Source organism: Canis aureus, chromosome 3 (genome assembly GCF_053574225.1).
Source record: "Canis aureus isolate CA01 chromosome 3, VMU_Caureus_v.1.0, whole genome shotgun sequence".
In the NCBI taxonomy this organism is placed as follows: Eukaryota; Metazoa; Chordata; class Mammalia; order Carnivora; family Canidae; genus Canis; species Canis aureus.
Genome location: NC_135613.1, coordinates 33,063,168 through 33,172,449, shown reverse-complemented (window position 1 = coordinate 33,172,449; position 109,282 = coordinate 33,063,168). Strand labels below are relative to the sequence as shown.

The 109,282-nt window shown below is 38.2% G+C and overlaps 1 protein-coding gene and 1 long non-coding RNA gene across 3 annotated transcripts; one reads left to right on the top strand and one right to left on the bottom strand.

Moving 5' to 3' along the window:
* Positions 1 to 337: 337 nt before the first annotated feature.
* SCP2 (sterol carrier protein 2) lies at positions 338 to 103,550 on the bottom strand. Of its 2 annotated transcripts, XM_077891794.1 has the most exons (16): positions 103,387 to 103,550; positions 98,817 to 98,871; positions 98,058 to 98,129; positions 94,235 to 94,366; positions 93,236 to 93,300; positions 75,511 to 75,637; positions 71,046 to 71,109; positions 65,280 to 65,366; positions 63,356 to 63,506; positions 61,099 to 61,246; positions 50,978 to 51,085; positions 29,557 to 29,710; positions 20,943 to 21,036; positions 14,456 to 14,585; positions 4,337 to 4,416; positions 338 to 1,382 (listed from the first exon to the last, which is right to left on the bottom strand). In XM_077891794.1, exons 1-16 carry the CDS (start codon positions 103,444 to 103,446, stop codon positions 1,287 to 1,289), a joined length of 1,623 nt encoding a protein of 540 aa, XP_077747920.1. In that variant the 5' UTR covers positions 103,447 to 103,550; the 3' UTR covers positions 338 to 1,286. The 2 variants fall into 2 exon arrangements, with proteins under 2 accessions (XP_077747920.1, XP_077747921.1); XM_077891795.1 differs by lacking the exon at positions 65,280 to 65,366.
* Positions 29,600 to 63,859, top strand: LOC144310597 (uncharacterized). The gene is made up of 3 exons (XR_013376268.1): positions 29,600 to 29,897; positions 30,149 to 30,241; positions 63,561 to 63,859. It is a non-coding gene; the product is annotated as an uncharacterized LOC144310597 (long non-coding RNA).
* Positions 103,551 to 109,282: the final 5,732 nt, after the last annotated feature.

Below are 109,282 nucleotides of genomic sequence, written 5' to 3'. Positions count from 1 at the left end.
GGAAGAGTTCTGCTGGGTTCTGAGTAGACTCACAGGATTATCAGAGCAGAAGGGACCTTAGAGACCATCTACTTAATCCCCAATTTTAACAGTTTAGTGAACAGGCCCAGCAGGCAGTTACTTGTTTGCCTAAAAGAAGCAAGACTCTTGTCTCCTGGCCAAGTGCTCTTTCCACTACAACACCCTGCTTCCCCAATCAAGAACTAGTCATTTTGTCAGAGTAACCAGTAGATGACACCTGAATAACACGGACTCTAAATCCCCCAATGTTTCTCTTAATCTCCATTGGTGAGAAGACCCTGAACAAAAAGAACATACACAATAAACACAAAGGAGATCAGGAAAAGCTATTTTAATTTTCTATTAAACATTCTTCCAAAAGCATTATTTTACTCCGTATCTTACTGAGTTATAAGAAATAACATTAGCATTAGAAAAAACAGGAAGAAAGATAAATTAAATGTGCATAATTAATTAAACTTATATGAAAAAGGAAAATGAGAACAAGGGACTGAGAGCTTTACAGAATTAAATATGAGATTATACTTTGAAACCTGTGCATCTCAAAGCAAACTTTATTTGTTCAGTTATTTTTAACAACAGCATTTTTTGACCAATACACTGATTTTTTTCAAGAAGGAAACTCATTTAAAAAATATTTTTACTTTAAAAATAGGCTGCATTCAGCTGTAGACTCCCCGCCACCACCCCCAGGCTCTGATCAGATTTATTTTGATTTGGGAAGAAAGTACCATTTTGATGGCGTGAAATGCAAAATTTAAGTTTTTTTTTTTTTTTAAACAGCCCGCTACAGAATTTTAAAAACTATTAATGAAAAATAGATTAAAGTCATTAAGTGCACAACACTAATTATTGGCCAGCTCCTGGTATTCGGTTTCTTCCCTAGTTCTCCAAAGGAAAACTTAAATTGAATCTTCAGCAGAATGATCTTTAAACATACTTTATAAGCAAAATGAGAGCTTCTGTTTACATAGTTTTTAGATTTTGCTGTTCCTAATTTTATTCTGAAACTCAGTTTTACCCCAAACCATAATTACCATATTAACTTTGTAATGCACAGTTCTATGCAATTCAGCAAGCAGTAGTACACTATTAGGCTCTGTCCACCCCGAGCTTAGGAAAAACAAGATTGGTCACACCCAACTAAAGACAAATCTCACACTGTTTGCCAATGTGTAGTTTCCATCCAAGCCTTGACAATGAAATATATGGATATATATCTATATATCTCATCTTAATTTTCAAAGGCAGGCAAAGGGAGTTCTTCACAGCTTAGCTTTGCCTGGCTGAAGCTGAAGATTTTGTAACTTCATAGCCAGACCCATGTTGCCAGTGATTTTCAATTTGCCTTGAAAGAAGGCCTGTGAGTAAGAAGAAAGAAAATTTGTTACTCGGTGTTTTTTGTGATTGCTGATCTTTCTAGGCGATCCAGCCCTGAGATCATTTATTTATCCAGGTTTCTTAAACTTTTTTCAAAATATGAAACTTGGCTTTCTGGAATAGATTTAGAACTAGATTCCTCAAAAGGAAGGCTTTGTAAAAGGCATGCTTTACTAAGAGCAGTCATACGACTATCTCTCCCAAATGTCTTCTCTTAGAAATTGAGTCTACCTTTATCTGCCTTCGTCACCGATGGTACATTTTCCAAATAATAGGCAAAGTGGGTTTGAAATAGATGGATTTTGTTGAAAAATACTACATGTGGATCAAGAATATGAACTGAGGGGTCCCTGGCTTGCTCAATCAGTGGAACACGTGACTTGATCTCTGGGTTGTGAACTGGAGCTCCACATTGGGTATAGAGATTACTTAAAAATAAAATCTTAAAAAAAGAAAAAAATATATGAACCAAAATTTTCAGTAGTCTGAAAGAGAGAAAAAGCACATTCATAACACACTTAGATACTCTAAGGGTTCAATACACTGTGGATGAAATGTCACCAAATTTTTTTCCCCTTTCTAGGTCTACATGATAAAGGATTTATCCCTACAGAGGGAGGACAGGCAGCCTGCTGAGACTGAGGTGCTGGTGTTAATCTTTGGCTTAAGAAGAATCAAACCAACCCTAAGTGCAGAGCCACAATTTGCTCCATTTAACAACTGCCTGTGATTAGATCACTGATCACTTGATGTTTGCTAAATTTATCATGTAACAAAATCCCGGGAAAACTTTAGAGAAATGATAGCAAATTTGCAAACACAGCGTGATTTCCCTGCTATGATCTCAGTCTTCTAACTCAATTGTTAAAATAAGGAAGAGCTACATGCAACAAGTTTCTGGTAGTCTTAGCTTTTTAAGCAAGTATAATAAAGATGTCAGGAGCTCTTTTACCTTATCCCTAGGAATGCACAGAACTCTGCTTTGTCTACACCTCCTGGTAAGGGTGACTAATTCCTTTTTTTTTCCCCTCCTCTGTCTGGACAAACTAAATATTTCCTTTCTATATGGCACACAGCCTTCTCTGTCTGATGACTTAAAGGTCCGGTGTCTCAGAACACAATATATTTAACATATGTCCTTAAAAAATATGGACCAGTAGCACCTAAAAGAGAAACTCCCCATCTTTCCTTTCTTTAAAATTAAAAGAGAAAGTGACTTTTTATTTACTAATTATTATAGAGAAAACATGAGTCTTCACAATATCCAAACACAAGGATCATTTTAATCTGGCCCCTAGGTATTGGGTGTGCTTTACACTGGAGAGCACACTGCTTTGTTTCAACTGTAGCCAAACACTGATACTATAATTTCCAATGCATTTAACGGTTTCCAGTCAAATCCTCTAAGCATAAGGGAAGACCATTAGCATATTAATAGAATTATCTGCCATTTTTATCTTTAATTCCTTTGGGTGCTAACAGGTGCTCAGGAAAATGCTGATACTCTGCCCCCCAAAATGGGTGGTAAACAGATAAACCAAGAACCAGGGTAGCTTATGTGTGAAGTCTGATCACCCTGCCAAGGGAGTGCATGGAGAGTGCATAGTGGAACAAGGAACAGTGGGTGGGAAGGAAGAAGACAGCCAGCTCCTATACTGGTGGCCTCTGTTGTGTCCAGAATTTTTGGAGCAGGCTCTGAGGGTAGAGATGTCAATGCCAATGGTGTATATTAAGCTGAAACATCACAGATGCAAGTTTCTCACTTGTCAAAGCATCAACTACAATAGGCTTAGTTGCTTGGAGAAGGCATTTTAAAAAGGAATATTAGTGTGTGTCAGATTGTTGTTTTATCCAATCTTTTGAATTACCAGGAGGCTGTAGGAATAAGACCTAAAACAAATCAGGCTGAGGCAACAAAACAATAAGTTTACAATGGAAAGCAGCATCTCAGTTTCTTTTTTTTTTTCTTCCCCCGTGGCTAATGAAAGCTCAGTGTATCAAGTCTGTTCAACACTGGCTAATGATATACGAAGACCCTTGATGATTTGGGGACCAGGAAAATCCATAAGAGACATAAATACATTTCAGACAAATACAATTTAATCAAATTGTATTCAGATGAATACAAATTAAGCAATTGTTGAGTGAAAACCTAAAAATGTCAGACACTGTGCTAAGATCTTGAGACATGAGGACAAACAAAATGTGGTTTGTTCCTTTGAGACACTCACAACCTAATGGAAAGGAAATAGGCACATCATGACTAATATCATGTGACAAGTGCTAAGCTTTCTTCCAATTGATTGCCCAGAAGAGGGACTGGCTACAGTCCCCCAGTAACTTGTAAGGAGGTCTTTGGGGATAATATGTAAGCTAATTTGGAAAGAAAAGGAGTTTGTCAGGGAAGGCAGTTTGGACAAAGAGAGCATGGGCAGAGAGATGAAATGTAAAAGGTCACGCCTTTGTTCACACTGTTCACACTGCTCCCTCCCCATGGATTGCTCCCACTCTCCATCTGTGCACTGCTAACTTCTGGTCACTCTTATACTCAGTTTAAGTGTTTCTTCCTCTGTGAGACTTTCTCTGATGGTCCAGGGAGACATGGCTCCGCCCACTGCTGTCCATAAGCTAGGCATAGCACTGTGGATATTCGGATACACTTACTCTTTTACAGATTTGTCTCGTACCAAATTGTGACTGTCCAGTGCAGGAGAACTCTTTCTAATTCATCTGGTTTTACACAAGACACAAAACAGTACCTGGCACATGGCTTGTGCCACAAATGTTTGTCATTTGTTAAGTAACATTTTAGGGAACACTAAGTTTTGTCAGTTTGACCACTTTGCACTTTATGGTATAAGGCTGAGGCAGGAGATGAAATGGAATGGACTCAAAGACCCACCTACTAGGAGGAAATAAGCCCCTTTATACTTACCGACTGAGGATTCATTTTACCAGTCATTAAAGCCAGTAAGTCCGAGTCAGCCATTGTGATTGTGCAGTCGGCCTTCTTATCTAAAACAGGTATGAAGGAAGAGCAAGGAGAGTATTCAGTTTCAGGTATTCACCTCCAGTACTGGAGCAGTGCGGGGAAAACGTTACTCATGTACTCTTCTACGGCAGCCTGGTGAAATGTGGCATAAATTACAAGCAACCTCAATATTTAACAAGAGGGAATTGATTAATTACCAGGGTGCCTGGGTGGTACAGTCGGTTAAGTGTCCAACTCTCGGTTTCGGCTCACGTAGTAATCTCAGGGTCATGAGATTGAGCCTTGTGTCAGGCTCCGTACTCAGTGCGGAGTTGGCTTGAGATTCTCTCTTCCTCTCCCTCTGTCCCTCCCGCCTGTGCTCTCTCGCAAATATATAAATAAATCTTTAAAAGGAATTATCATATTCATATGATGGGATACAATGCAATCATTAGATGATGTGGATCTACATTTATTGACCTGAAAAAATGTTCATGTTACACTGTACCATGCATGATACTGTCATACAAGCCAGTTATAAAACAAACTGTGAGCATGGTCCCATTTCTGCTTTAAAAACAGATATTCAATTATATATGCATAGGAAATAACATCTATAAACTTAGATACCAATATATTAATAACAGTTACTGTGGCACCCAGACTCTAAGGTGATCCCTGTGATGCCTGCCTCCTGGTGTTCACGCCTTTGTATGTGCCCTTGAATATGGGCAGGACCTGTGACTTGCTTCTAGCCAAGAGAATGTGGCAAAGGAGATGGGATGTCATCCTTGTGGTTCTGTTATGTTATGTAAGACTCTGTCTTGCTAGAAGACTCTCTGTCTCTCCTGCTGGCCTTGAATAAACTAGCTGCTGTGCTGTGAAGTGCATATATGCAAAGGACCATGTGGTGCGGTGCTGGCTGTTAGGAGCTGAGGGCAGACTCTGGCCTATGGCCAGTAAAAAAAACTCAAGTTATCATTCTCCATGGCTGCAAGGAAATGAATCTCCAGCAACCGGAGTAAACTTGAACACCAACCCTTCTGCAGTCAAGCCTCCCGATGAGAACCTAGCCCAGGCCAATACCCTCACTGAAGTCTGTAAAACCCTATGCAGAGGACCCAGCTACATGCAGCCAACTCAGCCCTGGGAACTATGAGGTAATAGATGCATGTGTTGTCTTAAGCCACTACCTTTGTGGTCAGTTGCTATATAGTAATAAAAAAAAAAAAAGAGTATACAGTTATCTATAGCAGGAGTTATCAAACTTTTCCTGTAAAAGATTGGCCACTAAGTATTTTAGACTCTGCCAAAAGCTACTAGGTCTTTATCAAAACTATGCAACTCTGCCACTGTAGTGCAAAAACCACCATTGATGATATATAAACAAATGAGTGTGGCTGTGTGCCAATAAAATTTTCAAAATAGGTAGTAGACAAGGAAAGGATATACACAATTCATGTATCTGCCAAAAAAAAAAAAAAAGAAAACAACTTGTATCCAGACTATATTAAAAAAAAATTCCTATCATTCAATTAGGAAAGGTTACATAATCTAAAATAAAAACAGGCAAAAAATAAAATAAATAAAAACAGGCAAATAACAGACACTGTACAAAAGATCTCCAAATAGCCAAAAAAGCCTATGAAACTGTGTTCAACTTCATTACTCATCAGGGAAATGTGAATTAAAAGCACACATGAGATACTATTATATATCTACCAGAAGGAATGGGCAAAAAAGGAAATAAAAAGACAATACCCAGTGCTGGTTGGGATATGGAGCAACTGAAAAGTTGATGCAATGCTGGAGGGACAGTAAAACGGTACAGCCACTTTAAAAAACAGTCTAGAAAGGGCAGCTGGGTGGCTCGGTGGTTAAGCATCTGCCTTCGGCTCAGGGCGTGATCCTGGGGTCCTGGGATGGAGTCCCACATCGTACTGCCTGTGAGGAGCCTCCTTCTCCTCCCTCTGCCTGTGTCTCTGCCTCTATGTGTCTCTCATGAATAAATAAATAAAATCTTAAAAAAAAAAAAAACAGTCTAGAAGTTTCTTAGACTAACCATACACGTGCCATGACTTAGCAATCCCACATTTAGGTGTTTAACCAAAAGAAATGAAAACACAGTCCAAACAGAAAAAACTGTATGTGAATGCTCATAGTGGCTTTATTCAAATGGCCAAAAGCTGGGGAAAAAAACAAATGTGTATCAACTGATGAATGGATAAACTACTCAGCCACAAAAAGAAACACAGCCCCCAGCCTCCCAGTGTCGCCAGAGCCTTCCAGAAGAACTCAAAGTTCAAACATATTCTACACAGCAGCTTATTCTATACATGAAGAGCAGACTTTTGTGGGGTTTTTTTTTTCATTTTAATGATTCTCCAATGTATTAAAAATTTTTAATCGGAAGTAGTGGATTCCTAAAGGATTCCAAAGTCATCTGCAATTCTTTTGTTTTTGTTTTGTGCTGGTTTTTCCTTCATTTTAGCTTTGGGTAGGAGGGAGGGGCAGGTGACACTAAGTATATTTTTTTATTTTTGAAATCTTTTCCAATGACCAGCTGAAGATCTGCACTGAAATATAACTTACATGCTTTGCATTTTTAAAGCCTGCTTCTCGAATTTAAGCAGAGTGATAGTGTTCAAAGAACCAGCTCAGTCTGTAACATGTTTAAAAAGACATACTGCACTTTGAGGTCCCTTTCAAATGCCATTTGCTAGACCTCTCAAGTGTTTTAATTGCTACATTCATGTGCTTCACAAGTCCAGGATGTCGGATGTCCTATGGCATGGAAGACTCAAGACTTTGGGCAAAGCTTATGGGCTGGCATTGGGGGGGTGAGGGGGGAAAGGAACAGAATTTGTGTATTTGGTTGATTTAGAAATAAGGCATCTGGGAGATGCCATTATTTTCTGTTTAAATTAAACTGCATTTTTGTCTTTTGGTTGAAATATGAAATGTACTATCCCGATATAAAACAGTAACTATCTGACCTTTGGAAAAAAGTGAATGAATCTCAGTTAAAGAAGCAGGCTCAAAAACTATATACTGGGGACACCTGGCTGGCTTAGTCAGTAGAGCGTGTGACTCTTGATCTCAAAGGTTGTAAGTTCGAGTCCCACTTTGGGTATAAAGATAACTTAAAAATAAAACCTTTAAATAAAACAAAAACTACATCCTGTGTGATTCCATTTGTATGACATTCTGGAAAAGGTAAAGGTACATGGACAGATATCGGAGTAGTGGTTGCCAGGGCCTGAGTGTGGGAGGAGGGGATTGACTACAAAGGGACATGAGAACACTTTTCAGGGTGGTGGAAATATTTTATCTCTTGATTTTTAGTGATGGTTACACAATTATATGCATTTATCTAAATTCATAGAATTATACATCTTAAAAAGGGTAGATCTTACTGTATTAAATTATACCTCAATGAATCTGACTTAAAACAACTGCTAGTACCAGGTACTATCAAAAACGTGGAGCAAAAGAAACTCTCATGGAATGCAGAGGGTAATGTAAAATAGTATATTCACATCAAAAACTGTTTGGCTCTAATGTACCTTATGACCTAGTATTTCTACTGGTTATGTGCCAAGTGGAAATGAGTACATGCATCCACTAGAAGACCTATATAAGGATGTTCATAACAGCTTTATTCATAAGGCCCCAAAATGGAAACACTGAAAAGATATATCAACCATGGAATTAATAAATTCTGGGGCATTCACATAGCAAAAGCAAACTACTGCTACATACAACAATATTAAAGAATCTTATGATGCTGAGCAAAAAATAGACAAACCTAAGAAAATAAATACTATATGAGTCCGTGTAAATGAATTTCCAAAATAAATAAAATCAATCTACAGTGACAATCTGGAATAGTGGTTCCTTGTGGGAGTGATTAGCAGGGGGCGTAAGAGAAGCTTCTAGATTGCTGGCAACATTGTGCAGCTTGATCTGGGAGATATATTCATCTGTAAACACTTATCAAGCTGTACACTTCATATTTATGCCTTTTATTATAAGCTAGACTTCAATACAAATTTTCCACAAAACAAACAAAAAAACAGGTGGTAGGTTGTTGGATTTGGCCCACAGGCCATAGTTTATCAACTCCTAACATAGATGGTGGAATTATAGGAGAGTAGTTTTTCCATTTTGTTTCTCTACCTTTTCTAATTTTTTTAAAGATTTGTTTATTTTAGAGAGAGAGAAAAAGAGAGCACACGAAAGGGGAAAAGCAAAGGGAAAACGAAAGGGAGGGAGGGAGGGGGAGAAATGGGGGTTGGGGAGAGAGGGAGAAAGAAAGAGAGAGAGAGAAGCAGACACCCACCAAGCATGTGTGTGTAGACCTTGACACAGGGCTCCATCTCATGACCCTGAGATCATGACTTGAGCCGAAATCAAGAATTGGACATTTAACAGACTGAGCCACCCAGGTGCCCCTAAAAATATTAACTTTAATATCAAAGTATAATGAGTAAAAAAGTATACAACAAAGACTAATATCTCATTGCTAAATCAACCATGTCTACCTTGGACAAGTAAGTTTCAAGTGCAAAAGGAAAAATTCACCAAGAAAAAAAAAAACCTGTCAGCAGTGTTAGACAATTAATATGACCACAGTCCTCTAACAGTTGGCTCCTCCTCAAATTAAAGTTGGCCTTTCCCTGAAACCAAGTTGCTTTCTAGTTTACTACTGTTTTACTTTTCTTTATTGCATTTATGTCAAACTGCCTTACTTATTTGTATGTTTTTCTGTCTGTCCACTAGAACAGACACTTCACAGGGCCAGGGCCCTTGTCAGGTTTGTCCACTGCTATATCCCAGGTCCTTGAAGAGTGCCTGACACATAAGGGCAATCAATCCATTGAATAAGTAGATTACGTAGCAGTCAAAAGATGATCAAATCATGGCCCAATAGCTAATCAGATAATCTGTGCCTTAATTAAGAGATTAGGGGTTGCTATGGTCTAAATGTTTGTGAAGAGACCCCCAGCCCTTTCCACCATCTTGGACTTCCAGGTTCCAGAACTGTGAGAAATAACTTCCTGTTGTTTATAAGCTACTCAGTCTGTGGTATTTTGTTACAGCAGCCCCAACGGGCTGCTAAGAGAGCAGTTAAGTTATGAAAGCACAGCATACCCATATTATCAAATAGTTCAAACATGATTGAAAGTTGTAAGTTTTATTATATGTCTTAAAACTCAGGGATAGCCCCTAAAAGACTGAGATTCAACAGCTATTCCATCTTTGCTTCTAACAAAATTTTCTTACTATTGAAAAAAAAAAAGGTGTGAAGTTTGAAAACGAAGGGACTTACAGTCTCGAAAATTCAGTTCTCACGTAGATTTATATCCTCAAAGAACAGGAGGAACAAAAGCTAGCAAACTGAGATCCTCGGACTTGATTTATAGTTGGACTTGATCCAAATATTCCAAGAAAGGACTCTTAATCATTGAAGAGTGAGTGTAGGGGTACTCAGTTGGCTTAGCTGGTTAAGTATCCAACTCTTGATTTTGGTTCAGGTCATGATCTCAAGCCCCATGTTGGGCTCTGTGCTGGGCATGGAGCTTGCTTAAGATTCTCTCTCACTCCCTCTCTATCTGCCTGCCCCTGCTGCCTCTCTCTCTTCCCACCTCTAAAAAAATTTAAGTTTAGGAAAATGAAGTCTGCTGCTGCTGTAAGATCAGCATCTATTGAGCGCTTCACATACATGACTCATTTGATCTTTATAACAACTCTATGAGGATTGGAGAGGTCAAACAACTTGCCCACAATCACACAGCTAGATTGAGCTAGATCTGAAAGCAGATTCCTGCTACTGAAGCTCATTACTCCCAAGTTCTATGGCTTCCTATCATTATAGGAAGGATACAAACATTGAATAGCTCAGTTTGTTGTTGTTGTTTCTAAGTAGGCTCCACGTCCAACACAGGGCTTGAACTCACAACCCTGAGATCAAGACCTGAGCTGAAAGCAAGAGTCGGATGATTAACCAACTGAGCCACCCAGGTGCCCTGACAGCTCAGTTTTAATTGGGCCTTCACCAGTTCATCAGGATCTGATGAATCTAGATGCTTCCTCAGTTCCCCAAGTCCTTTTGCAGAGTCTTGGACAAGTCTCACATTAATTAATTAATTAATTAAATTAATGTTTAATATATGTACTGGGGAGGAAGCAATGATTTATTGAGCACTTGCTACGCTAAAGGGCTTTATATATCTCATTCAATCCCCACAACAGCTCCATGGATAGAAATCATTCTATTTTCTAGACAAGACCTTTGGATTCAGGGAAGGTATACACCTAATAAGTGACACAGCTATAGTCTGAACTCAGTTTGAGTGTCTCCGAAGGCTATGCAATTTCTACTGTACCTTGGGGATGCAAGATCCTGAGCCCTTCTAGATCATGTTGCCCACAATGGGGCAGTGTTGAGAATTCAAGTAGATGCTGAGAGGGCAGAAAAAATGAACGAAAGATACTGTGTCATGTTAGATGAATCAAAGTTGGCTTCCTAGAGATATGCTATATGAGTTGTTTTAAAAGAGAGGAGGGAGGGGCGGAATTCATAGACAAAGACACCAGGCAGGAGGAAAAGATTATGGAAAATGCATAAAATCTAGAAGTCCTTAATATAACCACCTGTAAATCATTACCAAACTCTTAGAATATAAGCAAATGAAATACTTTTAAGGAAATCTTACTTCGTCAACAGTAAGTAAACCTCTCAACACTGTGTACATGCCAAAAGAACTAGCAATTCTCTTTAAGGTGGTAGTTCAAACTAGGACAGGTTATTAATGCTTTAACATACCTGATCCCTAACAAATGGGCATTTGTTGGCTGATGTAAAAGAAGCTGGCAATTTCCAATGGTGGCTTTTACTGGGTAAGTCCATATTTCAACGCCACTCCTAGCTGCCAACAAGTGTCAGTTTCAGCAGAAATTACCTTGCTCCAGGGGTAAAATCCCTTCAGGTATGGGATGGGGCACCTAATACGGGGAGAGCTCACAGCCAGGGTACATACAAGGTTTTCTGAAATTATGTAATAACTTTCCATAAACATATTATCTTTCATGACAAACAATAACAAAAAACAAATTTTTTTAGAATATCACCTTATCATCTGCCTGGGCATATCAGAATATAATCCTGAAATAACTATTTTCCAAAAGTTCTTTTTATTTTTAAAAGCTTAAATCTAGACAATGCATTGTTTTTCTTCCTACACCACATGAGAGTGGCAGCTCATAAAATGCAAACTTACAGTTCTTTTTCTGCCTACCCATTTGGAGGGAAAAAAAGTGACTATATATATCATTCGTGAACTTTCCACAACACCACCATGCTGCCCATATAAGATGCCCTTACTACTGCCTCTTTCTTCTATTCTAGTTGATTCCTTATTCAAAAGCACTACTCATAACATTTTCTCCTCTCTCCAAGCTCTAAACTCTATTCCAAGAGCTCTGCCAACGTCCTTTCTGCCTCAGAGTGTCCCTGAATATTTATCTACCCTCTCAGAGAAACAAGTATCGTCCCTCCTTGCTACTTGCTAGCCTTCCCTCTGTGCTCCTGATATCATGCACCACTCAATAATGTATCAGTAACAAAACTCTCCCATCTTTGATAGACTTCCTTCTCCTACACAGCTTCCAGATCCCATCAACTTCACCCCAAATACCCTGGTAACTACAATGTAACAACATCTTTTTTCTCACTGCCAATACTCAGGCTATCCTTTTTGCTCACTTAGACATGGCAACGTCCATCTCCCCAATTGCTCTCTCTGCATCTGATTTCTCCCTTTCCAATTCATCAGATCTAATACACCTGCTTCATCCTCTAAAATACAGCCCTCACTTTTCTTTTCTACTTAAAAAGCTTTAACTGGATTGATTATAAATCAAATCACTCTCAAAGTTCATAGCATGGTATTTTAAGCGCTCCAAAAAAGTAGTCCTCATACATCATGTTTCTTAATAATACCAGACTCTCTGTGAGAAATGAACATATGAAACACATATAATACAACATACAAAATGTAACCTCCTGAATGCTTACTGAACACCATTCATTCATTTTGCTGTACATTTTTATTTTTATTTATTTTTTATTTTTTTTATTTATTTATGATAGTCACACACAGAGAGAGAGAGAGAGAGAGGCAGAGACACAGGCAGAGGGAGAAGCAGGCTCCATGCACCGGGAGCCCGACGTGGGACTCGATCCCGGGTCTCCAGGATCGCGCCCTGAGCCAAAGGCAGGCGCCAAACCACTGCGCCACCCAGGGATCCCGAGGGTTCAGAGACACAGAGAAAAAGAGGCAGAGGGAGAGGCAGGCTCCATGCAGGGAACCTGATGTGGGACTTGATCCCGGGTATCCAGGATCGCACCCTGGACTAAAGGCAGCGCTAACCCACTGAGCCACCAGGGCTGCCCAAGTCTCATGCTTTTAAAACCATCCCTACACTGATGACTCCCAGATATCTTTAGCATGGACTCAGCCACTGAACTCTAAGGTGTATATCCAACTGCTTAACTGACAAGTTTACTTGGATACTTGATAGTTATGCTGAAGCTAATATGTATAAAACTTAACTCCTGATTTGCTCCTACTCCCCTTTAATATTCTTCCCACCATCTTCTCAATCTCTATAAATTGCTTCTCTGTCCTACCAGTTCCGAGGTCAAAACCTTGAAGTTCTCATTGACTCCTCTTTTGCTCACATTGAGCAGTCTAATCCATCAGCAAATTCTGTTTTCCTCTACTACCTTGGTCTAAGTCTCTATCATTTTTCTTTTTGCCTGATTTTCCTGTTTCTAACCTTGCCCCCTGTAGGTTCTTCTCCACACACCAGCTGGAGTGATCAATCGGTCGACTGACTGATTGGTTTTTATTTTGGGGGGTGATTTATTTAATTTATTATTATTATTATTTTTTTGGAGTGATCATTTTGAAACTTAAGTTTGATTGTGATTCTCCTCTGCTCACAACCAGGGTACATACAAGGTTTTCTGAAATTATATAATAACTTTCCATAAACATATTATCTTTCATGACAAACAATAACAAAAAACAAATTTTTTTAGAATATCACCTTATCATCTGCCTGGGCATATCAGAATATAATCCTGAAATAACTATTTTCCAAAAGTTCTTTTTCTTTTTAAAAGCTTAAATCTAGACAATACATTGTTTTTCTTCCTACACCACATGAGAGTGGCAGCTCATAAAATGCTTCTCCCTCTGCCTCTTTTTCTCTGTGTCTCTCATGAATAAATAAATAAAATATTTTAAAAATAAATAAATAAATAAAAATAAAAGCACGAGACCTGAGGAGATCCCCAGGGAGTGAATAGAGATAGAACTGAGCCTTGGAGTACACCAACATTAAGAAATTTGGAGATGAGGAGAAAATAGGAAGAGAAGCCAGGAAGAAACAGCCAATGAGTAAGAGGAAACCCTACAAATATATCATGAAGGCTGAGAATTAACCACTGAGTTTAGCAACATGGTGGTCACTGGTGACCTGGATAAGAATAGTTTTGGAACAGTGATGAGGATAAAAAGTGATTAGAGTAGGTTCAAGAAAGACTAGGATGAGAGGAAATGGAGATAGTGATTATAGATAGGACTTTTGAGGCCATGTAACCATATGCTGGACCATGTGCTTTATAGGATACTTAAGAGATAATTCTCTTAATCCTTCCATCAACCCTATGATATAGGTACCATTTATTATTCTCATTTACAGATGAGAAAACTGGGGCTAAGAGAAGTTAAATAATTTGTTCAAAGCCAGAATGTGTGAGTGGTAAGGCCAGCACCCCAACCCAAGTCTGTGTAAATTCTAAGGCCTAAAATTGGCAACTCTGTGATGGAGGCTCCCAATCTTTGGGAGGAGGTAGCTGTGACCTATCCCTTTTCCTAAGGATTCACTAGTTCTTTTAACAAGGTCCTATGCCTCTGAAGCCAGCCCTTTTGGAAAACACCAAAGCAGATCCCCATTTTCCCTTGTGTATTTGTTCAAGCCTCCTATTAATGAAGTCATTATTGCACTGACCTGAGTTAGGAAGCACTGATCCTTTGCCGTTTTTCACATCCACCACCCAAGTAGCTTCTTTCCCCTCAGGGCCATTCTTCACCTTGAAGGCAAAAATACCACCGATTTTCTTCACAAACTCTTCCCCTTCCTGGACAGGAAAAAATAAACAAAAAATAAAAAACCAAAATTCTGGGAGTTGTATTAAGTTTGTTTCTCAGGCTTTTTCTCTACATTGAATGTTTAAATAGATATATGATGTGAGCAGCTGGGCCAGCAGCAGTCGCCAAGCTCCCTCAGGATCTTTCACCCAGAAAAATCTGAAAGGCAACAACTCCCTCATCTGCCAAATCTTTTGTTAAAAATGGCTTTCCCAACACAACTGGTAGAAGAAAAGAGAGAATGAGGGTAGCACAGCAGCATGTTCTACTGAAGTAGCTTTCCTTTATCTCAATTTCTGAAAGATTCACTCTGGCCTGTCTAAATGTAGGAACCCCCACTCCCTTTTTTTTGCAGGTAAATTCTTTTACGTGTGTTTCTGGCTTCCCACAATCAGAACTTAAAGAGAAATGGTTCTGAGAGCAAAGTCTTTTATTTGGGCGGGGGGGTGTGAGTGGCTTATGGCAAATACATAAATAACATATTAATCGTTGAATATTTTAGAATTGGCTACCTTTTGAATTCTCTTATAATTTTTTTCTCTTATAATTTCTAGTAGTTTTTATTTCCCACCTTCTTTATTTCAGCTTTACATCCCTGCAATAATTTAGATATAAGATTCTTCCTTTTGGTATCATAATATTTATTCTTCTAACTAATATTTTAGTTAAATTCAACTAGTTAACATATCATTAGTTAACAAATAGCTCAACTAGTTCAATTAGTTAACATATCATTAGTTTCAGAGGTAGAGTTCAGTTATTCATCCATTGCATATAACATCCAGGGCTCATCACATCACCCAGTTACCCCATTCCCCCACCCTCCTCCCCTCCAGCAACCTTAAGTTTTCTTCCGAGAAGTAAGAGTCTCTTACGGTTTGTCTAATATTCATTCTTTTAAAAAAGACTGAAGTGTTTACTATGTTCAGGCACTATGGTATAAGTACCTGAAATACTCAAATAATTATTATCCCTGAGGAACTTACATAGACTGATATCAGATACTAACCTCTGTTTCTATGTAAGCAGAGAACCTGGCTTAAGTTCTTTCTTTTTGTTGTGTTTTGTTTTACAGTATACAATTCTGTGGTATTTTAGTATATTCAAAGTTGTGCAACTAGCACCATTATCTAATTTTATTTTATTTTTTTAAGATTTTATTTATTTATTCATGAGAGACACACACACACAGAGGCAGAGACACAGGCAGAGGGAGAAGCAGGCTCCATGCAAAGAGCCCTATGCGGGACTCAAATCTGGGAATCCGGGACCACCCCCTGAGCCGAAGGCAGGCTTCTCAACCGCTGAGCCACTCAGGCGTCTCCCATTTTCTAATTTTAGAATGTTCTTATCACCCCAAAAGAAACTCATAGCCATTGGTCATCACTGCCCTCTACTTCCCTCCTGCTAGTCTCTGACAACCACCAATCTACTTTCTATCTCTGTAGATTTGCTCATCCTGGACATACTATATAAATGGAATCACACAATACATGGTCTTTTGTGACTTTCACTTAGCATCTTTCACTCAGCAAAATGTTTTAAGGTTATTCCAATCCATGCTGATGCATGGAATTTTTATGACCAAATAACATTCCATTGTATGGATGTGGCACACTTCATTTAGTCATTCATCAGTTGTTGATTACTTCCCCTTTTTAGCTATTATGAACAATACTTCATAGGCATTTGTGTACAAATTTGTGTACTTTTTAAGTATATATTTAAAAGTAAAACTGCTGAATCATAGGATAATGTTTAACCTTTTGAGAAACTGGCCAAACTGTTCTCTAAAAAGTAGCTACACCATGTTATAATCCAACCAGCAATGAATGAAGGTTCAATTTTTACACACTGCACAGACCTTTGTGTTTTTATTTTATTTTTTTTAAGACTATTTAATTTTTTTTTTTAGTAACCTCTACACCTAATGTAGGGACCGAACTCAAGACCTGGAGATCAGGAGTTGCATGTTCTTCTGACTGAACTAGCCGGGCACCCCAGGCTTTTGTCTTTTTAAAGTTAGTTATCCTAATGGGCATGTCAATCTTTTTCTTATTTATACTAGATAACACACCTGAACTTATTCAAAAACAACCATGTGTCTTAGACTCCAAAGAAGTTATTCTAAAAATATTTAGTCTAGGCCTACTTATCTTGACTATCATGGGGGCATTTCCTACACGTGGGTGTCTTAGAATTAACTATTACTATTTTCTAGTTAAACCAAGAAACCAAAATTTCTTGTCAGATTTTTAAAGAAGAATTCTTATTTTGGCTTCCCTTAAAATATCTCACTCAAATCATTCTAAGTTAGCTTTAGGAGAAATTATTAATGACAATAATAATCTTTTTAGGGCTATAAAGTGTTCAAATCCTTTTATATACATTATTTCTTTAATCTCCATAAAACCTTGTAAGTAGGTGGACAGATATTAATATCAGCTCACTGAGCAGAAAAAACTAAGGCTCATAAAGGTTAAAAATGCTTCGGACTATTCTGTCTCCTATTGCCAAGTAAGCCATTTAACATAATCCATCTAACACACTAACGTAAGCCATCTAACACTTACAGGTGTGAATTTCTTAAAGGTGGCTCCCCAGAGCCTACAAGAGGAAGTCTGTCTTTACATATCATTCAAGATTTGTCATAATCTGAGGGATATTTATCTGTTCTTACCTTTAGTCACTTTTTTCATCCTCCTCAGGCTGTAGGTTCCAACAATACTGATCATCTTGAATTCCATAAACATATGAGCCTCCCATGCTCTTGCTTATGCCCTGTCCCAGCTCACTCACCTATTTACATTCCACCCCAACCTCATGAAGTCCCCGCTTACTTGCTAATTCTTCTGGGACAGCTCTTCTATCTCTACTGGACACTTTGATAGCCATTTGCACATGTATCCATGTTTCTTGTAGTTATTATTTTTTTTTTCCAGGGGAAAATTTCCCCATGTCTGTCTTCCCACTAAACTCTGTTCCCTAAAAGGCAGGGACACATGGTTGTAAGTAGTACAACCAGAATTCAATCCCTGTTTGGTTTAACTTCAAATTCAGTGCTCTTGTCGTTTGACCATACCATTCTGCGAAGCAGGTTACATCAATACTTCCAACGTGAGCCTATGAAAGCAGTGTGTCTCCATAAATGAATTTTAAATTCAAGTCTTCTCTACATTCCTTAAGATCTTTTGTCCCTCAAGTTTCCATGAAGACAATCTAGAAGAGTGGGTTAATTATCCTAGTATGGTGGGCCACCCAAGAGCCAGGCTTCCTTTGGGGCCAGCAGCCCATGAATGACTATTTCTAGGTGCATCCATGCCATCTGCTTGCATAATGCCTCAGGAACAGACACCAACAAGTTAGAGCAGGAAAACACCAGCAAGTATTTAGAAATTCTACTTAGCATACTTGGAGAGAAATTCTTCCCACTTCCTTAAAACAGATGTAGACTAATTTGCACTTGCTGTTACTTTTAAAAATCAACTGATCCGGGCAGCCCCGGTGGCGCGGTGGTTTAGCGCCGCCTGCAGCCTGGGGTGTGATCCTGGAGACCTGGGATCGAGTCCCACATCCGGCTTCTTGCATGGAGCCTGCTTCTTCCTCTGCTTGTGTCTCTGCCTCTCTCTCTCTCTCTCTGAATAAATAAATAAATAAATCTTTAAAAAATAATAAAAAAATCAAATGTCCTCCTTTAAAAAAAATCAACTGATCCTTTTATAAAATAACATTTTTCATTGAAGAAGATGTGAGACAGGGTAAGGAAATGGACAAGGAGAGAGCTAAAAGGGGAAAGAAAATACACATTTGTTGTAGAACTAAAGTTCATTAATACTAAGAAAGTTCTAAGTTTGCTCCTTGAGTGAAAAAAAGTATTTCTTTCTGAGTAGGCAAAAGGTCAAGGAGTAGGTTCTGTCTCAAACTTAATTGGAACAAAAAGTTAAGACAGAATTCAAAAAAGGGCAACAGGGTATTGCTAAGACAAAAGTGGAAATAAAATCTCTGGCCAGATTTCCTTTGCTAAGGCAGAAAATGCATGAATTGACAAAAGATTCCAAGACTTTCACTTTCTAGTCCTTACAAACATTTAGGAAACTTACAATCGTGGGAAGGAAACAAGGGGACAAGGTCTGCTCAAGTGAAGTTTAAGAGGGAGGAGAAAAGAATTAAAATAGGAGCAGGAGGGATACAACTGCAAAGCTAAGACTGTGAAATAAAAAGAGCACTTCTTTGTTAACCCCAATAATGAAGTATTCAGTGACTGACACATAGCTATCAGATATTCTCTAATTATTTTTATTGACAGAATAAAGTTGAAAAAAATGGGACAATTTGGCAGAAGCAATTATCCCATAGGTTGCTCTGCAGGCAAATGTTGTTGGCAAGGAAAAAAATTCAAGTTGAGCCCTTACAGAATCCAACTTCAGTTTAGTGGACAAATATAATGAAGGTAGTTAAACAATAATGAGAGGCTGGCTCAGTCATTACAGCATGGGCCTCTTGATCTCAGGGTCATGAGTTCAAGCCCCATGTTGGGGGTAGATTACTTAAAAAACAAACCAATAATGAGATATTTTTTCCTACTAGATTGGCAAAGATTTTTTAAAAACCAGCCAACACAAAGCACCGGAGAAAGTAGGAGGAAAAAAACAGTCACTCCCATGAATTGTTATGAGGTTTGTCAATCAGTATGCTCTTTTTGGTGGGTAGCTTGGCAATATATACCAAAATGTAAAATATGCATATCCAACAACTCAACGATTTCCCCCTTTAATTACTCATGCTAAGATGATCATGGCATTAAATATTTAAAGATGAAAAAAGAGGAAATTTATTATACCACTACTTTACTTGCAAAAACTTAAATACAAGCAATGTTCACCGTAGGAAGCTAGTTAAATAGATTATGATACATAAAAATCAAAGTGTACTAGGTGGTCATTCAAACTCATGGTAAGGATTTATATTTATGTGCCTGGAACACTGTCAAGAGAAAAAAGTGGGTTATAAAACACGTTTAACCCCCATGTAGGTGTATCCCCACAAGATGGTGGCAGGACAGGTCTGCAGCTCCTGAGCCAATGCCTGCCTGCCCAGAACCGGCAAACCTAGCCCCCTCTACCTCTGGAAGGTCATTGATCACAAAAATCCCCGAAACGCAGGGTCTTTTTTCAAGACACATCAGTCACATTGACTGTTTTCCACCTACAGTGCAATCACCTTAGATGTTAATAAGTTCTTTGTGCTACAATAAATTAGAAGATATGCACAATGTATGCCTTTCACACTGTAGCCCAAATGAAATACACAGCTTACCTATTCTGAATCCTTTTATTTCAGCCACTTTGGTCAGCTTAATAGATGTATAATTGGAATTGTGTAACTGTGACTATAATTGTGACTTCTTGGTTTGAAAATTAAAATCAGTAATAATATCCTGAGATGCCTTTAGGTTTGAAACAATGATATAAGTAGTAATTTTGCTTAAAGAAAATAGTTCTTAAAAAAAAAAGAATAGCTCTCTTTTTAATATAAGTTATTGTTAGATTGCCTTTGTATGATTATTATCTATGAAGAACTAATTATTGTACATAAAAATAAATTTGTATACAGAGTATAATTTAAAAACCCAACATGTATCATATGATCCCAGTTATGTAGAACTGCATATTCATATACAAAGAGAGATGTCTGAAACAATGTCAACCACTGTTCACATTTTAGTGAACTCCAAGTGATGGAAATTCAAGAGATTTTTAACTTTCTTTTTCATATGTTCTATATTGTGTGACTTTCTTTTAAATTAGCATTATTTTTAAAGAAAAAAACTACTCTGAAAAAACTGAAGCACGAGAGATTTTTTATAAGGAGTGTTGATATTAGGTACCTTTTAAAGACACATTTTAAACATTCTTTTTTAATGGTTCTAAGTAAAGTCTTTGAATTAAAAATTCAATTTTAATTCTTTTGAATTAAAGGGAAATTACACAAAATAAGTGAGAATCCTTTTACATATGACCTTGGTCCAAAATTATTATCTTCCTGACAAAGAGAGGACTGAGGAGAGTAACAAGGACTAGCCTTTCCTCTAGTTCAGATTATCACAGCATTTTACCATAGCTCTTTATAGAACTCAAGTATGGAGGCTTGTACATCTCTGAAATGCATTCTTACCAGAATTACAAAGAAACTATAACAGACACTCAGAAATACAAAAGACACTCACTACTTGACAATATTATATAAATTTTTAACTTGTATCACTTCACAGAAACACCAGAAATCTATTATCTGCTTCCTCTAGCTTCAAAGTCCTCCTGGTAGAATTTTATAAAATTCTTACTTACCTCTTCAAGCTTCTTCTCAATCTCCTTAAAGACCAAATTTGCCTTAAATCCATCAACTGCAGAGCTGGTTGGAACAGCCTCAATCTGATGAGTTCTGTAAGAAAATGGAGAAAAGAACCAATTTCAATCCATGGAGTCATACAGACACAAGGTTTTCACCATTTAACACTAGTAATTTTCAAAAATCCCTAAGAACAGAGATGCTGTGGCTCTTACCCAAAGAAAATCATAATTAAGTCCATAAAACAATTAAGCTTTTCTTCCCATTTTTTTTAACAAATACTGAGTGCTCACAAGACACTAGGCATTGTCCTTAAAAATAAAGTAAACCAAAAAAATTTACCCTAGTTGGGGAGAGAGACAACAAACAAGCAAAAAAATAAATATAAGGGCAGCTGGGTCACTCAACTGGTTGAGCATCCAAATCTTGGTTTTGGCTCAAGTCCCATCTCATGAGTCCTGAGATGGAGTCTGCTTGAAAATTCTCTTCCTCTGCCCCTCTACCCACTCTTACACACACTCTCTCTCTAATAAATGAAGGAAGGAAGGAAGCTACTATGAAAAAAATAATGGAGTACCTAGGTGGCTCATTTGGTTAAGCACTCAACTCTTGATTTCAGCTCAGGGCATGACTCTGGGTTGTGGGATTGAGCCCCACATCAGGCTCTGCACTCAGAGCACAGTCTGCTTGTCCTTCTCCCTCTGCTTTTCCCTCCCACTCATTCTTTTTTTTCTCTCTCTCTCTCTCTCTCAAATAAATAAATAAATAAAACCTAAAAAAAAAAAAACTATGAAGAAAATAAGGCAGGTTAAGAGGATATAGAGAAAGAATATGTGTCTGTTGAGTATTTTATTTTTATTTTTTAAATTTTACTTTATTTAAATTCAAGGAATTAACATATAGTGTATTATTAGTTTCAGAGGTAGAGTTCAGTGATTCCTCAGGTGCATATAACACCCAGTGCTCATTACATCATGTGCCCTCCTTAATGCCCATCACCCAGTTACTCCATCCCCCCATGCACTTCCCCTTCAGCAACCCTGTTTGTTTCTTATAGTTTAGAGTCTCTTATGGTTTGTTTCCCTCTCTGATTTCATCTTATTTTATTTTTCTCTCCCTTCCCCTACAGTGTTCTATTTTAGATAGCCTGGTCAGATAGGCTTCTCTGAGGAGGTGATATTAGCTTTTAAATTATATAAATGAGCTAGCCATATAAAGATTTAGGTGGGGAAGCCAGTACTAAACTTCCAGCATAAAAAACTTAAGGAAAAAACTAGTTTGGCAGTTAAAAGAACTATAAGAAGGCCAGTATGACTAGAGCAGAGCAGAGACGTAGAAGGATCTAAGGTCACAGAAACACACAGAGCAAGATAATAAAGTTAGGTTGTTGTTGTTATTATTATTATTATTATTAGGAGTTTGGATTTTAAGTATAATAAGAAGAACTGTATGGTATAAGCTACAGAGTAGCAAGATCCAATTTACATGTTTTAAAAAAACAAATCTGGGTGCCAGGTGGAAAACTATAAAGCTGCAAAATAGGGAAGCAAAGAGACTACTGCAATAGTCCAGGCAAGAACTGATGGTGATTAGATAAGCAGAGATTGGGCTCAAGATTTGTATTTTACCTGTGACACAGATATGAATTTAACAACTGTCTGCCTATTGGTTGTTTGATAGTTAGGGAACAATTATAGATGAATGACCTGATGTAGCAGAAGGAACATAGTCTTTAGAGCTACAAAGGCCTGGGTTTGAATCTCAAGGGTTTCTTCACATACTAGCTATATGATTCTGAGTAAATTACTTGACCTCTGTGAACCTCTGGTGGGGAGGTAGGAAAGAAAGTGGAGAGGGCCAATGACTTTACATAACTAAACAGAATCCCGGGGTGGGAGGAGGGTACCTAGCAGAGCCCCTGGCCCATGGTAAAAAGGGATAGCATGACTAGAATAGGCTCCAGAGCTTCAAGTATTAGATACAGACAGAAACTGGAGGAGTCTGAGGAAGAGGAGGATGTTAGATAATTCCTTTGACATGGCAAGCATTGTTCAAGGTAGTAGGAGTATAAGGGTGGACAAGTCCGACCTAGGCCCTGTTCTCACTGAGTTTATATTCTTCTAGTCGGAGTAGAAAAAGGAGTAAATAGATAAAATAATTTAAAGTAATAGGAAGAACCTACTTTAGGTAGAACAGTCAGGAATGACATCTCAGAGCAGCTGAATTTAAGCTAAGATCTTATTAAAAGAAGAAAAGGAGCTAGCCATTCAAAGAGGAAACTGCAAAGATCCTGAGAAAGGAGCTTGGTATGTTTAAAGAACAACAAAAGCAGTCACTACAACACAAGTGGGGGGAGAGTGATAATGAAAATGAAACTGAAAAACTGGGCAGGGGTCAGATCATAAAGGCTAAAGTAGGGAATTTGGGAAGCTACTGAAATGATTAAGCAGGGAAGTGAGATGCAGTTGACTCTTGAACAACACGGGTATGAACTGCATGGATCCACTTACATGTGGGTTTTTCCCATAAATACAGTACAGTACTGTAAATGTATTTTCTCTTCCTTATGGTTTTCTTCATATCACCTTCTTTCCTCTAGCTCACTTTATTGTAAGAATACAGTATATATATATATATACATATATATATATATATATAAAAGAATACAGTATATAGTACTTATACAAAATATGTGTTAACGGACCTTTTATGTTATCGGTAGGGCTTCCAACCATCAGTAGGCTCTTAGTAGTTATTAACTTTTTAGAGAATCAAAAGCTTTGGGGAATTTTCAACTGTACAGGGGGCCAGCACCCCTAACTTCTTCATTGTTCAAGGGTCAACCGGGGGATCCCTGGGTGGCGCAGCGGTTTGGCGCCTGCCTTTGGCCTAGGGCGCGATCCTGGAGACCTGGGATCGAATCCCACATCGGGCTCCCGGTGCATGGAGCCTGCTTCTCCCTCTGCCTGTGTCTTTGCCTCTCTCTCTCTCTCTCTGATGACTATCATAAATAAATAAAAAAAAATAAAAAAAAAAAAGGGTCAACCGTAGTTTGTTTTGTGATTACTCTTACAACAGTGTGCAGAATGAACTGGGGAGGGTGTGTGTGTGAGAACAGAGGCAGGGAGAATAGTAAGGCTACTGGAATAGTCCCAATAAGAAGTGATGGTGGTTTGGACTACAGTGGGGACAGTCTGCCAGTGGAAATGGAGAGGAAAAAGTGTATACTTTAGAGACAGAATCCATAGGCTTTACTACTGGGAAATGAGGGGGATCTCACAGTAGGGGGAAGGGCAAGGATGATTCAGTTTTCCTATATAACTGAGGGGATGGCAGTGCCATATAGTGATAAAAGGAAGAATGTAGTGGGAGGGGATCAAAGTTCCATTTGAGGCACAGGAGGTATGAAATGTTTGTGAAACAAGAAGGCAGTTGGGTATGAGTCTGGAGCTCAGAGGAGAGATTGAGGATGAATATAAAATAAGGGTGACCATCAACATAATGAAAGTATTTAAATCCATGGGAAATGATAAACTTGCCTGGAGAGAATTACAGAAAAAGAAGAGAGCCCAGAACAACACCATATGGTACTCCATTATTTAAAGAGGAAGCACGAACTAGGGGTGGTAGAAGGGGAGGAGGGCGGGGGGTGGGAGTGAATGGGTGACGGGCACTGGGGGTTATTCTGTATGTTAGTAAATTGAACACCAATAAAAAATAAATTAAAAAAAATAATTAACATAAAAAAAAATAAAGAGGAAGCAGCAGCCAATGATACAAAAGGAAAAACCAGGGATCCCTGGGTGGCGCAGCGGTTTAGCGCCTGCCTTTGGCTCAGGGCGCGATCCTGGAGACCGGGGATCGAATCCACGTCGGGCTCCCGGTGCATGGAGCCTGCTTCTCCCTCTGCCTATGTCTCTGCCTCTCTCTCTCTCTGTGTGACTATCATAATAAATAAAAATTAAAAAACAAAACAAAAAAAAAAAAACAAAAAAAGCAAACAAAAGGAAAAACCAGGGATCCCGGGGTGGCGCAGCGGTTTAGCGCCTGCCTTTGGCCCAGGGCGCGATCCTGGAGACCCGGGATCGAATCCCACGTCGGGCTCCCGGTGCATGGAGCCTGCTTCTCCCTCTGCCTGTGTCTCTGCCTCTCTCTCTCTCTGTGACTATCATAAATAAATAAAAAAAATTAAAAAAAGAACAAAGAAGAAACTAGGACCTGGGTCTTTAAAAAAAAAAAAAAAAAAGGAAAAACCAGAAGAACATGGTGTTGCTGAAGCTGAGAAGGGAGATAGAATCTGGGAGGGAGCATTAAACTATGCCAATTACTGCCAAAGATCAAACACCCACTGTATCTGGCACCATGGAGAGTACAGGGAACTTCGACAAAAACAATCTGAAGAAGTTGGGGAAGGTAGAAGTCAGAGTACAGTGAATTAAAGAGTACACAGAAGAGAGAAACAGAGACATTTTGAGTTGATGGCATGAGAAAGATAAGAATTTGGGGGCCAAGGACAAATTTTGTTATAGCAACTTGAACAGATGAAGATAGCAGGCCTCAATTTATCCAAGATAAAGCTCAAAACCAGAAAGTAGTAACAGAAAAAAGAAAAACTGTTCAAAATTGATCTAAGTGAAGGTAAATAAAAGTTTAACTATAAATTAAATGCAATTGGTCACAGCTCTTAAATATGACCTCTCCTTCTTATTTTTCTGTTCCTATTGCAGCACTGAACATTTCTTATCCACACACACTGCTACAACTGCCTCCCCTAAGGACTGCTGGCCTCTGGTCTCTGCACCATTCAAATCAAAGTAATGCCAGACTGATCTGCTTAAAGGGCAATATAACCACATGATCTTTTGATAACACTCATTCTGTGGGCTCAGTTCCAAATTCCTGAGTAGAGGATTTAAGGTTTCAAAACCATAATCCAATCTGGTTACAACTGTACCTCCTGTCACCAGCACACTATTGACTCTGCCCATCTACCAAGGCACACACATAATCTACTCTGTACCCACACAGTACAACCACTCATCAAATCCGGTATTTCAAATCTTTGTAACTATCTATGTACATGCCCGGAATACCCTTCCTCTAAGTTTCTGCTGGGCAATCCTAGTCATCTGGTTTAAATTTACCTTCTCCATAATAATTTCTTCCTCTGGGCTTCAACAGCATTTTGAAAAACTTATGTCTGCCTTCCCCACATACACAGAGGGCCATTCTTGGGGGTCTAAGCATGTAGCAGTTGCTCCATCAAAGTTAGCTAAATAAGGAACTAAGTAAATCAGATCATGTGCAATATAATGATTGATATTACCTGCAATATAATGATTTATAAGAAATATTTGGTCATTCAGATGACTAAAATATACTTCTCAGATATATCTGGTCTTCATCCACAGTTCCTGAAAATGCTTCAAAGCCATAAAGGTGAAGTGAATGACTTGGTATTAATGAAAGTGACTTATGCACCCTACCACACATCACTACCAGTGAGAGGAAAGGAGCTGGAGGTTGATGAATCAATGGCCAATGGCTTGGTCAATCATGATTATGTACTGCAGCCTCCATAAAAACCCAAGACGACAGATTTTTGGTCCTTTTCAGAGAGCTTCCACAATCAGGAAACCAGAACCCTTCCTCATACCATTAAGCCAGGCCCCAAACTCCTTTGTATGGGACCTTGCCCCATATATCTCTTCATCTTATTATTGATTCGTACTCTTTATCATGTCCTTTAATAAACTGGTAAAACAGAAGTAAGGGTTTTTCAGAGTTCTATGAGCCACTCTAGCAAATTAATCAAACATAAGGAGGAGGTCTTTGGAAACTCCAACCTGTAGCCTCTTGGTCAGAGGCCCAGGTAACAAACTGAAGTTTGTGACACATCTGAAGTGGTGGGTGGGGGCCAGTCTTGTGGGACTGAACCCTTAAACTATGCAATCTGATGCTATCTCTGGGTAGATAGTGTCAGAATTGAGTTGAATCCAGACCTACTGGTGTCTGAAAATTGCCTGGTGTTTGCGGACAGGTAGTGGGAACTCCTATTCTCCACGTTGGAACTGGGTCTGGGAACCCTAAAAGAATACCTTAAAATGATCTTGTTTAAAACTGTATTTGTACCATTAGACTCAAGAACCGTTTTCCCAGCTTTGGCCTTTATAGTGAGTTATGTTATATCATAAAACTATCAATACTACCTTCAATATTTTCTTATTAGTCATTAATTCTTATTAGTCATGTATACAGGTATCCCTGCTTTTCAAAAGTTCATGTTACTTTGCTTCTATGACAGGCATATATTAGTACCTGTTTTTGCTAACCAAAAGAAATCCAAAGAGGATTTTGGTTTAAAAAAAAAAAAAAGGAAAAAAAAAAGTTAAAAAGAGGTAATAGCATTTAACGTTTGTTTTGTAGCAAGCCATTTTAGAGGCAGTGTGTACATGGAGAGTGTCACCTCCCCCATGTTCTCTCCCCAAGAACTACACTCAGCAGGAGCCACAGCTGTGGCTGTGAGCATCTGTGCTTTTTCTCAATTTATTCTGTGCATCCGTTAGCAAGATGTGTCCTAACAGAAAAGCATAAAAGAGGTCATTCTGGGGTCTGGGAAACACTCAATAATTTTTCCATATAGGTTAATGGTATAACTTCTTTCCTTCACACCATTTTGGCTTAAGAAAAATTTCACAGGAACGCTCTACTTTTGGACAGCAGGGGAAACCTGTATATCATCTGGATTTTTTTTCATACTTCTGCCTTCCTACAAATAACACTGTAGTTATTTTGAACAACTCAATCTCCCAATTTTTTAGTCTCCTGAAATTAAAAAACTATGAGACTCCCATGTTTAAAATAGAATTTGTTGCCGCCGATTCATAAACTTCTAATCTGAGCCAATTAGATACTATTCTAATACTGCAGTTAGCTCTTTATAGTTTGGCTTTTACCGAGTGTTTTCAACTCCAAATATGAACTAGATGGAATTCTAGAAGACAGTACAGACTGATGATCATCTTTAGGAGGCAAATTCGAAAATTCAACATCTTATCACCTTTTTATTTGATTCAATTCAAGAAACATTCACTCTTTATGACAGAGAGCCCTACAGGGGTTGAAAGAAGTCACAATAGTCTTAGACCTCAAGGATTTCATATAATAAGGGGAATAAAAATGTGGATATACTACAACTAAGCCCAAACTGAATATGGGTCCAAAGGAACAGAGTGCTGTGGATATTTAAGGAAGATGGTACTGGAGATGGGCCTTCAATGATATAACTCACAACAGAAATGATATTCCAGGAAGAGAAAAAAAAAGTGAAAGCACAGAGAGAAGAGACTTATGAGCTTGTAAAACATAAGAATATAACGGATTCTGAAAAGAAGTGTGTCACATACCCTTTGTGGAACCGGAAGTGTGAAAAATAAATAATTACCAAGAATTTCCAGGAGAAAAAGAAAAAGAGAGCTAGTTAGTGTTGACAGCTACCGCAGGGTTAAAGTTAAACAAGAAAAGAAAACAAAGACAAGAACATTTCATAATCACCGGTAGCCTTACCTGATCTCAGTGGTGAGGTAAAAAAAAAATAGACATTAAGATAGATACTTCAGCGTGGGGGAGGAAAAAATGTGGCCCAGTATAAAAGGCTCATGGCAAAAGGAAATAAGGCAATAAAAAAATAATTGTTATCATATGTAAGACCTGACCATGTTTGCTAACAGAGGAAAGAAGTCAGTAGAAAAGCAAAGGGAAAAGACTCAAAAGGGAGAAGGTATAGTTAATATTTGGAACGAAGTTACAGAACATAGTTGGAAACAAAAGCATCCAAGGAGGTCAGCTAGGCCTTGGGAAGGAAGAGGGACTTTTTGCCTGTGGGAAGGATGAATGAGCACTAAAGAGACGGGAGCGAGGAAGCTGGGGGTCCTGAAGGCCTGGACCAGAAAGCGCTGGCGGAGTGGAGGTGCACGGGCATTTGATAAGGACAGGAAGAGAAGCAGCAAGAGCCCAAGAAAAGGCTTCTAGCAGCAGTGAGGCCTTAGCTGCATTCAGAGTCATACACGTGCAGAGATCCAATCAGCGTATTTAATAACTTTCTCCAAACAATCTCAGAAACCTGGGAGGCTATGCAGGGAGAAAGCAATTCTGAGAAGGGAATCGTAAAAAGTGAATCACTCTGGTTGTCAGGTCCAAGACGAGTATTTTTAGGTCAGCACTCTCTTTTGACTGTGCTGGGGTTTTGGGGGGTCTGTTGTTTTGTTTTGTTTTAAGTAGTCTGCACACCCAGCATGGAGCCCAGTGGAGGGCTTGAACTCACCACGCGGAGAGCAAGACTTGAGCTCAGATCAAGAGTCCCTCCCTTAGCCCACCGAGCCACCCGGGCGCACCGGTACTGCCTCCTTTGTGTACAAAATTTTCCCAAGGCTGGTTAAGTCTAAAAGCTGCTAATTGCCAGTTCAAAGACCTTAAAGCCGGACCACCAAAGCAGAGCCATGTGGTATTTATTGAGTTCTGGACGATAAAATACGGACTTTGCACTTGTGCAACATCATCGGCTACGAAAAAAATCAAGGCTCGTTAGCAGGCGACACCCAGAGAGCCACTTACCTGGCAGCTTCAGGAAAGCCCATCTTGTAGAGCGTCACAACCACGGCTCCTCCAATGCCTAGATTGTGCTGCAGAGCAACCTTTGCACCGGGAACTTGCCTCTTTCCGGCTTCCCCTCTCAGCTGCCAGCAGAGCTCGGCGCACTGAGCCAGACCTGACAAGTCGAGCACCGAGCAGTCAGGCTCCGCGACGCCGGCACGCGGCCCCGCCCGCTCCTCCCGCCGGACCCGGACCGGAGCCTACGCGGGATCGCGGCTCGTGAGTAGCAGGCCCAGAGAATATTCGCATAAATAAGAACTTCGCTTAAAAGCCACGACAGTATCGGCGGCCAGTTTTGTAGGGTCGGTTTTTTTCCCCCCTCCTAAATCTGTACCTAGACAATATTCTTCAGGCTTAAGAAATTTCCTGCACTCTTTAAAAATCCAACCTGTTGTGGGGGGGGGGGGGGGGGCTCAGAGGTGGAGCACCTGCCCTGGGCCCAGGGCGTCATCCTGGAAAATTAAGTAAACTGTGAATGGTTACAAAGTAGGCTCCTCTAGAACTGACATTTCTAGAACCCCTGTCTCCTGATTTACATTTGTCTTTCTACCAGACCAACTATTCAAGGATACCCGAGTTAAGAAGATTCTAACAGGATAGACTGATTTCCATCCTGGAGGCAGAGCTCTACAGGTCTACCTACAATGTATGTTCTTCCATCTACATACCCAATCACGTGTTCTTTTTTTTTTTTTTTAAGATTTTATTTATTCCTGAGAGAGAGAGAAAGAGAGAGTCAGAGACACAGGCAGGCTCCACGCAAGGAGCCCGACGTGGGACTCGATCCCAGGACCCCAGGACCACGCCCTGGGCTGAAGGCAGCGCTAAACCACTGAACCATTTTCTGCCCCCAATCACATTTTCTGATTCCTGAGTTACCTGTGACAATTTCCAAGGAAAACCACAGGTCCAAAATGCTGTCATTTAGACTGAGTTCACAAACCAAGGCTTAAGTCCTCATCTAATTGTAGTTTCAACCTCCCCCAGAAATGCAGTCTTAACTAGTCAGGAATTTTTTGATCAGTGCCACGGAGTCTGCCACCTGGGCCCTCTGCATCTCCCAAAGATGAGGTAGCCTGCATGATAAGACCCTTCGCTTTTCCACCTAAGGGAAAGCACTCTGGCTGGAACAATCCTTTTGCTAAGAACTTTTTGCCTCACTCTCCTGTAAAAACCTTCCATTTTGTACTACCCTTCAGAGCCCCCCCTATTTGCTAGATGGGATTCATGCCCAATTCATGAAACATTTATTAAAGCCAATTAGGTCTTTAAAATTTAGTCAGTTGAATTTTTGCTATTTAACAGACCCAAACCTCCTCAAGAAATTTAACTGCAACTTCTTATTTCCAAGCAGTAACTGTGTATTTACAGAATATATATCTTAAGCACTGTTTTATAATAGGTAACTCTACAACCTATAATGATTTTTTGAATTGTGAACATTCTGAATATTAATGAAGAAGATCAATGTGAAACTTTGGGGTAATTAATTTTACTAGAAATCTGCCCTATAGAAAGCTCAACCATTTAATGAATATCTGAAAGGCAAAAAGTATTCACACGCATCTTATATACACATGGGCAGAAAAGTACAGCTAGTTTTCTTCACAAAATAATAAATATACATAGTTCGTAATATTTGAGAAAATACTCAACCTTACTTTGGTTAAACAGAAAAATGCCATTTTTTAACCAAATTGGTAAGGATGCTTTTTTGTTTGTTTTGTTTTAGGTAAGAATGTTTAAAATAGGACTAATCAATGCTGGGGAGACAACCAAGACAGTCACTTCCATACAGTACTGGCGAAAGTTCAAATCAGTGCAACCTTTTTGGAAAGCAATGTACAAAATTAAGAGCCTTGAAAACCATTCTACAGAAATAAGCATAGGCAAAGTTTTACAGAAAAGGCTATCTTCATCATATTTTAACAGTGAAAAAGTAGATAATCTAGAATGGTTATATAAATTATGAACTATCCATCCATATAACAAAGCACTATGTTCCTATTTAAAACACTTATAAAATGTTTAACAATTTAGGAAAAATTTAGGAAAATGTTAAACAATTTAGGAAAACAATCGTATATATTATTTATATATATATACACAAAAAAACTGACATATAATCTTAGTAAAACATGCAAAGAACCAATATTAATCTAACCATCCATCTAACAAATATTTTATGGCCTAATATGTTCCAGACACTCCTCAAGGCTCAGGAGATCCAGCAATAAACAAAGTAGGCAACTTTTTTTCCCTTATGAAGCTCATAGTCTTGCAATATAAAGATGCAAGCATTTACGATACAGCCTACTATGGGGGTAGCATTATCATAATGGGGAGTGGCAGGTAAGGAGGCAGGCAGAATGAGAGAGAGCAGGAGGAGAAGAAGAAGGTCTTGTTATTTATTTGCTTTTGACAAAAGATGAGTGTACGAAAGCATACTGATTATTTGAGGTTTCCAGTTGTCTACTTTCATAATAAATGGGATTTCTTGAATTTCTAGAATCTGGACCTGTGAAGGTGGAAGTCAAAAGTTGACCTCAGAAATCCACTTAGCAAGAAGGCATAGCAGTTATGAAAGCATTAGCCTAGGACTTCACTACATATAGTCTGGTTGCTACTGAAAACAAACAACTCAAATATAAACCAAGCAGTCCACTATTAAATATATAAAGAATTGACAATGTAATATAAAGTGCTAATAAAGATAAGTACTAAGTGCAATGGAAAACCTCAGAATGGAAAGACTAGGGAAAAACATGTTGAGATACTATCTGAGGTCTTTTTCTTTTCCTGCTTCCTTGACCCCATCACTCTTCTTTATACCATTAAGACAGCCAAGTACAAAAAAGTCATAATTCAGTTTTAGTTTACATTAGACATCTAAAAGCCTTAAAATAAACAACATAAAAAAAGGCATGGTTTTCTATTATCAGATCCTGGCTTTTTGAGAAAGAAAAGCGTTGCTGAACTTCAAAAGCAAAAAACTTTACTAGACTCAGCATGCACCAAAGAGTGCATATTTATGGAAGAGCAGTTTTTCCCTCTAAAAGTTACCAACCCAGAATGCTATCAAATACAAAATATATTTCAAAACCAAAAGTAACATAAAAACATTTTTATTTTTTTTTAAGATTTTATTTATTTATTCATGAGAGACACAGAGAGAGAGGCAGAGACACAGGCAGAGGGAGAAGCAGGCTCCATGCAGGGAGCCCGATGTGGGAATCAATCCCAGGACCCCAGGATTATACCCTGAGCCAAAGGCAGGCGCCAAACCACTGAGCCACCCAGGGATCCCCCTATATAAAAACATTTTTAAACACACAAAGCTGAAAGATTTCACTACCATACTGCAACATCCACACCACAGAAATGTTAAAAAGGAAGTCCATTAGGCAGAAGGAAAATGATAGTAGATAGAAAAAAAGATCTACACGAAGGAATGAAGAGCACTGGAAGTAGTAACTATATGGGTAAATGAATAAGGTCTTTTTTTATTATTTAAATCTCTTCAAATAAGATAAAAATAAAATGGAGTAAAAAGTAATCCAAAAGAAGGCTGAAAAAAAAAATAGGCAAAAGGGAGTAACGAATAGCAGTGACAGAGAGAACACAAATAACAAGACAAACTCAAACTAAGCATATTAATAATCACATCAAATGTAAATAATCTAAACACCCAATTAAAGGCAGAGATTCTAAGAATGGGGGGGGAGCAAGACTAAATTAAATGATGCTAATGCATTTTATGTTTTTAAAGATTATCTATTTTAGAGAGAGAACAAGAGAGCAAGCAAGCAGGGGGAGGGGCAGAGGGAAAGAGAGAATCCTGAAGCAAACTCCCCACTGAGCACAGAGCCCAACATGGGACTTGGTCCTAGGACCCTGAGATCATGACCTGAGCCAAAATCTTGAGTCAGCCACTTAAACAAATGAGCTATGTAGGTGCCCCAATGTTAATGCACTTTAAAGTCACAAATAGGTTAAAAGTAAAAGGATGGAAAAAGATACACCACATTAACATTACTTAAAATGTGAAAACTGAAGCAACTATATTCAATCAGCTAAAGCAGATTTCAGAGCAAAGACTTGCCAGGGAAAAAAGGCCATCTCATAATGATAAAGATTTAAACACAAAACTGTCTTTATTCACAAATGATATGATTGTCTATATAGAAAACCTGATGGAGTTTTTTTACGGTTAATAAATTTAAAAAGTAGTTTTAGCAAGGTTAGGAGATGAACATACAAAAATTGGTTGTATTTCTACATACTAGCAATAGAAAATTGAAACTGAAAAATATCATTTACAGTAACATCAGAAATATGAAATACTTAGGGATAAATCTGACAAAACATGCGTAAGATCTATATAGTAAAAACTATAATACATTCCTGAGAAAAGCTAAAGAAGACCTAAATAAATGAAGATAAATAGTTTAAGAGTCAGAAAACTCACTATTACTTGGATGTCAATTCCCCTTAAATAAATCTATACATTTAACATAATTCCCCCCAAATTCAAGGATGATTTTCTTTAAATGGAAATCAACAAGCTGATTCTAAAATTTCTATGGAAATGCAAAGGAGCTAGGATAGCCAAAGAAGAATAAAGTTGAGAGCTAAGGCTACCTAATTTCAAGAATTATTATAAAGCTACAGCAATCAAAGCAGTATAGTATTAAAGACAGAAAATAGATTAGTGAACAGAAAAGAGAGTCCAGAAATAATGCCCACATATTTATGAACAATTGATTTTTGACAAAGGCAATGCTATGGAGAAAATATAACTTTTCTAATAAATGGCACTATAACTGGAAATACATTAAGTAAAAAATGGACTTGGCCTCATACTTTGTGCCATACACAAAAATTAATTCAAAATTAATTACAGATCTCAATATAAAACCTAACATATAAAATATCTAGGAGAAAACAGAGGAAAAGGTCTTGGTGACCCTGGATTAGACAGAGATTGCTTAGATACAAAACCAGAATTAAATCCATGAAAGTACAGATAGATAAGTGGGAGTTAATAAAAATTAAAAATTTCTGCTCTTCAAAAGACACTACTAAGAGGATGAAAAGGAAGTCACAGACTGGGAGAAAACTTTTGCAAAGCATGTATCTGATAAAAAAAATTTAGACACATAATATATCAAAAACTCTCAAAACTCAATAAAAAATAACCAGGAGTGCCTGGGTGGCTCAGTCAGTTAAGCGTCCTGGGATCAAGCCCTGCATCAGGCTCCCTGCTTCTCCCTCTGTCCCTCCCCTCTGCTTTTTGCTCCCTCTTTCTCTCTCTCTCTCTCTCTCTCTCTCTCAAATAAATAAATAAAATCCTTAAAACAAAACAAAACAATCAATTGTGTCCCAAAATGTGCAAAAGGTTTGAATAGACTCTTAAGAAGAAGATATACAAATGGCAAATAAGCACTTGAAAAAATGCTCAACATCATTAGTCATTAGGAAAATGTAATTTTTTGAAAAAAAAAAAAAAAAAGGAAAATGTAAATTAAAACCACAAGGAGATGCCACTACACACTGGTTGGAATGACTAAAATTAAAGACTGACCATACCAAGTCTGATGAGAATGTGGAGGAACAAGAACTCTCATTCATGGCTAGTGGTAACGTAAAGTGGTTTGACCACTCTGGAAGTCAGTTTGACAGTTTCTCAAACTATGGAAAGAGATGAAGTGGCCATTGACTGATAAATGGATAAAGAAGATGTGGTACACAGACACACACACACACACACACACACACACAGAAATATTAGTCGGTCATTAAAAAGAATGAAATGCTTTGCGATAAGAAGTGGGGAGTAATGAGTGATTACACAAAAGTATATAAGAAGAAACTTTTGGTTCATGGATATGTTCACTATCTTGACTGTGGTGATAGTTTCACAGATAAATACATATATATATCAGAACTTAAATTTTACACTTTAAAATCAGTTGATTATAAGTTGATTTTACCTCAATAAAGCCATTAAAATAATAAAATAAAATATGAGATATATAGGCACAATTTTCCTTTCCCTTCCTTTTACTTGGCAAGAGCAATAAAAGTCAGAGCCTGCTCCTAGTTATCTCTACCTGCCAACAGGTATCAAGAGTAAACACTCTTCACTTGGGTTTCATTTCCCCTTGCACTGGAGAGTATTCATTAGACTCTAATGATAAAACTTAACTTTCCTCACATCACAATGGCAAAAATGCAAAGTTCTTAACAATGGGAATAAGGCTACGTAGCCTGTAGAACATGATAAAAGGCTAAAATAGATGCTTTGATAAAAAGCTACTTAGGCCTTACTGACTTACTGACATTTTAGAGTCAGTATTAGATTTAGGTCTTGCCAGTCATCATCCTAGGATGTATTTCTTTTGGTGACCTCTTACAGAGTAGAAGAGGAAAGCCATAATTTGAGTATGCTAGGTCTGGTCTCCTGCCTCAAATTTAATTTACTCTCTTTCCACTTTCATCCAAATCTTTAAAACCTATGTTTATAATACCTACAAAAGTATTAAAACATGTAAACAAAAATCACGATAGAATAATGTGTACCGTTAAATATATCAAGAACAATGTGAATTCAGTAGGACAAATAATTATATCACATTGTAGGATCAGAACATTTTCAAATTAGAAAGGATCTAAGATCTCATCAAATCTCAGGCCCTAACAAATAGGCAGTTCCCCTTACAACATTCACATCAAATTGGTAACTTGTATTTTTCATACACAGCCTCTGGGCAAGGAAATACATGCTCTCAGGAAACAACCAATTCCACTTTTGGGAAGCTATGTGAGACAGTAATTTCCTACATCAGCCCCAAATCTAGCTTCCCATGAATTTTTCCCAATTCTTCCCACACTAGACAAGTTTATCCTCTCTACTCCATGCCACCTTTCAGATGTTAAAGGAACTATAATTTATTCAACCATCCCCTTTACATTTGCAAACTCTTGTACTGAGCACTGTTTAGGGTACAGAGACGAAGGAAATACAGATTATGCCTTTATAGGCTCAGTCAAATGGGGAGATTTTTTTTAAAAGCCCACAAATGTCATTTGTACTATACAAATGACATTTGTACTATAAGTACAAATGTCAAAAAAGAAGCACTGAGAAAGTATAATGAGTTCAAAAAAGAGAAAGATTAATTCAATCTATGGAAGGGATAAAGAAATTAGGGAAAGCATCATAAGGCAAGTAACACTTGAGACGGACCTTGAAGATGGGCATTTCTCCAGAGGAAAAAGCATTAGTCAGTATAGTGGTTAAGAGCTTGGACTCTAGAAATACACTGTCTGGGTCTGAATCCTAACTTTGCCACTAGTTTGGTGACTTTGGGCAAGTTACTCTGTGCTTTTATTTTCCACTTTTATAAAATACAAAATCAGACATGAGAATTGAATGAAGAATACTTAGAACAGTGAGTGCCCAGCACTTTGCACCATGTAAATGTTTGCTGTTGTTGTTATTCAGAAAACATCAAAGATAAGAGTTTGCAGAGGTGAGGAATTAAAGATACCTGGGAAAAGCAAACAGTTCATTTTAACTTAAACATTTCAACATTTTGGTTTCACCCAAACACCCAGCTAGATATAAATGTTAGCACAAAACCTGGCCTGTGGTAGGCAATTAGTAAATCTTTATCCTGCTACTTTTCTTTCCCGTTTTCTTCTCCTCATAGTTCTGGTTTATATTTTGCCTGAATTTGTGCATTGTGCCTTGCATAATGATTATTTGCATGATCACATTACTTGTCTGTAGTATCCTTCCTGAGGGCAATGTTCTCTTGCATATCCTAGCCCTAGATCCCAAACCCAGCTGTGCAGGAGAAGCTCTTGGCAGGACTTAAAAACATACAAGTTGTTAGGCTCAACCAGAAAAAGGACAGAGTATTTCCAAGGGAGGGCAGGAGTATTATATATTTTTAAAAGCTATAGGAGATTCCGAATCAGTACATCGGTAGACACCATATTTGAGAACCAATCACTTAGATCACCCAGTGATAAAGCAGGCACACAATAAGCATTTGTCGAACTCTCATGGACTGAAAAATGGAAGATCAGGACCTAAAACTAGGTCAAAGCCATACAGAAAAGGCACTAAATGCCAGGCTTAATTAGCACAAAAGGCCAAACTAAATAACCAACTTTCAGCTTCAAAACAACAATCCCTTCTAAGAAGCTTTATCTTAAATCACTTTCATGCCTTTTCAGCAGATCACAAATATTAATATGCATTTTCAAAAACAGGGATAGCTAATAATAAGCTAAAGTCAAATTTTATTTATTCATTTCAAACAAGTGTTCAGTAAACTTTAATGCAATATCTATGAAAGCACATTAAAAACAAATAAAATATGATACTATTATTTGGATACTAACAATTTAAAAATCTAAGTTTTAATGTGATTTTTCTAATTGGAAAAATCTAAAAGGGCGGCACCTGGGTGGCACAGTCAGTTAAGCATCCAACTCTTGGTTTCAGCTCAGGTATGATCTCAGGATCATGAGATCAAGCCCTACATTGGGCTCCATGCTGAGTGCAGGACCTGTTTAAGACTCTCTCTTCCTCTGCCCTTCCCACTGCTCTCTCTCTCAAAGAAATAAGTACATCGAAAGAAAGAAAGAAAGAAAGAAAGAAAGAAAGAAAGAAAGAAAGAAAGAAAGAAAGAAAGAAAGAAAAAGAAGAAGAAGAAGAAGAAGAAGAAGAAGAAGAAGAAGAAGAAGAAGAAGAAGAAAGGAAGGAAGGAAGGAAGGAAGGAAGGAAGGAAGGAAGGAAGGAAGGAAGAAAGAAAGAAAGATCCAAAAGGAATCATGATTTTGAACTAACAATAAACAAAGTATTCACCTCAAATGCTTAAACCCTATTTTTTCCTATTACAGGTACTGTTATGGCAACTAGAAGCATTTTTTCATCCAGATCTGGAAAAGTTAAAATTGGAAACCATATCATGAAGCTTTAATTTTAAAGCTAATTTTCCAACACTGAGTTCCCACCAGAGTAGCAATATCTTACAATTAAACTAACACCATTTGTAGAAGAACACTACACACTGTCCCCACCCCATCATAAGTTGGTATGTTTTGGAAGCACTTAACTATTTTCTGATTTTCTTAGAATCCTATTGCAATTTGTTATCCAAGTAACCAGGGCAAAATATTTAAACTACTTCAGAGCTGTCATTCTGATACATTTTCCAAGAATCTGAATTCTTTCTTGACTATAGCTAATAGCCATGTGTCAGATTTACTTGAACTATATTCAAATCCTAAATATGTAGCAAGTAAACATTTATACTTCAATAATTCCTTATCCCTATTCAGACTACAAATCAAATCAGCAAAATCAGTACGTTTTCCTCCCAAAATGCTACCCCTCCACTAACCATTATCCCTAATGATCGATAATAAAAGGAATATGTTACCGACAGCATTGACTAAAATATTAGAAAGGGTGGGGTGCCTGGATGCCTCAGTTAGCTGAACATCAGACTCTTGATCTCAGCTCAGGTCTTGATCTCAGGGTTGTGAGTTCAAGCCCTGCATTGAGATCTACGCTGGGGGTGGAGCCTAGTTAAGAAACAACAATCAATCCATCCATCAATCAATCAATAAAAATATCAGGTGTTTTATGTTAGCTTTTTAGTGCCAGGGTTAAGAAGCAGATGAACTGCCAAGACTGACAAAATTTCTTACATTTGATAAAAGAATCTAATGTTGACATTAGATTTAAAAAGAAGTATTCCTGGGGTGTCTGAGTGGCTCAGTCAGTTAACTGCCTTCAGCTCAGGTCATGATCTCAGGGTCCTAGGATCAAGCCCCACATCAGGCTCCCTGTTCAGTGGGGAGTATGCTGCTTCCTCTCCTTCTGCCCCTCCCCACTATGCTCAAGCTCTCTCTCTCCAATTAACAAATAAAATCTAAGAACAAAAACTTTACAAATTTGATGAATAAAACATTATATTATTTTTAAAAATATAAGTACACTCTATTGTTGAGACTATACATTGTATTATCTTTTTTGAAAAAATTTGGCAATGTCTTCCAATTTTTAAAGATATACTAATCTTTGACATAGTGAGTCCATTGTTTTGAATTTATCTTGATCTACGTGCAAAAGTATGCAAAGACCCAAGGATGCTTATCACAGCATTGTTTATAATAGAAAAATCGACACCACAAATATGTCTACTAGGTAGGGCTAGGTAAATTTCTTATAATGAAAATACTGTGCAGGCATTTAAAAAGTAAATAATATCTATAAGTGATAATATAAAAAGATTTTTAAGATGTAAGTAAAGCCATCTACAACATGGTAATATACATATATATAACACATACATATAACACATACATATAGAAAGGTTGTATATAGCCAAGATATGGAAGCCGCACATGTGTCTATCCATAGATGAATGGAGAAAGAAGATGTGGTATATACATATATACAATGAACTATTACTCGGCCATAAAACAGGATGATATCTTGCCACTCACAACAACAATACCTAGAAGGCATTATGCTAAGTGAAATAAGTCACACAGAGAAAGGCAAATACCATATGATATCACTTATGTATGGAATCTAAAAAACAAAACGAATGAACAAGTAAAAAGTAGAAACAGACCTATACATATAGAGAACAAACTGATGGTGCCAGAGGAAGTGGGTGGGGAGATGGGCTAAACGGGTGAAGGAGAATGGGAGACAGGCAGTTATGCAATGAATAAGTCATTGGGATAAAAGATACAGCATGGAGAATATAGTCAATGGTACTGTAATAGCATTGTATGGTGACAGATTGTAGCTACACTTGTGGTGAGCATAGCACAATGTATAGACTTGTCCAATCACTATGTGATACACTTGAAACTAATGTAACATTATGTGTCAACTATACTTTATAACAACAAAAAAGAAAGATTGTAAAAATCACACATAGAAATATACATTTCTAAAAGCATAACAATTTGGGAGAAAATACCAAAAAACTAATAAAAGAGGTTGACTCTAAGGAATAGAACTAAGGGTAGAAAGGAAGAGAAAGACATGTTAAATGTTAACATTTGTCATCCTGCTAGAATATTAAAAACCATATGACAATCCTGTGGAGAACTATTTGGCAGCTTTTTATACAGTTAAACATACATCTGCCCTCTGATTGACCTATTTTACTCTGAGTTACTAACCCAAGAGAAATGTAAAAGGTATGTCCATAAATAGGTTTGTACAAAAATGTTCATAGCATCCTTATTAATAATGGCCTCAAACAAGAAGGAACTCAAATATCCATCAATAGGAGAATGGATAAACAAACTGGTATATGGAATACTACTTGGCAATAACAAATGACGAACTATTGATACAAGAAAAATTTGTATTAGTCTTAGCCTAATTGAATGAGAAGGGTTTAGAGAATGGGGAAGATGTCTGAGGGAAGTCAAGGTTCGTCTATGTTGTAGCATCTATCAGTACTTCATTTCTTTTATGCTTAAGAATATTTCATTGTATGAATATACCACATTTTGTTTATCCCTTTATTAGCTGATGACAGACATCTAGGTTGTTTTCATCTTTTTGGCTATTATAAATAATGCTGCTATAAACAATTGTGTTTTGTGAAAATGGTGTACTTTATTACATGAAAGTTACATCTCAATTTTAAGAAAGAATATGGATGTGAAAAATCATATTGTTACTACAAAGCATGATTTCTGAGTGTTTCAGTGAATGGCAGAACAAAAATATCTCAGAATGGCAAACAAGTTAATTATAATAAAAATATGTTCCTTCAGGGGTGAAAAAAGTTATGTCGATAAAAGCAACCTGAAATGCCACATTCATCTCCTGATGAAAACAAGTGTTCATATGAGAGCGAAGAAGCTGTCTAAAAGAATTTAAATCACTATTTTTAATGTAAACTGCAGTTCTTTTTTTTTTTTTTTTTTTTGGTCTTTTTCTAAATTTTAATTCCAGTAGGGTTAACATATAGTGTTATATTAGTTAGAGGTATACAATACAGTAATTCAGTAATCCTACACATTACTCAGGGCTCATCAAGGTAAGTTTACTCTTGGGGCACCTGAGTGGCACAGCCAGTGCCCAAATCTTGGTTTTGGCTCAAGGTCATGATCTCAGGGTTGTGAAATCAAGCCCTATGTCAGGCTTTGCGCTCAGCATGGAGTCTTCTTAAAAGACTCTCCCCCCAGACCCCCTAAAAAAGAAAAAAGACTCTCTCCCTTGGGGCACCTGGGTGGCTCAGTGGTTGAGCGTCTGCCTTTGGCTCAGGTCATGATCCCTGGGTCCTGGGATTGAGTCCCGCATCTGCTTCTCCCTCTGCCTATGTTTCTGCCTCTCTCTCTATCTCTCATGAATAAATAAATAAAATCTTAAAAAAAAAAAAAAACCTCTCTCTTTCCCTCTACCCTTCCTGACCCCCTGAACTCTCTTTCCCTCAAATAAATAAATCTCTAAAAATATATATTTACTCTTAATCCCCTCACCTATTTTACTCCCCCCCCCACACACACACACACCCCTGCACTCTGATAACCATCTGTCTGTTCTTGGGCTGCTTCCATAATCTGGCTCTTGTATATACAGCTACAACAAACATAGGGGTGCATTTATCTTTTCAAATTAGTATTTGAGTCTCTTGTAGGCAGCATATACATGGGTCTTGCTTTTATATCCATTCCATCACCTTGTCTTTTGATTGTGGACTGTTTAGTCCATTTACATAAGGTAATTATTGATAGGTATGTATTTAGTGCCATTTTGTTACTTGTTTGATGTTTGTTTTTGTAGTTCTTCTCTGTTCCTTTCTTCTCTTGCTTTCTTCTCTCATGATTTGCTGGCTTTCCTTAGGGATATATATACCTGGATTCTTTTCTCTTTATTTTTGCTCATCTATTACTGGTTTTTTATTTGTGGTTACCAATAGGTTTATATATAACATTATGCACACAGCAGTCTTATTAAGTTCATGGTCACTTAAGTTTGAAGCTAATATTTACTCTTCTCCCCACCTTCACATTTTGGGTATAGGGTGTCACATTTCACATTCTTTTATTCTGTGAATACTTTGATTTTTATAGATATTTTTACTGCTTTTGTGCTTCCTACTTTTCTTATTCCTACTTATGGTCTTTCCTTTCCACCCAGAGTCCTCTTTAACATTTCTTGTAGGGCTGGTTTAGTGGTCAAGAATTCCTTTAACTTTTGTTTGTCTGGAAAATTCTTTATCTTTCTTTCTATTCTGAATGATAGCCTTCATAGATAGAATATTCTTGGCTGCAGGTTTTTTTTTCTTCCAGCATTTTGAATATATCATGCCACTCTTTTCTGGCCTGCAAAGTTTCTGCTGAAAAAAATCAACTAACAGTTTTCAGGGGTTTCCCTTGTATGTAACTTTTCTTTTTTCTTGATGATTTTAAAATTTTCTCTGTATCACTGCTTTTTACATTTTAATTACTATGTATCTTGGTGCATCCCTCCTTGCATTGATTTTATTGCCTTCTGTATTTCCTAGATCTAGATTGCTGGTTTCCTTCCCCATACTTGGGGAAGTTTTCAGCTATTACTACTTCAAATAAATTTTCTGTCCCCTTTCCTCTCTTCTTCTGAGATCTCTATAATGCAAATGTTATTACACTTGTTGGGAGTCACTGAGTTCCCTATTTTCTTTTACTATTATTGATTTTTCTCTCTCCTCTTCATCTTGATTGCTTTCCATTATTCTGTCCTCCACATTGTTTATCCATTTTTATGCTTCCCCAATCTACTATTTATTCCATCTAGTGTATTTTTAATTTCAGTTTTGAGTTATCTCTGATTGGTTCTTTGTTATGTTATCTATCTCTGTTGAAGGTCTCACTGAAGTCCTCCACTCTTTTCTCAAGTTCAGTGAGTATTTTTACGACCATTACTTTTAAATCTCTATCAGGGATATTACTTTTCTCTGTTTTGTTTAGGTCTCTTGCTGTGATTTTTGTCTTGTTCTTTCATTTGGGACGTATTCCTGTCTCCTTATTTAGTTTAACTCTGTGTCTGTTTCTTTTTATTTTTTTCTGTGTCTGTTTCTATGTGTCAGGAAAGTCAGCTACATCTCCTACTCTTGAATGTAGCGGCCTTATGAAGGAAAGGTCTTATTGTGCTCTGCAATGCAATGTCCCCTATTTACCAGAATCTGGTGTCTCTTATGTATGTTGCATGCATTGTACTGTTGTAGCTGAGCTGCTTTTGCCTTCGGTCCAATCCTCAGTAATGACTCTCTTTGCCTGCTGTGGACAGGGTTTGGTGCCTGTGTTGTTAGTGGGTCAGTCCTGAGCCACCTTGGGCTTAGTTGAGTCAAGAAATTTGTCAGAAATGCAGTAGCACCAAACTGCGGGGCACTTTCCCTGTGTTGTCTCCTGGGAAACATGGGTGGGCAGGACCTGCAGTGTGACCAGATGTCTGCCCCTAGCCCACTGCTAGGGCTATAGTTAGACTGGTGTGTGTGGTTATCTTCCCCTTTCCCCAGGGCAAGAGTAGCTCTGGAGTGGTGCTGGCTCCTTTTGGGGCTGCCTGCACACTGCCAGGCTGGTAGCACTACTTTGGATGGGCCACAGCCAACGGTGTATGGGAAAAGGCTGTTCCAGAGGAAAATGTGGGGGTTTGGCATGCAGTGTCGGCATGGTCTGTGCTGGTCTGCTGCAGAAGGGGACCTGTAGTCATCCTGTAAAATTCTTACCGAGGCTAGCTAGGTTGGAGGGGGCAGGTCTGTGAGGACTAGGTCTACAGTTAGCAAGCTAGGTGGAGAGTGTTGGCACTGTACTAGTTCACAGGTGTCCATGTGTCTAGGTTGGGGGTGAGGGCCAGGGAGGGAAATGGCACCTGCCAACTCTTTTGTTTTTAGAGAAGTCTCCCAAAGAACCCTGCCCCTCCAGCACATGCTCTAAGATTTGTAGGCAAATCTCCCCCCTATATACCCCAGGTGTTTTGCAAACTTCTGCTTCTATGCTATATCTCCACAGAGCTGTATGTTGTGCTATCCCTTTAAGGGCTGGGACTCAGATTCCTATAACAATAGTGCAGAAATATTTATTATCACTCAGATTTTTCTATGTCCCATTAGCAAAAAATAAACACTGAAGTATGACGAACTTTTTTGAGGGCTAAAGAAAACAGTTTAGTATATTTACCAAACGCAGAAAAATCACTTTATAATGTCTGTGTAGCACTGGGATCAAAATTTACATAGAGAAATGGATGCCTTGAGGCTGTCATATTGGAAGAAATATTATTTTCCTTATAAATTAAAGATTGTTCTTTCCCCAAAATGGTTGTAAATTATTTTTCATGTTGTGATACAAACATGGATTTTATTACTAGCTACAAACAGTTAACTGGATCCATTTGGCTTTTCTTTTTGTAAAAATAATAGGAGGAGGATACTAGCAATTATTGTTTTTCTACTCTGTTTTGGGAATTCTGCTAAATGCTTTACATATGTATATTTCCTCATTTAATCCACAGAACAACCCTGTAAGGTAGATACTATATTTTATTCTCATTTTGCAGATCAAACAAACAACAAAAACTAGGAACAACAAAGTTATATACTGAAAAGAATGAAGAGGGTAGGATCAAATCCAAGACTTCTTTCATACAAAACACACACCTGCAACCGAGGTACATCCCCTGCATCTTCTTTTCCATTCACAGCCGCTGTTCCTAATCTGTGCTATTGTTGCTACTTTCCCACTTCTATTTCTTTCTGTATTCCCATGTATTTTCATGTATAATATTTCAATAAAATTGTTCCAGTATTGCCAATACCTTGATAATAGCCAAATCCAAAGGACTTTTTTCACTCTATCAATCTAACTTTTCTGACCTGACCACTTAACTTTTGAAACATTCCTCCTTTGGATAACTGACCAGGTCTCTTCATTATTCTTAAATGTCTCTTCCCCACTTACACCTTTAATTTTTATATCCCCTAGGACTGTATTCTTGGTCTTTGTCCTGGATTTGCCAACATAGCATTTCACATAGTATTTCCTCTGATTAAGAAGCTCGTTTAACAGCCTCAATGAATGAAATACAGAAAGAACACCTGCTCACAGCATTCATTGGGCTTACCATGTATTCTATCACCCTGAAGCAGTTGGTCTGAATAATGTAAAGGCCTTTTGAAGACTCTATAATTGTGCCAGCAATACTTTGCAGGGCTGGAGTCATATCCTCTAAAATACTGAACATGCTGGGGCACCTGGGTGGCTCAGTGGTTGAGGACCTATCTGCCTTTGGCTCAGGTCATGATTCCAAGGTCCTGGGATCAAGTCCCGCACTGGGCTCCCTTGCAGGGAGCCTGTTCTCCTTCTGCTTGTGTCTCTGCCTCTGTGTGTCTCTCATGAATAAACAAAATCTTTAAAATATATATATTGAATATGTTCTGAATTGATGGTGCTATTTCTCAACAGCCTGAATACAAAATGGATCACTATTATCCCTGATGATCCACTAGCAAAATTTTACTTGCCATTCTTGAAACTTTGGGCTCTGTTAGTTTAAAAGTCTTGAAAACAACAGTAGCTTCACTGCAGTGAAAGAAGAGCTTGCTACCTGGCTTTTACTGCTGTATACATTTGACAAATGTATAACCACATGTGGCCACCATTGTAGGATGATATAGAACAATCTCATGCCCTAAATATGCTCTATGCTATACCTACTCTTCCCTCCCTCTCCCCTAACCCATGATCTTTCTATATTTCCCTAGTTTTGCCTTTTCTAGAATGTCATATATTTGGAATTATATAGCATGTAAACTTTTCAGTTTGGCTTCTTTCACCTAAATAATATGCACTTAAAGTTCTTCCATGTCCATTCATCACTTGATTAACTATTATTTTTTTATTTTTAGCAATGAATATTACATTGGCTGTACCAGCATTTATTTATTCATTTACCTTTTGAAGGACATTCTGATTGCCTCTAAGTTTTGTCAGTTAAAAAGAAAGCTGCTATAAACGTCCATGTGCAGTTTTTGTGTGGACGTAAGTTTTCAACTCATTTGGGTGAATGTCAATGAGGACAGCTGCTGAATTTTGTGATGGGGGATGATTCATTTCTTTTTGATTAAGTTTTTTTTAAATCCAATATAATTAACATACAGAGTTACATTAGTTTCAGGTGTACATTATAGTGATTGAACAATTCTAGGGACACCTGGGTGACTCAGCAATTGAGCGTCTGCCTTTGGCTGAGGGTGTGATCCTGGGGTCCTGGGATCGAGTCCCACGTCAGGCTCCTGCATGGAGCCCGCTTCTCCCTCTGCCTGTGTCTCTGCCTCTCTCTCTCTCTCTCTCTCTGTGCTCTCATGAATAATAAATGAAATCTTTAAAACAAACAAAAAAACCAATTCTACACATTAGTCAGTGCTCATCATGTTTCATTTTGCAAAAACTTGCCAACATTTGGTGTTGTCATCATTTTGGACTTTGAACATTCTAATATGTATGTAGAGGCATCCTGTAGTTTTAATTTGAAATTCTCTAATGACACATAATGTCGAAGATCTTTCCATATGCATATTTGCCATTGTATATCATCTTTGGTGAGGTATCTGGGTCTTTTGCCCAATTTTTAATCATATTGTTCATTTTCTCATTATTTACTTTTAAGAGCTCTTTATATATTCTAGATAATAGTCCTTTAGCAGCTACAACTTTGGCAAATATTTTCTCCCTGTCTGTGGCTTGTCCCCTTATCCTCTTAAAATTTTGTCTTTTCAAACCCTCTTTTTCTTTATTATTTCCTTCTTGTGTGTTACATAGGTATTTCTAGAATATCATTTTCATTCTTGTCATTTTACTATATAATTTTTCACTATATATCTTTACTATATATTTTAAAGTTATTTTTTAGTGGTTGCTCTAGGGATTAAAATACCTTAATTTATAGCAACCTAGTTTGGATTAATACCAACTTAATTTCAATAGTATACAAAAACATTAGCTTTGCTCCCTCCACTCTTCTTTGTGTTGTTACTGTCATACAAATTATATCTTTCTGCAATGTATGCCTATTGACTCAGATTATTGCTTCATAGTATTGGATAGGAGGGGAGAAACTGACTAAAAACTACACTTATATTGTTCTTATATTTATCAATTTGGTTACATTTATTAATGCTCTTTACTTCATATGCTCTTTATTTCACGGTCTAGTGCTCTTTCATTTCAATCTGAATGACTTTATAAAGTATTTCATATAGGGGAGGTCTAGTGATAAATTCTCTCAACTTTTATCTTAGAATATCTTCACTTCTTCATTTTTAAAGGGTGCATCAGGGACGCCTGGGTGGCTCAGCGGTTGAGCGTCTGCCTTCAGCTCAGGGCGTGATCCTGGAGTCCTGGGATTGAGTCCCATTTCAGGATCCCCGCAAGGAGATTGCTTCTCCCTCTGCCTCTCTATGTGTGTCTCTCATGAATAAATAAAATCTTAAAAAACAAGTGGGGGTGTTTCACTGAACACAGAATTCTTACTTAGCGCTTTCTTTCATCACACTGCCTCAACGGTTTCTGAAAAGAAATCAGATGCTAGGCATGCCTGGGTGGCTCAGATGGCTAAGCGTCTGCCTTCAGCTCAGGTCATGATCCCAGGGTCCTGGGATCAAGCCCCACATCGGGCTCCCCGATCAGTGGGGAGTCTGCTTCTCCCTCTCCGTCTGCCCCTTCCCCTACTCATGTTCTCTCTCTCTCTCGGTATCTCTCTGTCTCAAATAAATAAATAAAATCTTAAAAAACAACAACAAAGTCCCCTGTTAAGCCTCACTGAGGACTGCTTCTACAGGATGAATCTTCTCTGTTTTCAATATTCTGTCTTTGCTTCCAACACTTTGACTATGATGTGTCTAAGCATAAATCCCTTTGAGGTAGTCCTATTTGAAGTTGTTGAACAAGAATATAAATGTTTTTTTCCTCAAGTTTGGGGAGTTACCAGCCATTATTCCTTCAAATACCTTCTCTGTCCCTTTCTTTCCTTCTGGGGCTATTATTGTGTATACATTGTTAGAGTTGCTGCGGTCCCACAGGTCTCTGAGGCTCTCCATTTTTCTTCACTTTTTTTTTTTTTTTTTCTGTTCCTTAGCCTGGATAATTTCAACTGACCTACCTTAAAGTTCACTTATTTTTTATTCTGCCTATTTAAATTTGGTGTTAAGCTCCCCTAGTGAATTTTTCATTCCACTTACTGTAATCCTCAAAACCAGAATTTATTTGGTTCTTTTCTATCATTTCTACCTAGTAATTGCTATTCTCTGGTGATATACTGTGATATCTTCCTTTAGTTCTTTATATATAGTTTTCCTTTAGTTCTTTGAACACACTTAAGTAGATGACTGTCTCTGTCTAGTAAATCCATAATTTGAGCTACTTCAGTTTCTATTGACTGCCTTCCTCCTCCTGTGTATGGGCCATATTTTCTTGTTTCTTTGTATGTCTCATAGTTTTTTGTTGAAAACTAATATTTTATATAATATAACATGGCAAATCTAGAAATCACATTCTTCCCCTTTCCCAGAGTTTGTTGTTGTTGACCTAGGGACTTTACCAAACTAATTCAGTTTTTTCTTTAAGTTTTTTGATTGGGTTGTTTGGCCATTTGTTATCAGTACCTCAGGCAGCTATGTGGTTAAGCCAGTTGTTGCTAACTGTTCTTAACAAATGACTTTGAAGAAAATACTCTTTGCACTGCACAAGTTCTCTGTCAGGTTATAAAAAGACAAGCTTTTTAAGAATGTTTTACCAGGCAACTGCCAGACAGGTCAGATAAGGACAATTTTTTGGAATGGGGCTTTAAAAGAGCTCCAACTCCATTATGATTCCTCCAGTGCCAGCTAGGCTGATGATTGCAGGCTGCTCTTTTCAAGACTACCATGGAGCTGAAGAAAGGGGGAGTGGTATTAGAACAAGTCAAAATGCCATAAAGTTCAGTATTCTTATGGAGAGTCATCTGTTTGTTTTTTAAAATGTTCCCCCAAATTGTTGTCTTTGGTTAATTTCCAAACTTGATCTTGACAATTTCTGCAAGTGTTCTCAGAACTTTTATAAAGGAGAGCATTTGTCAGATGTTGTTATTCCATCACTCCCAATGATACTCTCATTCCCCTCATTTTCAGATTACTTTGAAATATATTAGACTGTTTAAAGAAATAATAACAACAGTATACAGTGGGGTTTATTACATATTTAGAAGTGTATAGATATATGCTGTTGTAAAAACCCCTTGTATTATATGTGAAATGGCATAACATTAATTGAAGGTAGACTGTGGTTAATTTAAAGATGCATGTTGTAGATCCTAGAGCAACCACTAAAAAATAGGAAAAACAAATAATTCAATAGAAGAGAGAAAATAAAATGCTATAAAATACCCAATTAATTAAAATACAGCATGAAAAAGAGAAAAGACCCAAAGAACAAATAAGACAAAATAAATAGCAAGGTGGCACATTATCCTGCAACTATTTATGTATGCATACCTGTCTACTTATCTTTTGATCTTTATCTATCTACATCTATTTTCTCCAATACTAAATTTCAGTGATAAACAGAAACAAACCAAAGTTAATTCCTGTAATGGATACACTATTAATTCTAACTTCTTTATTTGGAATTTGCAATAATTTATCAAAATTTTAATTAATATCTGACAATAAGAAAAAAATACAAAGCTCACCTATCTTCATAACAATAAATCCCAGATATTAGTGCTAAATTATTTTATAAACTGTACAATTTCATTCTACAATTAAGGAAACTAAAAGTCAAAGTGATTAATTGACAAATTAATTAATCAAAACGGTCACATGGCCAGTCAGCAGTAGAGCCCCAGTAAAATTCTTATTTCATAACTTCTAGTCTGGTTCTCTCAAGAAAAAAAATCTACATGTAACACCAACGACATCTACAACTATATGCAAATAATGTGCCCATTTCGAATTATTCTTATCTAGCAGGTCTAGCAAGATCTCTATTTGAAACATTTTAAGTTAAACCTTATACCTATTTAAAAGTAATCAAACTTTTAAAATATATATATACTGTTGAATTTCAAGTTTCAACTAATTCAAATTCTCATCAGTTATTATTGAAGTACACTGTACTTAAACTTTAAAAAAAATAAATTAAAATTAAAATTAAAAAAAAGAAACTTTAAAATACTGTGACTAAACAATCATTTAAAGCACTGGCTACCATGTTCAGAGAATACGATCTTTCATCCAAATCAATGGCTAAACCATTCATACTTATGTGAAATATGATAACAAAAAATCAGGAAATCTGTTTGTAGAATTACCTGTAGCTCCCAGTGGATGTCCCTTTGAAATTAATCCACCGCTAGGATTTATGACCCACTTTCCTCCATAAGTATTATCTCCCCTATCAACCAGTTCTCCACCTCGTCCTAGAGAAGGAAAAATAATATTCATAAAGGTTAAAAATAACATTGGACCAGGGGTGCCTGGGTGATTCAGTTAAGCATCTGATTCTTTTTTTTTTAAAGATTTTATTTATTTTATTCATGAGACACACATTGGGGGGTGGGCAGAGACACAGGCAGAGGGAGAAGCAGGCTCCATGCAGGGAACCCGACGTGGGACTTGATCAATCCCTTGGCTGAAGGTGAAGCTAAACCGCTGAGCCACCCAGGCTGCCCAGCATCTGATTCTTGATCTCAGCTCAAGTCTTGAGCTTTTGTTTGTGAGATCAAGCCCCTTGGGCTCCACACTGGGCATGGAGCCTAAAAAAAACAAGACAAAGCAAACAAACAAACAAAAACATTGGATCAAATAATATGTTTTGTTTTTTTAATTTCAATATAGCCAAGAATTTCTTATAGCAAACATTTCTTAATAGTTCAAACATTGGGGTACCTGGGTGGCTCAGTCAGTTAAACAACCACCTTCAGCTCAGGTCATGATGGTTCTTGCTCAAGGGGAACTTACTTTTCCCTCTCCCTTTCCCCCTGTCTGCCACTTCCCCTGCTTGTGCTCACCTTCTCTGTCAAATAAATAGATAAATAATAAAAACCCAGCTCAAATATCAAATTCATAAAAGCACTTCTAAAACTTGCACAATAGGGGCATCTGAATGGCTCAGTTGGTTAAGCAGCTGACTCTTGATTTCAGCTCAGGTCCTGATCTCAGGGTTGCGAGCCAGCATCAGGCTCCACATTGGGCATGGAGCCTGCTTAAGATTCTTTCTCTCTTCCTCTCTCTCTCTCTCTCTCTCTCTCTCTTTCTCCCTCTCCCTCTGCCTCTCCCCTCTTGCTCACGACCTCTTTCTAAAAAAAGAAAAAAGTTACATAATAAATATTGAGTAATAAAGATTTATATTTTCAGAACATTTCATGCATGAAACAGAGCTCTTAATAGTTCCTAAGAGTTCTCTGGCTTCCAAAATAGCTACAACTAAAATAGAGACTCAGAGAACCTGAAGAATGAAACTGGATATAATACTATAACTAATATAATTATATTAGTTTAAAAACCCATCATTTTGGGATCCCTGGGTGGCTCAGCAGTTTAGCGCCTGCCTTCGGCCCAGGGAGTGATCCTGGAGTCCCAGGATCGAGTCCCACATCAGGCTCCCTGCATGGAGCCTGCTTCTCCCTCTGCCTGTGTCTCTGCCTCTCTCTCTCTCTCTCTCTCTGTCTCTCTCTCTCTCTGTCTCTCATGAATAAATAAAATCTTAAAAAAAAAAACATCATTTTGCCCAATATTTTCATTTCCATTTTTAAAAAATATTTTATTTATTTACTTGAGAGAGAGAGAAATAGCACAAGTAGGGGAGAGGGGCAGAGGGAGAAGTAGACTCCCCACTGAGTGGGGAGCCCGACCTGATGCAGGGGCTTGAACCCAGTGATGAGGGAACAGAGGACTAGCTGGGGACAAAGCACACTGACAAGTCCTTGAAACAGACAAAGAGACATTCCTCTACAGACTCAACTGCCTCAATGTTTATACTTTGCTAAGGGCAAAAGGCAATCTTAGCCTGACCCCCAGGAGCCTGTAAGTCTACTTTAACATACAAAAATTCCTTTAGAAATTTCCTTTATCTCTAAGCTCCCAAGATAAATGTTGGCAATCATCCTCCAAACACATGGCCCACCAATACACATCTGAAGGGTCTCATGACTCAAGTTTTATTAGACGATAATAAGTGACCTTTTCCCAACAATTAGCCCCCTCAAGGTCCTGGAAACCTTGCTTCCAAAATTCCTTAGAGAGTACAGCTATCCTCAAAACCTTCCCAACTCCCAGGTATATAATCAGCCACCCCTCATAGGCCCGAGGCAGCAGTTTTTTCTGCCCAGGGGTCCTGTCCCTGTGCTTTAATAAAACCACCAGTTTGCACCAAAGATGTCTCAAGAATTCTTTCTTGGTCATGGGCTCTGGACCTCACCTATATTCCAAAACTTCATCACCAGGACCCTGGGATCATGACCCCAGCTGAAGGCAGACACTTAGCCACTTAACCAACTGAGCCACCAAGGTGCCCCCACTTCCATTTTCAGCTGCACTGTTATATAAACATTCTTTGTAGATGGAAGGGATAACGTAGGGGGTGGCAGAAGGGCAGGGGACATGAAATGAAGGGCAATGGCTGAAAATACTGTTAAGACATAAAGGCAAGCTTAAAAGAAAATGAAAATTACATGCTTGATAATTTCAACATTCCTATCAATTCTCTGGTCATTCTTCCAGGTTGTTAAGAAGTAAATTAAAATGAATGCATTGTATAAAATATTCTTCCAGCTAGAATATAATGAAGTGGAATCTCCAAATAAAGATGATACAGGTGGTTCTGGCACCATCAGAGGTAGCTAATAACTTTTAAGTATTCACCCTGTGTCAGGCATTGTTGTAATTATTTTCCATATATTTACATAATTTAACCCTCAACCCCGAGAAGCAGGTATTATTCTCATTTTATAGGAAACGGACACAAAGAACTTAAGTAACCAGCCCAAGGAAACAGTAGGGGATCAATCTAGGGTTAATCATCAGGTAGCCTGGCTCCATAGCTTTCCTTAATCAATATATTTTATTGCCTTCAAAAACCAAAGAGTTTCTCCATTGGTAAACTGAAATACATATAAGAATTTTTTATGGGACAGCCCCGGTGGCTCAGAGGTTTAACGCCACCTCCAGCCTGGGGTGTGATCCTGGAGACCTGGGATTGAGTCCCACGTCAGGCTCCGTGCATGGAGCCTGCTTCTCCCTCTGCCTGTGTCTCTGCCCCCCACCCCCCGTGTGTCTCTTATGAATAAATAAAATCTTTTTTTAAAAAAAAAAAGATTTTTTTATGACTGATACTTTTTTTTTTATTTTATTTTTAAGTAACCTCTATCCCTTATGTGGGGCTCGAACTCACAATCCCACGATCAAGAGTTGCATGCTCCTTTGAGCCAGCCAGGCATCCCTATGACTAACACTTCTAATTTTACTTTAAATCTAGGTTGTAGATTAAAAACCACCTATTGAGGCATTCTTTTATTTTTTTTATATATTTCTGACATAGAACCTGATACAAGGCTCTGGTCATAACAGGTATTCTATCTGCTATTACAGCTTTTAAAACTCCTCCAAGTATTGTTACTGTACCAAGTAATACCAGACTGAACACAAATCAACCCCAAGAAATGAATAATTCACTGCGTGTTTTCTTTGATAATATATATAATTCTATTAAATATTGGAAGATTCTACTAGGAAGTTATCTTGAACTCATCATCTAAAAGTGGTAAGAAAATAAATGGAAGGCAATCATTGTGCCTATTATGTGCCAAAAACTGCCCTGGGAACTTAGGGATACAAGAGTAAATGAAACAAACATCCCCGCTCTCATGGAGTTTACTTCATTGTCAGGAGAGATGTGAGGAAGAGACAGATAATATGTAATGTAAGTAAGATATATAATAGAGTTGTGGTAAGTGCCATGGGGAAAAAAAAGGCAGGAAAGGACGTGTAAGGAGTTCACATTTTAAAACAAGTAATTGGAGAAAGCTCCCACTGAGAAGGTGAAATTTGGTCAAAGATCTAAAAGGAATAAAGGAACAAACAATACGGAGATATGTGAAGAAAGGCCCTGAGCTAGGAATAGGCCTAGAGTGTTTGAAGAAGGAGGCTCATGTATCTGTTGCAAAGTAAAAGAACCAGAGATGTGGAAGTCAGAGAGACAGCAGAGGGAACTAAAGAGAAAAGATCACATTTGGCTTTTACTTCTGAATGAGATGAACAGAGGAATGACATCAATCTGTGCTATGCTTTTAACAGGATCATTAAAGATTCATTATAGAGAACAGAGTGTAAGGAGACAAGGCAGAAGCAGACCAGTTATGAGACTACTACAATAACGTACAGGAGAAATAATGGTGGTCTGGACTACGCTGTCAGTGATTAAAAAAAATCGATAGGATATAGTTAGATTCTGCATATACTTAGACGGCAGAGTCCATAGCCAACAGGACTTGGGAACAGATTCAATGGGAGCTGTGAGAGAAAGAAAGGAACTGGAGCTACCTGGAGAATGGGGAAGACTGAAGAAGGAAGAAGTCTGGGTCACATCAGAAGTTCAGTTTGGACTTAGGTTTGGGATGCTAATGAGACATCCAAAATATCCCTGAAAATTGGGCAGTTAAACATATGAGCCTAGAGATCAGGGAAGTGGTTTAAGCTGGGGATATAATTTTAAAAATCATCATCATATATCAAAGTGTATACATATTTAAAACCTTGAAATTGGGTTCCAGTTCCACCAAGGAACATAGATTCACTATAGCCTGTGTCTCCTACTGTTTACAACTAAAAACATTGGGTAAATACAAAAAACAACTAGCTGAAGACTATGAAAAGTAAACAAAAACAGAATAATAACAGAAGGAGTTAAAACTTGGAGAACCCCCTTGGTGAGTTTCAAGTTTTCTCATTTTAGGCTCTCACAACAACTTTGGTCCAAGGGTGAGCACAGTCCTGGAGCAGACTGGCAGCAGGACAGCACTACCTCTAACAAAAACCCCATCTTTCTAACCAGAGGGACCAGGAAAAGAAATCCATACCAGGTCAGAGAGTAAGAGAGAAAGCTCACAGTGGAAAGAGCCAGAGAAGAGGATCCCTTATTTCTATGTATGGACTTAAAAGTCTCAGACTGGGCAGCCCAGGTGGCTCAGTGGTTTGGTGCCGCCTTTGGCCCAGGGCCTGATCCTGGGGACCCAGAATCGAGTCCTGCGTCAGGCTCCCTGCATGGAGCCTGCTTCTCCCTCTGCCTGTGTCTCTGCCTCTGTGTGTGTGTGTGTCTCTCATGAATAAATAAATAAAATCTTACAGAAAAAAAGAAAGTCTTCGGACTCACTCTTGAGCTAAGCATACATAGGAGAGATCCAAAGCAGCACAGCAAACGCTTGGACAACTGAACAAAGACTTTAACCAGTACTCACAGAAGTCAAGACAGAAGGTATCTGAACACAAGTGGGTTGACTGCTTGCTAAAACAAAAACAACACTCTCTAAAGGATCTCAATGTAACAATCACCTGTCCCAGATACAATCCAAAATTAATACAGAAAAGAACTAGGAGGGCAGCCTCGGTGGCGCAGTGGTTTAGGGCCGCCTGCAGCCCAGGGCGTGATCCTGGAGACCCAGGATCGAGTCCCATATCAGGCTCTCTGCATGGAGCCTGCTTCTCCCTCTGCCTGTGTCTCTGCCTCTGTGTCTCTATGAATAAATAAATAAATAAATAAATAAATAAATAAATAAGAACTAGGAAAAGGAAAGTTGACCAATTCTCATGGGAAAAGATAATCAACAGATAGAAAGCCCAAGAAGTCCCAGATCATAGAATTACCAAAGACAAAAATAGACTAAGAGGTAAAGAAAACACACTAAAAATGAATAAAAAGATATGAGTTCTCAGCAAAGAAATAGAACCTATGAAATGAACCAAATGAAACTCTTAGAATTGAAAATGCAATATTTAAAATAAAAAACTCAGGATGTCTGGGTGGTTCAATCAGTAAAGCAGCTGCCTTCAGCTCAGGCCATAATGCCAGGGTCCTGGTATCGAGCCCCGCATCTGGTTCCCTACTCAGAAGGGAGCCTGCTTCTCCCTTCCCTCTGCCTACCACTCCCCTGGCTTGTACTCTCCCTCTCTCTCTCTCTCTCTCTCTCTCTCAAATAAGTAAACAAAATATTTAAAAGAAATAAATAAAATACAAAACTCACTCACTAAAGATGGGTTCAAGAGCAGAAAGAGGATGAAGTAGGAGTCCGTATATTTAAAGATATATATCATTATAAAGGTATAAATGATCAAATCTGGACAGAGAAAAACAGGATTTTAAAATGAACAGAACCCCAAGGACCCGTGGGACAATATTAAAAGGTCTAATAAATGCATCATTGAAATCCTAGAAGGAGAAGAGAGAAAAAAATGGAGCAGAAAAAAATACTTACAGAAATAATGGTTAGACACTACCCAAATTTGGCAAAAGACATTTTACAGACTCAAGAAGCTCAGAAAATCTCAAGCAGAGTAAATTAAAAGAAAAGCAAGCCTAGATACAACACATTTGACTGCTTAAATGTACTTCTCATTGGAAACAATGTAGGCCAGAGAATAAAACAAGATGCTTTAAGTGCTATTAAAAAAAAAAAAAAAAAAAAAAAAAGACCTGCCAACTCAGAATATTCTATATCCAACAAAAATCTCCTTTAGGAATTTATGCTAAGTAAAGACATTCTCAATGAAAGGTAACTAAGAGAATTCATCTCCAGACAATCTGCTTTATAAAAAAATGCTAAAAAAATGCTAAAATAAATTATTTTGGCTGAAAGAAATAATAACGAAGAAAAACCTGTATCTTCAAGAAAGGAGAAAGAGGGATGCCTGTGTGGCTCAGCAGTTGAGCATCTGCCTTTGACTCAGGCGTGATCATGGAGTCCTGGGATCAAGTTCCACATCAGGCTCCCTGCACGGATCCTGCTTCTCCCTCTGCCTATGTCTCTGACTCACTCTCTCTGTCTCTCATAAATAAATAAATAAAATCTTTTATTAAAAAAAAAAAGAAAGAAGAAAGAACAGAAATGATAAAAATCTGGGTAAATATAAAGAAATTTTGTCCTCTAAGATCTTTAAAATATGTGTAATTGTTGAAACAAAAATTACAACATTGTGGGATTTTTTTGTGTGAATGTACATAGAGTGCTTGCTTCGGTAGCACATATACTGAATGTACATAGATGTAATACATATGACAATTATAACAGAAGAGTTGGTGTGAGGCAGAAAGGAGTTGGTAAATGTATATATATGCTTGCAAGATTTCTACATTTTATGTGAGGTAGTACAATATTAACTCTACAGAGACTATGAAGGTTAGGTATGCATACTATTACACCTATACCAGCAGTTCTCAACTCTGAAATATTTTGCTCCTCCAGAGGACATCTGGCAATGTCTGGAGACATTTTTAATGGTCACAACTGTGGGGAAGTACTCTTGGCATTTAGTGGGTAGAAGCTGGGAATGCTGCTAAACATCCTACAATACACAAATCCCATGACTAAGAATAATCTCATTCATCAACAGTGTTGAGGTTAAAAAACCCTGTATCAGCTAAGACAGAACAAAATAAAAAACAAAAATACTAAAGAGATACGGCCCAAAAGCAAATTTACAAAATAAAAGTCATACTAAAAATATTCAAATAATCCAAAAAAGCAGGAGAAGGAGAACAGAAGATCAAAAACCAGAGAGAACAATAAATAACAGATAATGGTCAACCTAAGTCTTATTGTATCAATAATTACTTTGAACATTAATGATCTAAATCACACTCTCAAACAAATATAATGCAAATCACATATGCACTTTGAAATTTTCTAATACATATTTTGTTTAATATATATTTTAACCCAATATATCCAAACTATTTTCACTTTGACAAGTAAGAAATAAAAAAATTAATAATAAAATACTTTACATTCTATTTTTCATAGTAAGTCTTCAAAATCCAATGTGTACTTCATACAGCACATCTCAATTTGGACTAGTCACATTTCAAGGACTCAATAATCACATACAGTTAGTGGCTACTATATCAGACAGCATAGGCTTAAACATCCAGTTAAAAGGCAGAAATTGACAAATGATAAAAAATACACTATTGCCTACAAATCTATCTACCTTATGCAGATAGATTAATACCATAAATATGTTAAGAGCAAATAAACAGAAAAAAATGTATCATGCAAACAGTAAGCACAGGAAGACCGGAGTGGCTTTTTTTTTTTTTTTTTTTTTTGAGAGTGAGAGAGAGAGGATGGGGAGAGAGGGAGTGAGGGAGAAGCAGAGAGAAAATCTTGAGGCTCCACACACAATGAGGAGCCTGAGGAAGGGCTTGATCTCACAACCCCAAGATCATGACCTGAGCAGAAATCAAGAGTCAGATGCTCAATCAACTAAGTCACCCAGGTGCCCCTGGAGTGGATATTTTAGCCAGATAAAACAGACTTCTAAACAAAGAATATAACCAGACATAAAGAATGATATTTCATAATGAAAAAATGGAAGACATACAACGATAAATGTGCTTTATAATAGAATCTCAAAATAAATGAAGCAAAAATTGACAGAACTAAAGGGGAAAGAGACAATCCCACAATTAATATAAGAGATTTAAAAAAAAAATAAAAAATAAATTTAAAAAAAGAGATTTTAACACCCCTCTCTCAGCAACTGATAGAGCAAAACAAATAAATCACTAGACACATAGATCTGAAAATCCTATCAATCATCTCAATTTAATTGACATGTTTAGAACATACGCCAGTAACTGCAGAATCCGCATTATTTTCCAAGTGCATATGATAGATAAATTCACCAGTAATATATACCATATGTTGAGCCATAAGATAAAATTCAAGAAATCTTAAAGGATCAAAATCAAAGTATATTCTCTGACTACAGCAGAATTAAATTAGAGAGCAATAACAGTAAGATTTTAAGATATCCAGGAAAATTCCAAATACCTGGATATTAAACAGCATACTTACAAATAATTTACAGGTCAAAGACAAAATTATAAGAAACATGAAAAATATTTTGAACTGAATAATGATGAAATATATCAAATTTTGTGAAAGGTAGCTAAAATACCATAGAGAAAAATGTACAGCTTTAAATACTTATATTAGAAAAGGAGAAAGAAGGGATGCCTGGGTGGCTCAGCGGTTAAGCAACTGCCTTCAGCCCAGGGCATGATCCTGGAGTCCCAGGATTGAGTCCTGCATCAGGCTCCTGCTTTATCAGGAGCCTGCTTCTCTCTCTGCCAATGTCTTTGCCTCTCTTCTCTCTCTGGGTCTCTCATGAATAAATAAATAAAAAATATATTTAAAAAAAAAAAAAAAAGAAAAGGAGAAAGATCTAAAACAAAAGACCTAAGGTTCTCTTATAAAAAACTTAAAAAAAGAAAACCAAAGTAAAACCAAGGTAGGTTGAAGGAAGGAAAATATAAAGAACAGGAATCAATGAGATGAAAAAAACATACAATAAAGAAAATCAACAAAACCAAGGCTGACTCTTTGTAAAGCTTAATAAAACTGACAAACCTCTAGCTAGACAGATCAAGAAAAAAAGGGAGAAAGAACATCAATCACCAATACAAGGAATAAAAAGGAAGTTATCTCCTTAGATCCTATAGACATTAAAAAAATAGAGAATAGTTTGCACAACCTCAGTCAATAAATTTGACAACTTAAATAAAATGGGTAAATTTCTTTAAAAATATAACTTATAAAAATTGACAGACACTGGAAGAAACAGAAAATCTGAATAGGTCCATATTTATTAACCAATTTTAACATCTCAGAAGTTTTCCCAAAAAGAAAACTGAAAATCACTTGATTACACTGGTAAATTCCACGAAGCAGTCAAGGAAGAACTAATACTAATCTTACACAAACTTTTTCAGAAAATACAGAATGAATGGTCACTGCTCAATTTGTCTTATGAGACCAGCATAACTTTAATGACACGTTGTCACAAATGGCAAGATCTCATTCTTTTTTATGGCTGAGTAATATTCCATTGTGTACATATACACAAATTAACCCCCCCCCCCCACAACACACACCCCACATCTTTATCTAGTCATCTATTGATGGATACTTAGGTTGCTTCCATATTGTGGCTGTAGCAAATAACACTGCTACAAACATAAGGGGTGCAAAATCTTTTCAAATTAGTGATTTTGCTTTCTTTGGGTAAATACCTACTAGTGACATTATGGATCGTATGATATCTCTATTTTTTTAATTTCTTGAGGTAAAGGCAATTAGTGAATTCCTTTTTTAGTGGCAAAATGAAATTTCCTCAGTGAAATTTGCTAAGTTAATCTGCATCTCACCAAAGATATTACCTTCTGGACAGAGTCCCAGTGCTTCATAAGTAAGGAGTTCATTGACAGAAAAGCAATCATGAAGTTCTATAACATCAATATCACTTGGTGTCAGGCCAGATTTCTCATAGCACTTTTTGGCAGCTTCTTTACTCATATCATAGCCAACCTAAAACCAAAACCACATATAAATACATTAAGGGCATCAATACTGGGACTTTTATTTAAGATTTATAAGAGATTAAATGCATAATCTTTGTTGCTGAAAATGGAGTGCATATATTGAAATCTTGGTTGATTGTATATTACATAGAAGTCCAAATAAAAGAATATTCAGGATGGAGAATGTACAAATTAAATTCTGTACTATAAAGAACAGAATTTTTTTTAAGACTTTCTTTTTCTTTCTTTCTTTCTTTCTTTCTTTCTTTCTTTCTTTCTTTCTTTGAGAGAGCAAGCATAAGTTGGGGGCAGGGCAGAGGGAGAGGGAGAAGCAGACTCCCCACTGAGCAGGGAGCCCAACACAGGCCCAATCCCAGGACCGAGACCATGACCCGCAGTCGAAGGTGGACACCCAACCAAACGATCTACCCAGGTGCCCTAAAGAATAGAATTTTTTTTTAACATTTTACTTATTTATTCATGAAAGACACAGAGAGAGAGGCAGAAATACAGGCAAAGGGAGAAGCAAGTTCCCTGCAGGGAGCCTGATGCGGGACTCGATCCCAGGACCCCGGGATCATGACCCGAGCCAAAGGCAGACGCTCAACCACTGAGCCACCCAGCATCCCAAGAACAGAATTTTAAATAAGATATATAAAAAGGGGGGGTAGCCCGGGTGGCTCAGTGGTTTAATGCCACCTTCAGCCCAGGGTGTGATCCTGGAGACCCAGGATCGAGTCCCACATCAGGCTCCCTGAATAGAGCCTGCTTCTCCCTCTGCCTGTGTCTATGCCTCTTCCTCTCTGTGTGTCTCTCATGAATAAATAAATAAAATCTTAAAAAAAAAAAAGATATATAAAAAGGACTTATGGCAACCCAGGTGGCTCAGCGGTTTAGTGCTGCCTTCAGCCCAGGGCGTGATCCTGGAGACCTGGGATCAAGTCCTATGTCAAGCTCCCTGCATGGAGCCTGCTTCTCCCTCTACCTGTGTCTCTGCCTCTCACTCTTTCTGTCTCTCATGAATAAATAAATAAAATCATAAATAAATAAATAAATAAATAAATAGGACTTATAATTCCTCAGGCCATATCTTGTGCAGTTACAAAAACTCTATCAAACCACAATGTGTTGTTGTGGTAAACAGGCTGGAAGATATTGACCAATAGATCATTATGACTCCGATACACTAAAAAATAAGAGGAATTTCTACATGAAAATAAACAATCTTCTTTTAAAAAAGTCATATAGGATTCCATTTTTCCAAATCCTTGCTTTTAACACCTCTTTGGTCTCAGATAATAACAAGAAAACTCAATTTTTCTCCTAGGCATAAAATTGTGGCATAAATATACTATAATCAGAAAACCTGAGAAGTTCTACCTCAGCCACATCCCAGCTTTGTGATCTTGGGCAAGTTATAGACCCATTTTCAAATTCAAAGCATTATTGCAATATCATTTTTATCATAAGCTCTAATTACCTTATGATTGGTATATATGTGTGTATGTTATGCACATTTGCATTTTTTAAATATATGTGTGTATCTTCAAATATTCAACTAACTTAGCTCTGCATTCTCATTTTCTTAACCTCCTCCATATTTACTCAATCTTTAATTAGGATTTTTAAAGCTCTAAGGGTCAAGAAAATTCCCTGACGATATCCTTGTTTTTCCCTTAACTCTGTAAGAAAGGAGTTTTGGGCATATCTAGCCAACTCAAAAATTAAAAAAACAAAAAAACTAAACCCCACCAAAATAGCATGTCTAGTTAGTTAAAAATGCATGCGTGACAAGGATGGGTTATAATATTGAATTTTCTGGACTTCTAGAGCTAGTAACAATATGTCATCTTGACATTTTTAAACAGAAATCCCTCAGGCAGCCCGGGTGGCTTAGTGGTTTAGTGCTGCCTTCAACCCAGGGCGTGATCCTGGAGACCCGGGATCGAGTCCCACATCGGGCTCCCTGCATGGAGCCTGCTTCTCCCTCTGCCTGTGTCTCTGCCTCTGTGTGTGTGTGTGAGTGTGTCTCTCATGAATAAATAAATAAAATATTTAAAAAAATCTTTAAAAAGAAATCCCTCAATTGATAAATAAAATTGAATCTCAGACATACCGCTTTAATAACGCTTTTCTCTTCAAATGAACTTGGCAAGTCAGTTACCATCTCTTGTGCCAAAATTTCCACAGCTTTGGATTGCAGGTTGTACTTCTGTACAAATTGTTCACTAGCCAAAACTGCTGCTGCAGCACCATCTGAAGTGGGGCTAAGAGGAAGTAAAAATAATTATTTACACCTAGTCCTTGTTCTTTCTATGCAGAAGGAAGAGCTGAATGTGCTCGCTAGTCATTGCACTGTCTTCTTTGTGAAACCTACCGTTAAAGATTACACATGCTTCCCAACTGAGGCCTGAACCTCCATCAAGAACTGAAATGGGGGCAGCTAGGGTGGCTCAGCAGTTTAGCGCCACCTTCAGCCCAGGGTGTGATTTTGGAGACCCAGGATCGAGTCCCACATCGGGCTCCCTGAATAGTGGCTGCTTCTCCCTCTGCCTGTGTCTCTGCCTCTCCCTCTCTCTCTGTGTATTCTCATGAATAAATAAATAAAATCTTAATAAAAAAAAAAAAAAACTGAAATGGTACCAGTCACTGTTTGGGCTCAAAGAGTCTCTCCCAGGAAGTTCTTACTCCAAAGAATCCTGGATTTGCCTCTGCAAATGCACCAGGCATCTTCTGGTGACTCCTGAGGAGTCCATAAGGTTAGTTCTATCCCATTACAATAAAAATTCTACGATAGGCCTAACTAGCTCCAACTTTGCTATCTCCCAAATAACCAGCCTTGGAATCCTTTTGAAAACTGGGAAAAAATAGAATACGAGATACCAGAAAGTCCAAAACAGAAAGTGGTTTAGTTAAGACTCTTGAGATCTCCCCAAAACAGATATTTTCCTGATAGCAAGCTCTGAAGGAAAGTGGCAAACACCAAAAGCCTTCTCTGAGTTCAGCTGGTCTTTATAAACGGGCAGACCAGTTACCCTGGGTGGCTCAGCGGTTTAGCGCCGCCTTTGGCCCAGGGTGTGATCCTGGAGGCCTGGGATCAAGTCCCACATCGGGCTCCCTGTATAGAGGCTGCTTCTCCCTCTGCCTATGTCTCTGCCTCTCTCTCTGTGTCTCTCATGAATAAATAAATAAAATCTTTTTTTAAAAAAATAAATGGGCAGATCTTCGTATTGCAACAGATAAAAGCTGACCCTGTTTGTTCACCGGCATCCCAGTCCATATCTTCCAGGTGAGAAGTGGGCACAGGCAGGAGCTCTGCAGTACTAATTCAATCTTCTGGGGGACAGATACTGTCAAGCACTTTTCAAGATGCAACTATTTATCATTATTAGAGGGTTTTTTTTCTTGTTTTTCTTGGTTTTTGTTTTTCTTGTTTCACATTTACTCTTAGTTACTAGCAGTGAGTAACATTTCCTAAGGTAAACGCATACAGCAGAGAAAACAAAATCCTCAAGGGAGAAACTCTGGACTCCACTGGCCTTCTAAGCCATATTTAAATGAATAAAACACAATTTTTAAGAAGTTGGTAGAACTCATGAAAGAAGGAAATAAAATGCATAATTTTCCAAGAGAAAACATGGTCTATCTCCAGATACTAATAGGAAGTAAAGGTCCTCATTCCAGAGTGAGGACTACATTAGCAGGAGTGCTATAAAAGCAGATACAGATACAGATTTACCCAGACACACAAAGCCTAAGGTTACCTAAGGTGGGAGGAGGGAGCAGTTACTTTTTTCTATTAAATATTAAAATGTGGGGGTGTCCGGGTGGCTCAGTCAGTTGAGCATCCAACTCTTGGTTTCAGCTCATGAGTGGTGGGAACTAGCCCCATGTCTGACTCCGCACTCAGCAGGCAGCCTGCTTGAAGATTTTCTCCTCTGCTCCTCCCCACCCTCCAGTCTCTCTCTCTCTCAAATAAATAAATAAATATATTTTAAAAAAATGAATACTGAATAAATATTAAAATGTGGTTTTCTTACCAACATTGTAAGATGGTCAAAAAATCAAAAACGTTTTGAGATGTCATCACTTCGTCTAAACTGAATTCCTTTTGGAACTGGGAATTCCTAAACACAAAATAAGTAGTTATAGAATATGAGGTAGCAATTACAATTTCTTTGAAAATGTTCTAATCCAGAAGTCAGAGAATAATAAGTAAATATTCTTTTTACAACCAAAAGACAGGCTTTTATGAGCAGTTTCAACCTTTAATATAAGTTGTTTGAAGTTTTAAAAAATCTGAACTCCAAAATACCATATGCTGTATAATAAAAAAAATTTGTCTAATTTTTGTCCTGGGTTCCTAGCAAGGAGCTTCTAAAACCCTTGCAATTTCCTGAGTTACAGGAGTGTCTTTGTTATGCTAATAGGGTAGTGACTCACAGTGGGCCCCTTGTTAACTGAGGGGGGAGTAGGTTGGACACAGGGGGCTGGTCAACAGAAACATCAACCATGTGAATACAGGGTTAGGACTTCTCAGCCTCTTTGACCCCTAAGGAGAAGGGAGGGGCTGGAGATTGAGTTCACTCATGTGGCCAATGATTTAGTCAAGTTTAATAAAGCCCCAATAAAAAACTCTGGACACTGAAACATGCTGGAGCTTCCTGGTTGGTGAGTACCTTCATATACCAGGAGGGTGATGTGTCCTGATTCCATGGGGAGAGGGTACAGAAACTCTGCTTTAGGAACATTCTCAGACTTTACCCTATGTGCCTTTTCATTTGGTTGTTCCTGAGTTGTATCCTTTATAATAATACTATAATGACAAGTATAACACTTTCCTGAGTTCTGTGAGTAACTCTAGTGAACTGTCGAACCTAAGGGGTCATGGAAACCCCTGAATTTATTGTCAGTTGGTCAGAAGTGCAGGTGACCTGGGGACCCTACTTGTGGCTGATGTCTTAAGTGAGGGCAGTCTTGTGGAGGACTAATTCAGGGGTCTGCATGAACTCGGGTGCTTAGTGACAAAACGGAATTACAGTACATCCAGTAGGTGTCAGATCAGTTGGAGGTTAAAATAGAATACCATTTTCTTTCCCCTGCAGAATTATTAAATACTAGTTCCTTAAAAGCAAAACAAGGGCGCCTGGGTGACTCAGTTGGTTAAGCATCTGACTCTTGGTTTTGGCTCAGTTCATGATCTCAGGGTTGTGCGATTAGAATCCCATATCAGGCTCCACACTCAGCATAGCATCTGCCTGAGATTCTCTCCTTCTCCCTCTGCCTCTCCCTCCATGCTCACACATGCTCTCTCTCTCTCTCTCTCATTCAAATACATGAATAAATAAAATATTTTTTAATGTTATACAAGGTGCCATGGGACATCAGAGGCTGGGCATCAGACCCAGATACCAAAGGGAGCTTCCTCTCTGGAAGCAAATAAAAGAAAGTAGGAGATAGAGAATTCCTGGCAAAAAGATCAGTATACACAAACCCTCTTTAGTTTAAAGTAGTTCATTGAAGCTAGGGCACAAAGTCTGGGAGGAAATGTGGATTCAAGTTGAAGAAGACAGAGTAAGAGAAATAAACAAAAATCAGATCGTGAAAGGCCAGTATATGGATTTACATTTTATACTGAAAACAATGAGGAACTACTAAAGGATATGTGACAATCAGACTTAAATTTAAATAAGAAGGCTACAAAATGGAAAAGGGATGGTAAAGGTCATCACCAAAAGCAACTAAACTATGAAATTAGGGCAATAATTAAGGCAAGAAATGATAAGGGTCTAAAGTAGGAAACTAAGAAGTGAAAGATAGAGAGAAGGGATGAATTCAAGAGAGTAAGGAGGCAGAATAACTAGGCTTCAGTTCATCCTCAACTCATCTGCAACTCATATGGGACACTGAGGAAGAAGGCAAAGTTAAGAGTGACTTCTAGGGATCCCTGGGTGGCGCAGCGGTTTAGTGCCTGCCTTTGGCCCAGGGCGCAATCCTGAAGACCCGGGATCGAGTCCCACATCGGGCTCCCGGTGCATGGAGCCTGCTTCTCCCTCTGCCTGTGTCTCTGCCTCTCTCTCTCTCTCTCTCTCTCTGTGACTATCATAAATAAAAATTAAAAAATAAAAAATAAATTAAATAAGAGTGACTTCTAGTCAGGGTGCCTGAGTGGCTCAGTAACCCGCATCCAACTCTTGAACTTAGCTCAAATCTTGGTCTCTGGGTCATGAGTTCAAGCTCCACACTGGGCTCCACACCCCACACGGGCTCCACACTGTGTGTGGAGTCTGCATTAAAAAAAAAAAAGGAATGACTTTTAGTTTTCTATAATTAGGTATATATTGATACATACTGATGTCATTCATGGAGAATACTGAAGGAAAAACAGGGTTGAGGGGAATGATACATTCCGTATGGACATGTTGACTCTGAGGCACTTGTGGAGCATCTAAGTACACACAACTAGGAGAAAGTTATAACTTTCATATATAAAATTATATAACAAGTCTGAGGGCTCACGTAGCATGAGCTATCCCCTAATTCTATCACTACTTATCACAGAATCTCACGGCCTTTAAGTTTTTTTTTTTTAAGATTTTATTTATTTATTCATGAGAGACACAGAGAGAGAGGTAGAGACACAGGTTAGAGGGAGAAGCAGGCTCCATGCAGGGAGCCCAACACAAGACTCAATCCCACGTCTCCAGGATCACACCCTGAGCCAAAGGCCACGCTAAACCGCTGAGCCACCCCAGGTATCCCACCCTTAAGTATTCTTATAATTTGTGAGAAAACATTTGAAAATAGTTTTGTAATTCAACCTTCTGAGAAATAGGTAACAGGGTGGGACGCCCATAAAGATGGTCTAAAGACTACTCATCCAAACCCTACAATCAGTGACAGCAAAGTTTTATTGAATATATACTATGTTCCAATAACCTGCCAGATAGTGAAGATTATTCACTTCAGGACAAGACAGGATGTCTGCTCAAGAACCACCATCATCAAGAAGAAAGACTTAAAAATAACTAAGTATGGTAGTGCGATGTGTTATAATAGAGGTTATACAGACAGTGCAACTGAGCTCATGAGAAGAGAAACAATTAAGCCCAGGAAGCTTTAAAAAGGGTATTAAGAGGGGACCTCTGGGTAGTGCAGTCAGTTGAGCATCCAATTATTGGTTTCAGCTCAGGTCATGATCTCAGGGTCATGGGATCAAGCCCCGTGTTGAGCTCAGCAAGGAGTCTGCTCAAGTTTCTCTCTCCCTCTGCTTTTGCCCTTTCCTGCACTTGCTTTCTCTCTTTCTCTCTCTCTCTCTCTCTAATAAGTAAATAAATCTTAAAAGAAAAAAAAAGATGTTAAGAGAAGTGACATTTGGGCTGGGGGATTGATGAGTAAGTAGATATCTACCAAACAAAAGAAAAAAAAAAAGATGTTAAGAGAATGACATTTGGGCTGGGGGATTGATGAGTAAGTAGATATCTACCAAACAAAAGAAAAAAAAAAGATGTTAAGAGAATGACATTTGGGCTGGGGATTGATGAGTAAGTAGATATCTACCAAACAAAAGAAAAGCAAAAGAATAACTAAAAACACAAAAGTGAGTACTGTGTACTATACTCAGGAAAAAACAATCTGGTGAGGATAGAGATTAGGAACAGCCAGAAAGTGGTAGGAAATAAGACTGGCAAAATAGAGCAGGCCAAATTATAGCCATATTATTATGTCATATGAAGCAATTCATATTCTATCATATAAACAATGAAAAATCACTAAAGCTTTTGTAATACCCTTATATCTTTCATAAAATACCCTTTGATCCAGGGCATGGGATTAGATACTATTTGTTAATTAGGTATGCCCTGAACTCAAACATCAATTTATTTATTTAAAAAAAATTTTTTTTAACTATTCCACTTACCTATTCATGAGACACAGAGAGAGAGAGGCAGAGACACAGGCAGAGGGAGAAGCAGGCTCCACACAGGAAGCCTGATATGGGACTTGATCCTGGGACTCCAGGATCACGCCCCAAGCCGAAGGCAGATGCTCTACCGCTGAGCCACCCAGGCATCCCTCAAACATCAATTTAAAATTAGGGTAATCAGAGGCACCTGGATGGCTCAGTGGTTGAGCATCTGCCTTTGGCTCAGGTTGTGATCCTGGGTTCTAGGATTGAGTCCCACATCAGGCTCCCACAGGGAGCCTGCCTCTCCCTCTGCCTATGTCTCTGACTTTCTCTATGTGTCTCTCATGAATAGATTAAATCTTTTAATAAAAAAATCAATTAATTAATTAATTAACTAAGTAAAATTAGGAGAATTAGCAGTAGTATGTAGTATTAGAAATATGTGGTAATGATCCTTTGGGGTATAAAATATTTCTTGTCATGGTTTTATGTTAGTAAATATGACAAAATCTGTTTAATAGTTCAGAAACAATTTACTGAGCACCTATCATGCTCCAAGCTCTATGCTAAGCATTAAGAACAGGAAGAGGGCAGCCCTGGTGGCTCCACGGTTTAGCGCAACCTTCAGGCCAGGGCGTGATCCTGGAGACCTGGGATTGAGTCCCACGTCAGGCTCCCTGCATGGAGCTTGCTTCTCCCTCCCTCTGCCTGTGTCTCTGCCTCTCTCTCTATGTCTCTCATGAATAAATAAATAAGATCTTTAAAACAAAACAAAACAAAAAAGAACAGGAAGAGATGACTCTGGCCCTCAAGGAGTTTATAATCTAGTAGGAAGAAATATAAACATTATTTTACCACTACTTAGAATGATCCTGTGCAAGTTGCTTTATTTCTGTAAGCCCTGTTTTCCTTATCTATAAAATGAGAATAAAGATATCTACCTTATAGGGTCCTTGAGAGGATTAAATCAAAATGCATATAAAAATGCCTAGCACAGTGACACAGAGTTGGCATTTAATAAAGCTAGCTATTACTCTTTCATTGCCTAGTGGTATTGTTTTCGTAGAAATTATAGTTATGTGGCACTTATTCAATTGCCAGTGAACCAATTTTATCAGCAACCATTAAGAACATGCTACGAACCAGGCATTGCACTAAGTTCTAGGGATTCAAGGATGAATGATCTGTAATACACAGGATTTAATTTTACTTAAGATCATTTAGGATATAAATAATCATATTATTCTACCAGAATAAAAGTTAATGACACTAACATGACTAAAACACATTACTAAAGCAATACAAATAATTTAATAGAAAGTAATTTATATGGCTACTGATAGGCTATTTGCAAACATTTTAAGAAAAGTTTTAAGGAATGGTTTAAAATGGTTATTTTCAACTAGAATTATCACAATAAACTTCATTTACTGCAGTTGTAATGCATGACCAGTTACATCTTTAACACCAACCATTCACATTCTTTCTTAAACTTACATGGCATTCTAAATATAAATAGACCCGAAACTAAAACTATAGTCAAAAGTTTACTTGGGCACAAGCCTTTTATATGAAAAACAATAAAACATTCTAGTTAATATTTTTGAGGTTTTGAATTTACTCTTTTTAAAAAAAAAAAAAAGATTTTATTTATTTATCATGAGAGACACAGAGAGAGAGAGGCAGAGACACAGGCAGAGGGAGAAGCAGGCTCTATGCAGGGAGCCTGATGTGGGACTCGATCCCGGAACACCAGGACCACACCCTGAGCCAAAGGCAGATGCTCAACCACTGAGCCACCCAGGCGTTCCTTGAATTTACTTTTCAAGTATAAAGTTGTGCATTACACAGCAGGATAACCCAAATTTTCACTATTTCATATTTCCAAAATACTTACGGGTTATTAACTGAATGTTTATGATTTTTCCATCCAATTTTCGCAAACTGTTTAACTGTTGTTCCTGTAGAGAAAACAAACATCTATTAGTGAGATCATGTCTTCCTGTTGCTTATTAACAAATGTTGCAATGGACTGAGTGTCCCATTAAATATTTCCACATTTTCCCTTGTATAAATTATGAGTACTGACAACTTCAACAGATTTCTCACATAAATATTTCTTTAATTACACCTGAATATAATTAATGAATTGAATCTATTAATAAGCATATGAAATGAAAACAGTTCAAACTGGTCAAGTCTACCTAGTATAACTAGAGTCCAATTTCAAAAACCAGAAAATATAGCCTGGGATTCACAGTGGATATAAAGCAGGAAAGCACTGCCAGAAATTTTTCAAGGAGTCTGCCAAAGCATCTCAATGCCCCTAGACTAAGTGAATTTTATAAATCATACCCTCCAGGACCTGATCCTTCTCCTTCCTCATGATAAGGCAAAAGGGTCTTCAGAAAAGTTACAGCCTAACAAAAAATACGTTATGTTTTTAAATATCTTAACAAAAAGCTTAAAGATTAGTGTCAGAAAAACAAAAGTATACATTAAAAAAGTAAAATATGCAAGGTTTTTTTTTTACTACTTAAAAAAAAAAGATTTTCTTTGTTTATTTGAGATAGAGTGAGACCCAGAAAGATCACAGAGGGAGAGGGAGAAGGAGAAGCAGACTTGCCACTGAGCAGAGAGCCCAATGCAGGGCTCAATACTAGGACCCTGGGATCATGAACTGAGCCAAAGGCAGATGCTTAACTGGCTGAGCCATCCAGGGGCCCCCACTACTTTTTTTTTTTTTTTAAGATTTTTCTTTTATTCATTTGAGAGAGAGAGCACGAACAAGGGGGAGAGTCAGAGGGAGAGGGTAAAGTAGATTCCCTGCTGAGCAGGGTGCCTTACCCGGGGCTTGATTCCAGGACCCCAGGATCATGACCTGAGCTGAAGGCAGACACTTAACCAACTGAGTCCCCCAGGCACTCCCCTTTTTTTTTTTTTAATACTTTTAAGAAGACAAAGCAGCACAAGATAGGTTCTGAATCCTGCTTTAGAGCCAGAAGACTAAGGAAGAAAAAAAAAAGTCCACTGATAGGAGCTGATAATGTTATGTTAATGCATGGCACAGGAAAATGAAGAGTCCCCATTTCTGCTTCATCTCTATCTTCTCTGTCAGGAGGATGATCTTCAGAGCAGAAATGATATACGTATAATTGAGCAAATCTTGAAAGAAAGAAAGTAGAGTCCATGCCAGTGATCTTTTACCAATAAGGGTGATGATCAGGAGGCAGCCAACATGGATTCAGTAAGAACAAGCCATAGCAGATTAATATCTTTTTTTCATTGGTTTGACTGGCAGATCAGATGAAAACATAGTATCTGTATATCAGCAAGGCAATGAAATGTTTTAGGACATCTTTTGGGACAAGGTAAGGAAATACTATTGGTGGGTTTTGGTTTTTCTTTGCCGGGAGCATTTTGACGTTACTAAAAAAACAAGGGTTCTTCTGTCAAATGAGTTTAGATAATACTGGGTTAAACAAAGTTAAACAGATTTCTTTACAGCAAGACATTCAGAGCCTTTACTATTATTACATGTGTATTATTACTGTCTAAAAGGGGGTTAAAGGATGAAGCATCTCCCAACTTATCTGACTGATGTCATTAAAGAACCATACAAAGTTAATGTCCCACGGAACACATGCTGTGAAACCACCAGCACTGACTAATGCGTATTAACCTGAAGAAAAGTCTCTAGGCTAATCTCTAACCTCAGTCATGCTTTAGCTAGTATGTCTACCAAAAATTGGATTAGGAAATTAAATATATGCTCACCAAACCTGAACCCGGGAAGGACTGCTTTATAATGCTGAATCCAAATAGATTTCAACAAGGCTTATTAACCTTATTAATGGGTTGGATCAGAATGTAATTAATTAAATGACCAATTCTATTCCAGAAACCCCAAAACAACCTGGGAAAAGAAGAAGAAACTATGAAAAAGGCTCTGAGGTTCTGTTTGACTACAAGCTCAATATGATTTAACTGTGTTACAACTACCAGCAAAGCTCACATGTGATCACGGTATCTGCAATGAGACCGGTGATGATGGCTCATGAAACAAGTCAGATGAGAAACGGTTAAGGAGAAGAGAAGTTAAGCACAAGGTCTGGCTGGCTTCGGATATCTGAAGAGCTATAAGGTAAAAGAGGCGCATCTCTTGTGAGCCTCAGAAGACAGAAACAAGACCATGGGTGGAAACTATAGAGAGATCTGAGTTCAAAGTGGAAAAGAATACTGTAACGATTGGAATCATCAAAAAAATAGAGTGGGCTCAGTTGGTGGCAAGTTCCTTGTCGCAAGAAGTACAAATGCTTTATTGTCAGGTATTAGATTTACAAGTAATTCATTCATGGATTGATGAGGGAAGAGGGGCAAATGAACTCTATAAAAGCACTTGGCATACTGTCTGACATAAGAGATATTTAAGAAGTGTTGATGTCTTTTCTTTTCGTTTTTTCTTACCCTAGGACCCAATTAATCTATAGAAGACAGCAACTCTTTAAAAAATATTCCGCCAGTGACTTACTATATATTTATTAAGCCTGGGTACTAATGAAAAGGCTTGTTGACTACTGATCCTGAACTGCTAATTCAGATTTTTGGTTATTCAAAGGATATGTCTAATATAAAAACATTTCAGGGATGTCTGGGTGGCTCAGTTGAGTGTCTGCCTTTGGCTCAGAGAGTGATCCCGGGGTCCTGGGATCGAGTCCCGCATCAGTCTCCCTGCAGGAAGCCTATTTCTCCCTCTGCCTATGTCTCTGCCTCTCTCTGTGCTCTCATAAATAAATAAATAAAATCTTTTAAAAAAATTTTCAACCTCCTTGAGTCAAACTTTGAAGCCATAAAAATCTGCTGATTCTACAGCAGAACGTAAGCTACTACATTCTTATGCAATCATGTCTAGTCACAAACAGCAATTTCAAATGACAATTTAAAAGCCCGTAAGAGGGATGTCTGGGTGGCTCAGTGGTTGAGCGTCTGTTTGCCTTCCACTCAGGGCATGATCCTGGAGTCGGGGATGGAGTCCCACATCAGGCTCCCTGCAGGGAGCCTGCTTCTCCCTCTGCCTGTGTCTCTGCCTCTCTCTGTGTTTCTCATGAATAAATAAATTAAATCTTTTAAAAAAATAAATAAAACCCCATAAGATTCTATAATTTATTAATCTACTGGATGAAAAACAACGTTTCAACTAAAATACTGTACATTTATACCTCAAAGTTTGGGCTAGAAAATTGTCCAACTATTCTGAATAATATAAAACTTGAGAAAAGATATAAGCTTAAAAACACACCAGACACAGGACTTCCAGGTAGCTGAGGACAACAATTTAGCAACCTAAATCTCTCTCTCCATATCCTCCAAAAACAATATAGAATGACAAGAAGATTTTTAACTCTTTGAGGAACCTCCCACACAGTTTTCCAGAGTGGCTGTACCAGTTCACATTCCCACCAACAGTGCAAGAGGGTTCCCCCTTCTCTCTCTTTTTTTTTTTTTTAATTTTTATTTATTTATGATAGTCACACACACAGAGAGAGAGAGAGAGAGAGAGAGAGAGGCAGAGACACAGGCAGAGGGAGAAGCAGGCTCCATGCACCGGGAGCCCGACGTGGGATTCAATCCCGAGTCTCCAGGATCGCGCCCTGGGCCAAAGGCAGGCGCCAAACTGCTGCGCCACCCAGGGATTCCGAGGGTTCCCCTTTCTCCACATCCTCTACAACATTTGTTGTTTCCTGTCTTGTTAATTTTCGCCATTCTCACTGGTGTGAGGTGGTATCTCATTGTGGTTTTGATTTGTATTTCCCTGATGGCAAGTGATGCGGAGCATTTTCTCATGTGCTTGTTGGCCATGTCTATGTCTTCTTTGGTGAAATTTCTATTCTTGTCTTTTGCCATTTCATGATTGGATTGTTTGTTTCTTTGTTGTTGAGTTTAATAAGTTCTTTATAGATCTTGGATGCTAGCCCTTTCTCTGATATGTTATTTGCAAATATCTTCTCCCATTCTGTAGGTTGTCTTTTAGTTGTTTTCTGTTTCTTCTGCTGTGCAGAAGCTTTTTATCTTAATTAAGTCCCAATAATTCATTTTTGCTTTTGTTTAAGGGGACAAGATTTATGTTATCTTTCCTACTTCAATTTTTTGGCATGGAACATTCTAGATACTTCCCATATGATGTTCTATATATAAATACTTTTTTTACAGCTAAATCCTATATGGATTATTTCTTCAATTTAATTAAAAAAACACTTTATATTTTATATATCCTAGCATTGTCCACAGATCCGAATAAATTCCTGTTGTTTCTCATCACATGCATACAACTAACAATAGGTCTAAAAATTTTTTTAACATACCATATTTTTCCATGTGCTCTTTTCCAGCACATGCAAACATCTGAGGAGCAACTGGTTTGGCAGACAATCCATATTTATTGATGAAGACCTCAACATGCTTATCAAGTGGATTGGTCTTCTGTGAAGACTAAAGAAGAGGAAAAAAAAATCAGTAAGTACTTGACATGATAAGTGTCTCTTTCAACTGTTACAGTGTTACTAAGACATACACATACTCTAAGCACATAGTAAAAAATAAGCAATGTGAATAAAATTAGTCAGGAAATGTTTTACAGGAAAACAAGGAAAGGAAAAATAATCAAATGAGATATTAATTTTTTCACAAAATATCTATAAATAATCCAGTAAGCAGGGTGTCTGGGTAGCTCAGTCAGTTAAGTGCCCAACTCTTGGTTTTGGCTCAGGTCATGATCTCACAATATGGGATTGAGCCCCACATCAGGTTCTATGCTCAGCCTGGAGTCTGCTCTGGGTTTTCTCTCTCTCTCTCTCTCTCTCTCTCTCTCTTTCAATTAAATAAATAAAGTCTTTTAAAAATAATAAAATAAAAGAAAGAAAGAATTCAGTAGGTACTCATACTACTCAAGGTGCTGGGAATAAAATAGTGAGCAAAACAGATAAAAGCTCTGCTCCTCTGGCATTTACATCTGTGTCAGGGAGAGGGCAAAAGGTGATGAAGACAAAGATAAATTAGAATGTAAATAGGGGCACCTGGGTGGCTCAGTTGGTTAAGAGCCTGACTCTAGATTTCAGCTCAGGTCATGATCTCAGGGCTGTAGGATCAAGCCCCACCTTAGCCCTGCACTCAGTGCAGAGTCTGCTTGTCCCTCTCCTTCTATTCCTCCCCCCACTCACTTGTTCTTTTGCTCTCAAATAAATACACAAAATCTTTTTTTAAAAATGTAAACAATAATGCTATATAAAAGAATAAATCCAAGTAAGAGAATAAAGACTGAAAGTAGGGGACGCTTGGGTGGCTCAGTGGTTGAGCATCTGCCTTTAGCTCAGGACATGATCCTCGTGTCCTGGGATCAAGTCCCACATCGGGCTCCTCAGAGGGAGCCTGCTTCTCCCTCTGCCTGTGTCTCTGCCTCTCTCTATATATATCTCTCATGCATAAATAAATAAAATCTTAAAAAAAAAAAAGACCTGAACTGTTAAGAATCAGATGCTCAACCAAATGAGCCACCCAGGCACCCCAAGAAAAAAATAGTTTTAAAGAAAGAAAATTATTGTTAGATATTATAAACAACTCAACAATCCAAAGGCTATATTAATATAAATGGGTCTTACAGAGCCTGAACACAGAAACCTTAAAAATAAGTACATATAATTATGTATTTGGATAGCCAGAGATGGAAATTTTTTTCCTATCAAAAGAAATTTTTAAAAAAGAGAGAGAATATGTTTGTTGCTAAGTAAAAAGGAAATGCTAATTAAAACAGTGAAATACAACTTCTACTTCTAGACATGATGGATTACAGAAAAACAGATTTATCCTTCTACCTTAACCAACTAAAAACCAGGATAAAATATAAAAAATCAATCATTTTCAGTCAAGTAGAAAGAATAGTATAGTGACCTCTGAGAGAAGGAAAATAAATAAGATGAGCATTATGACTGTCCTCAGATTACTACCTGGAAACAGTATGAAAGAGTAACATAGGGTCCAGTAGTCTTCCTAAGTTGAATAAACAGAGTTTAGAGAAGTCAAGCAATCTCGAATTCACAGAGAAAATAAAGTGAGAGAGAGGGTGAGCATATGCACATGCTCTGAACATCTAGAGTATTCTCCTTGAGTCTTCAGTGAGTCTGATCAATACATGAGTATGAGGAAACTACTTAGATAAGGGGGAAAAAATTACTGGATAGGAGCAGATAGAACAATTCCCAATGCACACACAAGGCCAGAAATAGTTTTTATTCTCAAACCACAATAGAAAGATCTCCTAATATATGGGTTATCAATAATCCTAAGGTTATTGCCTGGAAGTCCAGGCCAGTTTGGCCCACAAATAAAGGCTTTTCTGATTCTACCTAACAGAGCTTAAAAGCAAATCTCAAAAGGATCAAACCATTTCTAAAAGAAACTGCCCCAGAACAAATCCCCAAATAGTTAAAGGAATATAAAAATTCAACACCCAACAAAGTAAAATGTACAGTGTCTAGCATCCAATCATAAATTATAAAATATGTAATAAAATAGAAAAATAAAACCTGTAAAGAGTAGATTAATTGATCAATAGAAATAGACTTAGAAATGACACATTAAGACAGCATGTAAATATACTCTAATTGTTCAAGAAGGCAGAAGCAGAAGCATGACAATGAAAAATATGGAAGATATAAAAAAAAGACCCACATGAAACTTTTAGAGATAAAAAAGTACAGAATATGAAATTAAAAACACACTAAATGGAATTAACAGCAGACATGGCAATATAGCTAATTAGTGAACTTAGGTACATAACAAAATAAAACATAAAAAGAAGAACTCTAGAAAAAAAATTAACAAAGCATCAGTGAGTCACAGAACAACAATCAAGTTTAGTAAATGTGTCACTGGAGTTCCAGAAAAAGAGAAGATGGAGAGAAGGAGAAGTCAGAAGAAAAATATTTTAAGACATAATGGCTAGAGACATCTGGGTGGCTAAGTTAGTTAAGCATCTGACTCTTGATTTTAGCTCAGGTCATGATCTCAGGGTCATGAAACTGAGTACTGCATTGTCTCCATGCTCAGTACTCAGTCAGCTTGCCCCTCTCCCACTGCTCCTCCCCCCACTCATGCTCACTATCTCTCTCTCAAGTAAATTTTTTAAAAAAATCAAAGACATAATGGCTGAAATTTTTCCAAATCTGTTGAAGACTATAACCCACATATCCAAGAACCTCAACTAACACCAAGCACAAAAAACATGATAAAAGTTCAACAAAGGGTATGGGGGGTGGCTCAGTCAGTTAAGCATCTGTCTTTTTTTTTTTTTTTTTTTTTTAAGCATCTGTCTTTAGTTCAGGGTCCTAGGATTTAGCCTCCATCCAGCTCACTGCTCAGTGGGAAGCCTGCTTCTCCCTCTCCAGTCTCCTGCTCCCCCTACTTGTGTTCTCTGGCTCTCTATCAAATAAATAAAACCTTTAAAAAAATTTCATCAAAGTACATTATAATAAAATTGGTTAAAATCAGTGATAAAAAAAAATCTCAAAAGCAACCAGAGAAAAAGATATATTAAGAATATAGGAATAATTCGGGGTGCCTGGGTGGCTCAGTTGGTTAAGTAAGGGACTCCTGACTTCAGCTCAGGTCTTGATCTCAGGGTCGTGAGTTCAAGCCCCACACTAGGCTCCACACTGGGCATGGAGCCTACTTTATTTATTTTTTTATTTATTTTTTTATTTTTTTAAATTTTTTTTAAGGTATTTATTTATTTATTTATTTATTTATTTATTTATTTATTTATTTATGATAGTCACAGAGAGAGAGAGAGGCAGAGACACAGGCAGAGGGAGAAGCAGGCTCCATGCACCGGGAGCCCGATGTGGGACTCGATCCCGGGTTGGAGCCTACTTTAAAAAAAAAAAAAAGAATATAGGAACAACAACAGAAAAAGAAGGATAGCAGACTTTACATCACAAAAAATGAAAGCCAAAGACAGTGAACCAATATCCTTAAAGCACTAAAATTTTTTATTTTTTATTTTTTTATTTTTTTAATTTATACAGAGGCAGAGAGAGAGAGAGGTAGGCAGAGAAGCAGAGACACAAGCAGAGGGAGAAGCAGGCTCCATGCAGGGAACCTGATGTGGGACTCGATCTTGGGTCTCCAGGATCACACCTCAGGCTGCAGGCAGCGCTAAACCGCTGCACCACTGGGGCTGCCCAAAGCACTAAAATTTTTTAAAAAGTAATGCTAAATTAGAATTCTGTACCCACCGAATATATCTTTCAAAAAATAAGATAAATAAACATTTATTAAAACATACAAAAGCTAAGAGAACTCATCACCAGCAAACCAGCACTATACAAAATGTTAAAGAAAATTCTTCAAGCAAACAGAAAATGACCCTAGAAGGAAATATGAATCAATATAAAGGAATAAAGAGCACTGAAAATGATAACTATGTGTATAATTCAAGTTACCTTTAAAACTACTTTATTTTTTTTAATTTATTTTTTATTGGTGTTCAATTTACCAACATACAGAATAACCCCCAGTGCCCGTCACCCATTCACTCCCACCCCCCGCCCTCCTCCCCTTCTACCACCCCTAGTTCGTTTCCCAGAGTTAGCAGTCTTTACGTTCTGTCTCCCTTTCTGATATTTCCCACACATTTCTTCTCCCTTCCCTTATATTCCCTTTCACTATTATTTATATTCCCCAAATGAATGAGAACATATAATGTTTGTCCTTCTCCGATTGACTTACTTCACTCAGCATAATACCCTCCAGTAAAACTACTTTAAAATTATCTTTAAAAAATAAAAAAAAATCGACTAAGGTAAATTCAATAACTGTTGTAGAGTTTATTATATATATGTGTGTGTGTGTGTGTGTGTGTGTGTGTGTGTGTATATATATATATAGAGAGAGAGAGATGTAAAATGTGCTTCTAGGAAGAAGCAAAAAAAAACTTTATAAGGTTCTTATAATACTATAGTGTACAGTCACAATACTACTCAAAGGTGGTCTGTGAATAAGTTAAAGGTATATATGGTGCTCTAAGAATATGTTAAAAAAAATCATTAACTACAATCAGTTGGGCTTTATTCTTGGGTTACAAGAGTGGTTTAATATCCACAAATCAATCATCGTGACACATCACATCAGTAAGAGAAAGGATAAGAACCATATGATCGGGATCCCTGGGTGGCGCAGCGGTTTGGCGCCTGCCTTTGGCCCAGGGCGCGATCCTGGAGACCCAGGATGGAATCCCACATCAGGCTCCCGGTGCATGGAGCCTACTTCTCCCTCTGCCTGTGTCTCTGCCTCTCTCTCTCTCTCTCTGTGACTATCATAAATAAATAAAAATTAAAAAAAAAAAAGAACCATATGATCATTTCAATAGATGCAGAAAAAAAATTGACAAAGTACAACATCCATTCATGACAAAAGCCTTCAACAAAGTAGGTTTAAAGGGAACATACCTTAACATAATAAAGGCCTTCTATGAAAAACCCACAGCTAACATCATCCTCAATGGGGAAAAACTGAGAGCTCTTCCCCTAAAGTCAGGAACAAGACACTGACGCCCACACTTCTACTCAACATAGTACTGGAAGTGCTAGCCACAGCAATCAGACAACAAAAAGAAATAAAAGGAATTGATATCAGTAAAACTTTCACTATTTGCAGATGACATGACACTATATATCAAAAGCTTGAAAGACTCCACCAAAAAACTGCTAGAACTAATAAACAAATTCAGTAAAGTCACAGGATACAAAATCAACATCAAGAAATCTGTTGCATTTTTTTACACCAATAAAATGAAGGAGCAGAAAGAGAAACTGAGAAAACAATCCCATTTACAACTGCACCAAAAATAATAATATACTTAGGAATAAACCTATCCAAAGAGGTGAAAAACCTGTACTCTGAAAACTGTAAAACACTGATGAAAGAAATTTAAGATGACACAAAGAAATGGACAGACATGGGGTGCCTGGGTGGCTCAATCAGTTAAGTGTCCGGGATCCTGAGATCAAGCCCTGCATTGGGCTCTGTGCTGAGCATGGAGTCAGCTTGTCCCTCTCCCTCCTCTCCTCCTCTCATTCTCTCTCTCTTTCAAATAAATAAATAAAATCTTAAGAAAAGATATGGAAATACATTCCATGCTCATGAATTGAAAGAACAAATATTGTTAAAATGTCTATTCTGCTTAAAGCAATCCACACATTTAATGCAATTCCTGTCAAAATACCACCAGTGTTTTTCACAGACTTAGAACAAACAATCTAAAAATTTGTATGGGACCCCAAAAGACCCTGAATACCTAAAGCAATCTTGAAAAAGAAAAGCAAAGCTGAAGACATCACAATTATGGACTTCAAGTTACATTACAAAGCAGTAGTCATCAAAATAGTGTAACACTGGCACAAAAACATAGATCAATATATCAGAATAGAAAATCCAGAAATAAACCCATAATTATATGTCTAATTATTTGTTTTTCTTAAAGATTTTATTTATTTATTCATGAGAGACACAGATAGAGGGGGGTGGAGGCAAAGACCTAGCCAGAGGGAGAAGCAGGCTCCATACAAGGAGCCTGATGTGGGACTCAATCCCAGATCCCGGGATCACGCCCTGAGCCAAAGGCAGACACTCAACCACTGAGCAACCCAGGCGTCCCTATATGGCCAATTAATCTCTGACAAAGCAGGAAAGAATTTCCAATGGGAAAAAGACAGTGTGTTGGGAAAACTGGACAGCAACATGCAAAAGATGAAACTATACCACTTTCTTACACTATACACAAAAATAAATTCAAAGTGGATTAAGGACCCAAATATGTGATCTGAAACCATAAAAATCCTAGGAAAGAGCACAAGCAATAATTTTACCAAGATCAGCCATAATAACTTTTTTTTCTAGAAAGTCCCCTGAGACAAGGGAAACAAAAGTACAGCAAAAGAAACAATCAACAAAACTAAAAGGAACCTATGGAATGGGGAAAAAAAAATTGCAAATATCATATCTGATAAAACTAAAAGGAACCTATGGAATGGGGAAAAAAAATTGCAAATATCATATCTGATAAATATCAATATCCAAAATATAAAAAGAACTTATAAAACTTAACACCCCAAAAAACAAATAATCCAATTAAAAATGGGCAAAAGATATAAACAGACATTTCTCCAAGGAAGACAGACAGATAGCCAACAGACAGATGAAAAAGATGCTTATTATCATTTATCATCAGGGAAATGCAAATCAAAAGTACAATAAGATATCACCTCACATCTGTCAGAATGGCTAAAATCAAAAACACAAGAAACAGATATTTGCAAAGATGTGGAGAAAAAGCAACCCTCTTGCACTGTTGGTAGAGATGCAAACCAGTGCAGCCACTGTGGAAAACAGTATGGAAGTTCCTTCAAAAGTTAAAAATAAAACTACTTTATGATCCAACACTATTGGGAATTTACCCAAAGAATACAGAAACACTAATCTGAAGAGATACATGCATCCCTATGTTTATGCAGCACTGTTTACAACAGCCAAGATATGGAAAGAGCCTAAGTGTCCATCAAATGATGGATAAAGGAAATTTGATACACACACACACAATGGAATATCATTTGGCCATAAAAAAGAATGAAATCTTGCCATTTGCAATGACACGGATGGAGCTAGAGTAAAATGTTAAGTGAAATAAGTCAGAGAAAGACAAGTACCATAGGATTTTACTCATTTGTGGAATTTAAGAAACAAAATAGAGGAGCAAAGGGGAAAAAAAGAGAGAGACAAATCAAGAAACAGATTCTTAACTGCAGAGAGCAAACTGATAGTTAACAGAGAGGAGGTGGATGCAAGGGTGAGTGAAACAGGTGATAGGGACTAAGGAGTGCACTTGTCATGATAAACATCAGATGATTAAAATAAAAACATCTTTTGAAAAGTTAAATTATTGTATTTACTGTGTTTTGAGACTAAAAATATTCTACTGGAGAAAAATAAGAAAAATTTCTGTTGAATAGGAAAAAAATATACACTAGAAATCCTAAAAGCAGGACAAAACATTAGAGATATAGTTAATGAGCTTATATAACAACTAAAGCGAAATTACAAAAAAAAATCTCAGATGACAGAAAAAAAGAACAAAGAAGATATTGAACAGAAAGAAAACAAGCAGCAAGATAATAGATTTAAATTATGTTGTCCTAGTAAATGTTTAATAGCAGGATCACAAAGGTGGGAGAGACCTAATTGATGGATTTACCAATTTTTTTGGTATAAATATTTCCACTATAGGTAGTTTAAATCACTTAAAGCAAAGATGAAAAGAGATATGCAAAATCAGATCTTGCAAGCTGGTATGAGCCAGTAAGTATCAGTTTCAACAAAACACTAATTTGGGGCACCTGGGTGGCTCACTGGTTGAGCATCTGCCTTTGGCTCAAGTCATGATCCTGGGGACCTGGATCAAGTCCCGCATCAGGCTCCCTGCAGGGGTCCTGCTTCTCCCTCTGCCTATGTCTCTGCCTCTCTCTCTGTATTTCTTCATGAATAAATAAATAAAATCTTTATTAAAAAACCCCACTAATTTAAACTCTATATATCAATAACCACAGTAAATGAAAAGGATATTAAAAGCCCAATTAAAAGCAGAGATTGATATATTGTTAAAAAGCAAGACCCAACTATATGTTGCCTACAAAAATCTAATTCAAAAACCACAAGATACCACCTTGCATAGCTTTTATTAAAAAGACGAGAAATCGCAAGTGTGAGGATGTGGAGAAAAAGGAACCTTTGTGCTCTATTGGTACACATGTAAATTTCAGCCACTATTAAAAAAAGGCATGGAAGTTCCTCAAAAAATTAAAAACAGAACTACCATATGATTCAGAAATTCGACTTCTGTGTATTTATCTAAAGAAAACAAAAACACATAACTCTAAAAATTATATGCATCCCCATGTTGTTTCCTGCAGCATTATTAACAACAGCCAAGAAATGGAAACAATCTAAATGCCCATCAATGGATGAATGGATAAAGAAAATGCAGGGTGGGGGCATGTAGGTGGCACAGTCAGTTGTGTCTGACTCTCAGTTTTCACTCAGGTCGTGATCTCAGGGTCATGATCCTGAGGTCATGAGATCAAGTCCTACAGTGGGCTCCATGATCAGCAAGGAATCTGCTTAAGACTCTCTCTTCCGGGGCAGCCCAGTGGCTCAGCGGTTTAGCGCCGCCTTCAGTCCAGGGCCTAATCCTGGAGACCCGAGATCCAGTCCCACGTCGGGCTCCCTACATGGAGCCTGCTTCTCCCTCTGCCTATGTCTCTACCTCTCTCTCTCTCTCTCTGTGTGTGTCTCTCATGAATAAATAAATTTTAAAAATCTTTAAAAGAAAAAAAAAAGATTCTCTCTCCCTCCCCACTGCCTCTTTCCCCACTATCTCTCTCTCAAATACATTTTTAAAAGTTAGAAAGAAAGAAAGAAAGAAAGAAAGAAAGAAAGAAAGAAAGAAAGAAAGATAGGAAGGAAGGAAGGAAGGAAGGAAGGAAGGAAGGAAGGAAGGAAGGAAGGAAGGAAGGGAAAGAAAGAAAGAAAGAAAGAAAGAAAGAAAGAAAGAAAGAAAGAAAGAAAGAAAGAAAGAAAGAAAAAGAAAGGAAGGAAGGAAGGAAGGAAGGAAGGAAGGAAGGAAGGAAGGAAGGAAGGAAGGAAGGAAGAGAAAGAAGAAAGAAAGAAAGAAAGAAAAGAAAGAAAGAAAGAAAGAAAGAAAGAAAGAAAGAAAGAAAGAAAGAAAGAAAGAAAAAATGCAGGAGGGGAATAAATATACAATGGAATATTATTCAGCTATGAAAAAAATGAAATCTTGAGTCACCTGGCTGACTTAGGAGAGCATGCAACTCATGATCTCAGGGTTCTGAATTCAAGTCTCATATTGGGTGTAGAGGAGATAACTTAAAAAGCAATAAGAAGAATGAAATCTTGCCATTTACGATAACATGGATGGACCTTGAGACATTATGCTAAGTGTTACTAGCCAGAGAATGACAAATATGATCTTGATTATATGTGGAATCCAAGAAAATAAATAAGGTGCATCTGGGTGGCTCCGTCAGTTAAGTATCTGACTCGATTTCAGCTCAGGTCATGATCTCAGGGTCACAAGATCAGGCTATGTGCTCGGCTCCATGTTCAGCAGGAAGTCTGTTTGAGATTCTCTCCCTCCCCTTCTGTCCCTCCCCACTGCTCACATATGTGTGCATGCTCTTGCTTTCAAATAAATAAATCTTTAAAAATTAATTAATTAATTAAATATGCTCATAGATACAGAGAACAGACTGGTAGTTGTCAGAGGCAAGAGGTAGAAGGTAGGCAAAATAGATGAAGGGAGTCAAAAGGTACAAACTTCCAGTATAAAATTAAAAAGTCATTGAGGATGTGCCTGGCTGGCTCAGTTAGTACAGCATGCAACTCCTGATCTCAGTTCCGGACACACATTGAGTGTAGAGATTAATTAAAAATAAATTCTTTCAAAAAGTCAGGGAATATAATGTACAACATGGTAACTCTAGTCAATAATACTGCATTGCATATTCAAAAACTGCTAAGACTGTAAATCTTAAAAGTCCTTAAAAGTTCTCATCATAAGAAAAAATAGTCTATCTGCCTCATGATCTTGTGGAAAACTGACAGGACTAGAGCCATTTTAAAATGGAGTTGGAGCAGCCACGGTAGAGAAAACACTTTATCTGCTTTCGCTTGAACTGTCTAAAATCTTCTGGACAAAATAGTAATTATTTTAAGCAATTGTTTGAGAGGTCAAAAGAACAGACTTTCATCATTAGACTGGTGGTTATGAACTTTCTGGAAAAAAAGTCGACAGTTAATGTATGACCTGGAGTAATTTGCCTTGTAAACATGCGTAGAAACTTGTTTTCCTTCTTTTATTCAACTCAGGTAATTGTCCCCTTCTTCTTCCTCTAAAAACCTGTTGCTTTCACCCTACAAATGGGAATCCTATTGGGGTATTTACTTCAATCTATGCTCCCCACACTGCGATTCTTTAATCCCAAATAAATGCTCATTTGGCGCTCAAAAAAAATGTCAATAACTATGTTTGGTGACAAATGTTAACTAGATTTATTGTGGTGATCATCTCACAATATATGCAAATATTGAATCATTACGTTGTATACTTGAAACTAATGTAATTGTGTATGTCAATTATACCTCAACTTAAAAAAAATTAATTCAGGGATACCTGGCTGGCTCACTGGTTGAGCATCTGTCTTCAGCTCAGGTGGTGATCCCAGCCATGGTCCTGGGATGGAGTCCCACATCAGGCTCCCCATGGGGAGCCTGCTTCTCCCTCTGCCTACGTCTCCAACTCTTGCTCTGTGTGTGTGTGTGTGTGTGTGTGTGTGTGTCTCATGAATAAATAAAATCTTTTTTAAAAATCCAATTCAGGGATCGCCGGGTGGCGCAGCGGTTTAGCGCCTGCCTTTGGCCCACGGCACGATCCTAGAGACCCGGGATCAAATCCCACGTCGGGGATTTGGAGAAGCAGGCTCCATGCAGGGAGCCCAATGTGGGACTCAGACGCCAGGATTCCAAGATCATGCCCTGGGCCCAAGGCAGGCGCTAAATCATGAGCCACCCAGGCGTCCCAGGATATAGAAGATTTGATCAATATTAACAACCAATGTAATTTAGCTTTTATAGAACACCCAATAACATCAGAGTATATATTTATTTCAAGTGCACAAAGACTATTAATCAAAATAGACCATATTCTGAGCCAAACAGTAAGTCTCAGTAAATTAAAAAGTATATTCTCTGACCACAGAGATTTAAAACAGAAATAACAGAAAGATATCTGAAAAATGCCCAAATATTTAAAAATTAAGCAACACACTTTTTTTTTTCTTTTTTAAAGATTTTATTTATTTATTCATGAGAGTCTCAGAGAGGCAGAGATACAGACAGAGGGAGAAGTAGGCTCCTTGCAGGGAGCCCAATGTGGGACTCGATCCCAGAATTGGGATCACACCCTGAGCCAAAGGCAGACGCTCAACCGCTGATCCACCCAAGGGTCCCATGTAACACACTTCCAACACATGGGTGAGAGAAAAATCACAATGGAAATTTTTTTTTCAAGTCTTTAGATTCCAGTTAGTTAATATACAGTGTAATATTAGTTTCAGTTGTAGAATTTAATGATTCATCACTTACATACAACACCCAGTGCCCCCCTTAATAACCATCACCCATTAAACCCATCCCCCTCACCCAACTCCACACTGGTAATCATCAGTTTGTTCTCTATTTGGGTATTAGTTCTCTTTTGGGTTTGTTCTCTATTTGGGTTAAGAGTCTGTTTCCTGGTTTACCTCTCTCTTTTTATTTTTTGGGGTAAAAAATTTTTCAAAGATTTTATTTATTTGAGAGAGAGAGAGAACACAAGAGGTGGGGAGGGTTACAGGGAGAAGGAGAAGCAGGCTCCCTGCTGAGCAGGGAGCCCTACACAGGTCTCTATCCCAGGATCCTGGGATCACAGCCTGAGCTGAAGGCAGATGCTTGACAGACTGGGCCACTCAGCATCCCTTTTTTTTTTTTTTTTTTGAAATTTTAAAATAACTTGAAATAAATGAAAAGAAAAGTATGACATAAAAAAATGTGTGGTTTGCTGCACAAGAGGTTTTTGGGTTTTTTTTTTAAGATTTCTTTTATTTATTTGAGAGAGAGAGAGAGAGAGAGAGCTTGGTGTGGGGAGGGGCAGTAGGAAGGAGAAAAAATCTTAAGCAGCAGACTCCATGCTGAGTGTGGACCCTGATGCAGGGCTTAGTCCCACGGTCCTGAAATCATGACTTGAGCTGAAAACAAGAGTTGTGAGGATCCCTGGGTGGTGCAGCGGTTTGGCACCTGCCTTTGGCCCAGGGCACGATCCTGGAGACCCGGGATCAAGTCCCACGTCAGGCTCCCAGTGCATGGAGCCTGCTTCTCCCTCTGCCTATGTCTCTGCCTCTCTCTGTGTGACTATTATAAATAAATAAAAATTAAAAAAAAAAAACAAAAACAAGAGTTGTGAGCTTTGGGGTGCCTAAGTGGTTCAGTTGGTTAAGCAACTGCCTTCGGCTCAGGTCATGATCCCAAAGTCCTAGGACCTTAAGCAACGTTTTAAAAAACTCTACAGCATCAAATACCTACATTTGAAAAAAGGACACATTTAAAAGCAATGACCTAAGCTTCCAACTTAATAGACTATAAAAATAAAGAGCAAGTTAAACCTAATGTAAGATAAAGGAAATATTAAGGATCACAGATCTAACTAGAAAGTGAACAGAATGAAATAGAATGAATAGAAATTAGCAGAATGAACTAGAAAAGAGAAAAAATTGAGAAAAATCAATGACAGTAAAAGCTGGTACTCTAACAAGATCAATAAAATTGGTAAACACTTTTATTTTACTGATCATGGGAAAAGTAGAGAAGATAAAGATTAACAACATCAGAGAAAGAGCAAGGACATATCCAAAGATCTTACTCTAAAGGTGTACTATGAGAATAATACAATCAACTTTTTGTCAATAAATTCAACAATTTAGATGAAGTCGATAAATTCCTGAAAGGGCATTATCAAAGCCCTCAAAAACAACAACAACAACAACAACAACAAAAACCACCCAAATAGTAATATATTTACTGAAGAAATATACTGAACTTAAAAGGTTAAAAACTTTCCCATAGAGAAAACTCTAGACCCCGATGTGGTTTTTAATAATTTTCAAATAAAAGTTATCAAGGTATTTATCATTCACCACTTAAGAAAAAAATCTATTTTTCATATATCATAAATGCTAGGTACTCCTATTAGGGACTTACCTAATAATCTTATTTTGTACTGTTCTCCGGCTCCTACCCTCCAATCTAGTTTTTCAAACTATCTCCTGAACATATTATTATTATTTTTTGTAGGCTCCACTCCTAACTCAGGGCATGAACCCACAACTCTGAGATCAAGACTTGCATGCTCTACCGACTAAGTCAGCCATGTGCCCCTGAACATATCATATTATGATCATTCCAACATCTATGACTTGGCATATGATGCTTTGTCCCATACCCAGAAAGATCCATCTTTCCCTCTCTTTTATTATCTTTGTTTTATTATTATAATTATCCTTATTTGTGATATAATCATTTCACATAATTATTATCTCTTATTGTCTTTAAGACCCAACCTAACATTTTCCACTTTCTTGAAATGTTTCCTGAGGGAAAAAGGGAAATAGCTCTTATTGATTTGAATGCCTATTCTGTGCCATTCTCATGATTACTAAGAGATTCTATATCTAATTGTTTATAGAGATATTTTAATGTTTCAACAGAGAACTGAATCAGATTGACCTCATAAATTAGATAAATAGTATAATCTTCGATGAATAGGCTAAAAGTTATCTTCAACTCGTTTTCTAACAATGGCTCTAGTTTTAGGGACGCCTAGCTAGCTCAGTCAGAAGAGCATGCAACTCCTAATCTTGAGGTCATGAGTCTAAGCCCCATGTTGAGTGTAGTGATTATTTAAAAAAATAAAACTTAAAAAAAAAACAGGGGTACCTAGGTGGCTCAGTCAGTTGAGCATCCAACTCTTGGTTTTTGGCTCAGGTCAGGATCTCAGGGTCCTGGAATCAAGCCCCACATCAGGTTCCCTACTCAGCAAGAAGTCTGCTTCTCCATCTCTGTCTGCCACTCCTCCCTGTCCATGCACTCTCACTCTTTCCCTCTCTCTTTCTCAAAATAAATAAATAAAATCTTTTTTTTAAAAAATGTCAGTAAGCCCATACCTATCAATAATTACTTTAAATATAAATAAAATAATTCTCCAATCAAGAGACAGAGTGGCTGAATGAATAAAAAGACAAGACCCATCCATATGCTGCCTATAAGAGAATCACTTTAGATGTAAAGACATAGAGATTAAAAGTAAAGGGATGGAGTGGATGGAACTAGAGGATATTATGCTAAGCGAAATAAGTCAATCAGAGAAAGACAAGTATCATATCTCACTCATATGTGGAATTTAAGAAACAAAACAGAAGATCATATGGGAAGAGAGGAAAAAATAAAACAAGACAAAATCAGAGAGGGAGACAAACCATAAAAGACTCTTAATCATAGGAAACAAACTGAGGATCACTGGAGGGGAGGAGGTGGAGAGATGGGGTAACTGAGTGATGGACATTAAGGAGGGCATATGATGTAATGAGTACCAGGTGTTATATAAGACTGATGAATCACTAACCTCTACCACTGACACCAATAATATATTACATGCTAATTAATTGAATTTAAATTTTTAAAATGTGCATTAAAAAAAAGTAAAGGGATGGAAAAAGACTTTCTATGCAAGTGAAAACCAAAAGAAAGCTGAGATTGCTATAGTTATATCAGATAAAACAGACTTAAAGACTAAAATAAGTGACAAAGGTCATTATACAGGATAAACTAAAACTTACTTCTATTTGTTACACATAAGATTCAAATATTCAATCTTTTTTTTTTCAAATATTCAATCTAAAGAAAAACACTTCATTATTTTGGCTGTCCTCCACATTCACATGTTGATATACTTATTAAAGTATAATTATGTTTGGTCTTATTATTTTAAGTCAGCTTTAAAACCTCAAAACCAGCCACCCAATGACAAAGGGGTCAATCCAACAAGACAACATAATATTTGTAATTATTCATACACCTAAGACAGGAGCACCTAAATATATAAACCAAATGTCAACAGACCTAAAGAGAGAAGTGGACAGCAATGCAGTAATAGTATTGTACAGAGAACTTTAATACCCTACTTGTATCAATCGATAGATTATGCAGACAGAAAATCAATAAGGAAACATTGGACCAGATGGACTTAATAGACATATACAGAACATTCCACCCAGAAGCAATAGAATATACATTCTTCTGTGGTACACATGGAATATTCTCCAGAATAAATCATGTGGTAGGCCACAAAACAAGTCTTAATAAATTTAAGAAGACTGAAATCATCAAGCATCTTTTCCAACCACAATGGTTTAAAACTAGAAATCAACTACAAGAAGAAAACTAAAAATTCACAAACAAGTGGAAATTAACACGCTACTGAACAACCAAAGGGTCAAAGAAATAAAAAAAAGAAATCAAAGAGTATCTTAAGATGAATGAAAATGGAAACACAACAACAAAAATTTACAGAATGCAGCAAAAGCAGTTCTAAGAGGGAAGTACATAGTGATAAACTCCACTGAGAAACAAGAAAAATCACAATATAAACCACACAAAAACAAACAAAAAACCCATTTAACTTTACACCTCAAGGAACAAGAAAAAGACACACAAACAAGGCCCAAAGTCAGTAGAAAAAAGAAAATAACAAAGATCAGAATGGAAATAAATGAAAGAGAAAAAAAGCAAATAGAAATGAGTGAAATTCAATGCTGTTTTTTAAAGAAGATAAACAAAATGTCCATGCCTTACTTTCTCACCACTTCTCCATTAATTCAATCAAACATAATTATATCTTATCACACTGTCTTCCATTTAACATCCTGCCAATTTTTCATTTTTTCTCTTTAAAATGTATTCTAAATAATTATTTTTAATCTAGTCCAGTTTCACTAATTCTCTTTTCAGTTATGTACAATCTGTACAATCTGTATCTTTTTGATTTCTTAATTTTGATTTATTAATTTTTATTATTTTATTTTTCTCTTCTAAAAACTCTATTTGTTTTCATGTCTATAATGTCCCTTTTAGCAGTTTCCTATGTCCTTAGGATATTTCCAAGCTTGTCTTTTATTCCTTTAAACATAGTGTGTCTAAATCTACGTTCAAGAAATCCAGTTTCTGAGGTCTGAGATCACTTTTTCCTGTGCCTTCTTTCTCCTGGTTCCCAATTATGGTGCCTTGATCCTTTAATGCCTGCTTATCTTTGACTCCATGTCTTAGAAAATTACTTGAAGAGTTCTCAAAGTTTCCAAAAGAAAATGCTTTCCTCCAAAAGCAAATTCACACTTATGTCTGTGAAGTGCCTAAGTAACTACCATTCTGGAACCAATTTAGCCTCAATTCAAATTTATGGTTTGTTTTTTTTGTTTTGTTTTGTTTTTTTTGACTGCTCTGTAATGAGAATTTTGGTAGCAATCTCAATAAGGACTAGCTTGTAGTTTATTAATTATCAGTGAAAGGTTTTTCTGGGGGATTTCTTTCCCTCTCTTATTCACCCCTGTTCTACACAGGGCCATGCCAACTCTCCTTGTAATCTCATGAAAGTGTGGAAAAGAGGGCATAGGGAAGGAGGACAGTTTTTTGGGGGGTTCACACTTACCCAAGGGTTTGTCCCAGCAGAGCCCCAGTTTAATGTGGGGAGTGGATATTAAACTTCTGATCATGGGAGGACCTCAGTTTTGACTACTTTCCTCTTCATTCTAGGGGGCCATCAAAACTGAAGCTCACAACTTCCTGATCAAAGGCATTCAAGGTAAAAGCAGCTTCAAATACTGATCCTGCAATTCCCTTCTCTCTTTAGCACTTGAATGCCTTTAGGATTTTTTTGTTTATATCCTATTCAAATATCTTAACTGTCATTGGTAGAATTGGTTCAAATAACCTGGCTTCCCATTACCAGAATCATAAGTCCCACACTTTAGTTATCCTCTTCAATGTTAAATGGAATTCATTTTTGAATTAATAACTCACAAGTTAAATAGGTAAGTCACCTCAAATTCGATTATTTGACCTCTCTGAACATCGGTTTCATTACTGACAAAAAAGTTAAACGAAATTATCTCTCTGATTCTTTACTGCTCTAATATACCAGAATTTATGCATATATATCCAATGTCACTTTTCAGATTGTGAATTGTATCAGCTCATTTAATAACTATGCCAAATTATGCTTTATAATGCTTTTTAACAGGTTCTATTTACAATAGTCAGATAGGCAAAGTATTCTCGCTGTGTTATAACAACTCCAGAATAACAGTAAATAAGACTCACATTTAATAAAATGGCTCCCTTCTCCATCTTCTCAAACCCAAGAGCCAAGACACAATCTGCCACACCTTGAAAGAAAATGTAACTATTAGGGAAAATTAAATTTTCAGACACCTAGCAAAGTATCATTAAGTACTTTAAGGAATTTATATAAAATGGAAAAAGATGCTATAACTCTATAAAATGTTTAATAAGCAAAAAATTAGGGAAAATTCTTACATGATTCTATTTTTTTTAAGATTTTATTTATTTATTTGAGACAAAGAGACCAAGAGAGAGCACAAGCAGGGAGGAGGGACAGAGGGGAAGAAGGAGGAGACTCCCCACCCAGCAGGGAGCCCAGTGCAGGCTCTCAATCCCAGGATCCTGGGATCATGACCTGAGCCAAAGGTAGATACCTAAAGGACTGAGCCATCCAGGTGCCCCTACATGATTCTCAGTAAGAGGAAAAATTAGGAAAGTATTAATTTTTCCTTTGATTCCCAATATGCTAACAAAACTTTTTATTAATATGGAAATATGGTTCAATGAAAAATAAACAGCTAATTTTGAATTTTACAATACTAAAGAAAATTTTTAAAATGTTTAAAGGATCCTAATCAAAATCTTTTCAATTTTTTTTATTTATTTATTCATGAGAGAGAGAGAGAGAGAGAGAGGCAGAGACATAGGCAGAGAGAGAAGCAGGCTTCTAGCAAGGAGCCCCATGTGGGACTCGATCCCAGAATCATGTCCTGAGCCGAAGGCAGGCGTTCAATGGCTGAGCCACCAGGTGCCCCTCAGCTCAGGTCCTGATCTCAGAGTTGTGAGTTCAAGCCCTGTCTTGGACTCCATGCTGGGCACAGAGCCTACTGAAAGGAAGGAAAGGGGAAAGAATAAGGAAAGGAAAGGAGAAAGGAAAAAAAAGGAAAAAGGAAAGGAAAGGGAAAAGAGAACTGATGAAAGGTGGGGGCAATAACCTCATATCTATTTAAGCACACCAGACAAATAAGCGATCCTCACCACCCTGAATCAGATTCCGGGCCATAAACAAAGCAGTAGAACCAGTGGCACAGTTATTGTTGACATTTATTATAGGAATTCCAGTCAGTCCCAAACTGTGATAGATAGACCTCTGCCCACAGGTAGAGTCACCTGTATAATAAAAGAAACAAAAACTGTAATATCTGCAACATGGTAATTTATGAAGCTGCAATGTAACACAGGATACCACATTAGGGTTTTTTTTTTTTTCAGTGTTATGCCTTTGCCTAGCACAGACACACGTGCTTAGGCACAACAGTAAACTACTGACATCTTATTCAGAAACAGTTTTAGAATTAAGCATTACTTACATTCCAAATATAAAAAGTCCTCAAAACACAGTATATGTATACTTTCTTTACGTGTTACAGATGTAGGAGAGTCGAGAAATGACCAAGTAATAGCAAACAATTCAAACTGGCTAGGACTACATGATAAAGGAAGCAATGTTTCATTTATACCTCAGCTATGAATCTTTAAAACAACACCAATTGATTAAAAGGCTATGATTTTCTCTTCATATAAAGGTTCTACAACTTCAAAAAGTTTAAAAGATCCTGTATGGCAGGGTGCTCCAGAAAAACAGTGATGCAAGCTGAATACACTTTTGACTCCCTTTCCCAAGTCACATGGACACCAAGGCAGGCATGCTGGAGCGATATGATAGGAATACCTGAAGGTACAGACTCTCCAAGAAGTCGTTAGGGATGGGCAGCCCCCGTGGCGCAGCGGTTTAGCATCGCCTGCAGCCTGGGATGTGATCCTGAAGACCTGGGACTGAGTCCCACTTTGGGCTCCCTGCATGGAGCCTGCTTCTGTCTCTGCATGTCTCTGCCTCTGTGTGTGTGTGTGTGTGTGTGTGTGTGTGTGTGTGTGTGTGTGTATGTATGAATAAATAAATAAAATCTTAAAAAAAAAAAGTCTTATGAAAAAAAAAAAAGTCTTCAGGGAAAACAGCAAGGTTCAGGACCTTCTTTTGAATAAGTACATTGTGAACCTCTTTGACCTAATAAATTTCCTTTTGAGGATTCTCTTTATACCTTGAAATCTCCAAAAATAATAATAATAATAATAATAATGATAATCACAAATAAGCACAAAGATTCATCTACGGTAATGCTTACTATAGCCTTTTATGATAAGTAGAAATTAGAAACAATTTTAAATGTCCAATAAATACACAAAATGTCCACAAACAGGATATCATTACAACTACTAAATAAACTGTAGTAAATCCCCAAAACTAGAAAATCATGCAATTATTAAAAATGCTACAAAAGGGACGCCTGGGTGACTCAGCGGTTAAGCGTCTGCCTTCCGCTCAGGGAGTGATCCTGGAGTTCGGGGATGGAGTCCCGCATCGGTCTCCCTGCATGGAGCCTGCTTCTCCCTGCGCCTGTGTCTCTGCCTGTGTGTGTGTGTGTGTGTGTCTCATGAATAAATAAATAAAAATAAAAAATAAAACTTAAAAAAATAAATAAAAATGCTACAAAAAGACTGGGCATTCTAATTGTCCATTAAAATGCAGTGGATTGGGCACCTGGGCAGTTGGTTAAGCATCTGCCTTCGGCTCAGGTCATGATCCCACACGGGGCTCTCCCTCTCCCTCTACTCCTCCCCTCTGCTTGTACTTTCTCTCTCTCTTTTTTTTAAAGACTTTATTTATTCATGAGAGACACAGAGAGAGAGGCAGAGACATAGGCAGAGGGAGGAGCAGGGTCCACGCAAGGAGCCGGATGTGGGACTCGATTCCGGATCCTGGGCAAAGGCAGACACCCAATCGCTGAGCCACCCAGGCGTCCCTGCTTGTACTTTCTCTTGCACATTCTCTCTCTCTCTCTCTCTCTCTCAAATAAATAGATAAAAATCTTAAAAAAAAAAAAAAAGTTCTCTTTCTTCCTCTCACTCTGCCCCTCCCCACTCACTGCCTCTCTCCCTGCTCTAGTGCATATAAGTGCATGCACTCTCTCTCTCTTTAAAACAAAACAAAACAAAAAAGGCAGTGGATTATATGATACATCTGTGCAATGGAATTTTACGCTATCATAAAAAGAGAAAGACCAAGGAAGCTCTTTATGATACAATTTGGAGCAGTAGCCAAGAACTACTAATTAAAAAAAAAAAAAAAAAAAGAAAAAGAAAAATCAGGATACAAAATAGTGTGTTTATTATGCTACTATGTGTGTAACAAAAGAAAGGGGAAAGGGGAACTTACATACTCACACCCACTTGTATGTACAAATCACCTCTGAAAAGACTAGAAATTAGTGAAATTGGCTATCTAAGGGAAGGGAACCATGTGACAGGGAAACCGGAATAAGAGTGAGACTTTCCACTATATAACCATCCACTATTGGTATTTTTGTATCATGTAAATATTTTATCTATTCCAGAAAAAAAAAACTTAATCGAAAAAATGTTAATAATAATATAAAGAAAGACTTAATGGGGAAGATGAGAAAATAGAAAAGTAGATTACCAAAGGTATGTATGCTGGGATCTTCACTTTTTTTTTCTTTTTTTTTTAATTTTATTTATTTAAGTAATCTTTACACCCAACATGGGGATCAAACTCACAACCCAGAGATTAAGAGTTGCATGCTCTTTTAAGTGAGCCAGCTAGGTGCTCCAAGATCTTATTTTCTTTCTTTCTCTTTTAATTCTTCTTCTTCTTCTTCTTCTTCTTCTTCTCCTCCTCCTCCTCCTCCTCCTTCTCCTCCTTCTTCTTTCTTCTTCTTCCTTTTTCTTTTCTTTCTTCTTTCAAAGGATTGCTTCAAAACCATGCCTCACATAGACTCAATTTGACTACAACTTTTTTCCATGTTTTATTTTATTTATTTTCTTTTTCTTATGTTTTTACTTATTTATTTGACAGGAGGGGGGAGCACAAGCACAAGAAGGGCGAGTGGTAGGCAGAGGGAGAGGGAGAAGCAGGCTCCCTGCTGAGCAGAGAGCCTGTCTTGATCCCAGGACCCTGAGATCATCACCAGAGCCCAAGGCAGACATTTAACTGATCTTGTTTTCTTTCAGAGGAAATTCCATGTGCATGCATAATTACATACATTCATATTCACTGAAGGATTACATAAAAAAATTAATGGTAATAATTTCTGGACTGGACAATGGGATTACAGGTGACTTTTTTCTTGCTTTTTTTTTTTGTGTTCCTGTTTTTTGTTGGGTTTTGTTTTTGTTTTTGTTTTTGTTTTTGTTTAATTTTTTTTATTTATTTATGATAGGCACACAGTGAGAGAGAGAGAGGCAGAGACACAGGCAGAGGGAGAAGCAGGCTCCATGCACCGGGAGCCCGATGTGGGATTCGATCCCGGGTCTCCAGGATCGCGCCCTGGGCCAAAGGCAGGCGCCAAACCGCTGCGCCACCCAGGGATCCCTTGTTTTTGTTTTTGTTTTACAATTAGTGTATACTGTTTTCCTAAATAGGAAAAAGTTTAACGAAGAAATTTTCTTGAATACAAAAAAGTCAATAAATACAAACTTTAAGGTCATAAAAGAGCAAACGTTTATCTTCTAAACAGTTATTATCTTTACATGGTAGAACTATGGGTAATTTTTTTCTTTTTCAAAGATAATGTATTTTAATTTACTTCCTGTTTTGGCAATAAACAATAGCAAAAAAACATATACTAACTAGGCTGGCACACAATGGTAATCTAGGAATGATGGGAATAAGACTCTGAATTCTGAGTTTGGAAGGTTAAAATTCACAAATGCCTCCGAATTGTTCATGAAGCTGCTGCTAGATTAGGTGAAACATTAAAAAAATATATAGTTTACCACATACCATAAACGTAGCCAATACATGCCTGTTCCACTACCGAATAAGGGATCTGTGCATCAGCTAAAGCCTTCTGGCCTATAAAAACAAAAAGGTTTTATCAAAGAGTGCTTTGAGTATTTGCTTTAGGTGAGTCAAAACTAAGTTTAGAGTTTTCCCAGAGTAGATCTACCTCTAAATAGTCCCTGTTCAATTCAAATGACAAATCCTTCATCAAGTCATCTCAGATCCCTACATTCAGAAGTAACTATTTCTTCCTCTATTTCTTCCTCTAAGCTACTACTTTTTCACACCTGCTTTTTGATACTTAACATCTTCTGTCCTAACTGTACACGTAACTATAAATACATTAAATCCCAAAGTCTTTTTTTTTTTTTTTTTTTAAATCCCAAAGTCTTAAAGCTCCTTAATGGCAAGGTCCTTGTCTTACTCATCTCTGTAGGTCCACTGCACATCTAAAGGACAAAACTATGAATATCATTACTAGGGGCGGGGGAATGTGGGGTGGTGGGACACTGCCACAGAGCCCTTCGATGTCCCAGCAAACAGCTGTACAGTACATAATATCAGGCCACTGTTTGCCCTGGCTATCTAGCAAAGAATGCCCAAACTCTTTTCCCTTTGTCCTTTCTAATGAATCAGTAGCAATTGCCTATATAGATTCCTCTTCCTTGACTGAGGCTCCTTTTTATGGTTGCAAGGCTACTCTACAACCAAGATAGACTATATAATAACTCTAATGTTCAAAGATCTAAATTTTATTACCTGCTTCTCTTGCCAAGTCAGGGTAGTCTAAATTCTCAACTCCAGGCTTCAGGAACTAGAAATATAGAAGGAGATAATAAATAGAAGAAATACAGTTAGATTTTTCTCACAACAGAGCCCTGCAAAAATTCATTCATCTATTAAATTTAACAAAAACATACTAAGCGCCTATCATGTTCCTGGACTCTGATATCATGTTCTTTGTCCTTACTAATCTACAGTATTAAAGGTGAGAAGTCAGCATAATGGTAAGCCTTTGCAGGTGAGGAGCCAGTGACTGAAAAAGAGCAAAAAGGATATTTCTGAGGTGCTGGTAATGTTCTATTTTCTTAGCATGTTTTTTTTTAATCAAATAAATGCAAAACAAACAAACAAAAAGCACCATGAGGCTTATAATAAGGCTTAAAATAAAAAATGGCAATCCTGTTTGACTACTCTCCACACACTAGTCTTACTTGTTCCCCAAACATCCACTTTTAACTCTTAGATATTTTTTCTTCTATAAACTGCTGCATTTATAAATATTCTATACTATTATATCTTTATCAATTTAAGAAATTATACCACAATCTCCAATAAGGGCCAGTGGAGATTAGGTCTCTTAGGCCCCCGCACATGTACATTTACACATCCCCCATCCTGCTTACACAACTGAATAAATAATTTTTTATTAAATCAGTACTCAGTGTTCACCTTATCAAGTAAATATTTAACACTGGGCCAAGTTGTGTGCTATGGTTACAGTTCCTTTATGGGACAATTTTCTTTTTCTTATCAACTGCCTCATTCATTTTTTTTAAAGATTTTATTTATTTATTCATGAGAGACACAGAGAGCCAGAGATATAGGCAGAGAGAGAAGCAGGCTTCCCACTGAGCAGGGAACCCAATGCAGAACTCGATCCCAGGACTCTGGGATCACGACCTGAGCAGAAGGCAGACATTCAACCACTGAGCCACCCAGGTGCCCCCAACTGCCTTAAGAGTTTTAATCTTTTGGGGGCACCTGGCTGGCTCAGTCAGTAGAACATGAGACTCTTGATCTCGGGGTTGTGAGTTCAAGCCCCATATTGGGTGTAGAGATCACAAATAAATAAATAAATAAATAGGCGTTAAGAAGTAATAGTAAAAAAAAAAAAAAAGTAAGTTTTAGGAGTGCCTGCGTGGCTTACTTAGTTGGTTAAGCTTCTGATTTCAGCTCAGGTCATGATCTCAGGGTCCTGGGATAGAGCCCTGCATCAGACTCCCCATTCAGCAGAAAGTCTGCTTCCCCTCTCTCTCTGCTCGTCCTCTCCATCTGTTTCTGTGTGTGTCTCTCAAATGCATAAATAAAATCTAAAAAAATAAAGTTTTAGCCTTTTTAAAAGGTTTTTATTTAACTAATAAAAGTGTGTGTGTGTGTGTGTGTATGTATGTATGTATATACATATCTTAGTGAATTATTGTTAAGGCAAACATTCTTGCAACCACTGACAAAGATTCTCTTCTCCCGTTCTACCCTAGCCACACTCCTCTGAGCCCTTTTGACTAAGCCTCCACTCTGGTCTATAAAGACTTAAACACTAACAATTTCTAACAGCTCACATCCCTAGATGACCCTAGCCCTACTTAAAGTGTCTCAATGCTACTGAAAAGAAGTTACTATTTGTTCCCACAAACACCAGAAGATACTTCTCTGTCTCCAAGTCTCTGTGGGAGAGGAGGAGCCTAAGTTTGAATAAGCACCAGTTAGCAAATCCAGATGGATTCCACATAGACCAAGCCCCCCTGCCCACTACTTACAAGTTTTCACTTCCCTACTGAGCTCCAATTCACTCTCTATTCCCTCATTTTCCCTTTAAAACAGCCAGTCACCTCTGAATTAATCAATATTGAATTCAGTTCACACTGGACCTTCCCTTTCCCAATAGTATATTACTGACTGAAATCTGTCCTGATGCTTTACCTAGCCTAGCGTCTATTTTTCCTTCTTTGACACTACGACCCAGACCAAAAAACTGAACTTTGCCTTCTATTGCAGAAACTCTTCTAAGCACTCAGTCTCAAACTTAATCTCCATTCTATCCTCAAGGTAGTTATTGTGCCCTTACCATAATCACTCCCTTATGATATTTCATAATTTTATCATCCAAATGTTTATCTGTAGACAGTACAGTTTAGTCTTGCCTGTTTATCAAAATTTTGTGGGTCTTTTGATTCTTTTTAAATCTATGGGTCTTCCTCCACTTCACATTCCCAGTCTCTTCCCTCAGGACTGTAACTAATACCGCCCACACCCCCACCTCTTAACTTCGAAAAAGAAACAAACTACTTCTCAAAGGGTTAGAAAGTTCTGTGCTTCTCTCTACAGCCAATATAATCAGATACTCAACAGCCAAGGGAGGATCTGACTACATTAATATCATACTGAAAAGGCTTTTACTGTCCACCTATATTAGAAGTCCCCTCTCCTATGAAACAATAGGATGAGCTCCAAGTATCTGCTTCATAATGATTAGTTGACTTTTCTACTTATATGTTTTGATCAAATTATGTACTCTCACCCCATTTGGTAAGATAATAAAAGATTTTAGGCTGTTTTCTCAGGAAGAGCACTTCTACTTAGAAACTCTCTTTCAGGGGCGCCTGTATGGCTCAAGTGGTCTACCTTCAGCTCAGCTCGGGTCATGATACCGGGGTCCTGGGATTGAACCCCACGTCGAGCCCCACGTCAAGCCCCACATCAAGCCCCACGATGAGCTTTCTGCTCAGTGGGGGACCTGCTTCTCCTTCTCCCTCTGCCATTCCTCCCACCTGCACTTGTGCTCTCTGGGTCTCTCTGTCAAATAAATAAATAAAATCAAGAAAGAAAGAAAGAAGAAAGAAAGAGAGAAAGAGAGAAAGAAAAAAAGGAAGGAAGGAAGGAAGGAAGGAAGGAAGGGAGGAAGGAAGGAAGGAGAAAGAAAGAAAGAAGAAAGAAGAAAGAAAGAAAGAAAGAAAGAAAGAAAGAAAGAAAGAAAGAAGAAAAAGAAACTCTCTCTTTTTTCTCTTTTCAAAGCATATCCATTTAGTACTGTCCAACTAACATTCAGGATCTTTAGCACCAGGCATTCTCGAGGTGCTACATATTCAGCAACAAACTAGACATGGTACTCACCCTGGAGGAACTTACATGCTGAGGAAGAATATGAACATATAAACAGAGAACTTCAGTATAATATAATAAGTATAGGTTTCCCCTGCTATCAACTGAAATGTCATAAAGAAGGAATTACCATTAACTTAATGGAAAATTTTTTGAGTGTCCTCAGACCCCAAAACATAACCTCTAGGCTTTGCGGATACCTTAGGACACATCTTGATAACGAACACACCAAATAAATCAAGATAAAGCACAGAGGCTCACAGAGGCAGTTCAAAGCGATGGCAGCTTAAGGCTAAGATGTTGAGGATATTTCCAAGGAAGGAGCTTGACAGTTCCACTCTGGCTGCTGTTTGGAGTGCTCTCTGCCTCTGTTAACAACTCCCTGCAAAACAAATGCTGGATGCTATTTTCACTTTTTGCCTTTTTCTAAAACCAAAGATCCTCTTCGAATTTCAGTTAATGAAAATAAGGTAGTAGCATAGGTCTTTTGTGAAGGTGAAGCGATATAACTTGAGCTTTCCAGCAGCTGGGTGTATCTGCACCAAAGCAAAGGTAAGTACAGGCAGGGCTCTCCTCGAAAGTCAGAAGGATCAGAGACTTCTTGGAGAGGATCTGAAGTCAACCAAGTACAGTGAGAGTCTGGTTTCCGGCCAACCCCTGCTCTCAAGTCAGTCTCAGGCGCCACCGAGTGAGAACAAGAGAAGCAAAGCAGGAGAGATGTAAAGCAGTGTGGGGTGAAACGAACAGCAGTGTGGCATGACCAGAACGTGAAAGCAGTGGGGGGGCCAAGAAACGAGACTGGGAGCCCCTGGCTTCCTAAGAACCAAGCAGAGTACCACCTGCGGAACAGAAAGGTGGTCGGAGGATCCAGAAAACCTGCCGCTTGTGCCAACTTAACTAATGTTCTTGTGCCAACATACTGAACTTTAAGTGTTTCTCCTCCTCATCCTCACTTCTGATGTAAAAGGATCCTACAAGGGAGTCTCCTGGGTATACAGGGGGGGACATTCCCTACCTGCTTTCCTTTCCAGGGTAAGGAAGGTCTTGCCTCGTCCAAAGTCCACACACTTGGAACTTCACTCAGAAGCAAAGGAGGTGTGGACTTCGGGTCATGCTGGGGTGTATGTCAGCAACTCTGATCCAGGGAGAAAAGGGAAGGACGAAGGGGGGGGGGGGGATGGCCGCAGGAACATCCCCCAACCATTGTCATAGTTCAGAGACAGTTCTAAACCACAAGCCATCCGAGTAGCCAAGAGTCAAGACGCCGAAGCTGGGCAGTGGGATGCCTGCGACCCCCTCCCGGGAGGAAGGATAAACCACGGGGCAGCGCCAGGCCCTGATCTGCCCTTCCTCGCTTCCCGGTCACCTGGGGGCTCCCCGACTCCTCGGCCTCTGCCGACCAGAGCCGACCAGGGAGCCCGCCTCCAGGGGTCCGCGGCTCGTTTACCTTGGTCATCCCAACCCCCACCACGAACACCCGGCGCAGGCCCCCAGATCGAGACGCCATAGGGAGGGATGGCTCAGACGTGCCCGGCGGAGGCGAGAGCGGCAGACCCTGGAGCCGTTGACGTGCGCGCGCACGGACTGAGGCTGCGGCGACGCGGGCGATCGCTCCGGGGCGGGAGGCGGCGAGGGGCGGGGCGGCGGCGAGGGGCGGGGCGGGAGGCGGCGAGGGGCAGAGGGACACGCGCAGTGAGGAGAGAAAGAGAAAAAAAGGGGGGGGGCGCGTGCGCGTGCGCGTGCGCGTGCGCGTGCGTAGAGGCGCCGGAAGGGCGCGCTCTTTTGAGCGAGGGGAGCGTTGCGTGGTTCCCTGCGGGCTGGGTTCCGGCCGCGGCCCACGTGGCGGTGGGGGATGAGGTCCGTCTCAAACATCGGAAAAAGACTTTATAACCTAGTACAGCCGTCTGGGTTTAAGTCCTCTATGATGAGAGGGAGTGTGGCCTGAAGTGGCGCCTGAGACTGACTTGAGAGCAGGGGTTGGCCCGAGATACGTCTGTGGAGTGTTGTGATGGTTCTGCATCCTGAGTCAGTGCAGGTGTTAAAACCCCTAGGGCCGTACACCAGCAAGAGTGCGGTGTTTTCAGCTTATATGAAATATGATTAATTAAACCAAGATAGTCAATTGCTAATTTACCATATCTAAAATAACCCAAATTGGGGCAGCCCGGGTGGCTCAGCGGTTAAGCGCCGCCTTCGGCCCAGGGCGCGATCCTGGAGACCCGGGGTCGAGTCCCACGTCGGGCTCCCTGCGTGGATCCTGCTTCTCCCTCTGCCTGTGTCTCTGCCTCTCTCTGTGTGTCTGTCTCTCATGAATAAATAAATAAAATCTTTAAAAAATATACAAAATAAAATAACCAAAATTCATTTACTAGTTATGTGACCTCCCTTGTCAATATCTGAAACTCTCTCTTGTTTCGCTCTAGCAAATTATGCCCAGGAATGAGATTTGTCTTTGCCAATAGTTTATGTAGTACAGGTTCCCTGCAGGGACTCCTAATTTATAGTGGTATTATGTCCCAAGCCAGTAGCACACAGGTAAATGTGGGATCTGCGGAAACATTGGTACTGCTGCCAAATGTATGGGTGCTGGTGCTGCAACAGTGAGAGTGGGTGGGTCTGGAGCTGGTATTGGGCCAGTCTTTGGCAGCCTCATCATTGGTTACGCCAAAAACCTTTCACTGAAGTAGCAGCTAATCTCATATGCTATCCTGAGATTGACATTGGCTGAAGCTATGGGTCTCCTTTGTTTGATGGTTGCTTTCTTGATTTTGTTTGCCATGTAACAGAAATTATTGTTTGAAATGTTGGCATTCATATTAATTACAGATGTAATTCTGTGTATCTTACTGTGAATCCGAAAACTGTAGTATCGGTGTCTTGGAATATATGTTATTTCCAAGCTCATTTCATTGAAGATGAAAATTTAATATTTTTTAAAGATTTTATTTATTTAGTTGAGAAAGTGCACACTCTCAAGGGGAGCAGGAGAGGAAGAAGCAGGCTCCCTGCAGAGTAGGGAGCCCAATGATGATGATGATGATGATGGTGGTGGTGGTGGTGGTGGTGGCAGCTCCATCCCAGGACCCTGGGATCCTGACCTCAGCCAAAGGCAGCCGCTTAACTGACTGAGCCACCTAGGTGCCCCAAGGACTCTTTTATATAGTATTTTCCAGATTGTAATTTGTAGGCTTTTAGTTATTAAAATAAAGGAGAAATTAGTGTTTTCAGCTTCTATGAAATATGATTAATTAAACCAAGATAGTTAATTGCTTAAAAAAAAGTATGATATACCTTATGAAGAAAATAGGTGTTAGATAAACTTAGTTCGGACATGAGTTATAGAGGCCTTGAGTTCAATGTTAACGAATCAACAATATATATCAAATAAGGTGCCATTAAACAGAACATAAAACAAGGAAGGTTATGTATAGATAGGTTGACAAAACCAGAGACATCCAAAAGTCTAACTCTGTGTTTTTCCTAAGAGCAATGGTTCAGTATTTACTAATTTATTTTTTTAAGAATTTATTTATTTATTTATTCATGAGAGACACATAGAGAGAGGCAGAGACATAGGCAGAGGGAGAAGCAGGCTCCCTGCAGGGAGCCTGATGTGCGACTCAATCCCAGACCCCCAGGATCACAACTTGAGCCAAAAGCAGATGCTCAACCACTGAGACACCCAGGCTTCCCAGTAATCACTAATTTAATGTTCACAGCAACTTTTAGGACATAACTACCACAAAAAAATTAGAAGGGTATGTGTATGTGTAAAGAGGCACCTTCCTGTTGTTAGGGTCTGTGATAAAAGCTCCTTATGGATCTCTGGGACATAAAGCATCAGAATAGCTGGAAGTTCACTCCTAGGAAACCACCTATCATTGTTCCTAGGACTGCAAGGCCAGGTGTTCATTTCACAGAAATTCCTTGGCAGAGAAACCATTGGGCAGGAGGGGGAAAACAGGGTCGCTACAAGGAAGGACCAAAGGAAGGACCAAAGGAAAGATCAAAGGAAGGACTTGGGGCAAACAAAAATGTTCTGAGGCTGCAACATGCTGCCTCTGTGGGGGTTAAGTTCCCTGTCTCTGGGTGAAGAGATGTATTCAAATTGAGGCTGACTGGCCTCAGGGATACAGTGGGAGGCAGCCTTACCCCAGGAGGGAAATGGAACCAAATGGACCTTGAGTTCACAGGATATTTTCATGATTTCAAAAGGCCTTATAGAAATTATGATTATACTCACCATACTACCCCCAATAAAAATCACCATAGGTTCAAAACATCCATATCCAGACCCCATTTCATACCAAATCAGAGCCTCTGGGAGTAAAGCCTAGGCATCAACATTTAGAAATATCCTTCCAGGTGATTCTAAGGAGTTCCCCTCCCCCAACACTAGGTAAAGAACTACTGGCCCAGGAGTAGGTCCATTTAGTAAAATCCCTGGCTGCTCAGAGAAGGGGCAAAGAATCCCCCCGCCCTTTTCCTGCCTATCCGTAGAGCAAAATCCCTAGCACAAAGCAAGGCACTGAAGAAGCTTTTACTAAGTGCAGAGTTCTTTTTTGAAATTCTGATTAGCCAATAAAGTTAGTGATGTAACTGGTAAATAAGACAGGGCTACCAACCCAACAGAATAAGAAGTCACAAGATCCAGATTAATTATTATGTAACAAATCCTGGCTGTCCCCTGGATATTGGTTTCAAAGTAGAAGGCCATGGAAGTGGAAAGACACTAGTAAGAAAATAAAAGTTGCTGGAAATGTTAGGAAAGAACATTTTCATTTTCAGTGTGGAGGACTAGATAATCAAAAAACTCTCCTGCCGAGGACCCTGGATGGTTCTGTTGGTTGAGCAGTTGGCTCTTGGTTTTGGTTTGGGTCATGATCTCAGGATCCTGGAATGGAGCCCCATGTTGGGCTCCTTGCTCAGTGGGGAGTCTGCTCAGGATTCTCTCCTTATCCCTCTGCCTCCCTCCCCCCACCTCCACTGACATGTGTGCTCTCCCTCACACAAATAAATAAATCTTTAAAAAAATTCTCCTGCCAAGAAACACCCAGAAATGCTGGATAAAATAAAATAAACATTCTTTTAGGGACACCTGAGTGGCTCAGTGATTGAGCATCTGCCTTTGGCTCAGGGCCTGATCCTGGAGTCCTGGGACTGAGTTCAGCATCAAGCTCCCCATAGGGAGCCTCCATGCAGGGAGTCTGAGGTGGAACTTGATCCTGAGACTCCAGAATCACACCCTAGGCCAAAGGCAGGCGCTAAACACTGCGCCACCCAGGGATCCCCAATAAATAAACTCTTTAAAAAAAAAAACCAATAAACATTCTTTTAAATGCATACAGTATGAAGGAGGGGCATTTTTTCTTTTAATTTCATACCCATCTGTACTGTTTGAATATTTTGACTTTGTGTATTACTTTTATTTTTATTGTATCATGTCTTTAATTTTTGTCATGTTTTGTTTTCATTTTATTTTTGAGGTAGATAATACTCAACACAGGAATTAAGATTCAAAAAAGACAAAAAGTCAAACTCAAAATTCTCCCTCCTACCCTTATTCCCAGTTTCCCAGTTCCTCTCCTCATCGTAGAAATATTTTATGTAACCACAACCAAATACATACATGCACACCTCAGTAATGTTACCTCCCTCTATAACAAATTTTAGCTTTCTTTACATGCTATTTCACATCTTGAATTTTTCATACAACAGATGTTGAAGATTTTATCAGTACATAAAGAGCTTCTTGTGTGGTTTTTTTTTTATAACTGCCTAGTGCTCAGTTTACGGATGTACCATACTTTATTTAACCAATCCTCTGTTGATGCATGTTAAGATTGTTTTCAATCTTTTGCTATGTTTTTTAAAGATTTTATTTATTTGAGAGAAAGAGAAGCATGAGCATTGGATAGGGATAGAGAGAGAAGCAGACTCCTCACTGAGCAGGGAGTCCTATGTGGGGCTTGATCCCAGGACCCCAGGATCACAACCCAAGCTGAAGGCAGATGCTCAACCAACTGAGCCACCCAGGCACCCCAAGTCTTTTGCTAGTATATGCCACATGCTGCAATAAATAATTTTGTGCATGTGCCATTGCATACCTGTGTGGGTATATCTATAGGTGAAATTCCTAAAATTGGAATTTGTGGATCAAAAAGGAGATAAATTATAATTCTGATACATTGCCAATTCTCCATTAAAGACATTTCCACAGGAATGTGAGTGCTTTGTGTATATTCTTTTAAAACTATAACTATAGTTCAGGATAGATTACTGAGGGGGCACCTGAGTGGCTCAATCAGTTAAACTGCCTTTTGTTCAGGCCATAATCCTAGGGTTCCAGGATGGAGCTCTGCATTGGACTCTCTGCTCAGCAGGGAGTCTGCTTCTCCCTGTACCCCTCGCCCCATTTATGCTCTCTCTCTCAAGTAAATAAATAAATAAATAAAATCTTAAAAAAAAAAAAAAAAAAAGGATTACTGAGGAATTATTTCTGCTTACAACCAGCAGGAGGATTTGGAACGCCTGGGTGGCTCAGCGGTTTAGCGTCTCCCTTCAGCCCAGGGCATGATCCTGGAGTCCCAGGATCAAATCCTGCATCGGGCTCCCTGCATGGAGCCTGCTTCTCCCTCTGCCTGTGTCTCTGCCTCTCTCTCCCTCTGTGTGTCTCTCATGAATAAATAAATAAAATCTTTTAAAAAAACCCAACAGGATTAAAAAGGAGACAAAATGTTATTACCTATGGCCATATCGTTATTACCACTTTCGTTCTATCCCCATTGCTCCTCTGTTGATCTTCCCTGGAGTCTCAGAAACAATAATAATATAGAGGAAGGGGGGCACCTTGTTATTTTAAAAACCAGGCACCAGATTTCCTCTTAACAAAAAGGAATTCTTTTATTGGTATATTAGTTTACTAGTGCTGCACAATGAAGTACTATAGATTGGGTGGCTTAACAGAAATTCATTTTTTCACAGTTCTGGAAGCTGGAAGTCTGAGATGAAGGCCTCAATAGGGTTGATTTTGTCTGAGGCCTCTCCTTGCCTTCTAAATGGCCATCTTCTCCCTCTGTCTCACATGGTCTATCCTCTATTCCTATCTGTGTCCAAATTTCCTTTACTTATAAGGACATCAGTCATATTATTAGATTAAGTTTTACCCTAATGACCTCATTTTAACTTAATTACTTTTTTAAAGTCCCTATCTCCAGACACAGTCCCATTGTGACATACTAGAGAGTAGGACTTCAACATATGAATTTAGGGGGACACCTAATTCAGTCTATAACAGTTAGCATTAACCTCATGAAGTGTGAGAAGTTGAGTCCCAAAGTTGC

Bases quoted from the DNA above. Each gene is read 5' to 3' on its own strand.
- SCP2 (XM_077891794.1), bottom strand. From the start codon at position 103,446: ATGGCGTCTCGATCTGGGGGCCTGCGCCGGGTGTTCGTGGTGGGGGTT. The intron at 93,301-94,234 runs GTGAGGATCGCT...TTTTCTTTCAAG, and splicing joins CCGGAATCTGATTCAGGGTG to GTGTGGCAGATTGTGTCTTG. The intron at 61,247-63,355 runs GTATGTCTGAGA...TTTTGGTTTTAG, and splicing joins AGAAAAGCGTTATTAAAGCG to GTTGGCTATGATATGAGTAA.